The sequence below is a fragment of the Hypomesus nipponensis genome, chromosome 11 (genome assembly GCF_054491055.1).
Source record: "Hypomesus nipponensis isolate SF chromosome 11, ASM5449105v1, whole genome shotgun sequence".
In the NCBI taxonomy this organism is placed as follows: domain Eukaryota; kingdom Metazoa; phylum Chordata; class Actinopteri; order Osmeriformes; family Osmeridae; genus Hypomesus; species Hypomesus nipponensis.
The window spans coordinates 3,769,547-3,910,596 of NC_140371.1; the positions used below are offsets into that span (position 1 = coordinate 3,769,547).

General features: G+C 47.0%; 7 protein-coding genes, 1 long non-coding RNA gene and 3 pseudogenes across 11 annotated transcripts; 5 read left to right on the forward strand and 6 right to left on the reverse strand.

Moving 5' to 3' along the window:
- Positions 1–3,214: 3,214 nt before the first annotated feature.
- LOC146267731 (uncharacterized) lies at positions 3,215–12,272 on the reverse strand (annotated as a pseudogene).
- Positions 12,273–18,508: 6,236 nt separating this feature from the next.
- On the reverse strand, positions 18,509–22,332 carry tbxtb (T-box transcription factor Tb). The gene is made up of 8 exons (XM_084710005.1): positions 22,133–22,332; positions 21,587–21,851; positions 21,180–21,314; positions 20,980–21,041; positions 20,546–20,607; positions 19,990–20,166; positions 19,022–19,148; positions 18,509–18,764 (listed from the first exon to the last, which is right to left on the reverse strand). The coding sequence occupies exons 1-8, from the start codon at positions 22,330–22,332 to the stop codon at positions 18,509–18,511; spliced, it is 1,284 nt and encodes a 427-aa protein (XP_084566131.1).
- A 446-nt stretch (positions 22,333–22,778) lies between these two features.
- On the reverse strand, positions 22,779–25,025 carry LOC146267733 (uncharacterized). The gene is made up of 3 exons (XM_084710275.1): positions 24,315–25,025; positions 23,713–23,982; positions 22,779–23,366 (listed from the first exon to the last, which is right to left on the reverse strand). The coding sequence occupies exon 1, from the start codon at positions 25,022–25,024 to the stop codon at positions 24,683–24,685; it is 342 nt and encodes a 113-aa protein (XP_084566401.1). The 5' UTR covers position 25,025; the 3' UTR covers positions 22,779–23,366; positions 23,713–23,982; positions 24,315–24,682.
- An 11,908-nt stretch (positions 25,026–36,933) lies between these two features.
- prr18 (proline rich 18) lies at positions 36,934–38,442 on the reverse strand. The gene has a single exon (XM_084710178.1). The coding sequence runs from the start codon at positions 38,253–38,255 to the stop codon at positions 37,467–37,469; it is 789 nt and encodes a 262-aa protein (XP_084566304.1). The 5' UTR covers positions 38,256–38,442; the 3' UTR covers positions 36,934–37,466.
- A 2,581-nt stretch (positions 38,443–41,023) lies between these two features.
- Positions 41,024–58,296, reverse strand: sft2d1 (SFT2 domain containing 1). Of its 2 annotated transcripts, XM_084710145.1 has the most exons (8): positions 57,929–58,288; positions 57,001–57,087; positions 55,019–55,101; positions 52,566–52,647; positions 49,745–49,780; positions 49,293–49,351; positions 45,013–45,042; positions 41,024–41,599 (listed from the first exon to the last, which is right to left on the reverse strand). In XM_084710145.1, the coding sequence occupies exons 1-8, from the start codon at positions 57,992–57,994 to the stop codon at positions 41,560–41,562; spliced, it is 483 nt and encodes a 160-aa protein (XP_084566271.1). In that variant the 5' UTR covers positions 57,995–58,288; the 3' UTR covers positions 41,024–41,559. The 2 variants fall into 2 exon arrangements, with proteins under 2 accessions (XP_084566271.1, XP_084566270.1); XM_084710144.1 differs by lacking the exon at positions 49,293–49,351 and having other exon boundaries at positions 57,929–58,296.
- A 1,410-nt stretch (positions 58,297–59,706) lies between these two features.
- lhcgr (luteinizing hormone/choriogonadotropin receptor) lies at positions 59,707–69,483 on the forward strand. The gene is made up of 10 exons (XM_084667287.1): positions 59,707–60,459; positions 62,414–62,485; positions 62,814–62,888; positions 63,434–63,508; positions 63,870–63,944; positions 64,143–64,220; positions 64,445–64,513; positions 64,604–64,678; positions 65,815–66,000; positions 67,160–69,483. Exons 1-10 carry the CDS (start codon positions 60,296–60,298, stop codon positions 68,364–68,366), a joined length of 2,076 nt encoding a protein of 691 aa, XP_084523413.1. The 5' UTR covers positions 59,707–60,295; the 3' UTR covers positions 68,367–69,483.
- A 1,142-nt stretch (positions 69,484–70,625) lies between these two features.
- Positions 70,626–94,351, forward strand: mertka (c-mer proto-oncogene tyrosine kinase a). 2 transcript variants are annotated; one of them, XM_084667284.1, is made up of 19 exons: positions 70,626–70,950; positions 71,816–72,191; positions 72,329–72,429; positions 72,523–72,693; positions 82,575–82,661; positions 83,504–83,619; positions 84,997–85,186; positions 85,708–85,853; positions 88,717–88,852; positions 89,132–89,282; positions 89,742–89,830; positions 89,963–90,058; positions 90,423–90,503; positions 90,633–90,725; positions 90,912–91,030; positions 91,203–91,312; positions 92,134–92,293; positions 92,966–93,102; positions 93,312–94,351. In XM_084667284.1, exons 1-19 carry the CDS (start codon positions 70,872–70,874, stop codon positions 93,763–93,765), a joined length of 2,892 nt encoding a protein of 963 aa, XP_084523410.1. In that variant the 5' UTR covers positions 70,626–70,871; the 3' UTR covers positions 93,766–94,351. The 2 variants fall into 2 exon arrangements, with proteins under 2 accessions (XP_084523410.1, XP_084523411.1); XM_084667285.1 differs by having other exon boundaries at positions 71,834–72,191.
- Positions 94,352–96,218: 1,867 nt separating this feature from the next.
- On the forward strand, positions 96,219–106,819 carry tmem87b (transmembrane protein 87B). 2 transcript variants are annotated; one of them, XM_084710012.1, is made up of 19 exons: positions 96,219–96,643; positions 97,453–97,513; positions 97,617–97,708; positions 97,931–98,065; positions 98,860–98,913; positions 99,035–99,209; positions 99,897–99,958; positions 100,771–100,954; positions 101,226–101,325; positions 101,499–101,592; positions 102,515–102,585; positions 103,355–103,464; positions 104,040–104,098; positions 104,192–104,295; positions 104,498–104,571; positions 104,830–104,915; positions 105,333–105,385; positions 105,515–105,545; positions 105,685–106,819. In XM_084710012.1, the coding sequence occupies exons 1-19, from the start codon at positions 96,491–96,493 to the stop codon at positions 105,724–105,726; spliced, it is 1,740 nt and encodes a 579-aa protein (XP_084566138.1). In that variant the 5' UTR covers positions 96,219–96,490; the 3' UTR covers positions 105,727–106,819. The 2 variants fall into 2 exon arrangements, with proteins under 2 accessions (XP_084566138.1, XP_084566137.1); XM_084710011.1 differs by lacking the exon at positions 102,515–102,585 and adding an exon at positions 102,860–102,931 and having other exon boundaries at positions 96,230–96,643; positions 103,356–103,464.
- Positions 106,820–112,533: 5,714 nt separating this feature from the next.
- LOC146267739 (uncharacterized) lies at positions 112,534–114,548 on the forward strand. The gene is made up of 3 exons (XR_014768881.1): positions 112,534–113,760; positions 113,863–113,940; positions 114,412–114,548. It is a non-coding gene; the product is annotated as an uncharacterized LOC146267739 (long non-coding RNA).
- Positions 114,549–134,603: 20,055 nt separating this feature from the next.
- LOC146267740 (uncharacterized) lies at positions 134,604–135,718 on the reverse strand (annotated as a pseudogene).
- Positions 135,719–137,915: 2,197 nt separating this feature from the next.
- On the forward strand, positions 137,916–138,908 carry LOC146267741 (uncharacterized; annotated as a pseudogene).
- The last annotated feature ends 2,142 nt before the right edge of the window (positions 138,909–141,050 follow it).

Sequence of the window (141,050 nt, forward strand, 5' to 3'; positions counted from 1 at the left end):
GTAGCTAGACGTAGGTCCGCCTCTTCGGCGTGGCAGCTCTGTGAATGCAGAGGAGAGGAAGAGGAGGAGGAGGAGGGAGACAGCGCAAGGCGGTAGGAGGGCGGAGAAAGGGACGGTGAGAAGCAGGGCAATGAATGCGCACGGTTCTTGTGTGCGACGTACCCTAGTTCCCGGCCGCTGCTCCCGGGTGTTGCTAGTTCTAAGCCTCCCTAGACAACCGGCTGTGAACACAAACCGACTTTGGGTCTGCGGCTCTAGCTCGAACAGCTACGGTCGAGAGGGAACGGGGGCGGGGGGAGGTGGGGGGTCGGTTATGTTCCACAGAGGCGAGACGACTGGGGAGTTTCACGAGCATAAACAGAGGAATAGAAGGGGTTTGGAATGGGAGGCAAGGAGGAATGTGTGCTGATGCGAGTTTCATCATTAGATGTTCCTCTTAAAAATTGGAAGCATTTGTATGATTCTACGCTCGTCTTTGTTTTTTTCCCCCCATAAATGTGGTGCGACGTCAGCAGCCTCAGCCGCCGGACTATACACCCAGTCCTCTGTGTTTCAGCCGCGAAAATAAATGGTCTTGTTACAGATTACTATAATGGATCTGCCCAGCTCTGCTCAGCTCTCCCAAGAACAATGTATGTCGTGGTGTATACAAAAACAAAGGCTACACTTGATTTCGAGATTTTATGTCAAGACCCATGGTATATAGCCTAGTGTTAAAGCTTGACTAAATAAGAAAAAAACCTGCATCAATGTTGTACCAAAACCAGCAGGCATGGTGTGTGTGTGTGTGTGTGTGTGTGTGTGTGTGTGTGTGTGTTTACGGGGTAGGCTATCATTTTAACTGAAACCAGTAACGGTGTGCAACTGTCTTGCATAGATAGACTAAACGGACAGGTATGTAGCAGTCTAATGCTAATTCCTTTTAAACAAGTTCTTATTCGCCTGTAATTATTAGACTATAAAATCATACACATTTTCCAGACTGCAAATATAATAGAGCAGCATAATGTAATGTAATGACTGACCCACTGAAATTACTACAGTTTGACATTTATATTGTGCATTTTCGCAATTTACTAGCTACTAATAAGCCTATTTGAAAACAAACCAATCAAATACACCAATACAAATATGAACAAGCATATTTCCAAATATTTTGGGAGATAGGCCTAAATGTTTACCGGTTTTCATTGTGTAAGCGCAAAATGCAAGGCATTTTTCTTCCAACGGCTTAATTTTTTTAACGCTATATGTAGCCTAATTACGCTATGTAGCCTAATACAAACATAATACACTTATTTTTATAAAACAGTGACACTATAAACAGTGTGTAAACTAGAAACACATTAAGCCATTTCAAATGCAAATTTTCTGGTTTCTGTTCCTGCGCATTTTTTTTGCTTCGAGGTCTATTCAAAGGATTTCCTGAATCATTTTGACGTTTCATTGACGTCTTTAGGGCCCCACACAGTTTCCAAACCGTTGCAAATATGTCAGCCTTGATCTAGCAAAGTGCGCTCAGATAGCGAGCCTCAGAGCCAGCACTGCCCATGTTTTGGAGTTTAAACCAGGATGAACCGTATCCGATCTCTTTACCAAGCAATCTAAACATTGCCAAACAAAAAAAATATACACAGACCATTTTAGACAAACAATAGTCTATGCGAAAAAATTGCAAGTCTGCAATTGTGGTAGCCTACACAGACAGGATAACTACTGTCTACAGAGTGAAAGAAGAAGAAAACAAGAAAACAAGAAAATCGTCTTATATCAGTCCATCGTTCTATTGTCTGCACGATGCACATCAGAGTCATAATTAATTTAACATGTGAAACTGAATATATTCTAAATGTGTAAATCAATCTTGAAACAGACTCCTTGAATTGTTATTTTGTGTATATATGTGAATGTACTGTATATGTGTGTGTGTGTGATGTGTGTGAGTGCGTGTGCATGCTGAATGCATGTGTATGAGAATGCTGAATGTACGTGTATGTGTATGCTGAATGTGTGTGTATGTGCATGTGTGTTTGCTGTATATATTGCTGTGTGTGTGTATATAAAGTATGTGTAATGTATGTGTGAGTGAGTATACACACTATGTTATACTTATTTGTGTGAATGTGAGTACAGGCCATCCTATGTGTTTGTCAGTGTTTGGATATGGACTTGTCTGTATAAGAAGGTGTGTAAAATTCAGACATCAGCAGGTGAATAGAGTGCACACACAGTTTTCTCTTTCTGTTTACCCTACTGTAAACTGTTAACTCTACTGTAAACTGTTAACCCTACAGTAAACTGTTAACCCTACAGTAAACTGGCAACACATGTGTATATTGGTGTGTATGTACACACAAAAGCTAGGTGCAAATATGAAAAGTCACAAACGAAAAATGAATGTATTATAAAATTATGTAATAGCCCATACACTGTAAGTAAATGACAATGTAAACATTTGTAAACAATCCATAATTCAACGCATAATTCAAATGCAAACATTTGCGAGAGACAAATGGAGATGGAAACACTAAATGCACACTTCTCTACAGATCTGTATATTTCCAGTGCATACGGAAAGCATTCACAGCGCTTCACTTTTTCCACATTTTGTTATGTCACAGACTTATTCCAAAATGGACTGAAATTCATTTTTTCCTCAAAATTCTGAACACAATAACCCATAATGACAGTAATTTATTTGTATTTTTATAGATTTGCACAAAATAAGAACTAAAATATAACATCTACATAAGTATTCAGAGCCTTTCACTCAATACTTTGTTGAAGCACCTTTGGCAGCAATTACAGCCTCAAGTCTTTTTGAGTATGATGCTACAAGCTTGACACACCTATTTGTGTGCAGTTTCTCCCATTCTTCTTTGCAGGACCTCTCAAGCTCCGTCAGGTTGGATGAGGAGCGTCAGTGCTCAGCCATTTTCAGATCTCTCCAGAGATGTTCAATTGGGTTCAAGTCTGGCCTCTGGCTGGGCCACTCAAGGACATTCAGAGTTGTCCTGAAGCCACTCCTTTGACATCTTGGCTGTGTGCTTAGGGTTGTTGTCCTGTTGGAAGATAAATCTTTGCCCCAGTCTAAGGTCTAGAGTGCTCTGGAGCAGGTTTTCTTCAAGGACGAAACATTGTACATTGTGCACTGTCCATTGCAGCATGTACAGTGTACAATGTGTGCATCTTTCCCTCGACCCTGACTAGTCTCCTAGTTCCTCCTGCTGAAAATCATCCCCACAGCATGATGCTGCCACCACCATGCTTCACTGTAGGGATGGTGTTGGCCAGGTGATGAGCCGTGGTTTTCTCCAGACATGACGGTTGACATTCAGGCCAAAGAGTTCAATCTTTGTTTAATCAGACCAGAGAGACTGAGAGTCCTTCAGGTGCCTTTTGGTAAACTCCAGACGGGCTGTCATGTGCCTTCTACTGAGGAGTGGCTTCTGTCTGGCCACTCTACCACACAGGCCTGATTGGTGGAGTGCTGCAGAGATGGTTGTCCTTCTGGAAGGTTCTCCTCTCTTCACAGAGCATCGCTGGAGCTCTGTCAGAGTCACCATTGGGTTCTTGGTCACCTCCCTGAGTAAGGCCCTTCTCCCATGAAGGCTCAGTTTGGCTGGGCGGCCAACTCTAGGAAAGAGTCCTGGAAGTTCCAAACTTTTTTCATTTACAGAAGATGGAGGCCACTGTGCTCATTGGGACCTTCAATGCTGCAGACATATTTCTGTACCCTCCCCCCCGATCTGTGCCTCGATACAATCCTGTCTCATAGGTCTACAGACTTCATGGTTTGGTTTGTGCTCTGACATGCACTGTCAACTATGGGACCTTATATAGACTGGTGTGTGCCTTTCCAAATCATGTCCAATCAACTGAATTTACCACAGGTGGACTCCAATCAAGTTGTGTAAACAGAATGCACCTGAGCTCAATTTTGAGTGTCATGGCAAAGGCTGTGAATACTTATGTAAGTGTAATATATTTTTAAATAGATTTGCGAAGCTTTTATTTTTTAAATTAATGTTATATTTTGTGTAGAATTTCCTGAGTGTAGAATTTTGAAGACAAAAATGCAGTTAATACATTTTGAAATACGGCAGTAACATAACAACATGTAGAAAAAGTGAAGAAGATTACTTTCCGGATGCTCTGTATTTTATGATTTTGTCAAATGAGTTTTCTAGGTCACCATTCTACTTTTTTAAATTATGTGTCACATTTACATGCAGGCCATTTTAATAATATCAACCACAGTTCCAATGATATATTGTACATTTGAAGCCATTACATTTGAATTAATCATGTAAATGATATTATAAAACTAGACCCTTGAGATGAGTCTCATCTTCGAAACAATATCAGACGTGAAGCCTCAGACCTGACCTCTGACCTTGACCCCTAACCCCTAACAGACCTTTTCCACTGGGTCCCTGAGACAGTTGTACTTTTCACAAAAGGGTCGGTACAGGCCGTAGGATGGGGATGAAGGGGTTTTTCACAGTTCCTCTGACATCAAGCCCTGACCTTAAAACACCCTGCTGTCTGGACTGGATCTGCTCTTACCCGCAGGTTGGTAACGACCCTAGCTTGAGCCATACCAACATTAGCCACAAGCTAACATCTAGATTTACACACAGCACAGCTATATTAACTTAACCACAACATCTGATAAATGGTAGAAACATAAACAATAGAGAGGGAATGAAAGTCAAAGATAGAGAGAGTAAAAGGAGGGAGGGAGACAGAGGGAGTAGAGAGAGGGAGACAGATAGTATCAATAGAGAGAAAAAGAGGGAATGAGAACACCCTAGAATGGAGTGAGCCAGCATTCTAATAAAACCTCAAAATGGCCGCCAGCACGAGTGTGCAGCTCTGCTGTTTCCTGTTTGACCTGTATCAGCCAGGACCAACTATGAACGCACCATCTGTCAATACCCTCTTCTGCCTCAGCACAGCCCAGGTCCAAGCCCAGTCTAGCCCAACCCGGCCCAGCCCAGCCCAACCCGGCCCAGCCCAGCCCAGCCCAGCCCAACCCAGCCCAGCCCAGCCCAGCCCAGCCCAGCCCAACCCGGCCCAGCCCGGCCCAGCCCAGCCCAGCCCAGCCCAACCCAGCCCAGCCCAGCCCAGTCTTGCCCAGCCTAGACCAACCCAGCCCAGCTTAGTCCAGTCCAGCATAGCCTATCCTAGCCAGATAGGCCTCAAAAGTAATACATAAAAGAACTACCATTTGAGTGTTTCAAATGCTTTCTCACCCCTCCCCTCAGTATCTTGTTGTCCTATTCATCTCTATGGTTTGTCTTTATTGTCTGTTGCCAACTGCCTAGTTTGTCCTACTGTTGCACCTATGTTGCCTGCTTTGTTTTCTCACCGGCCTGTATCCTTCGTTCATACCTGCCAGTGTCAGTCTATGTCTTGATTGTGGTTGTTGTTTGGTGTAAATAATCTCTTGCTTTGTGCTTTTTGTTAACCTGCTTGTTTTTGGTTGTTTCTTTGTCTGTACGGCTGTGGTTGTGTGCCATTGTGCTTTTTAACCAGATTTTTCTTCCATAGCCCCCTTCCCCTCTCCCTCAAAAAGCTTTTACTTTTTGCCAGGCCATCACTGGAAATAATATTTAGTTTTTAGTGATTCTGCCTGGTTAAATAAAAGTTAAATAACATTTCACGTTACCAGATACAGGTCTCAGTGTCCCTTTTGTTTCCTTAATGAAGAAAGGTTACATATTTTGACAGCATAGTTGAGATATCATGTTTGAGATGTCATATAATTATTGCTGTTGTTAAAACGTTTGCTGTCATCTCTAATGTTGTTTGTTTGTCAGTTCAGATTAGAGTAACTAATGTTGCACCAGAAAATCACTCTCCTCTCTCCTGTTCTCCTCTCCTCTCTTCCTCAAGGAGTTATACTGTAGGTCACAGGACACATTTTCACTTAAGTTAAATAATTCAAAATATAACCATATGGGTTACAAATGTACAAAACACTATTGCAGCTAATTGGTTTAAGCTGGGGTTTATTTAAATCAGTTTGTTTCAATCAGTGAATCAGATTTTTGTTGCATTTGAGCATTTGTCTTAGCTAGACTTCGGCACCACCAGCAGACTGGGAGGAGGGGGAGCTGGTGGAGAAGAGTAGCCCAGATGAGCTGCTCTCTCCTGGGGACTGTTTTAGCTTTAATACACCCTTGCCCCCTTTTAGATCACCATGACTGGTGCCTCCAGAATCCAAAGCACGAGTCGCACTAACTTTCCATTACAGCCCCTTTCATCTTACGACACTAATGTTTTTTTTTCTGTACACATAACCTTCTGACTTCATACAACATTCTGACTACACACAACATTCGGACTGGCTGAAACAGCAGCATGATACAATACTAGCACACACAAGCAACCAGACACACAAGCAGACAGACACACAGACCACAAGAGCTCTCACACAGTGACACGGGCAACACACACACTCCAACACACACACACTCCAACACACACACACTCCAACACACACACACTCCAACACACAAATCACATGCAGCACACACCCCAGAGCCGTATGCCCCCGCCCCTCCCCCTCTGGTTGACGAGACCCAGCCCAGCCGGAGTGCTGACGTCAGACTCCGGCCCATGAAACCCCAGCCCTCTGAAACGGGGCTGCGTACATCTTCACAGCTCTGCTACTGGTCCCCCACCCTCCCTCCCCTGCTCTGTCACACGGGCAGGAACGCCAGCTATTCACACACACACGTGCGTGTGGGTCAAGTACATATTTGCATGCTGCAGCAATGTAGATCATCCGGGGTGTGACGTCAATGAAAGTGATCATCATCATGCTCTACTTTGTTAAATGTGTGTGAGCGAGTGTTTGATGTAGGAAGACCAGCTGTAAATATGGTTTTCATTTAAAAAAAAATTGTGTGCATTTTTTATTCACGTCACATATTAAACTGTATCAAAATACATTCATTCTGTGACAACTAGCTTGTCTAAAGTTAAAGAAAGAAGAAATAATTACAACCATATCGACATAAGAGAAAACAGAGAGAGTGAGGAGGAAAGAGACCAGATGAAAAGAGAGGAAGAAGGAGAGGAGAATAGAGACCCACAGAGAGGGCTAGGGAGAGGAGGAGGGAGTGGGAGGGGGGAGAGAGGGGGATAGAGTGGGAGGGGGGAGAGAGGGGGATAGAGTGTGAGGGGGGAGAGAGGGGGATAGAGTGGGAGGGGGGAGAGGGAGAGGGAGGGGAAGACTGAACATGGGCTGCAGGAGGACCATGAATCAAAACACACAAACGTTTAGAAACGTGTGAGGAGAAAGGAGGGGAGAGGAAAGGAGAGGAAGAGAGAGGAGGAGTGGAGGAAGAGAGGAGGAGCGGAGAGGAAGGGAGAGGAGAGGAAGAGAGAGGAGGAGTGGATGGGGGAGAGGAGGAGAGAGGAGCGGAGAGGAAGGGAGAGTAGAGGAGAGGAAGGGGAAGAGAGAGGAGGGGAGAGGAGAAGAGAGGAGAGGAAGAGAGAGGAGGAGGAGCTGGAGTGGGGGGAGAGAAGGGGAGAGGAGGAGAGAGGAAGGGGGAGAAGGGAAGAGGAGGGGAGGAAAGAAGAGAGGAGAGGAAGAGAGAGGAGGCGAGGAGGGAGGAGAGGAGGAGAGAGGGGGGGCGGAAGAGAGGAAAAGAGAGAAAGGGAGGAGGGGAGAGAAGGGGAGAGGAAGAGAGAGGAGGGGACAGGAGGGGAGAGAAGGGGAAAGAAGGGGAGAGAAGGGGAGAGGATGGGAGAGGATGGGAGAGGAAGGGAGAGGAAGAGAGAGGAGAAGAGAGGAGAGAAAGAGAGAGGAGAAGAGGGGGAGAGGAGGAGAGAGGAGGGGAGAGAAGAGAGGAGAGGAAGAGAGAGGAGGCAAGGAGGGAGGAGAGGAGGAGAGAGGGGGGGCGGAAGAGAAAAGAGAGAAAGGTAGGAGGGAGGACGAGGGGAGAGAAGGGGAGAGGAAGAGAGAGAGAAGTAGAGAGGAGGGGAGAGAAGGGGAGAGAAGGGTAGAGGAGATGAGAGGAGGGAGAGAAGGGGAGAGGATGGGAGAGGAAGGAAGAGGAAGGGAGAGGAAGAGAGAGGAGAAGAGAGGAGAGGAAGAGAGAGGAAGAGAAGAGGGGGAGAGGAGGAAAGAGGAGGGAAGAGAGGAGAGGAAGAGAGAGGAAGAGAGAAGGGGGGAGGAGGGGAGAGAAGGGGAGAGGAAGGGAGAGGAAGAGAGAGGAGGAGAGGCAGCTAAAGAAATTCAACCTGCCAAAGACAATGATGGTGCACTTCTACACAGCCATCATTGAGTCCATCCTCACTTCTTCTATCACCATCTGGTACGCTGCTGCCACTGCCAAGGACAAGAGCAGACTGCAGCGTATCATCCGCACTGCTGAGAAGGTGATCGGCTGCAATCTGCCTTCCCTCGAGGATCTGCACACCTCAAGGTCCCTGAGGCGAGCGAGGAAGATTGTGGCCGACCCCTCCCATCCTGGACACTCCCTGTTTCAGCTACTCCCCTCCGGCAGAAGGCTGCGGTCCATCAAGTCCAAAACCTCACGCCACAAGAAGAGTTTCTTCCCATCCGCTGTTGGCCACTTTAACAAGGCCAAGGACTCTCACTGACTTTAAACCACACGCTGCACAATGACACCCTGCACGTTGCAATTTGCACTATTGTATTGTTCTCTTGCACTATCTGTTTTTTTAGGTTAGTTTGTAAATTATGACTACTTATATTTTATATTTTATTTTATTCCCCTTAGTATTAGCTACACCCCCCTTAGTATTAGCTAGACTTTGCTCTTTTTGTATAGTTAGTCCACATATTTAAGTTTCAATATTCCTATATGTTTAATGTATGCAACTCCCTGCCAAAGTAAATTCCTTGTTTGTGCGAACATTCATGGCAAATAAAATCCCTTCTGATTCTGATTCTGAGAGGGGAGAGCAGAAGAGAGGAGAGGAAGGGGGAGAGGAGGAGAGAGGAGGGGAGAGGAGGGGAGAGAAAGGGAGAGGAAGAGAGAGGAGTGAGGAAGGGGGAGGAAGGGAAAGGAGAAAAGATTAGGGAAGAGGAGGGAGTCAACGGAGAAAACAAAGGGAAGAGGTCTGAATGTACAGCAGCCTGTGAGGGGAGGACTGGAGAGAGGCAGGGAGGAGAAAAAGAGAGTGCGGGGGGGGCAAGGAAAGAGACTGAACATGGAGGTCAGGTCAGAGGACCCGACTAGAGAGCTGGACTGTTTAGTCATCCACCTTAGCCCAACTCCAAAACACTCTAGAGAGAAGATAATCATTACAAAAGATAGAGAAACACTGTATCATGACACACATCTGCAGGGCCCTTCCGTGTAGTTTGGAACTGCACCACCAGGTGGGGCTGCTGTAAAGGACAAGTGTAATTATGTTGCCCACACATGACCAATGACAGGCCACGAGTATACTGTCAGGGAATGGGGGATGTCTCTGTGTCTCTAAGCCAACATAAGCACGTTCACTCTCCCTCATACTCTCTCTTTATCTCACTCTCTTTCTCTTTCTCACACATACACACACACACATTTTGCGCATGGAGCAGGTCAACTACAGCAGAAGACATACAGTACCAGCAGCTTGTAAACTAGGATATGAACCTGGAGCAGCTAGTAACCTAGGAGATGAACCAGAAGCATCTAGTAACCCAGGAGATGTGACAGGAGCAGCTTATCAGATAGGTTAAATGGTGCATTCAAACGTTCATCTCCCAAACATGGATAAACATCAACAGCAGTAAATGTAGAGGAGGAGGAGAGAAAACTTCTGCACTGACAGAGAGACAAACAGAGAGAGACTGGCAGGCTTGTAGACAGACAGACAAACAGACAGACAGACTTGCTAACAGACAGGAGCAGGGTGGGAGGGAAACCTGTCTCTACTACTGATTGCGTGGCATGGGGGGTGTGCAGGCGTCCGACCAAGACGTTATCTTCATATTAGTATGCATACTCGCATGCTACCACCTCCATATTACTAATCCAGATATGAGTGGAGCCAGTCAGTCAGTCAGTCTCAGTCAGTCAGTCAGTCAGTCAGTCAGTCTCAGTCAGTCAGTCAGTCAGTCTCAGTCAGTCAGTCAGTCAGTCAATCAGTCAGTCTCAGTTAGTCAGTCAGTCAGTCTCAGTCAGTCAGTGAGTCAGTCAGTCTCAGTCAGTCAGTCAGTCAGTCAGTCAGTCTCAGTCAGTCAGTCAGTCAGTCTAAGTCAGTCAGTCAGTCAGTCAGTCAGTCAATCAGTCAGTCTCAGTTAGTCAGTCAGTCAGTCTCAGTCAGTCAGTGAGTCAGTCAGTCTCAGTCAGTCAGTCAGTCTGAGTCAGTCAGTCAGTCAGTCAGTGAGTCAGTCAGTTTCAAGTTCAAGGAAGGAGCCAGATGGCTGAGCAGTTAGTGACTCGGGCTATTAATAAGAAGGTTGCCGGTTCGACTCCCGGCAGTTCCCCGCAATGACGCTGTGTCCTTGGGCAAGGCACTTCACCCTACTTGCCTCGGGGGAAATGTACTTACTGTAAGTCGCTCTGGATAGGAGCGTTTGCTAAATGTAACTTCTAGCTCAAGTTTTTTATTATCAGATGCACAGAACAACACAGGGTCAGATTAGGCACTGAAAGTCTTTGGACAAGACAACGCAAAGCAACCTGGCATAACATGACATATAAGTACTCAGACCATAGGTTACACCTATGACAAGCTTATATATAATATAATAAACCCCCTAAATACACAAAATAATAAACAATACAGTATACTAAACCTATAATACACATAATATCCAATACTGACCTTATAATTTATATTAACCAAGAAACAAGTAGGGTACAATTAGTGCAATATTGCTGAAAGTGCAACCAGTAGCTGAAGTGACAGTGTGTAAAGTGACTACTGTGAGTGTCGACAGTGTATCAATGTCCATATCAATGTTCATTCAGAAGCCTGATGGCCCTTCGAAAGAAACTGTAGTCCAGTCTGCGTGTGCAAGACAGAATGCTTTGGTATTGCCTGCCAGTAGGCAACGGGGTAAAAAGACTGAAGGATGGGTGGTAACAGTCTCTTAGAATCCGGCCAGATTTCCTGAGTTTGTCTGTCTTTCAGTCAGTTAGTATGCTAGTTGTGCCCTTCAATGGAAGCCAGAGAACTGTGTAATCCAGGGGCAGTCTGGATGATGTGACATGTCGGATTAGGAATGTGTGTTCATGACCACATGTGTGTTGGGAGCAGCTATGATTGGTGAATTTCTGTGGATTATTATAGGGCCTTGTGTTTGAGATGCAGGGATGGACTGTAGGGCTGGACAGTAGGGAAAAGAGGAGAGGTGGAGGAGAGGTGGAGGGGAGGGTAGGGGAGGAGAGGAGAGTGGAAAGGAGGGGAGGGGAGGGGAGGGGAGGAGAGGAGAGTGGAAAGGAGGGGAGGGGAGGAGGGGAGGAGGAGAGTAGAGTAGAGGAGGTGAGAGAGGAAAGGAAAGGAAAGGAAAGGAGGAGAGGAGAGGAAAGGAAAGGAAAAGATGAGAGTGGAGAGGAGAGAAGGGGAGAGAGGAGAGGAGGGCCCAGATGTCACGCTCAGCGAGGGAGTGGAGGATGTTCCTGTCTCTTCTTCCTGCTCGCCAAGGAAACCTCCGGTCTGGGCCCCGACCCAAGACACTGCAGCCTGTCTGGATCCTGGCCCAGCAGCCACGCCACCTCAGGCCCGGGGCCATGCTCTCTGTCCCAACACCAACACAGCTCCACAGAGTTCTCGATGCTACTTCATGAAGCATAGCGTTTTCAGATTACAACAAGTGAGATTAGGACGTTGCAGAGCAGGCTATGCTAAAACTGTATGCGGTAGGATTGACAGCGTTCATGCTGAGTGGATTAAACGAGCTGTCTAGAGAGCCTGGTCACTAAGCAGCTGCTCTCCTCTGAGCTACACTGTTTCAACCAATACAAAAACGACACTATCTTCTTCTATGGTAGGCCTACTGTTCGTAACACTTCCTCTAACAGACTGATTTAGCCAATTCTGGTGTAAATCACACTCCAGACATACACGACAGGAGTATTGTATCGTTGTCCAACCTAATGCATAGTATGTATTTATATAAACTGCATATTTTAAATAATTCAGACATAACTTTCATCACCATTGAACCAGAAGCTTCCACGTACAACACGCACCCTATAGACGTCGAATAACGTACCTGTGTCACTGCTTCCTGTATGCTGGAAGTCTTCAACACGTGCAAGGGCCCCAGGACTTTTCCGTTTCTTCGACATTTGGCGCTCTTTGTTTAGCAATGACGCCCGGGTCCTTCGGTCTAGCGCAAGCGAGAGGAGGTGTGTAACAAGATGCTAGCAGCAAATCACAGTTGGGTTCGTGTACCAGTCAGAGGTTGAAGAGAGCAGAGGTCCTGATAAATGTCAGTATTGTTCATCCATACCTCTTCTCTTCTTCTCTGTTCTCTCTTTTCTCCCACCTAGACCAGTGTGTTTCCGACCAGTTCAGACTGAGGAAGTTGGCAGGTGCGCAAATGCCCGGTCACCGCAGACGATACGGATTGAGGTACTGTCGGTGACAACAGCGGTAATATAAATGTGCGTCTTCGGGGAGGCGATAGGCTTATCTTTTTTCTCTGACAAACGAGAAATGTTGCCGCTGAGGTGATTTGTTGATCACGTGTGTCCCGGCGTATTCTGTCCCGTGCTGGGTGGGAAATTACGCACGAGAAGTAATTTGCGCCCTTTCATGACTCCGAGACAGACTAGCGGCTCAAAGACGCACTTTATTGTTAAAATGGTTTTCATTTCCTTAAAATCAGTCACCTGGATGTTTCTCGTTTCATGCGTGAATTTCTGGCGCGCTAAAATGACACGTGCAAAAGCCAGGGACCTGTGGAGAGCACAGGCCTGCAGGCTCACAGGTGTGATGTTAGTCTACATGACGTACTCTCCCCTTCCCGCTCTCATCTACTAACAACTGACTCTAGCGGAGGTAAGGCAGCAGTCCATCTAACTTGACTGACCGGAAACCCTATGGTGTCCATTTGGCACCCATGCGCATTATGGTTGTTGTGGCACGGCCAGGGAGCCATGGGTGACAGATGACAACAACATCTGGCGCACGCCTCTTCAGACTTCTTCCATCCGTGCCGGTCCGCCACACAGCACCGGGAACCCCGCTGGGAAAAGAGAAAACAGCTTTGCTCTTTTCCTCTTTTTGGTAAAACGCGCAGTCAGTCCGTAGACCTGTGTAGAACACTCCACTTGTCTTCTGAGCTCCTTTTGTAAAACTTCTTAATCCTGTTGCTAAGGAAACATAACTCGACCAAACGGGCATGGTTTAGCGCCTGTCTTTAGCGACCAGGTTTTAGGCAGCGACACAGTGTCTTTATCTTCTCCGCCTATGCAGGCAGATGTCCGTCGTACTAAAAGGTACTTAACACAGCAACTTGAGGTTTGAGACAGTAAGTAAGTGGTAGGCTTCGCGAGACGCTCCGGGGGTGGCTCCCTTGTTCGGGCAATGACGTCAGTGGCTTTTTATTTAACTGTTTTTTTCCTTGGTCTTTCTCTTCCCGTAAACTAACTGTGTCAAGGCGACATTTTTAGATGAACTCCATGCAATAACCACCAAACCCATCATGATACCTACGCTAAACACCAAGACCTTTACACACTGCTCACATAGTCCGGCTATGAATCGACCCTTTCAACCGACTGTTTAGGTACTTTACCGAAACATAAATATCTTCATATTTAAGCAAACAAAGAACCATGAACAAAAGATAATCATAACCTGCTTCATCGCACTCTTCTGCTTTTAATCCCGTTCATGTGTACGGCTACTGGTTTCTCTGGAGACATGCTCGAGTCTAGCCACCTGTTGAGCTTTTAGTCATCTAGACACACACACGCCTACACGCACACACTTTTCTTTTTCCCTCAGTCTCTCCCTTTTCTCTCTCTCTCTCTCTCTCTCTCTCTCTCTCTCTCTCCCTCTCCCTCTCCCTCTCCCGCTCTCTCTCTCTCTCTCTCTCTCTCTCTCTCTCTCTTTATCTCTCTATTTCTCTTACCAACAACCCATAATTGTTTCATGCCGCTAATTGATTATGTTTAGTTTAGTGTGCTGCTTGGATGGTTGTAATCTACTTTTAAATTGAGGGTGTAGATATAAATGCCATATTTCATTAGTCTGTCTTTTAGCACGGACAACTGAATGTGTATTTCCAAGCTTTCTCACGTCTTCAATCGATTTTATGTGGTTTCATGGGAGTCTCTTTTGAATTTTTCGAAGTGGCATACAGTTGCGTTTATGCCAGTGACGCTCGTCCGTCGTATTTCTGAGGGCAAACACGCTCGGTGCTCCGCGGCCCTCCCCCTTCTCCCTCTCCCCACTTCTCATTCACTGCAGTACTGACGTCAGAGCTGCTTGCGTCAATGCCGGGCTCTAACAGAGAGAACTGTTTTTCAATAGGATCCAAATGGGATTATTAGGCTTGGAGAGAGAGAAAACTGCATTCGGGGCTTTTTAGGTTTAAAATAAAAAAGGTCATATCATCGATGCTTGCTTTATGCTTTAGTTTTCAGATTTTAAAAAGGCTTGGGCCTCAATACACCTAGCCTAAGAGGCATTTTTGGGACCCTGACTAGTTTCTTTGTCTATGCTTGTCTGCCTGATATTAAAAAGCAGTTTAAATGCCATGCAGGGTTGCTTGAGTAGGAGTATGAATGGTCTCATGATCAGAAAGGACCAGATATGGTCTTCAACACCTTCCTGACGACTCTACCTGTAATCACAACCCACGTTCACCCCTTCTCCTTCTCATCACCCTATCTCCCCCCCCCCCTCTTGTGATGCGAGAGATGCAGCCCGTCATACAACCATGCATCAGCGTCATCACCAGCGTCATCACCAGCGTCATCACCCTCACCCTCAGCTGCGTGAAGAGCAGTCCTCGTCACTCCTTCCAGCATGTCAATAGAGATGTGGACTCACATGCGGTTGGCTGGCTGAGATAATGACTCGCCTGTGATTGGCTGGCTAGAAGAGCTGAAAGATGGCAAGCTCTATTTGAGGGGGTAGACAGACAGACAGACAGACAGACAGACTGGCAGGCAACCGGGCATGCGGGCAGGCAGGCAGGCAGGCAGGCACAGACGACAGACAGAGAGGCAGACAGGCACAGACAGGCAGACAGACAGACAGACAGACAGACAGACAGACAGACAGACAGACTGGCAGGCAGCCGGGCATGCGGTCAGGCAGGCAGGCAGGCACAGACGACAGACAGAGAGGCAGACAGGCACAGACAGGCAGACAGACAGACAGACAGACTGGCAGGCAGCCGGGCAGGCAAGCAGGCATGTCAGAATGACAGCCAGGTACACTAACAGAGACAGTGTGACATGAATGTCTGAATAACTGTGTTTGTGCATGGATGTAATACATAGTTTAGTGCTGCCCTCTGCAGGGGGTATGTTGTCACTACACGGTGCCAACATCTAAATGTAAAAAATATTTCGTTCAGGTATGATTTTTTTTTGGTGTATATGTCCAGTAAAAATACAAACTTTGAATTGGTTCACAGGTGTGTGTGTAGCATTGTGTGGTACAGTCTTAATCCACACATACTGTATATTGTAAATACACATACGTACTTGTGGTGCAGAGATTTTTTTATTTTTTTTTATCTAGATGAATCTCACTGTAATCTTTGCATTAATCTAGATTAATGTAGATTAAAATGGCTCATTTGAAGTCCGCCAAAGACATTCAGAATATGTGTGCCAACCAAATAATGACTAAAAGTAAGTCTTTGAGAACGGGTTTCTAAAGCCAGGTGGCGCATTAGACCAGGGGCTCATCTCCTGTTTCCAAAATGCATCACAAACTGCTTGAGAAAGCTGTTCTACTATGATACTTGGTGATTAATAAATTATGTTCAATAAGATGTAGCCTACTTGTGTTTATTAACTGTTTATTAGATTAGTTAGCTTGGCTGATAGAGCTGTGCTGACGGGCTTGCCTCGGTTGCACTCAAACATCGTACTTTGAGGCCGACTCTTCCCCTGCGCTACATCAGTGCTTGGCCCGGCATCTTCCGCATTAGCTAAGGGATGCTTTGTGTTTAGGTGGTATTTGAGACTGGAAAAACTCCTACAGTAAACTAATTCCGCATAGCACAAGGTGCAAACAACCTTAGTCTTGTCGAAGTTTCCATTGGGAAGCTTCTCAAAAATCAATTTTCCCTGAAGCAAACCGGGCGGCTTCCAGTGGCGGATCTAAGGGGTGGCAAGGGGTGGCACCTGCCACCCCAATAAAAAATAGTGCCGCCCCAATTTTTTTATATTGACCTTCCGAGCAGTGAACGTGACTACATCAAGTCTCTCCTGCAGCTTTACACCCTCACCCGCCACCTACGGTCTTCTTCAGACAACCGCCTGGTGGTCCCACCACTCAAGACAGCACGGTCCCAACACAAGCTCTTCTCCTGCCCGGCCCCCCAATGGTGGAACCAGCTCCCCACCACCATTAGGGACACTGACTGTCTCCCCACCTTCAAGAAAAGGCTCAAGACGCACTTGTTCCGGGAGTACAACAGCACTTAGGAATGCTTGGCTGGACCTGATGTTAGTTTCCTCCAGGATCACAATGACTCTTATTGAGAGACTGGTTGCTCTTGTAGGTTAGTTTTAACGAAATTAACTCTTGAACTCTTGTACTCGCTGTGAAATATTTTACTGTTGATTGTTCTTCTACAAGTACAGTCTTGCACTTTTTGGGGTTCATGTTGTTTTAAATTTGTAACTTTAGTTTTCACAATGTATGCTTCATGTTTTGGCTGCTTGCAATGTTTGGGACTACCTCGTTGTTATGATCAGTGACCTATGCTCTTTTGTAAAGCTCTCTCTTGGAAGTCACTAAATGCATAAATGTAAATGTAATGTAAATGTAGCAGACACTTTTATCCAAAGCGACTTCCAAAAGAGAGCTTTACAAAAGTGCTTAGGTCTCTGATCATAACAACGAGATAGCCCCAAACATTGCAGGTAGCCAAAACATGAAGCATACATTGTGAAAAAAACAGTCGCAAAAGGAAGAACCATAAGAGCATGTAGTGAAACAAGTTACAATTAAACAACATGAACCTCAATCTTCCCATGGAAAAATATTATTTGTACATTACAGAACATTTCAATAAATAATATTTATGTTTAATTTAAACTACAATGTTCTAGCCTAATCATTTACCATAGGGAGTACTGTACCCCCCTACTTTGGGTTGGATTCGCCTCCAGGAGGCCACCAAACAACTTCCTTCTGCCACCCCAATGCCACCCCGAATGAAAATCTCTAGATCCGCCCCTGGCGGCTTCATCCATGTTAGCACGTCACGTTTGATGTGCTAATCTCATACACAAGGCATACACACAGGTTTGAAGACTCGTTCTCGCCCCCTACAGTGCAATTCGGCAAGGTATACATCTGCGCTAAAATGTCAAGGTGAAAGTCTTCATAGCTGCGTAGTATAGACCCAGCTCCAACCCAACTTAGAATAGATTAACGGCGATATTTTTTTTTCGCGCGATAACAGTACCACGTTTACGCAGCACGTTAATGCAGATAACTGCCCGCCACTAATACATACACATACACAAACTGTGTGCGTGTTCTTCCAGATAGGTAATTCTCCAGACACAATTCTACTGTAATTTAATCATTTTTCATGCACAATTGTCATACAAAAACACAATATACCTTATGTACATGGAGAAGATTATTTATAATTATAATTAATATTTACACTATCGACAATACTTCTGAACATCAATCTTTACATTTAAAACAGAATTTAATTTATCAGCCAGTTGAATCCCTGCTTCCTTTTTCAAAACCAGCATGTCAGTGTTGACATCTCTTTCTCACGGAAACACAAGGTGTTCCACATGGTGTTCCACATCTGGTTTGAATAATTTAGATACTGTTGTACATTTTCTGCATTTTATATTTTCAACATGTTACATTTAAAACTCTTATATGTTTATCATATGCACCTGCCTGCGATAATAGAGTCCTTGTTTGTGCAAACTTACTTGGCAAATAAACCAGATTCTGATTTGGATGGAAGCTCTGACCGAGCAGCATTGTTGTTGCTGTATCGTTCTACAGGTCCAGGGAGGGGTCCAGAGAGAGGTACTAGTTCTACAGGTCCGGGGAGGGATCCAGAGAGAGGGACTAGGACCCCTCAACCCCCCTACAGGGCAGTACAGGAAACATCATCAAGACTACACCACTGCTGTAACAGCTGAGGAGAAGGTGGTGGTTGAGGTGGTGGTTGGGGAGGTGGTTGAGGTGGTGGTTGGGGAGGTGGTTGGGGAGGTAGTGGTTGAGGACTGAGGAGGAGATGGTAGAAGAGGTGGTGGGAGGGGGAGTAGTAAGTAGAAGGAAGTGTTTGTGGTGGGACCAGGACAAGCCTGTGGTGGTTGTGGTGTTTGGGAAGAGGAGTTTTACAGGGTCACAGAGAGGGAGGACTGACAGGAGTCCAGGCGGAGGTGTGGTGTGTGTGTGGAGAGCTGTCGTACTGGCCGCTGTCCTGCAGGTCCAGGCTGCTGTCATACAGTGGAGAGCCAGAGGGGGGCGCTGTGACCAGGCCGGGGTAGAAGGAGGGGCCACACAAGAACTGGGAACCCAGGCAGTTAGCCAAGCCCCCTCCTACCTGGGAGACTGGGGGGAGGGAAGGGCTGCTGACAGACCAGAGGCTGGTGTACTGACTGGGGGGGAGATGGAGGAGGAGTTATTTTCAATTCATTTCCATGTAATCTTCATATGACTGTCATGACATTGATCCAAGACACCAACATTGATCCCTTCAATGTTGGAGTGGAGGAGAAGAGAGAGAAGGGGAGGAGAGAGAGGAGGAAGAAGACATGTTGAAGAGAAGGAGAGGTGGAGGAGAGGGTGGAGGAGAGCGGCGGAGGAGAGCGGTGGAGAGAAGGAGACGAGGAGGAGGAGGGTGGCATCCACGGACCTGTTGTTCCCAGGAGGGGCGCTGTGTGCCGTGGGCAGCAGGGAGGGGTGGGAGTTCATCTGCAGGCCCCAGCTCTCACGACAGGGCAGCAGGGAGGGGTGGGAGGATGTGCTGTCACTGTAGCCAGCTGGACAACAGACACACAAACAGGCAGACAGACAGACACACAACCAGGCAGGAAGAAGGGTAGGCAGACATGGAATGAAATAGTCTCTCCTGGTTGTGCTGGTGTACATATCTAACACCCGTGTCTCCTGGTTGTGCTGGTGTACATATCTAACACCCGTGTCTCCTGGTTGGGCTGGTGTACATATCTAACACCCGTGTCTCCTGGTTGTGCTGGTGTACATATCTAACACCCGTGTCTCCTGGTTGGGCTGGTGTACATATCTAACACCCGTGTCTCCTGGTTGTGCTGGTGTACATATCTAACACCCGTGTCTCCTGGTTGGGCTGGTGTACATATCTAACACCCGTGTCTCCTGGTTGGGCTGGTGTACATATCTAACACCCGTGTCTCCTGGTTGGGCTGGTGTACATATCTAACACCCGTGTCTCCTGGTTGGGCTGTGTGAGCAGCCTCCTCCCTGGACAGAGTGTCTGCCAGCCAGCTGTTTACAGCTACGACCCTGCGCTCACACAAAGGCCAGAGGAATGCCAACCATCCTGGTCACACAGACATGTTTGACTTTCTGGTTAATGGCAGGGAAGACAAGGAGAAGCACCAACAGGAGGACACACACACACATCTGTGGGCCTCAGAAAGGTGAGAGAGGTGGTACTATGTGTGTGTGTGTGTGTGTGTATTTGTCAGGTGTGATTGTGTGTATGCCTGATTGCATGTTTGTGTATATACGTTTCTGTATATTTGTATGTATGTATGTGAGTGTGCATGTTTATGTGTGTGTACAGTGTGCTCACAAGCAGGCCTGGTTCTGGGTGTGTGTATGTGTGTGCAGGGTACTCACTCGGAGAGCTGGTTCTGGGTGTGTAAGGGTTGCAGTATGGGGCAGAGCGATGGTTTCGCAGGGGGGAGTATCTCTCACAGCTGTGGGGGGAGGACAGAGACAGGGGCCCCCCAACCTGACCCTGGGGGCTGGAGGAGGGGCACAGTGACCCAGTGCTGGGCAGAAACCAGCCACTCACTGGGGGAGACAGACAGTCACACTGGGAATTAGTACACACACACACCCATACACACTCTCACACTGGGAGTAACAACACTCACACTGGGAGTAACAACACACACTCACAGTGGAAGTAACTACACACACACACACACACACACACACACACACACACACACCCACACAGTGGAAGTAACTACACGCACACACAGGGAGTAACTACACCCACACTTACAGTGGGAGTAACTACACACACACTCACCGTGGGAGTACCTACACACACACTCACAGTGGGAGTACCTACACACACACTCACAGTGGGAGTACCTACACACACACTCACAGTGGGAGTACCTACACACACACTCACAGTGGGAGTACCTACACACACACTCACAGTGGGAGTAAGGAGGCTGGTGGCTCTCCCTGGGGTCCTCTAGGAGGTCCTTGTGGTCGGTCCTGAGGAGGAACACAGGACTCAGAGCAGCCAACATAATACAGTTTTACCTCAGTGTTATCTGATAACTGCATTATCATAGCTGACATTATCTGACTGTGGCACTCTGGTAAAAATACTGACCGTTCTTCAACTCCAACCACTGTTATACTGAACTGTGCACTTCTAATTCTGGATTATCTGCTGTTTTATATGGAGTATTTGTAATTGTTAGCATCTACTGAATGATGATGCAACAAGAATGACCAACATATATAATGTATAAATGTATCTATATTTCTGTTAAATCTCCAACAATGTATACCCTCTCATAATGTTTCCTAACCATAACCCAAACAGCAAATAACACTTTCCAATGCAGTCAACAGTCAGACCTCTCTTTCACATCCAGAAATGCCTTGGCAAATGGGTTGAACTTGATTTTCAGAGCAGTGATCTGAAAATACCAAAATCAATGTAATTATTAGACATAATTCATGAGAAACGAAAAGTTTTTGATCAAATGTATTGAGTTTCTCTTCATTAAGACAATATATGAAGAATATGAAAACAGAAACCATCGATGTCCAGATACCTCCTCGTTCTGATATGCCGTGACGGCGATAAACTGGGTCTCCGGGAACGAGTGGCTCGTGATCATCCTCTGCGGGCCTCCGACTCGCACGATATGAATACGTGGCTCATACTTGTGCAAAGAGTTTAACATGATCTAAACAAATATATATTTGTTTATTTTATATAGGCTACGTATATATTTATATAAATGTATCGGATGTAGAATCATACAAGTTTTGTAGCTATTTCCATTGAAAAATGTAGCCTATATGTTTTCAAATAATCCTCAAGGGTAAATAGACTTTGTTAGACTATAGGACCAATAGTCAATAAAAGTCAATTAGCCTAAGTAATACAAATATGCAATAGGCCTACAATATATATAGGCCTAGTTAATAATATGGAATACAGTTTCAGATTTCTTACCTGGCCTCCGCCGTTTAGTTTGTTGGTGAGTTTGACTTTACTGAAGGAGACCGGAGCTTTCATCCAGTGCGCTCCGAAGTTGGGCGAGTCGGGATGAATGTACACACAACTTGGAGTCTGGGGCTCGGGCTTGCCACCGGGGACCCACTCTCCGTTAACGTACTTCCACCGGTGGTTGTCAGCGGCCACGAAGTCCAACAGGATGGAGTACATGGCGTTGGGGTCGAGCCCGGAGACGTTAACTTTTAGCACGGGAAACATCCGCCTAGAAATCATGATAGTCGACTAAATTAAATATCAACACTATAACAGGTTATATATTGAGTAGGTTGTAGCCTATCTACTACATTTAATCATGTGTAATGAGGACTGTTTAAACTAGAGGACGTAGTAGGCTATTTTCTGGTCGTCCGTTAACTTATCCTAAACCACGTAAAAAAATGGATGCAACTTTTGCTACCTTAAAGCCTACTTTTGATTTAACAATAGTCTGTTCAGAAGGCTAAAAAACTGTTTCAATATTTGTCGTTGAAATCTAAGCCATACCTTCCGTTTTTGGTAACTATCATTTCATTAGTGAGATCCTTGAACTTCTGCCACAATTCGTTTTCGTCTAAGCAAACTTTCAGATTTTGCTCCGTGGGATCCCCCTTCTCGCTGCCCGACTGAGGCTCCACGGCGCTGAGAAGGTGGTCTACCCGGTACTGGGGGCTCTTCTCCGGGCAGTCACTGGCACCTGTGGCCATCCTGTTCAGCAGCTCCAGGGTGGAATGCTGAGGTGTGAGCATACCTTGTTTTTAAGTAAATTAAAGTTAATTTGTCTTCCTCGAAGTCTGAAAACACTAATATTTCCAGGTTAATTCCAGTTAGGATTTTGAAGAAAAGCAACCTATATACATCTGCCCTTATATACCCCGTAGTGCCAGGCCGTTACCGGATAGGCTCAAACCAGAGTACTGGTTGGCTGATCTTCGCTTTGATGTCTACGTCGTGGTATGGATTGGTCTCTGCCGCGCATATCAATGGGGAATACACATTGTGTGAAGGTAATTGCCGGACGAGAAATTCGAATGAAGCCCCTTGCTTTATTACTTCATTCTGTAAATATTGACACTCATATCAAAGTAACACACGCAGTTAGGAAGCATGCATTTAAATGTTTTTTTTAATTTTAATTTTTATAGACAACGGTTACAAACTTTGCTCTATTCTGAAAGGATGGACCCCCGCCTATCTCTAACTGAAGTCTGCTATCTGGTCTGTTTTTTCGTCAAACTACAACGCAAGTGGCAAGCACCTGCAATTTTTATGTATTATACATAACATATACACTAATTTGATGTGCAAAATAATAACCCAACATCTCCAACAGGAACAATCTGAAATATTTTTAAATCCGAGAGAGTTAAGTCAGATGTTTCTCTTTTCCAAATACTCTTATATTGACGGTAAACTGGTCAAATCCAAATTTACAGGTTCATTGGTAATTGATTATTTGCTTTAATATATGTTATTATACAGTCTTACAGTCTACAGTTAAAATATGTTTTCAGACCTCACTCCGAGTGATTGAAACGATTCAGACACCATAAACGGAACTCATGATCCTTGCCAAATTAAATATCTGGCATCAAAAACGTCCTTTTCAAATGGCCAATAAAGGACAGCGTTGTGCGTCATCTTCATTGGAGGTGTGTGTCCTGGCGACGTCATCTCGGAGCCCTCAGCTTTCCTCATCCCTGGCATAGTTCCACCACAGCTGACCCCCTGCAAGCACCACCTGCACATGGACACACCACACAGTCAGCATGGAGGACAGCCGCCACCACCACAAACACCTGACTCTCTCTGACAGCAGAGCCTTCCTGCCTGGCCTCTGTTGCTGAACACAAGCCTTCGTGGAATGAAGAGAAGAGGAAACAACCCTTCCGGAGGTGTCTGACTTGACCCGCGAGCTGTGGGCTGAGTGCTTCAGTCTACAGGAGCATCACAAGGTCTTCTCATAGAAGGGACCTTTAGATGACAACTTTACATCTACACATAGAGCCTGCTCATAGAGAGAGCCTTCTCTGGTCACAAACAATTCTGAGCCTGTGTTTGAGGAGTGTTTGTGAGAGATGGCTTACCCCAGAAGGATTCCTCTCGTACACGTCCTCCATGGATAGGGGGACTGGAGTGTGGCTCCCGCTTGCTGCCTCCCTAGCATCATCATTGCTGCAGGGCTGTGGTTGCTCCCCAGGACCCACAGGGGGGGCACCACGCCCCTCTGCCTGGGGAGGAATGGCACTGGTGCTCTGGCTGGGCTCTGATTGGTTCAGGCGAGGGAGAGGGTGAAGTCCTCCAGTGAAGCTCTTCTTCTCTGGTGTGGAGTAGATGTCTGGCAGGACACCCGGCTTCTGGTGAAGAAGAAGATGACATGACAGTCTTTTCCTCTAAAGACTGGTCAATGGGATCAATACAAACAATTTGGAAGAAAAAAAATACACACATATATATATATACATACATACAGTATATTCCAGTAAACAATAAGCTCCATTTCAGATTTATCAGGCCAAGTATTTGAGTTGGAGTATCACCTCTGGTTTCAGATATGAGGAAATATTTATTCTGTCTTTAACAAACACCAGTTGCCATGAAGACAGCTGTAAACAAACGGAGGGAGCAGTGCTAGGTGGGATGTCTGAAGTTGTGCTGCCTGCAGGTGAGCTTGTGTCCTGCTACTGACCCACTCCTGGTTGCTGGTCTGGGGCTCCCAGCTCAGACACGGCCTGTCTTTCTCCAGCAGGCTGCCCAGGAGAGTTCATACCACCCAGAGAAAAACAAACACCAGAGTTTACACACCAGCTGAAGGAAGACCTCATGATTCTCTCTCTCTCTCTCTCTCTCTCTCTCTCTCTCTCTCTCTCTCTCTCACACACATTCAGTATTATTTTTATTCAATAGTTGTTTTTTTAAATCATATTTTATATGATATTGTATAACTCTGCCAGTATTTTTTGTTTGTTTTGTTGTACATGTTCTACATTTATATTTAGTTTATTATGTTTACTGTATGCACCTGCCCACCAAAGTAAATTTCTTGTTTGTGACCACTTACTTGCTTACACTATTCTGTTTCTCTTGGGTTATGAAGGACATGGCCTGTGTCTGAGAGACGGCCATGTTGGTGAGGGACAGGGTGTACCTCTGAAGGATGGCCATGTTGGTGAGGGACAGGGTGTATCTCTGAGAGATGGCCATGTTGGTGAGGGACAGGGTGTATCTCTGAGAGATGGCCATGTTGGTGAGGGACAGGGTGTATCTCTGAGAGACGGCCATGTTGGTGAGGGACAGGGTGTATCTCTGAGAGACGGCCATGTTGGTGAGGGACAGGATGTATCTCTGAGAGACGGCCATGTTGGTGAGGGAGAGGGTGTATCTCTGAGAGACGGCCATGTTGGTGAGGGAGAGGGTGTATCTCTGAGAGATGGCCATGTTGGTGAGGGACAGGGTGTACCTCTTGAGAGATGGCCATGTTGGTGAGGGACAGGGTGTACCTCTGAGAGACGGCCATGTTGGTGAGGGACAGGGTGTGCATGCGGTGCAGCTTGATGTTGTAGAGCTGAGCTCTCATGCTCTGCTGTGGAGGCTGAAGTAGGGTCTGAACACAATACAACTTCCCTCACACAACCAGTCTTGATTTCCAGCAGTATGTGTGATCCATAATGTGATCAGGAGGACTAAGGATGAACCCACCTCAGGCATACTGCTTTGCAGGTTTTTCAGAAAACTGGGTTGGAGGCTGGAAAATGTTGGAATCTTCACCTGTGTAGACACCGGACATTAGTACATGAGCACCTGGATGAGAATCCGAAAAAACGACACACATCGATGTGAGAACATGTGACTCTTCAGTCTCGGATGCAGAGCAACCGGTGGAGGGGTAACCATAGTGATGGTTGATGGCAGATAATCGGACTTGTGGTGATTGCTGTTCACCACATTCCTGGGGTCCTGTTTGGAACCACCACCGCACACAGCTCAACCCCCTCCCCCCAGTCTTCAGTCACTTCCAGTAGCTTTCCTCCTCTCACCACCTTCCTCTCTCACACACAGACTTCAACACGCTGTCAGCACAGGTCTGGGTGAGTAATGCTGCTGGCCCATTATCCTCTGGCCCGCAGTAGACCCGTCTCCATGCTGTTTACCTACCCTTCTCCTGGCCCCCACACCCCCCACACCCCCCCTGCCCCTCCACACCCTCCTATCCCCTCTCCTGGCCACCACACCATCCTCCCCCCTCCCCAACACACATCCTACTCCTGCCCCCCCCCCCCCCACACACACACACACACTCCTCCTGCCCCCGCCACAGTCACACCCTCACTTCTCCACACACCCTCCTCTTCCCCTCCCCCATCCTGCCGTCCCCCAGTTGCCCCAGTCCTATTTGAGCAGCCTCATTCTCACACGGAGGAGATAAAATGAGTGTTGCCTGTCTGCCTGGTCATATATGTCCCTCTAACCCCTCAGAACCCCCTCTCCTATCCCCCGCCCCTCCCTTCTCCCCTCCCCTCCCTTCTTCTCCCCACCCCTCCCATCCATGATGATGTTTTACACCAGTGTTCCACATCTAACATGTTCACTAAAGTTGACTGGTTAATGTCTCTGTGTATGTCAGCTTGTGTGTGTGTGGTTGTGCTGTATGTGTGTATGTGTGTGTGCATTGATGCCCAAGCGCATGCTAGTGTGTAAGTGCGTGCGTGAATGTGTGTGTACTTGTGTATTTGTGTGTGGTTTGATACTTACCCTTCTAGCCATCTGCTCTGTGGGATCCTGCTACAAGGTGGCACAAAACATAAACAGTTAGAGACAGTTAGAATCCACAGCTTCTAGACAGACGAGCTCTCACACACACAGACAGGCCTAGCCCTCACACACAGGCAGACAGACAGGCCCAGCCCTCACACACAGGCAGACAGACAGGCCCAGCCCTCACACACAGGCAGACAGACAGGCCCAGCCCTCACACATAGGCAGGCCCAGCCCTCACACAGACAGGCAGACAGACAGGCCCAGCCCTCACACACAGGCAGGCCCAGCCCTCACACAGACAGGCAGACAGACAGGCCCAGCCCTCACACACAGGCAGGCCCAGCCCTCACACAGACAGGCAGACAGACAGGCCCAGCCCTCACACAGACAGACAGACAGACAGACAGACAGGCCCAGCACTCACACACACAGACAGACAGATGATGAAAAAACGGGACTTTGAAACACAGACAGGCCCACAACCGCGTATTATTATTATTATTATATATTTGATTGTTTTGCATTATGCTGCAGCCTTTTGACCGGCCGTTCGGGAAATCTCCCGACTGCCAATCCGACCCTGGGCCCAACTCTCACACACAAACACACACAGGCAAACACACACCCAGACAGGCCAGTGTCTCAAACCCACACTGTCCACAGACACCACTCTCTTACAAACGCACAGAAGCACACACACAAATGCACATACAGACAAGTTAACGGGATAGAAACCAGCAGAGCAGCTTGTTCTACAGCAGAGTATGAAGGAATGAGCAGAGATTCTCTCATCAGTCCCTGTAGTTCAGCACTCCTGCTGTTCTGTACTGGATTGGCAAGTGTGTGTGTGTGTGTGTGTGTGTGTGTGTGCAGGTTAACCATTACAGTGTCAGCTCCTTGCTGCAGTAAAGGTAGTGGACTGTACTTCTGCCTGTTCTCTTTCTACACATTGCTGTTACAAACGTGTGACATTTCTCACACTGGGGAGATCAAGACTGGGCCTGCTGTTACTGGTGAGGCCTTCCCCTTCTCCTCCTCACCTCCCTCTCTCCTCCTGTCTTCCTCTACTTCCTCTCTCCCCCTCTCCTCATCTAACCTCTCCTCCTCCCTCTCTTCTGTCTTCTCCTCTCCTCTTGTTCAGCTCTAATTGGTTTTATTTCAGGGGGAAGGGAGGGGTATTTCTCATAGGGGTGGGGAATGCTCCTTGTGGAAGAGCAGAGCTGGGGGGCAGATAGGGGAGGAGAGGAGGAGTGGATAAGAGGGCATGTAGGGGAAGAGGGGAGGTATGGAGGAGGGGGTGGTGGGGGTGGATGGGGAGGATTGGAGGTAGGAAGGAGGGGAGGGGTGATTATTCAGGGATCTTTCAGATGAGGAAGAAGCGTTTCATGGTTCCTAAACCACAAGGAGTCTCTGTAGAACCATACTTCAGGGGTTTCTTGTATTGTTCTATACAGCTGTCATTGAGAATGCATACTATTATTTCTGTACCATGTTGATAGGCGAGATGTGGTTACTTGTGGCTGCTCCTTGACTCTGACCACTAAAATACCGCAGAACTCTGCACTTGTGATCATTGGTGTTCTGCTTTACATGTTGTTGTTCATGTCTCAATGAAGGTTCTGAAGTTCTACAGTTTAACTCACCTGGGCCTTAGGTGTCTTCTGATCTCTGTGAGGAGGAGGAGGAGGAGCAGGAGGATGAGAGCTGCCCATCACTATCCATATCAACCAACACAAATCTGTTTAAGTACACCCCAAATAAACCTCTCCATTCTGCAAACTACCCCTGTGTACTAACCCTAGACCCAGATACACATAACCACAGAGTACACTGTCTACTTACAAAGCTTGTTAGCAATGCTGATACACACTATGTAGCTACACACATCCTCAAATAAACATGGTTTCTCTGTCTGGTGACGTCTGTCTGAGTGTGATGGCTGTTGCCCAAAGAGCAGCAGTCTGTGATCAGGACTTGGTTTACTTGTGGTGACAGAATAAACACTGAACTGTTGCAGTGTGTGTCCTGCTGGTTCCTCTGGGGCTGGGCTGGACCCTGCTGGAGGCTCTGCAGATCAGAAACAAGCGTGTGTTGGTCAGTGAGCACAGCCCATACGGCATCATACAGCTGTTCCCTAAGAAGACCTTTGAACATCACATATAGCACTCAATTTTGTTCACTTTAGAGATCTAGAACATAATAGATTTTTTTCCCAGGCAACACATACCTACAAGTATGTGTGTGTGTGTGTGTGTGTTATATATGTTGTGCATGGAGATGTCTACCAGGTAGTATCTGCTCTTGGGTAGAGACGTCAGGAAGGACTCATCGTGGCGGAGAGGGGAGAAGGGCAGTCTCTGTTTCTGGCAGACAGACAGAGGCAAACAAGCAGACAGGCAGAAAGACACAGGCAGACAAGCAGACAAGCAGACAGGCAGACAGGCAGGCAGACAGACAGACAGACAGACAGACAGACAGACAGGCAGGCAGGCAGGCAGGCAGGCAGGCAGGCAGGCAGGCAGGCAGGCAGGCAGCAGGCAGACAGACAGACAGACAGACAGACAGACAGACAGACAGACAGACAGACAGGCAGACAGGCAGACAGACAGACAGACAGACAGACAGACAGACAGACAGACAGGCAGGCAGGCAGGCAGGCAGGCAGGCAGGCAGGCAGGCAGGCAGGCAGGCAGACAGTAGGCAGGAAGACAGGTACAGAGAGATTAAATGAGTTAGAGAGGGTGAGAAGGGAAGGGGTTTATGAAGCAGATCTCAGGGGTTGGGAACCTGAGCACACACCACAAATCAAAAGTAAACATCCATCCACAGGAAGCCATTACCAGCAGTCAGGACCCATTAGAGCCCAGCGGGTGTCTGAAGATTTGCCTGCCCTGACCAGACCCGGCATCTTCCACTGAGGAAACAATCCACCAGTTTCATTTGCTCAGCAATTTCTACCACAACAGTCTTACTGGTCAGCCCATAAAAGGCTTTACAGCTCGGCCTTTGTCTCCCTGCGAGGTTATAAGAAGACCAGCCCACCGTGGAGTATACCGGAGCTTTTATTGAGGGGGGGGACCCCAACCACCAGGCCACACCACCACCCCCAGCCCCTCCCCCTTGCGATTCTTGTGGGGTCAACCTCAGACACCCCCATGTGGGTATGCAGCTCTGTCTCCTGTTCAACACTTCAAGAGTTTCAACAATGTATTATCTCTGTGTCACATGTTTTATAATGCTTGGAAAAAAATACAACTGTGTGTGTTTCTATGTGTGTGTGTGTGTGTGTTTCTGTGTGTGTGTGCACGTGCACATGTGTGTTTGTGTGTGCGTAAGAAAGATAAGAGGAGGACTGTGTGTGTGGGTGTGATAGAGAGAGAGAGAGAGAGAGAGAGAGAGAGAGAGGGAGCGGGGGGGAGAGAGAGAGACTGCTGTTTAAGAGAACTTGAGGTAATATTAAATGCTTTGTGAAAACACTCAAGCTTGAGGTTAAGAAAAGCCTTTAATGTGACATTATTTCCATGCATTATTACATTGGCTAATTGTTATGGTGTACTTTTCCAAGACAGAAGTTTTCAACTTAAACTTCCCCATATAGTTTTTTTTTTAAGCATTTACTCACAATATCTGATGTTCAATTTACAACCCCTTGGTAGCTCTACTTTTCCAAACTGCCCACCTCAGACACAGGTCTCGCACACAGGTACACATAACGGAACATATTTCAAAAGCATTTAAGAGTATTACTGCAGTTCAAAGAACACCTATTATGTTCTTATATATAAAAACAATACAAAACTGTAAGGAAAACCTATTCTACATCTATCATATAAATACTCAGCAATTACATTTAAGTTCTATTTACCAGGTGGCACAGGCTGGAGAAGTGAGCCCTGTGTTATTGGCTGGTTGAAAGAGAAGGCCTAGTGTTATTGGCTGGTTGGAAGAGAAGGCCTCGTGTAATTGGCTGGTTGGAGGAGAAGGATGAGTGTTATTGGTGGGTCCTGAGTAAACTGTGGATCCTGAGGTTAGACCAGTTGAGAACCACTGCTGTAGGCCAGATTTCACACAGATTTTCACTTAAACGTGAACTTAAACTTAAACAAACAAGGCGACACAGCGAATGTGGCAGCTATTTTTCTTGCAATACCGCCCTAAGTTGTGATTTTCGTCAGCTGTAGTTGGCTATGCAGGTAGCAAAATGACTTAAACCAGAGAATGTCTAATATAGGGAGAACTCACTCTCGGGAAACTTCCAGGTTCTGAACTGGTTGCAGTTCCACTTGGGTCCATATGAGGGCAATAACGAGAGAGTGCATAATGAGTGGAGGTCTATGGAGCCATAAAAATCCACTTTTCTCAGGATATAATTTTTTGTCTAGTAATTTGAATTCTGATTTGAAAGCTGAGGCCAAAAAAATACACACTGCTTGGTGTTGCTTTTCTGTTCTAAAAAGCCTTTTTAAATGTAAATGACGTCATACACATCGACCAGAGATACTAGGTATGTTCAACTTCATGCAGCACCAGCTGCCTTGAAGCTGAGAATGCCATTGGCTGCTTCCAGTCAGCCGGGCTGCAGGCGACGCCAGTGCTGCATGAAGTCGAATGTACCTTTTGAGTGCACCTGTTGCTTTACGGCAAGCTCTGGTCACTTCCTTTTTTCTCTCGAGGCATCGACAACACAGTTGACACGTTAGGCTCTCCCTGTCAATACCATAGACTTGTATATTAGGTCAATACACACGCTAGAAAGAGTTTTGGCTTGCTAATGTTGTTGCTAGCTTCGGATGCCATCATGCGGGATCTCTGGTCTAGTCAGTCCTTCACTAACCAATCAGCATTCATTAGCAGAATTTTAGCTATGGGCAACAGACACACCCTGTAAACAAAAGAACATAGCCTAAGTACTCGGTCATTCAACTTTTGACCTATAAGCCATGTTGAACATGCATAACTGTCAAATCTAAAATTTCTCAATGACAATCAGGCGAAAGAGACAAATTTAGCCGTTTAGCTCCAAAGACTACCATTCAGCATGCACTTGCAATCACCAATTCGGTACAATGGGGCTTAACAGGCGGAGAATTTTCACCACAAAATAGAGGTGTGCTTTCACAGGTGATTTTTGTACATACCGCGGAATACATAATTAGGCGCACTTTACGCATTCCCTCCCATCTCTTTATGGGAAACACCCACTTTCCCCTTCACCCTCCCGTGCATGCATATGCATGACACGGAAAAGCGCAATTTGCCATTTTCAATTTCCGCGACAGGCAGTCTGCGCTTTTACCTTTGTGCGACATGTTTGTACATACCTTGCCATGCTTTTACGCGCAAGTTGCGAAACAAATACACCTGAAGTGGGCGCAAAAGCGTTAGTACACGAGGCCCTCTGTGTTTACCTGCTGAGGTGTGTCCTTAGTGTGCAGGCAGGCTGCCAGGCTGTGCTGTCTGAGCTCTCGTCTCTGGGAGGCAATCTTCTCCCGCAGCAGGTCTGCATAGCGAAGGTACAGGGCCTCTGAGACGGAGGCGGCGCAGGCTCCTGTATGCCTGTAGATGGCGCTGGAGGACAAGAGACAAACCACGGTGGACTGGCAGCTTTTCAGAGATGGAGTCTGTCATGAGTGATGTCTTATTTTATCTGTATGCATTTACAAAGTTTTTCTTTAACTATTTACTGATATTTATTTACTACTTTATTGTTTTCTTTTTATTAGTTTACAAACCTGTAGTGCATTGTGGTCGTCTCAACAAAAAGTGTGAAATGCATTTTTACATTATTATTATTTTTTTGAAAAACAGAGACACATACAGTACAGAGCTACATAGAAAAAACATACCCATAGCTAAACCATCACCACTGTTAACACAGTTGTGGTTCTGTGGTCGGTTGTGGTTCTGTAGTTGTGGCTCTGTAGTTCTGTAGTTGTGGTTCTGGAGTTGTGTGGTTGTGCCTCAGTGGTTGAGGTTGTGAGTTTCTGTAGTTGTGTGGTTGTTTTTTGTAGTTGTGGTTCTGTAGTTGTGGTTGTGGTTCTATTGCTCTGTAGTTGTGTGGTTGTAGTTAAAGGATTGTGGTTGTATGAATTGGTGGTTTTGGTTGTCGTTGTGTGGTTGAGTGGTTGTGGTTGAGGGGTTGTGGTTTGTGTTGTGGTTCTATTGCTCTGTTGTTGTGTGATTGTGGTTGTTGTTCTGTGGTTTGTGTTGTGGTTCTATTGCTCTGTCATTGTGTGGTTATGGTTGAGTGGTTGTGATTGTCCTGGTACCTGGTCCGTCAGAGCCTGTCTCCTGGCTAGGGCTTCGGGGTCGAGGTCAAGGTCAGACTTCAGAGGTTCCTCTATGTTCTGGTCCCTCCCCTTCCTGCCATCTGCTGTGTTCTGGCCCTGCCCCTTCCTGCTGTCCACTGTCACCTGGCGTCGCTCCTTCCTGCTTTGCAGCTTCCTCTCCTTTGCCTGTTACATGCAGTAACCATGGTTCCATCACTTGTGAATTACCTTTCTCACACGAATACACAGTGATGTACATACGCACACACGCATGACACACCAACAGACGACAAACATAAACGCACACACACACACACATCTGTAATCACTATGTACCCCCGGTTTACAGATAAAACAGCCTGAAATTACATTCTTGTCATTCGACTGTCACACAACTCTTCTCCAGGAGGGCTGAGCCCACCTCCAGAGCTCTGCACCCCAGTCTCCCCTGCCAGCCCACCTCCAGAGCTCTGCACCCCAGTCTCCCCTGCCAGCCCACCTCCAGAGCTCTGCACCCCAGTCTCCCCTGCCAGCCCACCTCCAGAGCTCTGCACCCCAGTCTCCCCTGCCAGCCCACCTCCAGAGCTCTGCACCCCAGTCTCCCCTGCCAGCCCACCTCCAGAGCTCTGCACCCCAGTCTCCCCTGCCAGCCCACTTCCAGATCTCTGCACCCCAGTCTCCCCTGCCAGCCCACCTCCAGAGCTCTGCACCCCAGTCTCCCCTGCCAGCCCACCTCCAGAGCTCTGCACCCCAGTCTCCCCTGCCAGCCCACCTCCAGAGCGCTGCACCCCAGTCTCCCCTGCCAGCCCACCTCCAGAGCGCTGCAACCCAGTTTCCCCTGCCAGCCCACCTCCAGAGCGCTGCACCCCAGTCTCCCCTGCCAGCCCACCTCCAGATCTCTGCACCCCAGTCTCCCCTGCCAGCCCACCTCCAGAGCTCTGCACCCCAGTCTCCCCTGCCAGCCCACCTCCAGAGCGCTGCACCCCAGTCTCCCCTGCCAGCCCACCTCCAGATCTCTGCACCCCAGTCTCCCCTGCCAGCCCACCTCCAGAGCTCTGCACCCCAGTCTCCCCTGCCAGCCCACCTCCAGATCTCTGCACCCCAGTCTCCCCTGCCAGCCCACCTCCAGAGCGTTGCACCCCAGTCTCCCCTGCCAGCCCACTTCCAGATCTCTGCACCCCAGTCTCCCCTGCCAGCCTGTGCTCCTGGAAAACCCTCTGATGCATGTGTTCTGTGGAGGCTGTCAGAGGGAGACTGTGTCATCCTTATGTAACCTTGCTTCCTTCTTAAGATGAGGGACAATCTGGGTGTTACACAACACCTGCTGCTGTGCTCAGAGGAGAGAGGCTGACAGGGTTGTGGAGTGTGGACGAGGTTGACAGAGACAGAGAGACATACAGAGACCAGCCTGCCAAGGAGAGACAGAAACTGAGGTTCATAGGCTGATGCAGCAACGGAAGTGGCCTCTTTGTCTCCCCTCAAAAAGAACATTAGAAAGAGACAGGATTTATCAGCCTGGTTGCCACAGTAATAGCAAGACAGGATGTTGAGGGGGCCCTGGAAGTGTGTGTGCGTGAGAGAGAGAGAGAGAGAGAGAGAGAGAGAGAGAGAGAGAGAGAGGTGACAGGGCAAAGGCAGCATAAGTCTATCTACACTGTCACAATGAATCAGACCAAGACAATATAACCACGTAACTCAGAATACCATAGCCAATGTGTGTATGCATGTGTGCGTTTGTGTGTGTGAATGGGGTTGCAGATTATTTTGAATGCTCCCCCTATTTCTAGATCATTTCCTGCTGTTCACATTGATGGATAGAAAGATCTAGAATAACATAAGCAGAGAGACAGAGTGACAGTGAGAGGGAGAGAGAGAAAGAGACAGAAGGAGACATTAAAAGATAAATAGAAAAAGCAGAGGGATAAAGGGTAAAAGAGGGTAAAGAAAATGAGAGGTTGTGATGGAAAGGGAACACAACACCACAGAATGAAAAAAAGCAAAAACAGAGAGTGTTTCTAGTTGTTACCACGACAACGGTCTCTCTCTGCCCTGCTAGGGTTTGTTCTGTTCTGGTAATGAACCGGTAATGAACCGGTCTGGTTCTGGATCTGTGGAAACACCTGGCTGGGTGTGGCCAGCCCAGGCAGGGAGCTGGGACCCTGCTTCAGCCCCAGACACAGCTTCTCTACAGACACACTGCTGCTTTATTGAATAAGACATTAAAACATAAAGCTGGATCAATATGAAGGGTGAGACACATCCGCTGATTACCCATAAGCGCTGATTACCCATAATGCGAAAGTGAACTACTCATGGACACCAATATGGGTCCAGTACGGTAAGATTAGCAAAATGATGCCTTTAACTGTATTTATGTCACATTAGTTTATTGTCACTATGTGAAATTCCACTAGATTACATACATTTTTACAATGAATTGTTTGATAACCCTGTTCTCATATTTTGCAGGAATTCCACAAATTGCGCAAATGAAAGAACTGCCTCACTCTCTCAAGAACAGAGCCGATGAGAGAATTGGGGGGGGGGGGGGGGGGGCAGGGACAAGGGCTTGATTGTGATGTCTTTGAGTTACATAACACGGTTGTTCTGTTGTGACAGTCACCAGGGAGAGAGGGTGGAGAGGGTTCTGGTAAACACACACACAGGCACACAAGCACATGTGTTGATGCGCACACACACAACCACACTCATGCATGAACAGCTGTGTGAACCCTGAGCTCATCATGATGGATGTCCCACCAGACTCCCTCTCTCAGTGGAACCACCCAGAGCCTGGCATCAGACACGCTCAGCCCACCACCCTCACCCTGTCATGAGGTCAATCTGTAGGGTCACTCACCACAGCTGGAGTTAAAACTTCATGTTTTCCTTCCCAACAAATAGCTCATTTAAATGAGCTAAATAAATAAAAAATCTGCTGAACCATTTGTAAAGGTAGCTGAGCTCAAAATAGAACGAGCTCATATCATAGAATCCTATGATGTGACCAGGAGCTAGAACCAATAAAGGTTCCAAACAATACCCCGGGGTTCTGAAAGGAAACCCTCAGAGGTAGAATAGGTGTGGGGCACCCTGGGTGCTCACAGTGTAATTGCGTGCACCATGTAGGCACCATGTTGCCGCAGCGGCCTGGGTTCAAATCCATCCCAGGCCCTTTATCAGGTTATCCCCTCTCCCCTACCCTTCCTGCCCCTACACACTCAATGACGAAGGCAGAAATGCTCCAAAAATGTATCTTGTACATACATGTGTTATACGTGCTTTGAACCCTTTGCTTTTGTGCTTTACAACCTTGAACATCAGAGAGGCAGAGTTTCTGGAGAGCAGTTACCTGTCCGGCATCAACGTGTGAGCTATAGGACTTCAAGATGGAGGGCAGACTGCTGTCTTGGTGGACGTCTCTCATCCTGCAGGCCATAGCAACCTCACTGGGAACCGTAGCAGCCTTAACAAATCCCTCACTGGGGCATCAGGCCGTCAGGGAACAAACAGCTGCCAAACAACCGGCAAACTCAAACTTAAATCACTGGGCATAAAGAAAGTTGAAACCTCAACATTGATAATGATTCAATTTAAATGGCTTACCATTTACTGAGATCTTTGGACTTAAAATGTAATTCCTTCTTTCAGAACACTGTCTCTCCCTCTAACACTCTCTAACATCTAAACCCCATGAGAGTGCAATCACCTCCCACAAAACTTTGGTAACTAAGTTACTGGTAACAATGCCATAAAGTTAGATAACAATTCATACACACACACTAATTTTGCTGCTTTGACTAAAGTAAAGGGGCTAAAACTTCTTTCAGTTAGGGCTGAGTTCTCCTCAGTTAATAAAGATTCCTTGGCATAGTTCAAATCGTTTGGAATTAATTCAACCTCATTCACGGTACACAGAAGTAAAGCTATAAAGACTGGCATCAGACTGGGGTGGCTGTGTGTTGTTGGGTTGTTGCTAAGATACACGCGCCACATTGAGCTGTATCCTTTTTTGTCGGTAGGGGGTCGCACGCTCCTTCTCCTGGTTCAGAATAATCCGGTGCGATGATTGCCCTGCACTTCAATTAGAATGTGAAGAATCGTTTCAGAACGATTGTTTGTTAGTTTAAAACTTATATAATAGGTCAAATTATTATTCCTAGAATGCATGCATATAGCAACGAGGCCTACACTTTAAAGCCTCAATAACATAGTACATTATTATTGAAGACATCATTTGAAATACTGCAAACGCAAAAGCAAGTTGATTTAAATCATTTTACTTCATACAAATAGCATAAAAATGTCAAGAAAGAGAAAACAAACATTTGCAAAAAGGCCTTGTTCGATTCATAAATACTGTACATAACAAGAATCTTCACATAAGATTAAAACAACAGTATCTCATGGGAGAAAAGGTGAAATGGACAGCTTGTTCCCGGCAGAAGGCGCGCGCAGAGCCTGTTGCCGTTGACAGCTATTGTTCCCTGCAGGACACAAAGGAGCCTAGTTCGTGGCTCGAGGGATGCCACTGGTGCGCGCACCAACATTCCGTCAGTCAGACACAAACCTCTGCCAACTACATGTGCCCAACTGAAAACAAAATCCACGTGCAAAGAACATAACAGTCTGTCACTATCAATTTAAGGTACTTAATTCAGCAGGCCTACACGTCTCCCTACAAAGTAAAGTCCCCGCAGTGCAAAGAAAGGCTTTCGCCGTGCGTACTGGTTTGCAACCCTCATCGTCCCAGGAATGTCGTCCACTCCGTTTAGTGAGGTCTCCTATACAATACTGGTCAGTAATGACGGACGTCAACAGCCTTTAAGGTGCGGGAGACAGGCAAGTTTGTCAACTTTCCCGAAAGCGGCAGCACTCTCCACTCCTTTCAGCCACTCTCTGCATTTCCTCAGGACCGTCTCGTCCACGTCACCGTCTTCCTCCTCATACTCCACGTCGTCGTACTTGTACTGATCGTTCAGCAGAGAGATTTTGACGATGGTGGTGATATCCTCCGAGCCCTCCAGTTTGACGACAGGCGCGCTGCTCTTGGAGCCCCCCTGCGCCCTTTTAGATGGGAACACTCTCCTGTGCCGGAAGTCCGCCGACGCACAGCACTTCTGCTGTTTGGCCATCATTTGCTTTTCTAAATTACGCTTCTGAATAACAAGAATGGCTTCGGGTGTGAGACTTAGAGAAAACTGAATCTCCCCTTCTCCTTCATCTTTCCCCAGGGAGCTCCGCGAGGACTGCTTGCTTCCACGGTGTGTGGTGGACTCCATGGAGCTCGAACGCGTCACACTGTTGCAGGAGTCCCGGGGTTTGGGTAAACTCAGCCACGAGCTTTTGACCTCGGTGTGTGGTCCGGTGGCCGGCTTCTGCGCGGGGAGTTTGGTTTTCGGTTGTTGAGGTTTTCTCCCCAAGTTCCTCAAGTTGGCGGATGACCAAGACATAGACATCTTTTCTTTATCCGATTCAATCTCTTCTCCCGATTTGTTGGAAAAGATAGAGTGGGAAGGCACTACATTTTCTTTCTTCCTCCGGAACAGGTCCCTTCCAGGAGAGGAGATCCTGGTATGGAGGTTTATAGGAGGGAAAGGCATCCTAAAGACGATTCTGGTTTCCGTTTATGGCGAACGTCAAAGTCCTCGTTGTCGGGATGAATATTGTATACGAATGCAAGTGACGGCAGAGCGTTGTAATCTCATCATCCGCTAAAGCTGCGAGTCTGAAGCCTGTGGATTTACCTGCGTTCCGATCTGGTGTTCAACTGGTGAGGGGGGTTGGACGTTGGACGGTTTTGTACTCCGCCTGCAAAGAGGCGTGGCCTGGAAGAAGGGAGGCGGGCAGGGAGGGGGTGGGGGCACCAGGTTAAACAAAGCCTCGCAAAATAAAGTGTGGTGCTTGTGGTGATGTCATACAATAATTTCCAGGAATACTTCAAAAATGTTCTTAGTGTGGAAAAACAATTGCGAGAAAGAAAGAAAAACACACCACAGGATAGAAACTTAGTAGGTGCCAATTTTTGTGTTCATCCAAATGGTGCTCCTTACTGAAAATTATATTAATGCCCAAAAGCCCTTCTTCTGTGGCTGTGTTGACATCAGCCATCAATGAAGTGAAACACAGACTGTTTAGGATTAACGGTCAATCAGGTAAATCTGAGGTAAATTGAAACAATATTGAATAGAAAGCTACCATGAGATGCTGGTTTTCTGAAGAGGACATTCTGTAGTTCAGAAGCCTTAATTGTTAATTTTGAATTGATTTATTTAGGTAATTTTTTACCTTTCTTCATTTATCAATAGGCATGCAATCTTATGAATCCCTCGCAATACAGACCAAATCACACAGAGTACAGTGCAGCCAAATTGACAAAACACCAACATAAAACTATAATTGAAAATCAAGCAATCCACCAAAGGAAAGGGAGTAGAGAATAAGTCATGTGTCATAACTAGGAAAGCTCCACTGCTCTGATGAAGGGCATGGTTTGGGGTAGGGGGATGCAGTGTTGTGTATGGTGTGTTGACCAGCTTGGGAGAGTTAAAATAAACTGGCTTCAGCTTAGTATTCTCTGAGGGGACCAATGACATACCAGAAATCATTAAAGCTGATAGGGTTATGGATTTACTGGTCAAAACACAGTGTTATGGTGATGTTTGAGTTAATACCACTGGGTTTACCCAGTGAGTTAATACCACTGGGCTTACCCAATGAGAAAAGGGGAAAGAGAAAGAGGGAAGACAAGAAAGGGTTGAGGGGTGGCTTCAGACCATCCTGGACCTCACAGGAGACTGGGGTCAGAGACCAGTTACCTTCATCCCCACACAACATCACCCAAACACTCATCCAAAACACTCACAAACACAAACATGCCATAGATGGGGGAGTGGGGGGGGGGGAGAGAGAGAGAGAAATAGGGAGAATGAGAAAGAGATATGAAGTAGATAAAGGGAAGGAGGAGACAGATGTTTCCTTCCTCAGAATCACGACCAGGGTGCCGGATGAGCCCCAGTTCACAAAAGCAAAAACCACAGACATCCTGTCTCCTTAATTAGTAGGGGGGAGGGGATTAAATAAAAATCAAATCAATGTGCAAATAAACAGACACATCCAGTGGCAGACTAACTGCTTTGGGAAGTCTATATCCAGCTGTCTCTTTCAACAGACAAGACATAAGAGGAGTTTTCTGCCTGGCAGTCTAATTCCTCTTCCTATAGAAAGACAACCATAAACACAAGACAACCATAAACACAAGACAACCATAACAAACGAGCCACACAGGAGGCCAGAGCCAGCCTCCATATACAACTGACACCCAGGTAACTGATCTTACCCACACAGCCAGGAGCAGAGGATTTCCTTTGTTGGCTGAGCCGGGAGAAGAACCCCCTCCCCTCCTCCATACCTCCAGTACCATTGCTGCTCCCTCTCCTACCCCTCACACACACGCCTCATTAGCATCATCATCATGTGACCAGGGCTTGCGCTACAGCTGGGATGAGCTTCGGCATTGCTCCTGAGGGGTTGTCATGGTAACCGCATCCCTTGGTGATGATAGGAGGCGAGCTGCTGGAGAACCAGTGGGTTATTAGGTCATGTCATGATTGGAAGCAAAAATGGATTGGGTGGAAGAGGGGGTTTGAGAAAGGGAGAGAAGAGGGGAGAGGAGTGGGAGAGGAGTGGGAGAGGAGTGGGAGAGGAGTGGGAATCATTAGAACATCTGGCAGAGTGTTCTGGAATAAAAAGACAGCTAATTCATAGTCAATTAGTTCAAGCGGTGAAACTGAGGGAGAGATCTCAATGTCCCAGGACAAGTGTGGAGCAGAGTAGGACCAGACAGGAAGCCAGAGTCTTGGTGTTCAGGGGTGTGACAGGGCTGAGGTTAGAGGAGGCAGGGCAGGGGAGAGAAGAGGCAGGTCTGGGGAGAGAAGAGGCAGGTCTGGGGAGAAAAGAGGCAGGGCAGGAGAGAGGAGGCAGGGCAGGAGAGAAAAAAGGCAGGTCTGGGGAGAGAGGAGGCAGGACACAGACAGACTACGCCCTGGGTTTCCCCTGTCACCCTGGAGATCCATTAGGCTGAAGCTCTACATCTGAGGACACAGCAGACTAATTCTTTATGCATCACTGCCTTCAACATACACACACACACATGGCAGACACATGCGCACATAGTAGACACATAGTAGACACATGGCAGACACATGCGCATATAGTAGACACATGGCAGACACATGCGCACACACAAACACACGGGCAGACACACGGCCGACGCAAACACACACACGCACACACACACAGGCATGATTGCACAGACACACACACAGACATTGTGAATCAGTCTGGTGTTCAGAACACATGAGTCAAAAGCTTTGGGTGAATTAAATGTTTACTGCATCAGTACAGTTTTCCATGGAGATCCTTCTGATTTCACACTCAATGCAACTCATAATTCTAACACTTCTTAAAGTGGAAACTAAAGTTAAAATACCACTTTGTCTTAACAAAAGGAGTAGAAAATTAAAAAAAACAAAACAATAAAGCACTTGGTGTACAAACATTGTATTAAAAGTTCAAATACGTACTTTCCCTGCACTTTACAAATCAGATATAACAGTGAAAGACATTACATATATTAGGAACATTCTTAAATATTTTAATTTCAAGCAGTCACCACACTCTCACACCCAAAAGCAAACACTCCTAAAATATTTCTGATGTTAAGTATTCTGTTATACAGACAGAATAGTATCTGGCGTGTATGCTTCACAGTATAAAGTAGGAAAACACAGATTCAGAGGAGAGGAGGAAAGACTATTATAAAATTGAAAATAAACATTTTACAGATAATCTGTTGTTGTAGTTTGCATGTTGGGACCAGGCTTGTGGCTAATGGATCCTGCAGTACTAACTCAAACAGGTGGTGAAGCACTTCATCACTGCATCTCTGTGGAGAGAAACAGAGAAACATCAGTTCAGGTCCAGTAAGAAGCCAAACTCAGGGACATTTATAGTTCCTAAGATGTGGACAAGAAATTGTTCCAGGAACTAGAACAAAATAAGTATAATTTTGTATATTTAGGGTTTAGGTTTATTTTAAATATTGTGGTGCACACTGCCCTAACATATGTAAAATAAAACATTTATTCTTTATTTAGGCATGTTGTTCATATTCACCCTGACTTTAGTAAGTAATAATCCAGGAAGCGTGCGCACGCACGCACGCACGCGCACGCACACACACACACACACACACACACACACACACACACACACACACACAGGGCGGTAGCTAGGTGGGGCTCATCAATAGATGAAGGGTGTTTTGTTGAGGTAGCTGGGTGGGGCTCATCAATAGATGAAGGGTGTTTTGTTGAGGTAGCTGGGTGGGGCTCATCAATAGATGAAGGGTGTTTTGTTGAGGTAGCTGGGTGGGGCTCATCAATAGATGAAGGGTGTTTTGTTGAGGTAGCTGGGTGGGGCTCATCAATAGATGAAGGGTGTTTTGACGGGGAAGGAGCACATGCTCAGAGTGATGTTACCATCTCTAACTGTCCCGTCCCACCCCTCCCTCCCTCTCCCGCCTTTCTTCCCCATCTCCTTTCCTCCCCCTCGCCCTCCTTCCCCTTCTCTCATTCCACCACTTCAGGTATGGTATACTGTGCTGTGGGATGATGCAATGCAGGCAGTAACCAAGGCAACAGCAGAACAAGGTCACATTCTACTTCCTGCCTCCCCCTCTCTCCACACAGTCTCTCTCTCCTCCTGATCCCATCCTCTTCCTCTTTCACCCTGTGTTGCTATGCAGACTCCGTCAGCCTGAGAAGGTATGAATGCAGCCAAGGCTACAGCGGAGGAAAGACCATAACAGAGCAGGCAGGGGGTTGGTGGAGAGACTGGTGACCACATCTCGATTCGCAGTTTATCCCCATTCACACACACAAACCAAACCCACTCACCCCCTTCGGACAAAAAAACAACATTTAGCATCAGCATCCCCCCCTCTTCAACCCCTTCTCCTCCGCCCTCTTCCCCTTTCCTTTTTTTAGTCCCCACAGCAGGCTGACTGCTATTTTAGCTTCAAAAACACTTCATGAATAGATAATCAATCACTAAGTGGTCCCCTTTTCAAGCACCGAGCAATGGCTAACCTGGTAGCTAGCTCTGCCACAGAGCTAACACTAAGCCTGTCTAGCCCTGACACAGCTTGCTAGCACTGTATTTCGCAAGCCCTAGCAAGCTACTTAGCTAGCATTGAAACAGATTTGCCCTGGCTAGCTAACCAGCATTTTAACTGGTAAGCGCAGACATAGCTTTCTTGCATAGAGTTGGGCACCAGCTAACCAGCTGAGAGAATCAGCCTAGACAAGTAGCTGGACCACATGCACAGGCGCTGCCCTGTGAAGCCTGGGGCAGCCTTTCTACAGCTACCAGAGTAAACCGTATTACAGCATCAGAGCTCTGCAGGTAGGAGGAGGGTGAAGTGGAGGGTGAGGTAGAGGGTGAGTCTGAGGCTGAGGTAGAGGGTAAGGTAGAGGGTGAGTCAGAAGGTGACGAGGAGGGATGATAATGAGTTGACTCAGAGGGTTGAGGATGATGAGTTGAGGCCAGCAGAGCAGAAGGGTGATACATGCATTATGGTATTTATTGAGGGATGTGGCTCAATGATCACAATACTGTACATGTCAGCTCTGCAATAACAACCACCGCTGGGCTATAATCCAATCTGCCAAATGAAAATGGATTTAAGCAAGAGGCTTACTGGATAAAGGGGAAAAACCATTTATTGCCCACACGAAAAGCCCTAATGCTCTGGGAACAACAAGGGAGGGAGTTTGAGTAAACATACCACTGGGCATGTGTAGCTGTAAATCAGGAAAAACAGTATTGATGATCTGTTCTACTCTAGCTCCTCAGAACAGATGATCTGTTCTACTCTAGCTCCTCAGGACAGCCATTGAGGAGGCTCACACGCGCTCTTTGTCTCCTCTCCATTCTCGTCTCTCTGCTCTTAAGGGGGGAGGAGGTGAGCAGGGGGGCGCGAGTGCGTGTGTGCGGGGGGGGGGGGGTGTTGGTCCTCAGCTGTCAGAAGGGATTAGGGTTTCTCCAACTTGGAGGGAGAGAGGGAGGGCGGTAAGACCTCTCACCACATAAGACATTTCCTCATTCACAGCTGGCCAGGGTCAACGCTGCGGCTCTGGTCATGGAGAGCAGAGAGGACACCAGGACCACGTGGCTAGGCTACCTTCAGCTCCCCAGTCCAACATCCTCAAGCACCACTTAACACATCAGACAGCAAAGCTGAGGCGTCCAGCTCATCACTCATTATCATCCGGCAAAAAGCACATGATTACCACACTGTGGATCTTAAAGAGCCTTATGGGCAAAAAAGCCTCCATACTGTGAGCTGAACCTGATGGTGGGGAATAACAAGCAGCCATTTGCGTGTCCCTCGACTGAAGGGGGGTGGGGGGTGCCATATGGTGAAGCCAAACAGTAGGGTGTTTAGGGGTAAATAACAACATGTTTTCATTCTGGGATCATCTGGCTCTCTGTGGTGTTTTTGTGTGACTGAAACAGAAACATCCCAGCGGTGGCTGTCTGTGTGTGTGTGCGTGTGTGTGTGTGTCTGTGTGAGTGCGTCTGTGTGTGTGTGCGTCTGTGTGTGTCTGTGTGCGTCTGTGTGCGTGTGTGTGCGTCTGTGTGTGACTGTGTGTGTCTGTGTGAGTGCGTCTGTGTGTGTGTGCGCGTGTGCGTCTGTCTGTGTGCGTGTGTGTGCGTCTGTGTGCGTGTGTGTGCGTCTGTGCGTGTGTTGATGTGTGTCTGTGTGCGTGTGTGTGCATCTGTGTGCGTGTGTGTGCGTCTGTGTGTGTGTTGATGTGTGTCTGTGTGCGTGCGTCTGTGTGTGTGTTGATGTGTGTCTGGGCACAGTGCCATTTGTGGATGAACAGTTTTAGAGATAGTGTTGGTGTGTCTGGGTTTCCCGTAATCCCGTAACTAAGACACATAGCAACTGGCCTGCTAGCTCACACCAAAAGGTGAACCGTAAGCACTCAGACAGATCATAATAGGAGACAGAAAAATACAATTTAAATACAATTTAAAAATCAGATTTGTGCCACAGGACTTGGGTCAATTATACATGTTTCAGTTAGACTTCAGCTCTGAAAGATCCTAGTTGGAAAAGGGTCAGAGACACTGAGACCAGCAGCCCAACTTCCCCAGAGACAGAGGAGCTGCTTCAGATGAGTGACACAGACGGGAAGTGACACAGAGAGGAAGTGACACAGAGAGGAAGTGACACAGAGAGGAAGTGACACAGAGAGGAAGTGACACAGAGAGGAAGTCTCTGGATCTTACCTGGCAAACGGAATGTATGAGATGCTGTACCTGGAAGAGACAAGAGAGAAAGGAACAAAGAAACAAGGAGAGAAAGAAATGGAGAGAGAATGAGAAAGAGGGAGAAGGAGAGAGAACGAGGGAGAGAGAGGGGGAGAGAGAGAAAGAGATAGAGAGAAAGAGGGAGGGAGAAAAATAGGTTAGTGGAGTGTTACTTCAGTAGTCAGTGACATCAACCAACGTCAGCTGTCAGGATTTAAACAACCCTATATTACTCAACAATCAAATTAAATTGAAGATTATATGAACTGCTGCGTTAAAGTGCAACTGTGAGACACAGATAAACCTACAGTTGCCTTGATACAGATGAGATTAGATTAAAAGAGACAAGAGAATTTGAAAATGTATTTTACATAACACAAACCTGGTCATTATATAAACCAAGAGGGTTAAGGTTTGCGAGTTTGTGGTTAGTTAGACATACATGAGAGTTGGGTAACACTCCTTTATCTAACATACTCTTTCTGTTTCAGTTTAGTTAAAATTTGAAACAAAACATTCATAATAGTGTACAGGTAATCTGGTCCCCAATTCTAACCACCCCAGTTTAGAACACCCCAGTTCTAGGACACCCCAGTTCTACACAACCCCAGTTCTATAACATCCCAGATGTAGAACACGCCAGTTGTACACAACCCCAGTTCTAGAACACGCCAGTTGTACACAACCCCAGTTCTAGAACAACCCAGTTCTAGAGAGCAGGATGTGAGGTAGCCTATCCTGCGATCATTCACCACAATGATTAGTGTGCGTACAGTAATCATTAACCAGCACGTCTGTTTTGGTATGAGTGGTATTTGATCTGCCTCGCTGAGCAGTCTGCAGGAATGTGTTCTATCACCTCCTGTCAAGGAGAACAGCACGCCTGGGTCTGGCCTAGCCTGGATCTGGGTCTGGCCTAGCCTGGATCTGGCCTATCCTGGGTCTGGGTCTGGTCTAGCCTGGGTCTGGTCTAGCCTGGGTCTGGGTCTGGCCTAGCCTGGGTCTGGGTCTGGCCTAGCCTGGATCTGGCCTATCCTGGGTCTGGGTCTGGTCTAGCCTGGGTCTGGTCTAGCCTGGGTCTGGCCTAGCCTGGGTCTGGCCTCTACCGCAGACACACAGCCCCCACACAGACACACAGCCCCCACACAGACACACAGCCCCCACACAGACACACAGCCCCCACACAGACATGCTGTATGTGTCAGCTCCACATACACACACGTGCGTACGTGTGAGTTGATCGTGTCCTCGTTACCCCATTACTTGGCTTGGGACACCCAGCTGCCGGTTGCCGGGGCAACGGCTGGCTCTCAGGAGCAGTGAAGGCGGAAGTGAAGGGAGGGATGACAGACAAGGTTGATCTAGACAGGGCTACTCCAAAGGGAGGTGGTGTGTCTCTAGGCTCTGCTCCTCCTTGGTGAGGTGAGGTGGTGTGTCTCTAGGCTCTGCTCCTCCTTGGTGAGGTGAGGTGGTGTGTCTAGGCTCTGCTCCTCCTTGGTGAGGTGAGGTGGTGTGTCTCTAGGCTCTGCTCCTCCTTGGTGAGGTGAGGTGGTGTGTCTAGGCTCTGCTCCTCCTTGGTGAGGTGAGGTGGTGTGTCTCTAAGCTCTGCTCCTCCTTGGTGAGGTGAGGTGGTGTGTCTCTAAGCTCTGCTCCTCCTTGGTGAGGTGAGGTGGTGTGTCTCTAGGCTCTGCTCCTCCTTGGTGAGGTGAGGTGGTGTGTCTCTAGGCTCTGCTCCTCCTTGGTGAGGTGAGGTGGTGTGTCTGGGCTCTGCTCCTCCTTGGTGAGGTGGTGTGTCTCTAGGCTCTGCTCCTCCTTGGTGAGGTGGTGTGTCTCTAGGCTCTGCTCCTCCTTGGTGAGGTATGGTGGTGTGTCTAGGCTCTGCTCCTCCTTGGTGAGGTGAGGTGGTGTGTCTCTAGGCTCTGCTCCTCCTTGGTGAGGTGAGGTGGTGTGTCTCTAGGCTCTGCTCCTCCTTGGTGAGGTGAGGTGGTGTGTCTGGGCTCTGCTCCTCCTTGGTGAGGTGAGGTGGTGTGTCTCTAGGCTCTGCTCCTCCTTGGTGAGGTGAGGTGGTGTGTCTAGGCTCTGCTCCTCCTTGGTGAGGTGGTGTGTCTCTAGGCTCTGCTCCTCCTTGGTGAGGTGAGGTGGTGTGTCTAGGCCCTGCCCCTCCTTGGTGAGGTGGTGTGTCTCTAGGCTCTGCTCCTCCTTGGTGAGGTGAGGTGGTGTCTCTAGGCTCTGCTCCTCCTTGGTGAGGTGAGGTGGTGTGTCTAGGCTCTGCTCCTCCTTGGTGAGGTGAGGTGGTGTGTCTAGGCTCTGCTCCTCCTTGGTGAGGTGAGGTGGTGTCTCTAGGCTCTGCTCCTCCTTGGTGAGGTGAGGTGGTGTCTCTAGGCTCTGCTCCTCCTTGGTGAGGTGAGGTGGTGTGTCTAGGCTCTGCTCCTCCTTGGTGAGGTGGTGTGTCTCTAGGCTCTGCTCCTCCTTGGTGAGGTGAGGTGGTGTCTCTAGGCTCTGCTCCTCCTTGGTGAGGTGAGGTGGTGTGTCTAGGCTCTGCTCCTCCTTGGTGAGGTGAGGTGGTGTGTCTAGGCTCTGCTCCTCCTTGGTGAGGTGAGGTGGTGTCTCTAGGCTCTGCTCCTCCTTGGTGAGGTGAGGTGGTGTCTCTAGGCTCTGCTCCTCCTTGGTGAGGTGAGGTGGTGTGTCTCTAGGCTCTGCTCCTCCTTGGTGAGGTGAGGTGGTGTCTCTAAGCTCTGCTCCTCCTTGGTGAGGTGAGGTGGTGTGTCTCTAGGCTCTGCTCCTCCTTGGTGAGGTGAGGTGGTGTGTCTCTAGGCTCTGCTCCTCCTTGGTGAGGTGAGGTGGTGTCTCTAGGCTCTGCTCCTCCTTGGTGAGGTGAGGTGGTGTGTCTCTAGGCTCTGCTCCTCCTTGGTGAGGTGAGGTGGTGTGTCTAGGCTCTGCTCCTCCTTGGTGAGGTGAGGTGGTGTGTCTAGGCTCTGCTCCTCCTTGGTGAGGTGAGGTGGTGTGTCTAGGCTCTGCTCCTCCTTGGTGAGGTGAGGTGGTGTGTCTAGGCTCTGCTCCTCCTTGGTGAGGTGAGGTGGTGTGTCTCTAAGCATCTAGACACCGCTGATCTCCCACCTGTGATCTCCAGGGCCATGGCAGCTCTGGGTCAGCAAGCGCTTAGAGAGGCGCTGTTAAGTCCATCCTCAACATGTGCGGAGGTCAGGGTTAGCTCTACACAGAGGGGGTGCTGCCCATCTGTCCCTTTGGAGGCAGGAAGGATAGAGGCAGGGACAGGGAGGGAGGCATGGGCAGGACAGGGACAGAGGCTGGGACAGTAGGACAGGGACAGAGGCGGGACATGGGCAGACGGAGGGACAGGGAGAGAGACAGGGAGAGACAGACACAGGCAGGAAACAAGGACACCAAGAGAGAGAGAGAGAGGGACTGAGGCAGGTAAGGGGATATGGAGAGAGAGAAAGGCAGGGACAAGGAGAAGGGTAGAGGCTGAGGTCACAGGGCCCAAACAACCCAGCCCACACACCTGCACAGACCACAGCCTTGTTATCAACTGACCTGCCTGATGGACTGACGGTGAGCAGGGAAACTAGGGTAAGGCAGGGAGGTGGTGGAGGTGCTAGCCTCACAGTGCTTATCTTTCTGTTTACTCACTAACAGGATTTAGCACCTGCCAAGTAAGGCAGCTCAGCTGTCTGTCAGCCAAGCCAGACATCTTATTAACACAAAGTGTTAGCAAGTGACTTGTACTGTTAGCAAAATGTCCTGCTTGTAACACCCACTACTAGGATGACCCACTGTTAGCATCACCCACTGTTAGCAATACCCACTGTTAGCATCGCCCACTGTTAGCAATACCCACTATTAGCATCACCGACTGTTAGCATCACCCACTGTTAGCATCACAGACTGGTACCATCAAACACTTTTAGAATGTTAGTTGTTAACGCCCACTGCTAGCAACCCCCACTGTTAGCATTGCCCACTGTTAGCAATACCCACTGTTAACATCACCGACTGTTAGCATCACCCACTGTTAGCATCACCCCAGGTTTGTTGTTAACGGCCACTGCTAGCAACACCCAACAATATAAACACACACTGTTGGCAAAACACACAAATACACCCACAAAGACACATCAACACTGGATCAAAGACTACACCCGACAGAAAGTTAGCTAGCACAACATAACCTCCCGGTCTCCCAGCCCTGTGTGTCTCACGCCAGTGAGGAGGACGCCAGCATTACTATGACGGCTTACCATGTCATAGCCAGGAACTGCAGGATACAGAAGATAATGGCCAGACCTTTTTTCCCCCACTGGAGGGATGAGCAAAGAGAGAGAGACAGCAAGAGGGAGAGATGGAAGGAAAGAGGGGGAGAGAGAGAGAGAGGGAGAAAGAGAGATGGAGAGAAAGGAAGATGGAGATATATCAGATCTTGTTTTAGTCATTAACAAAGAGCAGTTGTAGAGGTCACAGAAGGCAACAGCTCTCCACAGAGCCAGGGTGGTCCTGTCAGGTGCTCCTGGAGAACCCGCTACATCAGAGCTGAGAGTCCCCGAATCACAGACAGGGGACAATATCCCACAATACTTCCATAGGTGGGACACTGACCCACCACAGGTGGCCTACATTAGGGTTGGGAGTGGTAGGTCACAGGTGAGCAGCTCTCCAGGAGGTCAGACACCTTCTGAAGAGGGAAGAAACTTACCCAGAAGACAGCACAGAGGGTCAGGATCAGGCACAGCTGTGGGGAGAAAGGCAGAGGTCAGCTTCTCGCACAATGACAACTACTACCATGGAGGGACAACACTACCACCATGGAGGGACAACACTACCACCATGGAGGGACAACACTACCACCATGGAGGGACAACATTACCACCATGGAGGGATAACACTACTATCATGGAGGGACAACACTACCACGATGGAGGGATAACACTACTACCATGGAGGGATAACATGGGGTCAGGTGGCTGAGCGGTTAGGGAGTTGGGCTATTAATCAGAAGGTTCGATTCCCTGCCGTGCAAAATGACGTTGTGTCCTTGGGCAAGGCACATCACCCTACTTGCCCCGGGGAGAATGACCCTGTACTTACTGCAAGTCGCTCTGGAGCGTCTGTTAATTGACTAAATGTCAATAACACTACCACCATGGAGGGATAACACTACCACCATGGAGGGATAACATTACTACCATGGAGGGATAACATTACTACCATGGAGGGATAACATTACTACCATGGAGGGATAACACTACTACGGTGACCGGAGAGGGAGTCGCTAATTTAAGGGATCTCTCCTTCAGACAGCAAATGTCCATGTGCCAGGGGCCCTGGGGATGTGTGGCACCTCGTCTGGGCATCACCAGAACAGAAACACTTTTAGGAGTGTTAGAAACACTCATATATACGTCAGGACTTACAGGAAGGGCCCAGTCCACACACAGCTTAGTAGCCTAAATACATTTTTATTTGTTTTATTTTTTATTTTATTTTACAAGCAGGAGGACTATACTGATGCCCACAGATCAGCACCTATAACTAACTTACACTCTCATAGAAGACATTGAAAACCTTTAAAGAAAATCTGTTAGATACCTTTTCACAAACTCAAATCTGGTCACCCTTTATTTGTTAATAAGACAACTTTTTCAATATTGTATTCCTCCAACATATATAGGTTTTCATCAGGTTAAAATGTATCAATCTTTCACTGTTAAGTGTCACTGTTTGGTCCGCCATCTTTTCTTTTTTCGCTAAGTGTCTAATTTTACCCATAATGCAAAGCGCAACAGGCTAGCTAAGTCAGTCTTACATTAGTCACTGATTGTTAAGCTTTATGCAACAGGTAAATTGAAGTGTCTATAGCAAGTCGGACTTAAAGTTGCATGCAAGTCTAAGGCCGAATCCAAATACTCTCCCTTACCCCTTCCTCTTCCCCCTAGCCATTAGTTTACCCCTAGCCCTTGGCCCTCAAAACTGAGGGGTAAGGGCTACATATCCCTAAGAAATAGGACGCCACTTGGTTACAGGTACGTCATCTAGCACGTATCGATATCTCCAAAGCAAGTAGTGTTATGCACTGATATTAAACGAAATTCGCTGCTAATGGAGTTTACTTTAAACTGTAGACATGCTAGTCAGAGAGAAGCGGGACTGTTGTGCAATTCAGCACGGTAACATAAGCGTACCAAAGTAGCGATTTTTAGAAACGTTTCAATTAGGAAAATGGTTGCAAATATATAAGTTCAGGACTGTGTATAACACAAAACAAGACTTAATTTTTTAATAAATTAATTAAGCTGAAAATATTACTGGCCGCCATTGTTGCCGGTCGCGCAGTATTCACGTAGCCCTAGGTTTCAAGTAAGCTCCCAATCTTACTTGTTTTTAAGGGGTGTATACCCCTTAGTCTTAGCCCTACCCCTAGCTCAAAAAAGAGTATTGGGACACCACTAGCTCTCACGGGAACAAGCAAAACTAAGGGGAAGGGGTAAGGGGAAGGGGTAAGGGGGAGTATTGGGATTCGGCCTCAGACTATTCAGACAGGTCTATTATGATGCAACTGGCCCAAGGAAGCAGCACGGGAGAGAAGCAAGATGAGGAGGAAGAGGGATAGGATTAGGTGATGGAGGAGAGGAACGAGGAGAATGAAAGGTGGAGAAAAGGAGGGAAGCATATGTTGTCCACCCCTCAGGAGGGACTTACAGGAGGCTACAGGCACGCTAGGCTTGGCACACACCTGCCTGCTGAGGACACAAGCCTACTGCTATAATCCACTTATTAATGTCCACTCACAGTGGCATCACTCACAGTGAGACTGATGCATCACATATCAAGATCACAGGTGTTTACCTGAAACACAATTCTGTAAGCACTGTTGCATTAGTAGGTACTGTACAGAATATAGTACATATCACATCCATTCTCAATGTAAGCATGGTTAGGTTACATCAGCCATCTAGCAGCTTAGCAGTACCACCTGAAGACAGACAGACCTGGGGCTATAAGCAAACAGCAACTGTGATGAACAGCAACTGTGATGCAAACCCAATGCAACTCTAATTAAGTGACTAATCTCACAAGAGTGTCCCAGGTATGCTCTAGCAGCATGATGGGGCGAGGTGGGGTGACGTGGTGGGGGGGGGGGAAGGGGGGAGGTGTGGGGGAGAAAGGGGTGAAGTGACAGAGAAGGGGTGAGGTGGGAGGAGAAAGGGTGAGGTGGGAGAAGGGGTGACGTGTGGGGGACAAGGGGGGAGGTGGGAGGAGAAGGGGTGAAGTGACAGAGAAGGGGTGAGGTGGGGGGGAGAAGGGGTGAAGTGGGGGAGAAAGGGTGAGGTGGGAGATAGGTGAAGTGAGATGAGAGAGAGAGGTGAGAGGGGTGAGGTGGGGGGAGAGAGAGAAGGGGGGAGGTGGGGGAGGTGGGAGGAGCAGGGGTTAATTGAGAGAGAAGGGATAAGGTGGGGGGACAAGAATTGAGCTGGGAGAGAGAAGGGGTGAGGTGGGGGGAGAAGAGGTGAGGTTACCAGCATGACACAGGTTGCTATCAGTCTGGTGGGCTCGAACATGCGCTTCAGTTGTTTCAGAGGCCCCATCAGGAAGCAGGTGCTGCAGGAGACACACAGAACAGTAAAGTCAACATTTGCCATCCCACATCTCACTGTGTGTGTGCTTGTGAGCTGTGTTTGAGTGTATGCGTGAAGTGTGTGTGTGTGTGTGTGTGTGTATGTTTGTTTGTCCTTGTGAGAGTGTGTTTGTGTGTGTGGGCAAGACAATGGCTCCCCCTCTCCCCGTCTCTCTGACAGGTAGAGAGGCTGGAGGAGTCTGTATGAAGTGGCCGTGGGCAGAAGACAGAGCTGCCAGTCAAAACAGACAGCAGGCAGCCCTGTGGATGCAGGATGTCTTGTTGCATTGTTAGATCAGCTAGCAACACCGCAGGCTTCAATCAGCCCCTTGCACCCAGGAATTATCACCCATTCTTACAGAGAGATGATCAGTTTTCACCAAACACAAACACGAAGCACAGTAAGGCCATGACCGACATTTTAGACCATTTGTACATACTAGTCTAATTTGTCATGTTTGGAGCTCAAACTGGTCACATTCTCCCTGAAGCGCAGCAGATACCAGCGCAGGATCACCCAGAGGGTTACGGTAAGGCTGGCTGTGATACAGCAGATTGTTGCAGAGGTGTTTGTGGTCAGAGAGAGAGAGACAGAGAGGTGTTTGTGTCTGCTCTGGTAACCTAGGCTACCTGGCACAGTCTGACAGACAGGTAGACAGACAGACAGGCAGATTAGATTACTTTATTTGTCATTGTGCAGTAAAACCATACAACGAAATGTACTTGTGCAGCCTCTAAAACAATACTCACTTTCATATACACACTCCCAAAATAAATAAAATAAGAAAAATATGAAATCAAAAGGTAGGAAGGCAGACAGACAGACGGACAGGATGACAGGCAGACAGACCCTGAGTGAAGGACACCAGTTCTGTTGGGCTTGTTTTCTCGTTTCAAGTTAATATTTGTCACACCAATTCACGATATCAGCAGATAAAGATAATGTCCCTGCTTCCTGCAAAACACAGGTCAGATGACCAGGGGACAGAGCCCTCGTGGCTCCCAGGCAGCCCCTCTCCAGAGGTCTCCAACACACAGGCTGGGACGGGACCCCTACAGGACAGCTGACGACACGTCCTGACTCACACCCAACTGCTGCTTTAGCCGTCAACGTTACCGTGGCCACCAACCTGCTCCAAACACCAGCCTGGAGACGGAAGGGCTCCGAACACAATGCAAACGCTGACCCAGTTTCTGAGTGTAAACACTCGAGACTAAAGATACCTGTGAAGCAGACGAGCCAGCGTGTGACACAGCTGACAGGACACTCAGAGGTGACTGGTGTCCCTGGCTCAGAGCCCTCATCTTACCGAGACAAAGACATCTGAACTCTACACCGTTTCTTTCGCCCAATATGAGGCCACTGTCTCACACATCCTGTAAACAAACACAGCAGCTGTCAACAAGAACAACAGACAAACAGGTCCCAAAGCATGAATGTGTTCTTGTGACGTGATGTTCAGCTCCAGGACAGGAGGAGGAGCTGACTACGACATGAGGAGGAGCTGACCAGGACATGAGGAGGAGCTGACAACGACATGAGGAGGAGCTGACCAGGACAGGAGGAGGAGCTGACCAGGACAGGAGGAGGAGCTGACCAGGACAGGAGGAGGAGCTGACCAGGACAGGAGGAGGAGCTGACCAGGACATGAGGAGGAGCTGACAACGACAGGAGGAGGAGCTGACCAGGACATGAGGAGGAGCTGACAACGACAGGAGGAGGAGCTGACCAGGACAGGAGGAGGAGCTGACCAGGACAGGAGGAGGAGCTGACTAGGACAGGAAGAGGAGCTGACTAGGACAGGAAAAGGGGCTGACCAGGACAGGAGGAGGAGCTGACTACGACAGGAGGAGGAGCTGACCAGGACAGTAGGCCTGAACAAGGACGAGTCTGTGTCTGTCTCCATCAGTATATCAGTAGACCAAACTGCCACTGACTAATACCTGTTTGTATTTCCTGGTTGAATTCACTGGACAGGCTCCTGGTAGCGGGTCACCAGCCTAATTATTGATGGGTCATTTTTCAAGCGTGGACAAAAGGCCTAGCCCCTCGTCCATCATGTCAAGTGCAGCATCAGGGATCCGAGCGGCTCAGACAGGGCGGGGTGTCCCAGCCTGGCGGGTCACACAGCCAGCCTCAGGGGAGTCAACTCCTTCCTGACTCTCCCACAAGATCTGAATGTCCAGACCTCAACCACTAGAATCAGTTCCATTTGATTGTATTAGGGCCTTTCTTACACTGACGACACCATCCACCTTAATCCTGACATGACTGAAACACAAAACAGCGCCAGCTGTACTGCATCACTACCGTCAGAGTGAGGTCCCCCTGCCGCGGACCCACAGAAGTCTTACCTGGAGATTGCTGACAGGTTTCCTAGCGTGTAGAACACAGCAAACAGCTTGGAACCATTGGGTAGGAATAACAACGCTGTGCCCTGGGGAATAACAGGGTAATTAGATCACAGTCATGCTCTATCATTCAACACGATCAGAACCACATTATCATAATCAGGCTTTATTACAATCACAATCTTGCTATCACATATCGCAATCATTCTCACCACAATCATATCCATGCTTTTATCACTTTCCACAACCACATTTTATCATTCATAACAACCATGTATTATTCGAACATTTTATTAACCATGTTTTATTGATACATCATGAATAATATAAATCGAGGCAGGTCTGACCGATTATAATTAACAAGAGTAGTTGGATTAGTTAATGTCTAATATCACTTCTTTTGGAAAGCATACTTTAGGTTTTGCACAAAAAATGTATCTATATACACTATTTGTACATTGCTTTGTATAAAAGTATCTACTAAATGAATGTCAAATGTAATCAGTACTACATAAAGATCCAAGTTTACTCTGAAACCTTTTTGGTGTGCGCTCCATCTAGTGGACAGGGTCAGTACTACAGAGAATTTCAGCTCAGACCTAGCAAAGCTTTCAGGGGACACAGTGCGGTCTAATCCACACACAAATCAGTCTTAACGTGATCATGAGTCAGAAGAAACACTGCCCTGAGGATCATACAGACAGTGAGGCTTCAGGCACTAGCCTTGCTTCACAGGCTCATGTCCTGGTTGACGACACTAGCCTAGCGACATGGCACCAGGAAACAGTGGTGTGGCGGTTTGACGAGGCGTGCGCAGCAGAGAGATGTTGCCTGCTCTGTGCTGATGGTGTGGGACCAGTTTCCATGTGGCAAACAGCCAGCTGATGCAGAATCACCAGGCATGAGGAAACACACGGCAAAACATGTTGCCAAGAAACACTAAATTCAGCTTAGTCAGAGGAAACTAATAAACTGTTTGGTGACAGGAAGTATTTCAGTTATGCTGAGAGTACAAATATGAAATACACAAACAGTATTTTCCAGCATTGAGTAGGCTGCTTGAATGTAATTTGTTTGTATAAAAGCTCAGCGGCTAAGCGGGGTCAGATGGCTGAGCAGTTAGGGAATCTGGCTATTAATCAGGTTGCCGGTTTGATTCCAGGCTGTGCAAAATGACGTTGTGTCCTTGGGCAAGCCACTTCACCCTACTTGCCTTTCTGTACTTACTGTAAGTCGCTCTGGATAAGAACGTCTATGCTAAATGACTAAATGTAAAGCTGTAACTATTTGTCTGTAACTTTGTATAAAGCTCAATTAAATAAATAGTGATTGTGGATATATAAGGGTGGTCCTGACAGTGGGATTCAGCATTCACAGTGGGGGCCCTCAGTCCTATACACTGTACTGGCCCAGCTGCAGCCTCGGGGACAGGCCTCTGCCTACTGTGTTCTTCCCCTGCTACGTAACATTACTGACTACACAATGTGTACTACTGTGTTGGACTAGCCCCCTGAACCAAAGCACAGCACAGCTGTAGGCTCTGCTGCACCAACGCCTGTCAGACACAGCTGTAGGCTCTGCTGCACCAACGCCTGTCAGACACAGCTGTAGGCTCTGCTGCACCAACGCCTGTCAGACACAGCTGTAGGCTCTGCTGCACCAACGCCTGTCAGACACAGCTGTAGGCTCTGCTGCACCAACGCCTGTCAGACACAGCTGTAGGCTCTGCTGCACCAACGCCTGTCAGACACAGCTGTAGGCTCTGCTGCACCAACGCCTGTCAGACACAGCTGTAGGCTCTGCTGCACCAACGCCTGTCAGACACAGCTGTAGGCTCTGTTGCACCAACCTCTGTCAGAATACTATGAGCCTGTTCCTGTATTTAGACGGAGACTCACGTTGAGACAAGTAGGTGGCTGAATCTTAAATGTAGTCAGTCAGTATGTGTGTCTGTCTGTGTGTTTGTGTGTTCTATCCCCACTGACTAGTATGGAGCAGAGGACGCCTCCTGCGAAGCAGATGATGAACCACTTGACCCTGGTGCTGTAGCTGAGCGTGGAGGCATCCAGGACCTGCAGGAAAACAATAGCAGGAAGTCACAAGATGGGCAGCGGCCCACACACACGCACGCACGCACAAACGCACGCACAAACACACACACACACACACACAGGGGGGGGGCTTGGCCTGGCCTAGACCACCACGAGCACGATAACATCCCAACATCCACATCACATGACTCACTGATGATATGGCACGATCTGATTAGAGATACACAGGCCTAACCGCTGGTACTACCGTGTATTTAGCAACGGCATTACTAAGTTATGCCATACGATCAAGTGTTTTCAGGAGACATTCGTTCATAGGCTAGTCTTTAAACCTTCAACTTACCTTCTATGGCCTTCAGTATCCTTACGAAAGCATGAAAAGAGTGGCAATACATTCAATTATACTTCACATTTTATAAAATTAGTGGGAAAAGGAAGTGTCTCAAAAGTGTATTTCCTAAGGAAGGTCAACAGCTGTACTACTAACCAGATCGGCGAGCTAGCAAACAAACTAACTACAGGTGGCAATGTCATCTGAATTTGACAGCTTGCCGACTTGCCTTGGGGAGCTTAGCTACGGTAGCTAGCCTAGTATTGACCAGCTGTCAACTGGGTTTTACTGTGGCAAGAATAGTTGAATAAGTCAAATAATACAAAACTAGTATTTTGAGGCAACTCAAGAATTAAAGCAAATAGCTATCAAACTATTTTTATTTAAACAACAATATCCGTTTTTCAGTAAACTAGACATAATATCGTGTCACGTAAAAGTCACCAGAGTAGTCGGGGTGCTAGAACAAGATCAGTTAAAATATTCCCAGTTAAACTGGTTTGCCAACGAGCTGTAGTTACTGTACTTTACCTGTGCTGTAAGCCCTAACTCCTCATTTTCTTCTTGACCACTTAGTACACGACGTAGCTTGTCCATTGCAATATCTGTGCGTATTCCTAAATTAGTTGTGCAGCTAACGCTACTAGCTAGTAAGGACAGTTCGCTTGTTCGATCTATTTCCTTTTCCTCGGACCTCTATGGGCGTGCTACTGTGAAATAGTATCACCTCGTTTTGGACGCTTGGTTCTTCCGACGCACGATCTGCACACTACTCGTGTAAACCTACAGTGAACTTTACCAGCGAATTACTACAAATGCCCAAGCGATGGCATTACGTCGCTTAGATGTTTACTATGAGACGCGGCGGTCACGTCTGTCAGCCGTAGCTTCCCCGTGTTGCTGTTTTTGTTCTGCACCCACACCTGTCTCTAATTGCAGGTTTTAGCTTGGCGACATAATGCCGTTTTTTTCTTGGGGGGAGAAAAGAAAATATAGGTAACCTTTACATAGCCTACATTATTTAGAATCTGGCAGTTTAGCTTTCTTTCTCTCTCTCTCTCTCTCTCTCTCTCTCTCTCTCTCTCTCTCTCTCTCTCTCTCTCTCTCTCTCTCTCTCTCTCTCTCTCAGTTCAGTTCAGAATGCTTTATTGGCATGACAGTTCGGGTTGAGCAGTATTGCCAAAGCAGTCCATATTGAAAGGACATTTTACAGTAATATATGTATCATAGCATTTACATTATAACAATAATAATATGGTAGTATACTATAACAGTAGCATAGTAAGAGTAACAGTAACACATAAATGCTTGTTAATATACAGACAGGTTTTAACAGTTGTACAGGGTTGGTTCACTGTCCCTCAGGTTGTGACATTGAGAGACATATCTAGCGGCAAGGCTTGCAGTCGGCCCTCTACCTCTCTCTCTCTCTCTCTCTCTCTCTCGCTCTCTCATCAAAGAGCAACATGTGCCTTTATGAAAAGCGTTCACAGAAAATTAATTGTCTTGGCTATGACTGAATTATACTAAATGAAACACAAGGGGGAGGTATAAAACCAGTGGTCCACGTCTGGGTGTATTGGGTGCTTCAGCACTGATGAAGAATTCTGTGATGCTTTGTTTTCGGGGATTTAGCCATACACTTTCTGAAGTTAGGCTACATCGTTGTTGGGTAGCCTATGATTCAATTTGTTTATATATATATATATTCTTCCGTATGGCCCAGCAATTTGCCTTGGACTACTGTCCGAGTAGGCTCAGTTTGACAGTCTGTTCTTGGAGCAAAACGGTGTTCTTTTCAATAGGAACGTTTTATTACACCATTTATGAGACGACTTTATAGAGCACAGAGAAGCTGCTTTCTCCCCATTCATGTGTAACCTCCGTGAATATGGAAAATATTGTAGTTGCATTCCAGGGGCGTAGCTGCAGCCTGCATTTGATACCAAGTCCAGGCAACCTTGCCCTGTCTTTATCAGCAGCAACTCGGCGCCAGAAGAGATACAGTCATGGGAGGCTCGTAGATGCGGGTCACAATGTCCTCCTTAAGGACGTTGCTCGTGAACTGTGATTTTACATACACGCCTCATGTCATGTGCTTACCAGTAGGCTACAGTCTAATGCATCAGTTATAACATGAAAGGTATAGGCTTACTATAACTACCATATCATAGGCCTATAGGAAGTATCTATCACAATCGCGTGGAAGGACAGATGCCGTGGCGGGTGCCAAATTAACACAAATACTTTTCAGCTTTCCCAAGCTCCTTTGCCAAGGTCATTCTGTTCTGATACCGAAATGCTGATTAGTTAATGACGTTGAATTTTGAAGATGTCTGCTATTTATTGGATACATATGAATCAAATGTTATGTAGCCTACAGCATATTAAAGTTATTTGTGTGCATTTTTACAACATGCATAATCGTTTAATTGGCAGACATTATAGCCAATGTCTAATTGTATGATTATCTTGGAGCTATATATGGACTTACTAGTATGATTTCAAACAGGTGTCGTACTAGAATCCGTCAATGCATCACTCTGCTCATGCTATAGTCTGTTAGGGTTAGGGTTACATTAAAGACCTTGGAAGCTTTTTTGGACAGTTGTCCACAGCTTGATTGGCACGGTTGGCACCGCAGTGAGCGCACATGGAACATTTGCGCAACTGAACAGCGCACTTTCAGGATTTCTAGGGTTGGAATCAGAATCAACGAGAACTACGTGATCAAAGACACAAGCCTGATCGGCGGTAAACTGATCTGAAGGATAACACTTTGGTTTAATCCACCGTTTCTGATAGACGTAGAATATACACACAGTACACTGCTATGAGTCATTTGGATATTCTCAGAAAGACGGAGGGGACTACTTCGGTTTGAACACAAGTAAAATAATGAGGACATCGCGTGCTTTTGTTTTCTTTACGTTCTTGCTGCTACCCTTTGCCTCTCTGGATGCCTGGATGTTCGAGTGTCCCAGGATCTGCCGGTGCTTCCCCGGTACCATCAGATGCAACAACCTAACGGAGCGGTCCGTGAACGTACCCCAGAGACAGCTGTAAGTTATGCATGTTGAGACAGCTTTGCAGTGGTGATGATTGTGTTTTTTATAAGACGATTGAAATAATCAAACCGGATGTATAACCAGTTAATAGCAATACAACTTCAAAAGAAAATTAACTAATTATAATGACAAATGACTAGCGTGGTTTCGGTTACTCCTTTGTTCCTGCGCTTTTACGCGCAGACGCATTAAAGAAGGCACTAAAGTAGGCTTATGATGACAATGGGACTTTGAGAAAGCCATCTTTAAAATAAGGGGTGAGCATGTTAAAACTAGTTACAGTGAGGGGTTGTTACCAAATGTGTCGGTCTTGGTTAGGGTTAGCTAAGCTTTGCAGCAGGGGCAGTTCTACACGGGGGCCTACAGGGGCAAGTGCCCCTGTAAAAATGTCCCTGGCCCCCCCTGTGGCCCCCCTGAGCTGACTGTTTTATTTCTATTCAGAACAACACGTCTCCTGTAAGAATATCTCCCAGGAGTCCAGACTCAATTTAGTTAATTTCAAGCATTTTGGTACCAAAAATGGCCCCAAAAATTGACAAATGATCTGATCAATAAATTGTATAATTACAGGGCATCTGTCTTTTTTGTTCATATGAAATGTGGCATACTATTGTTGGGACATTGTTATTTACAAATGCAACTCATACAATATTATATAGGTAATACTGAATGTGCCCCATTTTTTCACCCCCAAAAAAAGCATTCATTTTCTAATCACGTCAAGTCTAGTTTTGTAGGGGAAGTCTTTGTGCTCTGCAGTGCTCTCCTCTCCTCATTCTCACAGATCCAAAACGCTGGCGCCACTTGAGATTTTCCCATTACTTTACCTTCACAGCTGATCAGATAGGCTAGCAGGGTCCCTGAGATGGAGGGCAGTCACCCACTTAGGCAGAGCCATGTGGACGGATGTGTGTAGAAATACTTTTTCAAAGAGAGAGAAAGAGCAACAGAGAGAGAGGGGGGGAGAGAGACAGAGAAAGGGAGAGAGAGAGAGATAGAGAAGGAGAGAGAGAGAGAGAGAGAGAGAGAGAGAGAGAGAGAGAAGGGGAGAGCGAGAACGGGAGAGAAAGAGAGAGAGAGAAAGAAAGAGAGAGACAGAGAGAGAAAGGGGGCGAAAGAAAGAGAGCGATGGGGAGAGAGGGAGAGAGATGGAGGGAGGGGGTGGGAGAGATAACCAGTCCCTCATTGTTATTGTTTAAGGTTTTGCACCCACAAATGTTGAGGTGAGGCTGCACTCCTTCCTAGTCACACAAAATCACCATTGTGTGTTCTCACTCTGCAGGTGAGATGGTAGTTTAGGGACGCTGTTTAAACCACATCCACTAATCACCAAGCTGGTGCAGAATCTCCCCATCACCCCTATGTCCTCGCTCGGCCCAGCTTAAACTGTCAGCGTCTCCAGTCTGACACCTCCCTCTATGTCTCATTACACTCAGAAAGTCTCACATCACAAGTTTCTTTATTGTGAAGAAGCTAGTGCACTTTCTGTTAAAAGAAAAACCCTGCTGAAGGTCATGGGTTCTTCCCCTCCTGATCAAGTGGTCCTGATTGGTCCTTCCTCCAGGACAAGCAAGTACAGAGGAGCTGAATTTAAGGTTGACGGATGGTTGAAATGCTTGAACGCTGAGAATCTTGACCTTTCTGTCAGAGAGCCACAGAGCCTTGAGCATTGACCGATAAGCATCCATGTGCCCCAAGGCTGACAGACATAACAAACTGGAATCAAACAAATTGTATGTGAGGCACTTCCAGCGCTGCTCCTTCCCACTCTTGACACAAATATAACTCCATATCTGGAGATCTTGAAGCCCAAGTGAGTAGAGGGGTTAGCAGCTTGTGAGGCTAAATTAAAGTAGCTAAAGTCTGAAATGAGGGGGATGCTTCGATTGACCGCGTTATGGTATTGGCTATCCATGGATCCGCCCCCTTGAATGTGCTGTTTCTACAGGGTGCTGAAACATCTGAATCAAAAGACAATCTCCAGCCTCTCGTTTGACAGCCTGGGCAAGGTCGAGGACATGTGAGTGCTGCAACATTCTTTTTAAACTTCTGCTTAGTAAGGAACCCCCCCTCAAGGCATGCTCTGTAGAACATCACCACAAACAGAACTCTAAGGTCTAGAACAGGATACAACCTTTTCGTATCCTTATCTTCTGAGGTCCTTACTGTCTGGTTTGTGAAAAACTTCAAATGGAAGAAAATTCGAATGACCACCAGAACCTTAACTTTAACCGATGATCCCATATTCAACAGTTTTTTAGTTTTTAATAGTTGGTATCATATGCTGTGTGTTTTGTATTCAGATGTTTTGACTGAAAATGTTGTTTTATTTCTTTTTGTGGTTTAAGAGAAATTTCTCAGAGTATTATCCTGGAAACCATGGAGACCCTGGCGTTTAATAACCTTCCGAGCGTGTCTTATATGTGAGTGTCAGTCGAGCCCCTCTCTCGTCTCTCCTCTCTCCTCTCTCCTCTCCCCCGTCTCCCTCCTCTCCTCTCTCCCTCCTCTGCTCTCTCCCCTCTCCCCTCTCCCTGCTCACCCCACTCAGATGGTTTTGCTCTACCATCTGGCACAGCACAGACTCATGTGTTGAATCCAAAACCTGGCGTTTAATAACCTTCTGAGCCTGTCTGATATAGTGTTAGTCAAGCCCCTCTCACTTCTCCTCTCCCATCTCCTCTTCCACTCCCCACTACCCTCTTCCTTCTCCCCTGTCCCCTGTCCCCTGTCCCCGGTCCCCTGTCCCTTCCACCTTCTCTTCTCCTCCTCTCACCTGTCCCCGGTCCCTTCTACCCTCTCTCCCCCTCCTCTCCCCTGTCTCCTGTCCCTGGTTCCCTGTCGCCTTTCCCCTCTCCTTTCTCTCCCCCTCCTCTACCTCTACCCTCTTCCTTCTCCCATCCAAAACCCTCTCTTGCAAACCAATCTTTTACCTGGGTAATTTAGACAATTTATTGTTGATGTTTTTCAGCTCCATCCAGAACATTAGAAGTCTTGTGCGCATAAAAAAAAAGGCGTTCAACAACCTACCAAAACTACGACATCTGTGAGTGAGAAACCTGTCAATCTTTAGGCTTTAGCTGTGACTTGCTCTCTATGGAGTTCTCCAGACTGTATGAATGTCTTCCATTGGAATACTAAACAGTCTTAATACTGCATCTCATTCTGATTAAGATACTTTATAAAGATTTGTGGGGCAACAGCGTTCTGTTGTGATTCCCTCTCCAACTGGATATTAATATTAATAACATTTCAGTGTGTCACAATTTTTATTGTTCTCAGACAAAACCCTCCAGCTGTGAATGTTATTGGTGTTTTGTGGAGTTAGTGTAATGCTGCTTGTCTGTGGAAAGTAACAGCTGTTTGTTTCCTGGAAGAGTAACAGGCTTTGTTGTCACCATTTACAGGGGTATCTTCAACACGGGGATAGATGTATTTCCAGACCTGACCTCGGTTTGCTCTTTAGAACAAGACTTCATCCTGTGAGTCTGTAAACTGACCGGAGATCATTATTATCTTCATCATCAAAGTCATGATTGTTATCCTTACCCACACCATCATGTCTTGGTACAATAGGTGAATCCTGCCACCCACAGTTTGTCTGGTCTGTGACCAGGGTTGAACATGACTGACATAGGATGTGTTGTGACTTCCTGTGACAGAATACATTGCCGTTGCAGGTACATATGTGACAATCTCAATCTCCTGTCGATTCCACCCAACCACTTTGCTGGAATGACGAGGGGATACGTTATCATGTGCGTGAGTAGTACACAGGTAGTAGTGAATTATGAGTAGGAATTGATGCAAGTGATTATTAAACTGTGAAACGTGATGATTTGTTTAAAACTGTATATATGTTAAATTCTTACCATACTCCAGTAATTTATTTAGGTTAGATCAACTGAAACCTGATTGTGTAAAAAGTTCTGATCTATGAGAAACTCCTGTCATGTTCTGTATCTTTCCGCGTCCTGTGTAGGAAGCTGTTCAACAACGGCATCAGAGAGATCCATGATTACGCCTTCAATGGAACCAAGATACACGAACTGTACTTTTCAAAGATTTAACCCCTTTTACTTGAAAAAGATACCCTCTCAGCAGTAATACAAATCTGTCCTGACGTTCTCTGTGTCTGCAGGGTCCTGAATAACAACAGGAACCTGCAGAGGATCCACGTCCAAGCGTTCCAGGGCGCAGAGGGCCCGGAACACCTGTAGGTGACACGGTTCTCCTCCTTACCCCACTGCACTCTCACACCTCAGTACAAGGCCTTGAAAACTTCTGTGCTTGAGATACAGTGGAGTTTGGTGGCTGAGCGGTCAGGGAATCGGGCTAGTAATCAGAAGGTTGCCAGATCGATTCCCCACCGTGCCGCTCTGGATAAGAGCGTCTGCTAAATGACGAAATGCAAATACAGAATACTTGAAAAATCCTCTAAACCGGTCCACATGCACACACGCATTTAGACCATATAGTAAAAAAAAAAAAAAACATAAAAAATAAGCTCCTGTCCAAGGTTGTGTAGGGGGTTAAATATTGTCCAAACAACCGAAACACATTTCCCTATGGTTTAAAGGAAGATGGGAAACTGAGCAGTGTATTAGCATGAACCAAATAAAGCCAATACAAATAGAATTACAGTTATTTGACTCTATGGGTTAAATAAGAGCACGAATGGTCAAAGTAAGGTTAAAATGAAATACGCATTTAAAACATTGCAAATGAATGAAATCAATTACAAGGCAAACATTTTACAAAATGAAAGCTTTACATCTTACCTTCTCTACCATGATCATTGTAAATCAGAGAGAAAGCAAGAGGTGAGCAAGGAGTAGGACAGTAGGACAAGGGAGAACTGAGGACAAGGTCTCAGGAGATGAAGAATCCAAAAAGCAATGCATTACAATCCCCTTTATACACAAGAACAACCAATCAGACCACATCTTGACTGGGGGGTGTGAGAGCCTTCAAGTTGAGACCATCCAGAATCTTCATACTTTAGCATATGAGAGGTGGGGGCAGGTTTGACACCCATCCTTACAGTTGTCCAAGTTTGAGTAGTTACTTCAGAGACAGGCTGTCAGGCAAGACTCCAGACTAACCTTTCAAGATCTTGTCTCGCTGATATTTTTGGGAAAATGTTGTTAATCTAGTTGTTTTTGTCTTGATTTACAGTATCCAGGTTTGTAAACGTACACCCTCTTGTCCTCTGTAGTGCTCTAAATACATCATCTATGAGATTCCTCACTGTCAGTATTTTCCATTTCTTTGTATTCTTTACCATAGTGAACAACATTGCAGTGTTTGCGAGTCTCCCGATAGAATGTGAATGAGAGTGGTGTTTTCCAGAGACGTGTCGTCGACGGCGATCGAGACCCTCCCGCTGCAGGGTCTGGAGCAGGTCCACACCCTGGTGGCCCAGGGGGCCTTCAGACTCAAGAGGCTGCCCTCCTTCACAGCCCTGCCTGCTCTGACCAATGCCCAGCTCACCTACAATAGCCACTGCTGCGCCCTGCACACCTGGAACACACACAGGTACAGTAGACTGACCTGGAACACACACAGGCACAGTAGACTGATCTGGAACACACACAGGTACAGTAGACTGACCTGGAACACACACAGGCACAGTAGACTGATCTGGAACACACACAGGCACAGTAGACTGACCTGGAACACACACAGGCACAGTAGACTGACCTGGAACACACACAGGCACAGTAGACTGATCTGGAACACTCACAGGCACAGTAGACTGATCTGGAACACTCACAGGTACAGTAGACTGATCTGGAACACACACAGGCACAGTAGACTGATCTGGAACACTCACAGGCACAGTAGACTGACCTGGAACACACACAGGCACAGTAGACTGATCTGGAACACACACAGGCACAGTAGACTGACCTGGAACACACACAGGCACAGTAGACTGATCTGGAACACTCACAGGCACAGTAGACTGATCTGGAACACTCACAGGTACAGTAGACTGATCTGGAACACACACAGGCACAGTAGACTAATCTGGAAAACTCACAGGCACAGTAGACTGACCTGGAACACACACAGGCACAGTAGACACACACAGGTAGGACTACAGGGACACAGGTAGGACTTCAGTAACACATATATGTACACCGTCTTTTGATTTCTTCATTTTTGCATTGTGTACAAATCCTCCGGCCCCCTGGCCCCCTCCCTCCCCCTCCCTGCCCCGCTGACCCCTTTTCTCCCCATGGCCCCCTCCCTCCCCCATGTTCCCCCTTCACCTCCTCAAGGGATGATCTAGTGAACGCTGAGAGTTCTAATGACTCTACACACCGCAATGACAACAATTTGTCATTCAGGTAACACAATCATCTATTTCAGAAGAGCATTTTGACGTCTCCTTATTCTTTTCATTTGGTCACGTTGAATGCTCTTTTTAGAATTTCGGCATTGGTTTCCTTACCGCAGTCTGTCTTGTTTATAGTCTCTTGTATATATTCACATCATGATGCCCCCCCCCCCCCAATATATATTATGATTACGGCCCTGCTGTGTACCGATTGGCACACACCAAGTATGTGACTCATTGCGTAATTCTTGTCTTTTCCAGACCTTAGGATTCTGGATAAAGGGATGTGACTTTCTTCTGTCTCTATATTGTTTTTCTAACCACCTCTTTGCCCTCTTGCTCCCCCTACAGGGTCCTGGGTGTCGGCGCAGCCTTACTACCCCATCTGACTGTTGGCTCAAATTCGTCTGACCTACTGAAGGAAGCAGCAAATGTCAATGAGGACTTTCAGTACTCACTGCTGACCTCTGCTCCACCCGGCCCTGTGTTCCAGTGCAGCCCCGAGGCCGACGCCTTCAACCCCTGTGAGGATCTGGTCAATTTCCCCTTCCTCCGAGTAGCTATCTGGTTCATCAGCCTGCTGGCCATCGTGGGCAACCTCACCGTCCTCCTGGTCCTCTTCACCAGCCGCGACAAGCTCAGCGTCCCTCGCTTCCTCATGTGCCACCTGGCGTTCGCCGACTTCTGCATTGCCATCTACCTGCTGATGATTGCATCGGTGGACCTGCGCACGAGCGGACACTACAGCACTCACGCCATCTTGTGGCAGACCGGCCCCGGCTGCAGCGTGGCCGGCTTCCTGTCCGTGTTTGGCGGGGAGCTGTCCGTGTATACACTGGCCACTATCACCCTGGAGCGCTGGCACACCATCACCCATGCCCTGCAGCTGGAGCGCAGGCTGGCGCTGGGGCAGGCGGCCGGGGTGATGGCCGGAGGCTGGCTGCTCTGCCTGGGCTTGGCGCTGCTTCCCCTGGTGGGTGTGAGCAGCTACAGCAAGGTGAGCATGTGTCTTCCCATGGACGTCCTCACTTGGCCGGCGCAGGCCTTCATCCTGCTCCTCCTGCTCTTCAACGTGGGAGCCTTCCTGGTCGTCTGTGTCTGCTACGTCCTCATCTATCTGGCGGTGAGGAACCCAGAGTTTCCGGGGCGCAGCGCGGACACCAAGATCGCCAAGCGAATGGCGATCCTCATCTTCACAGACCTGCTCTGCATGGCACCCATCTCCTTCTTCGCCATCTCGGCAGCCTTCAAGGCTCCCCTCATCACCGTCACCAACTCCAAGATCCTATTGGTGCTCTTTTTCCCCATCAACTCCTGCGCCAACCCCTTCCTGTACGGCATCTTCACACGGGCGTTCCGCAGGGATGCCTACCTGGCCCTGAGTAGCCTGGGCTGCTGTGAGAGCAAGGCCAGCACGTACCGCATGAAGGCCTACAGCTCCGAGAATGTGATGAAGAGCAACTCTGGGTCCAGCATCAGGGGTCCTCACGCCGCCCTCAGGATGGTCGAGATCCAGCAGCAGACCTGCATCCTCAACCAGGAGGAGGAGACATCTTAAACACTTCAGCACCGGTCTCGAGCCCTGCTTCCGCAGAGCTGCCTCCTGCTTGGTTTTCACTCCCACACTAATCTAGCACACCTGGTTCTAATAGTTACCTGGTTGATGTGTTGAATCACATAAGGTACAACTGGGGTTGGATCAAAAACATACTGGCAGGTAGCTCTTGAGAAGGCTTGGAGAGCTCTGGACTAGAACTAAGGCTGCAGTGTTATCTGTGATTCATGTCTGGAATGCACATGAAATGGTTTATTTGAACAAGGCAAAAAAAATAATATCTGTCAGTTTGTATGGTAAATATTGTGTCTTTATTGTCGTGACATGCATCTTGAGCTTTCTTAAAAACGACCAGAACTCTCAAATCTCATGCATTTGCCTTTCAACCATTTCTCACGCTCTTACGCAATCCCTTGTAGTTCTCACGCTGAGAAGTAAGGGATAACTAGTCCAGCTATACAATTAATGGACGAGGCGCAGGCAAGAGTTGAGAGCAAGGCCACATTATTACTCCAAAGGGGGCACTGGAGCTCATGTCCCCTCAATCTCCCGTCTTCAGGTGGTGCAGAATGCTGCTGCCAAAATGTCATTGTCCACTAGAACGTTCGACCACATTATCCCAGTCTTGGCCAGTTTGCACTGGCTTCCTGTCCAGTTTAGAATACGTTTTAAAACGTTATTGTTTGTTTTTAAAGCTCTTAATGGATAGGCCCCTTCATATATCTCGGACCTCGTAAAATGGCACGCACCTATTAGGTCACTGAGGTCTGCAGACAAGCCACTTTTATACACTCCCCGATCATGCTGTGTACGCACAGGTGATAGGGCCTATGCAGTTGCTGGTCCTGAGCTGTGGAATCAGCTTCCCCTATCTATTAGGCAGGCTCCATCTTTGTCTATTTTTAAATCTAGGCTTAGGACCCACCTTTTTGTTCTGGCGTTTCCCACCTCTTGCGTTGTGCTGTTGCTTGTTTTGTTGTTGTTGACTGTTTTGTATTTTGTTTTTACTGTGTTTTTTATAGTGTTTTTTTAATGTGTATTGGGATTACTGTTTTTGTGCTTTTGTTCAGCACTTAGGTCAGCATTGCTGTGTTGTGAGTGTGCTTTATAAATAAAATGTACTGACTTACTTACTTACTTACTCATGTGCCCCCCCCCCCCCACGTCATACTTCATTTTTTGTAAACAACTTTTATTTGATTCTGATTGGATGATTCTCAAGATCGATGGCCAAGCATGTCTTGTGTAGACTGTTTTCATGTAGCCCCCCCCTCAAAAAAATATTGATTCCCCTCTCTGCCCAAGGGCCCCTGGTAGATGGTAGATCCCGGCCTCGGTTGGAAGCTGTCGAGAGTTGTACAGAGTTAAATGCCACCAACCAGATTTGAAAGCTCTAACCCTGCGTGTCCACTACTATATACAATACAGCGGAGCGGGCGGCGCGTCGGCGTCGGCTTCCAATTCATTTTCAATGAAACCGGGCGTTGACGCTCGCGTAGGGCGTTGTGGGAGCGTCAATGCCTGATTGCATTGATAATGAATCCAGAAGCCGACGCCGTCATGCCGCCCGCTCCGCTGTAGTGGACACAGGGTAACCATTCAAGACGATATATTACCATAGGCGGACATCCCGGGGGGACACAACCCCCCAACCTGGGAAAAATAGGATTTGTCCCCCCCAATAAATCACTGTAAACATAAGGACATTTAAATCATATTAATAATATACATTTAACTTATTACAATGTAGGTGTAATGTGTAACAGCAGAGGGGTGTCCCCCCCCCCAGGCATTGCTCTTGAGAAAATGTCATGTCATTGTCCCCCCCAAAATTGATTGATTTTCGCCACTGGATACAGCCTTTATTTCTTTCATTCTGTGGTGGCGGCAGGCCAGAGGAATGTCAAAGGGCAGAAACCTGCCGTGTTGGCACAAGGGCGCCACGTTGTGGGAAAATTGCGCTTTTGAAAAAATTGAAATAGACTAAAACAATGTGTGGTTACATTTACAATGCGTGTCGAATGGAAGATGAAGTAATCTTGCTGTGGTTAACCTCGTTAAATAATGATAAAACTGCTAATCTGCGTGGAACCAGTTAGTGCGGCGTGTGACAATGATTCTGGCATTTTAGCAAAAATTGTCTATTCTAATAGGCCTAATAGTGGTAGTCAGATAACGTTGTGTTGTAACGGTCTTTATTTATCAATCCTGAAGTCCCGCCCTAAATGGGATCCCTCTCGTGACGTCAGTGGAGTACAAAAGTTTACCTTTTGCTCTACAAAAACGTGATACATTCGCTTGAAGTCTCCTAACTGAAATTTGGCTGAGTTTTGAAAGTTTTGCTGTGTAAAGTATTGTTGTGTTTAACAACAATGTTCGTTATTATTTGCCGCGTCGTGTCAGATTGCTCAGAATTTGTCAAGTAAACGTAGTAGCCGAATTACTTTTAGTAGCCTAGAGTAGGTCTTGGGTGTTAAAACACCACACTTTTGTCCGAAGGATTTACCAATGGCGAGGTTAAACTTAATGACAGTTTTCTTCTCAACAACAAACATTATTTCTGTGATTTTTGGAAATCTGGAGACTGGTAAGTAAATGTTTCTTGGATTTAGATCGTTCTTTACGCACTTCAACAGAGCTCGGGAGAACACTTAGCCTACTTTGATACACTTCTTGTGTGTTTCTTACATTTCTTCCTGCGCTCGCATGTAGAGCTACGTGTTAAATATGTTATCCCCCTCTCTTTGATGAGAAACCCCAGATGGGATCCATTACGCTGCCTGGTATTTGCAGGCTACATTAGGGGGCGGGTTGGATGTGTTGCAATTCGGAGTTTAAAGGTCTGTTTTACTATAAGCTAATACAAACCTTAACTGAATAATCCTGATAATATAAACATCAATAACCACATGGTGATAGTCTTTTTAGGACAAACGCAGGGAATGCTGGTGGAACAGCTCGGAGGAGCAGAATGAGTATAGGAAGGGGTTAGAGTGGGAGGATGCAGGGGTCGACAGGGGAGGTGAGGAGAGGGAAGGTAGAGGAAAGTATAAAAGTAATGTCTACTGACACCGTACATACAGGCTATTTCAAACACAAGGCTAAGAAGAATTTTCTCATCACACGCTTCCCTGATGTAGTGAAGGTTTTCCCAGTCTGTCAGCTTTGCTTCCTTGGGTTACAACTGAAAAAAAGCACTTATTTGCGTTCCAGATTTCTTCATAGATTCCCCCCCCCCCCCCCCCCTCCTCTCCAATGATCTGGTGTTCTATCGATTTGTCCCACATTGTCAGATTTACCTACTATAGTGCAACACTATCAGGCATAACCCTTACTTTGATCTGCGCAAGTGCAGTACGCTCTGGTAGGTGGATTGGACAAGTAGGATCAAATGTGAGGACTCCCCCTGTAACAAAATGAGTATTTCTCATAGTGGTATTGTGTGATGGCAGCCTCCATGTTGACTGCAGAGAATCATGCACATGGTCCGCATCCTGAGGGCCTGTTCCAGCCAAGGGGGAGCCAGGGCCATCCTCCCCAGCCCACGGGCCTCCCAGAGGGGCAGATCATCCCGGCTAGTGCCCCCCGTGTGCAACTCAGCCCGGAGGACCTGCACAGGCTGCACTTCAAGCCCACGGTGGGCAGCCTGCATATGTCCGAGGGCCACGAGGCCAAGTTCAACTGCTCCATTGACATCCCCGACTCCAAGCTGGACCTGGCGGTGATATGGCTGAAGAACGGCCAAGAGCTGTCGGAGAACCTGCAGGTGGTCATCAACGAGCTTCAGACGGTCACTGGCGGGGTCATGACCCTGCTTTCCACAGTCAGGTGCGTCTGCAGCTGGGCCACACACGCATCTGCTTTGGTCCTGTTTCCTAAAGGCCCTTCTCAGTTTTAAAAGTATGTGTGTGTGTGTGTGTGTGTCTGCGTGTGTGTCTGTGTGTGTTTGTGTATGTGTGTTCCAGAATCACCAAAGTGCAGAGGGCTGATTCTGGAGAGTACCGTTGCATGCTCGGCGTCAGTGATGCAATCATAAAGTCTCAGCCAATCAGCATCAAGGTTGAAGGTAAGCTCACACATCACACACATCAACACTATTGGATGGTCGTAGATCTGTCATAGGGCGCGGAGATTGAGCGGTGTGTGTGTGTGTGTGTAGGTCTCCCGACGTTCGTCAGGCACCCCGAAGACGTGAACGTGAGCAGGAACGTGGCCTTCAGGCTGTGGTGTGAGGCGGTGGGTCCTCCAGAGCCTGTGGAGATCCGCTGGCTACGCAATGGAGTTCATGACGGAGCCCTTCACTCCTCCCCCAGCCAGCTCAACGTGACAGGTACACACACACACACACACACACACGTAGGTACACACTACGCACACACACCACACACACGCACAGTATGCATTAACCTTCGACACACACACACACACACCAACAGAATTGCACTGTAACTTGAACGTGAACTCTCAGTAGCATTGATGTCAGGGTTTTACATGGTGTCTTGTTGTCCTCTCTCACGCGCTGTTTCTTGGTGTACATCCCCCTGTCTTCAGGTCTCCTGTATATGTTCTCCTTTCTGAGTGACCCTGTCTGAGTTGTCCATATTGCTCAAGGCTGAGTTCCCTATGCTGATACACTGTGTTTCTGCTGATACAGAATGTCTGGGTGTGCAAGGCTGAGGAGCAAGATGTGGGAGTTCATGTGCTGTGACTCCCATGTGCTCGATGTGTCTGTCATCTCTAGAGGTGCCTATCCATCTCTCTCGTTCTCCTCTGCTCTGTCTTCTGATCCGTCATTATTGGTCTCTTTAGCTATCTTTATGATCTTATTTAACCTCCCTCTCTTTTTCTCTTTGTCAGACCTGTCAGTTCAGTCTGACCTCGGTTTGGAATTTAAGAAAACTGGATTGTTGAGTCAGGTGTCTAGATATAGATGCAGTGATCTGAAGTGTGATCCTGCATTTAATTCCCTCTCTGGGAATTCCCTAATGCATCTTTCTTTCTGTTTTCCTTTCTCAGTTTCCAGCATTGCTAATTATTATCTCTAAGTTAGCTGCATGTGTAATAAAATCATGTTTGTGTTAGGAAGACAGCTGTTTGTGTAGCCCTGTGCTTGAAAGGAAGACTGTTCTTGTGTGGGGTCATGTGTTCATCTAGCAGTGCCTTGACACAGGACATTCCTGTCTCAGTTGTTACAGGGAACACAACTACAACAGGAGACTGGTGGGGTGGCTCAGAGGGGGGGGGTTAAAGGCACAGCAGGAGAGGTGCTTCTGGTGGGGCGGCTGGGAGGGGAGGGGTTAAATTAGAGAGAGCCGAGCTTGGGCCAAGCGTGTGCTGGGCCGGGGCAGGGAGCAGGGCTGTGCTGGGGCACACAAAGGCAGTTCAGGCTCCTAGCACAAAGGCTTCATTGACAGGCCAGCCCACCGCTCTGGGGTGGGAGGGGCCTGGCAGGCTGGCAGAGCCCCCTCTCTCCCGGACCCTGCGAGGCTGGAGCTGAGCAGCTCGACCCGGCCGTCTGCACACACACAGCTCACTCAGCCTGTGCTGCCCCACATGGCACCAAGGCACACCTGGAGATTACAGGCCGGCAGTGATGGGATTAGGAAAAGATCTGCATGCCTTGTGTCTTAATCCTGCTGCTGCAAGGTGGTCGTTGGGAGAGCCAGTTCTGCCCATGTTGTGGATGAGAATGGCAGCCCACTCTGACCTCACGGTCCAGCCCGGCCCCAACAGCTGTCTCCATGCTTGGGCCCAGCAGCAACAGGGATGAATTCACCATGAAAACACTCTGGGCCTCATGTAATAACGCTTTTGCGCCCACTTCTGGCGTATTTGTTTCGCAATTTGCGCGTAAAAGCATGGCGAGGTATGTACTAACATGCCGCACTGAGGTAAAAGCGCAGACTGCCTGTTGCGGGAACTGAAAATGGCAAATTCTGCTTTTTTTCATAGGCATTGACGGGAGAGTGGGAGTTTCCCATAAATAAATGGGAAGGGATTGGTGAAGTGAGCCTGATTATGTATTCCGCGGTATGTACAATAAAAACGGCTGTGAAACGCACCTCTATTTTGCGGTGAAAATGATCCACCTGTTAAAAGCAGGCGTAAACCAGGATGCACGTACATAGGGCCCTCTGTGTTCCGGCCCTGAAGGCTGAAGCGGAGAACAGGTGATGAAAATTAAAACATGCTGCAGTGATATGGAAAGGCAGGCTGGCCGCTGAAGAGGACAGAGGTTTGCCAAGCCAGGCCTGATAATTACACTGTACAAATCACAAGACCAGACTGCCAAGGCTGGAGACTGGTCACACAACTGGAGTTACTGGAAATATACGGACATTCTCAGTTCCCAACAGCTCAAATATTTTGTTTTGTTTTATAGAACTCACCACAGCTGAAGTGAACCGTGGTTCAACGGCTGTGTGCTTCTGACCCCTAGATCGCTGTTTTTATCTGCCCACTAATGAGTGAAAGGAGTTGTGACAGAAGTCTGTAAAACATGCTCTCTGTTACCCCCCTCCCTCAGAGAGAAGGGAACATTTTGTTGGTATACTTCAAGCCATGCGGTGGCAAACTAAAATAGAGTTTAGGTTAGGTTGAGCCATATTTGGCTGATTGCGGTATTGAGCAACATTCTGTGTGACCGTAATCCAGCCTTCCGCCAATCTCCAAGCAAACTAGTCCTCCTTTCCTCTCCTCCTGTCCTCCTCTGTTGAACCCCCTCTCCTGTGTTGTGGGGCTAGGTTGACTCCTCTCCCACTCTCCTGTGTTGTGGGGGTAGGGTGTTTTGGTGTTAATAGCTGTATAGGGGCTGGCGGTATTTACAATCTGCTGCGAAAGCTGAGCAAGATAGTAGGGGGTCTTTTAAAAAAGAAAGTTGTGCTTTTTTCCCAAACAAGAACATACAGCAGTTTGGTTTCTCAAGTTTCTTGCTAATATAACTGCTTATATCAAGCGCCTTTCACCGTCCAATCATATTCAAGTGAACATCCAGAGCTGCTCCTCTGGCCTCAGCTCACAGCTGCCGCTCACCATGACCACCAGAGCTCACCCTTCCCTACCACTATTCTGCTGACTGTATCTGGAAGGTTCCTAGCTAGCTAGTATGCATGGTGCATCTGGAAGGTTCCTAGCTAGCTAGTCTGCATGGTTCATCTGGAAGGGTCCTAGCTAGCTACTCTGCATCTGGAAGGGTTCGAGCCAGCTAGTCTGCATGGTTCATCTGGAAGGGTCCTAGCTAGCTAGTCTGCATGGTGCATCTGGAAGGGTCCTAGCTAGCTAGTCTGCATGGTGCATCTGGAAGGGTCCTAGCTAGCTACTCTGCATCTGGAAGGGTTCGAGCTAGCTAGTCTGCATGGTGCATCTGGAAGGGTCCTCGCTAGCTAGTCTACATGTTGTGGAGGGTTTATGAATAGCCAGCAGGGACGCCATGGAAACAAAGGGACATTATGGAGCTGTCATTGCAGTCCCCCCCCTTCCTCTTCCTCCCTGTGCCAGCATGATACTGGCATTGCGTAGGAGTATCCTGACTGCTGCTACTGGTATGGCAGAACAGTGTAGGGCAGGAGTGTCAAACTCCGGACAGTGGCCCTTGAGGACTGGAGTTTGACACCCCTGGTGTAGGGGGTTAAATATTGGCCAAACAACCAAAACAAATTCCCCTATGGTTAAAAGGAAGGTGGGAAACTGAAGTGTATTAGCATGGACCAAATAATGCCAATACCAATAGAATTACAGTTATTTGACTCTATGGGTTAAATCAGAGCAAGAATGGTCAAAGTAAGGTGAAATGAAATATGTATTTAATAACATTGCAAATGAATTAAATCAATTACAAGTCAAACATGTCACAAACTGAAGCCTAACTCTTACCTACGCTACCATGATTATTGTAAACCAGAGAGAGACAACAAGAGGTGAGCAAAGAGAATGAGTACAAGGACAAGCCAGAGCTGAGGAGAAGGTCTCAGGAGATCAAGAATCCACAGAACAATGCTTCACATTTACTTTTATACACAAGAACAACCAATCAGACCAGTTCTTGACCCTTATCAAACTATGACTAGCAATGCTGCAGTAAGTTACACAATGGGGTGTGAGAGCTATCAAGTTGAGACCCTGTCAAGCAACTCCAGATTTTAGCATATGAGAGGCGGGGGCAGGTTGACACCCAACCTTACAACAGACATACACTGGCAGGATGGGAACATCAAAATGTTGAATTGAACTGGCATTGAAAGAGCCCTTTTACCCACTAATGATGAGTCATCTCCTGTGGTAAGTTTTGTCATCGTGTTACCTTGTCTGACTACAGTGTCCCCCCTCCCTCCCTCCTCCACCTCCTCCTCTGTAGCTGACAGACAGCATTCTTCACATCTTAGCAGGACTGAACATTTTGACTTCATACCTAGATGGTGTCAGAGTGTGATAATGGGACTCTTAACCGTGAAGCTAGCTTTCACTCCCAGGGTTTTGAGGAAGTTGAAAGAGAACATTCACTCTTGCGATATTGATCTTGATTCTCGAGTCAGTACTGCCGACAGCTGACGTGGTGGGACTAGAGAGGCCGTCTTGGTCACACGTCGGAGGTGTGGAGATGGTGACTCCTGTGATAGGACTGCGTGAGGCAGCAGTCAGGCTTCACTGAGGCTTCTTCACCTTTGGGTCACACCGCTGTTCAGGACTACAGGCCTCGGTTTACCGTCATGCATCCTTTTTGCTCCTCCTGCATGTCTCCTACTCCCCCAGTGTCTCCTACTCCCTCAGTGTCTCCTACTCCCTCAATGTCTCCTACTCCCTCAGTGTCTCCTACTCCCTCAGTGTGTCTCCTACTCCCTCTGTGTCTCCTACTCCCTCAGTGTGCCTCCTACTCCCTCAGTGTGTCTCCTTCTCCCTCAGTGTCTCCTACTCCCTCAGTGTCTCCTACTCCCTCAGTGTGTCTCCTACTCCCTCAGTGTGTCTCCTTCTCCCTCAGTGTCTCCTACTCCCTCAGTGTCTCCTACTCCCTCAGTGTGTCTCCTACTCCCTCTGTGTCTCCTACTCCCTCAGTGTGCCTCCTACTCCCTCAGTGTGTCTCCTTCTCCCTCAGTGTCTCCTACTCCCTCAGTGCCTCCTACTCCCTCAGTGTCTCCTACTCCCTCAGTGTGTCTCCTACTCCCTCAGTGTGCCTCCTACTCCCTTAGTGTGTCTCCTACTCCCTCAGTGTGTCTCCTACTCCCTCAGTGTCTCCTACTCCCTCATTGTCTCCTACTCCCTCAGTGTGTCTCCTACTCCCCCAGTGTGTCTCCTACTCCCTCAGTGTGCCTCCTACTCCGTCAGTGTGCCTCCTACTCCCTCAGTGTCTCCTACTCCCTCAGTGTCTCCTACTCCCTCAGTGTGCCTCCTACTCCCTCAGTGTGCCTCCTACTCCCCCAGTGTGTCTCCTACTCCCTCAGTGTGCCTCCTACTCCCTCAGTGTGCCTCCTACTCCCTCAGTGTGCCTCCTACTCCCCCAGTGTGTCTCCTACTCCCTCAGTGTGCCTCCTACTCCCTCAGTGTGCCTCCTACTCCCTCAGTGTGCCTCCTACTCCCTCAGTGTGTCTCCTACTCCCTCAGTGTGCCTCCTACTCCCTCAGTGTGTCTCCTACTCCCTCAGTGTGCCTCCTACTCCCTCAGTGTGCCTCCTACTCCCTCAGTGTGCCTCCTACTCCCCCAGTGTGTCTCCTACTCCCTCAGTGTGCCTCCTACTCCCTCAGTGTGCCTCCTACTCCCTCAGTGTGCCTCCTACTCCCTCAGTGTGCCTCCTACTCCCTCAGTGTGCCTCCTACTCCCTCAGTGTGTCTCCTACTCCCTCAGTGTGCCTCCTACTCCCTCAGTGTGCCTCCTACTCCCTCAGTGTGCCTCCTACTCCCTCAGTGTGCCTCCTACTCCCTCAGTGTGTCCTACTCCCTCAGTGTGCCTCCTACTCCCTCAGTGTGTCCTACTCCCTCAGTGTGCCTCCTACTCCCTCAGTGTGCCTCCTACTCCCTCAGTGTGTCCTACTCCCTCAGTGTGCCTCCTACTCCCTCAGTGTGCCTCCTACTCCCTCAGTGTGTCTCCTACTCCCTCAGTGTGCCTCCTACTCCCTCAGTGTGTCTCCTACTCCCTCAGTGTGCCTCCTACTCCCTCAGTGTGTCTCCTACTCCCTCAGTGTGTCTCCTACTCCCTCAGTGTGCCTCCTACTCCCTCAGTGTGCCTCCTACTCCCTCAGTGTGTCTCCTACTCCCCCAGTGTGTCTCCTACTCCCTCAGTGTGTCTCCTACTCCCTCAGTGTGTCTCCTACTCCCTCAGTGTGCCTCCTACTCCCTCAGTGTGCCTCCTACTCCCTCAGTGTGTCCTACTCCCTCAGTGTGCCTCCTACTCCCTCAGTGTGCCTCCTACTCCCTCAGTGTGCCTCCTACTCCCTCAGTGTCTCCTACTCCCTCAGTGTGTCTCCTACTCCCTCAGTGTCTCCTACTCCCTCAGTGTGTCCTACTCCCTCAGTGTGCCTCCTACTCCCTCAGTGTGCCTCCTACTCCCTCAGTGTGCCTCCTACTCCCTCAGTGTGCCTCCTACTCCCTCAGTGTGCCTCCTACTCCCCCAGTGTGCCTCCTACTCCCTCAGTGTGCCTCCTACTCCCTCAGTGTGTCTCCTACTCCCTCAGTGTGCCTCCTACTCCCTCAGTGTGCCTCCTACTCCCTCAGTGTGCCTCCTACTCCCTCAGTGTCTCCTACTCCCTCAGTGTGCCTCCTACTCCCTCAGTGTCTCCTACTCCCTCAGTGTGCCTCCTACTCCCTCAGTGTGCCTCCTACTCCCTCAGTGTCTCCTACTCCCTCAGTGTGCCTCCTACTCCCTCAGTGTGCCTCCTACTCCCTCAGTGTGCCTCCTACTCCCTCAGTGTGTCTCCTACTCCCTCAGTGTGCCTCCTACTCCCTCAGTGTGCCTCCTACTCCCTCAGTGTCTCCTACTCCCTCAGTGTGCCTCCTACTCCCTCAGTGTCTCCTACTCCCTCAGTGTGCCTCCTACTCCCTCAGTGTGCCTCCTACTCCCTCAGTGTGCCTCCTACTCCCTCAGTGTCTCCTACTCCCTCAGTGTGCCTCCTACTCCCTCAGTGTCTCCTACTCCCTCAGTGTGCCTCCTACTCCCTCAGTGTGCCTCCTACTCCCTCAGTGTGCCTCCTACTCCCTCAGTGTGTCTCCTACTCCCTCAGTGTGCCTCCTACTCCCTCAGTGTGCTTCCTACTCCCTCAGTGTGTCTCCTACTCCCTCAGTGTGCCTCCTACTCCCTCAGTGTGCCTCCTACTCCCTCAGTGTGCCTCCTACTCCCTCAGTGTGCCTCCTACTCCCTCAGTGTGCCTCCTACTCCCTCAGTGTGCCTCCTACTCCCTCAGTGTGTCCTACTCCCTCAGTGTGCCTCCTACTCCCTCAGTGTGCCTCCTACTCCCTCAGTGTGCCTCCTACTCCCTCAGTGTGCCTCCTACTCCCTCAGTGTGCCTCCTACTCCCTCAGTGTGTCTCCTACTCCCTCAGTGTGCCTCCTACTCCCTCAGTGTGCCTCCTACTCCCTCAGTGTGTCTCCTACTCCCTCAGTGTCTCCTACTCCCTCAGTGTGCCTCCTACTCCCTCAGTGTGCCTCCTACTCCCTCAGTGTGCGTCCTACTCCCTCAGTGTGTCTCCTACTCCCTCAGTGTGCCTCCTACTCCCTCAGTGTGTCTCCTACTCCCTCAGTGTGCCTCCTACTCCCTCAGTGTGTCTCCTACTCCCTCAGTGTGCCTCCTACTCCCTCAGTGTGTCTCCTACTCCCTCAGTGTGTCTCCTACTCCCTCAGTGTGCCTCCTACTCCCTCAGTGTCTCCTACTCCCTCAGTGTGCCTCCTACTCCCTCAGTGTCTCCTACTCCCTCAGTGTCTCCTACTCCCTCAGTGTCTCCTACTCCCTCAGTGTGCCTCCTACTCCCTCAGTGTGCCTCCTACTCCCTCAGTGTCTCCTACTCCCTCAGTGTGCCTCCTACTTCCTCAGTGTGCCTCCTACTCCCTCAGTGTGCCTCCTACTCCCTCAGTGTGCCTCCTACTCCCTCAGTGTGCCTCCTACTCCCTCAGTGTGTCTCCTACTCCCTCAGTGTGTCTCCTACTCCCTCAGTGTGTCTCCTACTCCCTCAGTGTGTCTCCTACTCCCTCAGTGTGTCTCCTACTCCCTCAGTGTGCCTCCTACTCCCTCAGTGTGCCTCCTACTCCCTCAGTGTGCCTCCTACTCCCTCAGTGTGTCTCCTACTCCCTCAGTGTGTCTCCTACTCCCTCAGTGTGCCTCCTACTCCCTCAGTGTGCCTCCTACTCCCTCAGTGTGCCTCCTACTCCCTCAGTGTGTCTCCTACTCCCTCAGTGTGCCTCCTACTCCCTCAGTGTGCCTCCTACTCCCTCAGTGTGTCTCCTCTCCCTCAGTGTGCCTCCTACTCCCTCAGTGTGCCTCCTACTCCCTCAGTGTGCCTCCTACTCCCTCAGTGTGCCTCCTACTCCCTCAGTGTGTCTCCTACTCCCTCAGTGTGCCTCCTACTCCCTCAGTGTGCCTCCTACTCCCTCAGTGTGCCTCCTACTCCCTCAGTGTGTCTCCTACTCCCTCAGTGTCTCCTACTCCCTCAGTGTGCCTCCTACTCCCTCAGTGTGCCTCCTACTCCCTCAGTGTGCCTCCTACTCCCTCAGTGTCTCCTACTCCCTCAGTGTCTCCTACTCCCTCAGTGTGCCTCCTACTCCCTCAGTGTGCCTCCTACTCCCTCAGTGTGCCTCCTACTCCCTCAGTGTCTCCTACTCCCTCAGTGTGCCTCCTACTCCCTCAGTGTGCCTCCTACTCCTTCAGTGTGCCTCCTACTCCCTCAGTGTGCCTCCTACTCCCTCAGTGTGCCACCTACTCCCTCAGTGTGTTTCCTACTCCCTCAGTGTGCCTCCTACTCCCTCAGTGTCTCCTACTCCCTCAGTGTGCCTCCTACTCCCTCAGTGTGCCTCCTACTCCCTCAGTGTGCCTCCTACTCCCTCAGTGTGCCTCCTTCTCCCTCAGTGTGCCTCCTACTCCCTCAGTGTGTCTCCTACTCCCTCAGTGTGTCTCCTACTCCCTCAGTGTGCCTCCTACTCCCTCAGTGTGCCTCCTACTCCCTCAGTGTGCCTCCTACTCCCTCAGTGTGTCTCCTACTCCCTCAGTGTGCCTCCTACTCCCTCAGTGTGTCTCCTACTCCCTCAGTGTGCCTCCTACTCCCTCAGTGTGCCTCCTACTCCCTCAGTGTGTCTCCTACTCCCTCAGTGTGCCTCCTACTCCCTCAGTGTGCCTCCTACTCCCTCAGTGTGTCCTACTCCCTCAGTGTGCCTCCTACTCCCTCAGTGTGCCTCCTACTCCCTCAGTGTGTCTCCTACTCCCTCAGTGTGCCTCCTACTCCCTCAGTGTGCCTCCTACTCCCTCAGTGTGCCTCCTACTCCCTCAGTGTGTCTCCTACTCCCTCAGTGTGTCTCCTACTCCCCCAGTGTGCCTCCTACTCCCTCAGTGTGTCTCCTACTCCCTCAGTGTGTCTCCTACTCCCTCAGTGTGCCTCCTACTCCCTCAGTGTGCCTCCTACTCCCTCAGTGTGCCTCCTACTCCCTTAGTGTGCCTCCTACTCCCTCAGTGTGCCTCCTACTCCCTTAGTGTGTCTCCTACTCCCTCAGTGTGTCTCCTACTCCCTCAGTGTCTCCTACTCCCTCAGTGTGTCTCCTACTCCCTCAGTGTGCCTCCTACTCCCTCAGTGTGCCTCCTACTCCCTCAGTGTGCCTCCTACTCCCTTAGTGTGCCTCCTACTCCCTCAGTGTGCCTCCTACTCCCTCAGTGTGCCTCCTACTCCCTCAGTGTGCCTCCTACTCCCTCAGTGTGCCTCCTACTCCCTTAGTGTGCCTCCTACTCCCTCAGTGTGCCTCCTACTCCCTTAGTGTGTCTCCTACTCCCTCAGTGTGCCTCCTACTCCCTCAGTGTGTCTCCTACTCCCTCAGTGTGCCTCCTACTCCCTCAGTGTGCCTCCTACTCCCTCAGTGTGTCTCCTACTCCCTCAGTGTGTCTCCTACTCCCTCAGTGTGCCTCCTACTCCCTCAGTGTCTCCTACTCCCTCAGTTTGTCTTGGTTTGTGTCCTCTCCTGTTCGGTGTCTCACCCTCAGTAGGCCAGGCTTGCTGTCCTGTGTTTAACCTTCCCTTGTATGTCTCTGCAGGAGTGGACCAGTTCACCCAGTTCAGCTGTGAGGCTCACAACCAGAAGGGCGTCAGTACTTCCAAAGAAGCAACCGTCAACATAAAAGGTAATGCTGTTTTTATATATTAATGTTGCAACATAGTTCTGTGTTGCTTGTAATATACACATACATACATTTGCACACACATAAACACACACACACACGCACAGGTACATAAATGAGAATTGACTGTGAAGCATCTGTGCAGGTCTAAGCAGAGACAAGAAGCTGGCCACTTCCTCTGAATGTATGCCCATGTTTTGACTGACTGTGTGTGGTGTCTGATGGTGTGTGTGGTGTCTGATGGTGTGTGTGGTGTCTGATGGTGTGTGTGGTGTCTGATGGTGTGTGTGGTGTCTGATGGTGTGTGTGGTGTCTGATGGTGTGTGTGGTGTCTGATGGTGTGTGTGGTGTCTGATGGTGTGTGTGGTGTGTGTGGTGTCTGATGGTGTGTGTGATGTTTGATGGTGTGTGTGGATTCTGATGGTGTGTGTGGTGTCTGATGGTGTGTGTGGTGTCTGATGGTGTGTGTGGTGTCTGATGGTGTGTGTGGTGTCTGATGGTGTGTGTGGTGTCTGATGGTGTGTGTGGTGTCTGATGGTGTGTGTGGTGTCTGATGGTGTGTGTGGTGTCTGATGGTGTGTGTGGTGTCTGATGGTGTGTGTGGTGTCTGATGGTGTGTGTGGTGTCTGATGGTGTGTGTGGTGTCTGATGGTGTGTGTGGTGTCTGATGGTGTGTGTGGTGTCTGATGGTGTGTGTGTGGTGTCTGATGGTGTGTGTGGTGTCTGATGGTGTGTGTGGTGTCTGATGGTGTGTGTGGTGTCTGATGGTGTGTGTGGTGTCTGATGGTGTGTGTGGTGTCTGATGGTGTGTGTGGTGTCTGATGGTGTGTGTGTGTGTTTACTAGTTCTCCCAGCTCCTGTCTCCGAGGTGACAGTGATAGAGAGGCAGTCTAACAAGCTGATCCTGAGCTGGACCCCTGGCCATGATGGCTTCTCCCCCCTCACCTCCTGCCACATCAAGGTAGGACCAGCCTACGGGCCAGGCCAGCTCACAGTCCAGGGCTTGAAATTAACTTTTTTACTTGGTGGCACTGGTGCTCCCAACTTTGCATTAGGAGCACCAGCAGAAAGTTAGGAGCACCACAACTACCATGTTTATGTTATCGATTTACAGGCTTCAGGGGGGGGGTTGTTGTTTCTGACTGGTTGTAGAACTCGAGACAGCTCTCAGCTCGGCAGATACATTTCCTCTGTATGCCTGCGCCTCGTCCATTAACTGTATACAGCGGGACAAGTTATCCCTTACTTCTCAGCGTGAGAAATACAAGGTGTCGCGTGAGATATGGCTGAAATGCGCAAGTCTCGTGGCTGATGCGTGAGAGCCCTGGATTTATTTTGAGTGCTGGTTAGCTCTTTATCACGTGACAACCCAGCGCAGTGACTAGGAGTGACTGACGGCTAATATTAACGAATCAAAAATCTGCATTCAAGTTTAGAACATAAAGATGAAGTTTAATTGGTCATGTAACGTTGGCTAGAGCGGTGGACCGGTCACTGTATCTGCTCACAGCAGGCACACACTGTGCAGTAGGCTAATTAGCAAGCTCTTTGTAAAGAATTGAAAACAGTTTGCACCATGACGATTATTTGCATTCACACAAATGCTCTCAAATATATTTGAGGTCACACAGACAAAATTGTCTGTGATGCAGTTTCTTTTTTACATATGTCCTATTTCATGCCGTACACCATACATGCTGCATGTCTTCCGCACCAGCATCAGCACCGGTTTTAGGTTCATCAATGTATAAACCTGCTTCGTGTGTCTGGTAACACACCCTCTACCTCCCAGTGTGATTAGCAGAGCTGTGTGGAGTGTTTGTAGAGCGAGGGAGGAGTGTGTGCGTGAGGGGAGGAGACTGACAGGTGTGTCTTGCTCCAGGTGAGGGAGGTGAGCAGCAGGAGAGGGGAGGTGACTGACAGGTGTGTCTTGCTCCAGGTGAGGGAGGTGAGCAGCAGGAGAGGGGAGGTGACTGACAGGTGTGTCTTGCTCCAGGTGAGGGAGGTGAGCAGCAGGAGAGGGGAGGTGACTGACAGGTGTGTCTTGCTCCAGGTGAGGGAGGTGAGCAGCAGGAGAGGGGAGGTGACTGACAGGTGTGTCTTGCTCCAGGTGAGGGAGGTGAGCAGCAGGAGAGGGGAGGTGACTGACAGGTGTGTCTTGCTCCAGGTGAGGGAGGTGAGCAGCAGGAGAGGGGAGGTGACTGACAGGTGTGTCTTGCTCCAGGTGAGGGAGGTGAGCAGCAGGAGAGGGGAGGTGACTGACAGGTGTGTCTTGCTCCAGGTGAGGGAGGTGAGCAGCAGGAGAGGGGAGGTGACTGACAGGTGTGTCTTGCTCCAGGTGAGGGAGGTGAGCAGCAGGAGAGGGGAGGTAACCGCCACCAGAGTGGTCAACGCCAGCGTCCCTCCCTTCCTGTGGACTGTCTCCGGCCTGGCGGCCATGACACGCTACAACATGAGCGTCTCCTGTAGCAACCAGGTGGGGGTGTCGACCCCTAGCCCCTGGATCCAGAGCAACACCACCGAAGGAGGTGAGTAGCAGGATGTGGGGATGGAGGTTGGGAGGGATGGAAGTTTGGAGGGAGGGATGAAAAGATAGAGGGATGTGGGGCCTGAGAGATGGAGCCCTGTGTGTCTGACCAGTGTGAAACCCCTTTTCTCGAGCTGTTTCCCAAATGGGTTGTTGTTGACGGCGTCCTGGCCCCTCCCCCCTCTCCAGTCTTCCTGTGTGGCCTCTGAGGAAGCTGGGAGCTCCAGGAACAGGGTGGGGCTTCCTTCCTGGGGAGCTACCACAGAGAGATGGGGTGGGGGGGGTTATTTCTGTCTTCGGAATTTGACATTGACTCTTGCCAGAAACTCTCCAGTGTGCGGAGAAATTAGCCTAGTTGACCATAGTGTGACATCTGTTGCTTCTTCCCTGATAAAGACTGTTTCTGACACGATTAGTTACTATCAGACATTTACATTGTGCTTCTGTACTACTGTGTTGTTGTAAGTTAATCACGGCTGAGTGTGACCTTTGCCCCCGCCTCCCTGTCCTGTGATGTCACAGTGCCGTCGGTGTTCCCTGGGAATGTGTCGCTGCAGCTGAATGAGTCAGTCCTCGTGGTGCGCTGGCGGCCGCCTCCCGCAGACAAGATCAACGGCATCCTGACAGGATATGATGTCATCGTCAGCCGCGGTCTGGTGGTCGACAAGGTGAGCTGACAAGACTCTCCCTTAAACCACACAGGGTCAGTTAGGACCAGACAGGGTCAGTTAGAACCACACAGGGTCAGTTAGGACCAGACAGGATCAGTTAGAACCACACAGGGTCAGTTAGGACCAGACAGGATCAGTTAGAACCACACAGGGTCAGTTAGGACCAGACAGGGTCAGTTAGGACCAGACAGGGTCAGTTAGAAACACACAGGGTCAGTTAGAACTGCAGACTAAAGTTCCTCTTTCAGTGACACCTCCAGCCTCATCTTCTAAGCATACTCTTGCATACTGTACAGACAGTATGAAACTATGGCCCTTCCTTGTACGGAATAGAGAAAATAACGAGCTTGCAACACACAGCACTTTCATACTGTCAACACTTGAGGCCCAATTAAGGCTGAACTCATGATGACTGGGCTGGTGCTTGTGCAGAAGTCAACTTCCTCTTCTCGTGTTTTCTTCTCAGACACACTTCCCCTCGTACTTCTATCCAGATGACTGGAGCTCTGCCTGGGTATTTTTGGTAGCAGATACTTAAACCACAGACGCTTTTATCCAAAGTCAAATCGAACAGATCATTATGTTTTTATGAGGGCTGTCAGCTGGTTCCGCAGCTGAGCATAGTTTATTTTCTCACGGCTGAACTGCCTGGCGGATCTTGTAAATATCTTCTTGATCTGACCTTTGGTCTTTTAAGACTATCTCCTGGCAGTTGATGACATTAACCAGGTCATGTCTTGCAGGTGTGTTAGTATAGACAGGAGACTGCAGATCTGCGTGGTGAATATCAGGGATGCACTGAAGTTATCGGCGTTTTGGCCGAAAGAGAGGTCAAAAATAAGAGCCACGCATAACTGCCCAGATTTCACTGTCATTCGATCTAGCCATTATCACTGAAGTCAAGTCAGTTTCAGGAAGGATATTGACAGATATTCCTTATTAGTTTCCTTACGTCCGCTAACACCTGTTAACAGCAGGGGCCGTCAACAAAGTCATAAGTTGTTTCATTAAAATGTCACAAATTTGTATGTAAATAGTTTACATTAAAATTTCAATAGCTTTTGGTCATTTGACCTACTAACCTCAAGACTATTTCCCAATTTTCATGTCAGTGGTGTGGAAATACTTCTGATAAGGACATCAAGTTTGCAATCAGCGCCGTTGGTTCAGGATAAATCTTTTTTTTTTTTTGGGGGGGGGGGGGGGGTATGGTTAGGGGGTATGGTGGTGATTAATACGTCTTATACATAATAATGCAATAATACTTTTAAAATATGTCTGTTAGGTTTTTGGCTAAGTGTATCCTGAACTTTCGTTTTCAACCCAAAATGTTAATTTTGGTGCATCCCTAGTGAACATCTGTGTTGTGGTATAGCAATGCTACTGAACAGAACACTTATTAGGCTGATCCGGTGGAATAAGGTACTTGGGTTTCTAGACTTGGTGCTGTGTCTGCACTGGTGCTGTGTGTGTACTGGTGCTGTGTCTGTACTGGTGCTGTGTCTGTACTGGTGCTGTGTCTGTACTGGTACTGTATCTGTACTGGTGGTGCAGACCAGTTCTATTGGATGGAAAGATGACTCATGTTGTGTGTGTGACTGACGGGTCATGTCTTTCCTAGTGAACCCAGGATAGCTGGCCCAGATCTACACTGCTCTCTGGCACAATGGTTCTTCCTCCACTTCCTGTCTGTGTGACGGTAACAGGAAGCTGACGCTGTGAAACATGGATGTGTGTTTTGTCTGTTTTGACCAGCGTGCAGCTCTGAGTCATGGATGACTGAATGGAATGACTACACAATAGAACACATAACTGTGTCAGCTGCGTCATTGCACACACACAAAGGCTTACAAGAACAACTGCAGCAGGTAGTGAAGGTCATATGTGTCTGGCCTGGTTCTGGTATGCGCAGGGTCAGCTATGGTAGCTTCCCTGCAAGCTGATGAAGCCAGCAGCTGGACTGTAGTGACACCTCAACATGATGACTCCCAGGCAGAGCGGACCTCACAGCAGGCCTCATCACCCTGTGTTCCTCAAAAGCGCCCGCATGCACAAAATACCCAAACCACACAAACATCCCATAACTCTGCTTATTCAGATATGATTGAATGTTCAAATGTTTTCGAGAAGCTAAATATTTCTTGTTGACTTTAGGATGCACATTTAACGAATGACATCAGCAGTTACTGGTGTGGATGTGTCATAGTATTCCATTCTTCATATTCCGTTCCTCCGTACATGTGGGAGGAGGAGGGGAGAGAGAGGGGAGGAGGAGGTGAGAGGGGGTTGGGGGAGAGAAGAGGAATAAAGAGGGGATAATTGCTGCTTTCGGAGGGAGAGGGGCTATAACACATCCTGTTTGTTTATCACTCTAACTGTTGACTCTAACCACTCATTATTTGAAGTAGTGAAGCCGCCTAGAAATTGTTGCTGCCTGGTAATAAATCCCGGAGCACCCTTGAGAAAGAGACACACACACACACACACACACACACACCTAGAACAGCCTGTCCCCAGTGCTGCGTCAGCTCAAGACCATTCAGAGAGGAACTCATCAAGCTGCCATGCATGGTTGAGCAACGCTGGGTTTCTCCTGTCATATGACTTTCACACACACACACACACACACACACACACACACGTATACATACACACACAGACACCGCTGCCAGGCAGGAGAAACCACATTCTTCCCTTCTCATCAACTATTTCCGCTGCGTTCTGGAACTGTGGACAGGTGTGGGTGTCTCAGAGCTGGGGGACATATCAAAAGGACCTTGATTACTTTAGGATATTTTTCAAAGATATTACAAGTCTGATGTGGTGTGTGAGTACATGAATGCCCCTGTGTGTGCTCCAGATCCACAGCTACAGCACGTCTGCCTCCCTGGTCCTCCAGGTGTTTAACAGCAGCTACAGCGTCCAGGTGGCCGCCTGCACACAGGCTGGCCAGGGCATGCTCAGCCCCCCCACCTCCATCTATGTCCCGGAGAGCCGTGAGTACAGCACACGCACACTCACGCCCACACACGCACACAGAAAGACAACCGGCAGACAGTGAGTGGATGTGTCCTGTGTTTGTATGTGATAGTGTGTAAGTATGATACGCTGCGTTTTGAGCAGAACCGGCTGATAACACTGACCACAGCTAACCTCCTGTCTACACACAACACATGATCATGATTAGCCTGTCAACCAGCTGTGCCCTTGATTACATCAGACGTGCGTGTGTGTGTGTGTGTGTGTGTGTGTGCGTGTGTTGTCCTCCTCTGCAGGATGGGTCCCTCCCCCCTCAGCCAGGCCGGACCCCCAGGCCTCTGGCTGGTTCTCTGTCCTGCTGGGGTTGGGGACGAGTGTGTGCCTGCTCCTGCTGCTGCTCTGGGCCTTCATCTGCCTGCGCCGCCATCTCCAGGACACACGCTTCGGGTAGGACGGACACACTTCCGGTTTGGGGGGTGGGGGGGGTCTGTTTTCCTCACCGGAGGCCCATCTGGCTGCTGGTGCAGCTGTAAGTGACTGTGTGTGTCCGGATGCTCAGTTCATTAAGCAGAGGAGCTGCTGTCTGAGCTGCAGCCACAGCACACACAGCTGAGACAGCAGTCCGCTCCTCCCCCTCCCCCTCTCTCCTTGTCGTTTCCTCTCCTGCCCTCGTCTTGTCTCCTCTCCCTCCTTTCCAGAGTCCATTAACAAGCCTCTGACTCAGTTCGTCCTCTCCTGAGACAGATAATTGTGTCATGGACATGATGGACTGCTATTTAACCCTGCGAGCTGCCCTGCTGCCTGTGAGAAACGGCTCAGCTGAACAGTTGTAAACATGAGAAGGACTTCCTCTGGAGTGAGCCTGTAACGCTCTGTAACGCTGCCCCTCTCTGGCGCCCCCTGCAGGCAGCTGTTCGGCAGTGCAGAGAAGCTGCAGCCCGTGGTCCAGTACAGGCCCCAGAGATCCTACAACCGCTCAGACATCGAGATCACACGTATGAGCCCTCCTCAACCCCGCTGGACACACAGCCGAGAGTCTGGATCACTTCACCCGGGTGCTCCAGGCATATGTTAACGTGTAACTGTTTGTGTGTGTGTGTGTGCGCACGCGTGTGTCCGCACTCCAGTTGCCAATCTGGGGGTGAGTGGTGAGCTGCAGGCTAAGCTTCAGGATGTGATGGTCCTGAGGACTCTGCTGACCATAGGGAAGGTCCTGGGAGAAGGTACGTTCTTCCACTAGTCTGTCTCCCTACCTGAACATAGCGGCTTGACCCACCTGCTACATCTGAAAATCTCTTGTCTTGTTGAAAAAGCTCTTTTCACCCTTGTTAAAAATGTGTTTGTTGTCGTCTATGTTCTTTTTTATGTTCTTTTCTTCTGGTGCATTGTTCTTTTTCATTTAACTTTAACTGTGTCACAGGACTCTTAAACAGACCTTAGTCTCAGAAGCTCAACAGTTACAACAAAGGTTGAAAAGTTCACTATATAGGTCCAAGGCTATATATAAGTGAATCTATAATTGGTCCAACGTTATATACAACTGTTATGTGATAAAATATGTGACATGAAGTTGCTGTTGTTGACCAGGTGAATTTGGTTCGGTGGTGGAGGGGCGACTGAAACAAGAGGACGGATCCTCTGAGAAAGTGGCTGTGAAGACCATGAAATGTGAGGCTCCTCTGCTTCCAGCCCTCCCTCACATGGTGCACACCCGTGATTCAAATCAAATATACCTCAGCTACTTTCAAATGTGTTTGATCAGTGTAGTTGACGCAGGCGTGGTGTGTGTCTCTCTAGTGGACAGCTTCTCTCAGAGGGAGATAGAAGAGTTTCTGAACGAGGCAGCCTGCATGAAGGACTTCCACCATCCCAACGTCATCAGGCTGCTGGGTGTGTATGACTGAGATCAGAACTGCATGTGAAAGGACCAACGTGTGTGTGTGTGTGTGTTCCTGATTATATCTGCTGAGGTGGGTTAGCACAGCGGATGTGTGTGGAGGGGGGCTGACTGCTGTGTTCCAGGTGTGTGTGTGTGTGTGTGTGTGCGTGGAGGGGACTGACTGTGCTGTGTTCCAGGTGTGTGTCTGGAGACAGGGCCAGCCCACGCCCCCAGGCCCATGGTCATCCTGCCCTATATGACCCACGGTGACCTGCACAGCTTCCTGCTCCGCTCACGCCTCAGGGACAGCCCACTGGTGAAACTGAAGACTCTCTCTATCTCCCTCTACCTCTCTCTCTACCTGTCTCTCTCCCTCTCTCTCCCCCTCTCTCTTTCTCCCTCCCTCTCATTCTTCTTCTCTCTCTCTCTGAGATTCTGATGATGATTCTGATGAATGATGATGATGATGACTCTGTGTCCATCCTCAGTACCTACCCACCCAGACGTTGCTCAAGTTCATGATTGACATTGCCATGGGGATGGAGTACCTCAGTGGGCGGAACTTCCTGCATCGTGACCTGGCTGCTCGCAACTGCATGTAGGCAGCAGAAACTAAACTGCATTCTTCTGTAAAGGCTTTTTACAAGCAGTGTCACATACTGTAACAGAAAGCAACGACAAGGGGGGTTTTAACTGACTTATTGATCTGCAGCTATACCCATCACCAGTGAGCTATACCCATCACCAGTGAGCTATACCTGTCACCAGTGAGCTATACCTGTCACCAGTGAGCTATACCCGTCACCAGTGAGCTATACCCATCACCAGTGAGCTATACCCGTCACCAGTGAGCTATACCTGTCACCAGTGAGCTATACCTGTCACCAGTGAGCTATACCTGTCACCAGTGAGCTATACCCCTCACCAGTGAGCTATACCTCTCACCAGTGAGCTATACCCCACACCAGTGGGCTATACCCTTCACCAGTGAGCTATACCCGTCACCAGTGAGCTATACCCGTCACCAGTGAGCTATACCCCTCACCAGTGAGCTATACCTCTCACCAGTGAGCTATACCCCTCACCAGTGAGCTATACCCCTCACCAGTGAGCTATACCCCTCACCAGTGAGCTATACCCCTCACCAGTGAGCTATACCCCTCACCAGTGAGCTATACCCCTCACCAGTGAGCTATACCCCTCACCAGTGGGCTATACCCCACTGGTATAGCTCACTGGCCCGTCACCAGTGAGCTATACCCATCACCAGTGAGCTATACCCATCACCAGTGAGCTATACCCATCACCAGTGAGCTATACCCCTCACCAGTGAGCCATACCCATCACCAGTGAGCTATACCTGTCACCAGTGAGCAATGCCTTGTTTTGACTGCCCCCTCCTCCTTGCGGTGTGTTCAGGCTGCGTGACGACATGACGGTGTGCGTGGCGGACTTTGGCCTGTCCAAGAAGATCTACAGCGGGGACTACTACCGCCAGGGCCGTGTGGCCAAGATGCCCGTCAAGTGGATCGCTGTGGAGAGCCTTGCTGACAGAGTGTTCACGGTCAAGAGCGACGTGGTAATGATCCTCTCGGTTTGTTTTGGGTCACCTGGTCTACCTGGATCAGTGTGTGTTCACCTGCATGAGAGCGTTTACCTGGATGAGAGCTTTTACCTGGATGAGAGCGTTTACCTGGATGAGAGCGTTTACATGGATGAGTGCGTGTCTGGTGTTTACCTGGATGTGAGAGTGTCTACCTTGTGCATCCACAGACTGTAGTGTTGGGTTTACTAAACTACCAGATCCTCTTGAACATGCTTCTCACCTCAGTAAATCTGTCATCCAGTAAAAACCCCACATCTACGCAGGGCAGAAGTTTGAGAGGAGGGGAAGCTGTACCATAGAGGAACAACAATGTGTTCTGTTAGCACATGCTATTTTTTAAATGACATACAGGGGGATTTGAACCTTCAATCTCTTGATCTGCAGGTACATGCTCTATCACTGAGCTCTCTAAGAGGAGGTGAAGTTTTAATGTAGCTAGGAGATGTCTGAGCTGATAGCTGAGACCTGCTTACCTTACACCGTGTCTGGAATGCTCCTTGACTCTGACCCCCGAAATACTGTAGAACGATGCACTTATGATCTTTGATTTTCTGCTTTTTCCTATTTGCTCTATTTTAATGTTGCTTTGTAGAAAGAATGAAATGATGACTAAAGGAAGTGTGACTGTGTCCCTGTGTGTGTCAGTGGGCATTTGGCGTGACCATGTGGGAGATTGCTACGCGGGGCATGACCCCATACCCGGGGGTTCAGAACCACGAGATCTACGACTACCTGCTGGAAGGCCAGAGACTCAAGCAGCCCGCAGACTGCCTGGACGAGCTGTGAGTCCTGCTGGGTGGGGCTGTCATGTCTGTCAGTGTGTGTGTGTGTGTGTGTGTGTGTGTGTGTGTGTGTGTGTGTGTGACGGGGATCGGAGGCTATGGGTGTGCACAAGTGCGTGTGTGTGTGAGGGGAATGTTGGGACGATGTTTCAGTTCCATCAGTACAGACCAACCAGGACCCTTGTGTGTGTGTGTGTGTGTCCCTGCAGGTATGAGATCATGTACAGCTGTTGGAGGTCCGACCCTCTGGACCGGCCCCCCTTCACCCAGGTCCGGGAGAGGCTGGAGAAGCTGACCGAGAGGCTCCCGGAAGCTTCCAGCAAGGAGGACATCATCTACATCAACACCTCCTTCCCTGAGGAGGAGCCCCAGGCTGCAGAGGAGACACGTCTAGACACACCCCTCTTTAGCTCCTCCCCCTCCTGCAGCCACCAGGCCCCAGACTGCTCACTGGTCCGGGTGGACATCCATGAGAGCCAGGAGGATGAGGAGGACGACCGCTATGTTGTGGTCATGTCCTCCACAGACCCCACCAGGAGAACAGCCACCCTTGTGGACACGCCCCTACTGTCGAGTGACGTCTCGGGTCTGGCCAATGGGGAAGCAGCTGGGGAGTGCTGTGGGGCGGATCAGAACTCGGGCGAGACAACACTGCTGCTCTGACTGCCAGACTGACGTCACCTTGATGACCGACTGATGATACTTTGACGACTGAAGGATATTGACAGAATTGTATTCAACCTCAAGCTAGGAGTTGAAGTTTAATTCCCAATGGTCTGCAGTACTTGCCTGTTTGCTATTGCCTACATACACCTATCATGGTAACCCCTCATGCAAAACATTTTTTTTGTCTCTTATTGGTCCAATGAATAATTTTTTCTGAAGAAGGAAGTTGGTCTCCAGCAAACAATGCTAAAAAACTGTGAAACTACAGTCAGTGTAAATGTTTCCAGAAAATACTTGACACTCTCATCAGAGTGTGGTTAAATATGTTCATGGAACTATGCACATTTTTGACATTTGAAATAGAACTGTACATATAAAGTGTGTATAATGTATAGTAAGAATTTGTATATATGTAAGTATTAGTGTATGCTGGTGATTCTGCTGTGCTAAACTGTGTTAGTTTACTTGTCAATAAGTTAAACATTGACCAACGAGTTTAATAATTGAGAAATTTGCATGATTTTTTTCATGATGGAATAAACCTTTGGATGTATTAAAAGGTGCATTCTTTTGACTATTCTAATACCTTCTCTGCCAGTAGAGTCTGTGTGTAGCCAGGTTCGCGGTTTCCCCGCACAATTGAGCTATTTGGAAAATGTAGATGTGGAAAATGCAGTAGCAGGAAATGTATGTGACTCTACGTCTACGGATGCTAAACTATTTCTGCTCCTGCTAATCGTTTTCTGCGACTGCGAATTAGCATTGACCCTAATTTGACTCCATATGATATGCTTGTAACATCAGAAGATTGAATTTGGCACACGCTCGATTACATGCACAGGGACAGGGCACATCGCAGCGCATCTCATTGGTTATCACATAACTGAGAACACATTAAGTTCTCAACGTTTTTTTAGGGGGGCTATTTTCATAAAGAGCCGCAACTGCAACAATATTACTGTAAGGTATTTTCTTGTGGGCTTTTATTGTGACAGGGGGGGTTGTGGTTTCTGACGGTTGGAAGAGTGAGAGAAAAATAAAGGAAGACGTGCCGTGCCGTCTTGGTCGAGGCATTGATGGGCTTGTGTCCTTGTTTATTGTCCACACGACCCCATCTCAAATGAACCCAAACAGTCGGCTACATTGGTGACAGCGGTGGGATGAATTTAATCAAAAAAAAAATTCTGGTTGGGGCCTGGCATGGCTCTGCTAGCTACGTCGATGGGCTTGTCGGGTGCAGTCGGTTGGCGTTAGCTGTTGCTAACTCCGCTCTGGTTTAGTTTTTTTCCACAGTTATGGTAGAGTGTTGATTCCGCACGTTGTGCCTATGGAGTAGTCTCGTTTTAGTTCAAGTTATGGGGGAAATAAGGAGAAACGACACGGTGTGCAAATGGAGGAGAGCCAGAAGCACGTGGAGGAGGGCCAGATGGGCGGCCCCACGCGGAGGGCATCGGCGAGCGCTGCTCCATCATCTCCTTCGCCACGCGGGCTAAACTCCAACACTTCCGCCGGGCCAAGATGCTGCGCCACCGCCAGCTGCAGTACAGGTTCTTCCCGGAGATCGATGAGAGGCTGGAGGAGGCCCTGCGGTGGTGCGACGACGCATGGGAACGCCTCGATCCTCCACGCGTCGGCCCTGGGTCTGGTGTACCTGCCCCTGTCGGTGACCGAGCGCCTCTCATGTTCCTGCCTCTTCAGCTGAGGCATCTGCTTCGCCTACAAGACGTCTGCCTCACCTGCGTTCACCAGACTTTGTGTTTACTGTGTCCATTTCATTTTTTTCTCATGTGCTCTCTGATACATGTGTCAGTCATATCTGGTATATTTGGGGGAGTATGTGTGTTTTCTGTTTGTGGGTCACTTGCTCTCTGATACATGTATTAGTCTATCTAGTATATTTGGGGGAGTATGTGTGTTTTCTGTTTGTGGGCCACTTGCTCTCTGATACATGTGTCAGTCAATCTGATATATTTGGGGGAGTTTGTGTGTTTTCTGTCTGTGGGCTTCCTGCCCTTTGTTTGTTGTGTCGGTGATCTCTGGTGTATTTGGGGGAGCATGGGTTGTCCTTTGTGTGCATTGGGGTGGCCTTGGTCTGGTTCGGTTAAAGTCGAAGGTTCTCAGCATGGTGTTGCCTATGTTCCTGGGTTTTGTGCCGTGTCTGTCTGTCTGTCCTTTTGAAACGGGGACGTTTCTTTTCGGAGGAGGGGAGGTATGTAAGGTATTTTCTTGTGGGCTTTTATTGTGACAGGGGGGGTTGTGGTTTCTGACGGTTGGAAGAGTGAGAGAAAAATAAAGGAAGACGTGCCGTGCCGTCTTGGTCGAGGCATTGATGGGCTTGTGTCCTTGTTTATTGTCCACACGACCCCATCTCAAATGAACCCAAACAGTCGGCTACATTACGTATATTTTTAGATTGTGAACAAATAAAAAAAACAAAAATGGGATCGTTTCTTTATGGGTATAGTGTAGAATATAAATGCAACGCAATGGTCAAGATGTATTTGAAGGCTTTTTTGTTGGAATGCAGTTGTCTCTGATTGGAGGGGGAAAAACGGACTTATTTTAATTCCTTTTGGGCGGGTTTTGGGTTGTCATTGGGCTGGAGATGTTCTTGGACTTGCAAACCCTGCGCAGGTATGTGACGTCGCTTGGGCTCAGGTGAGCTTGTTCATGGCAGGCTATCAGAGGCAGGAAGCCACACATCTGCACAGCACGTAAGAACATGGCTGTCCGTGACAAGATGCAGACGTGGTGCTGCAGTGTTGGCACCCTGAGACCGTGGCTCATGCTTGTCTCTGGGATTTTACTCAGCGTTGAGAACCGGGGTGTCATGGCAGCCCCCGAGACCGGACAATGGAGTGTGACTATTGTCAATGTGAGTAACGTTTGTTCAGCTCCGGTCCAATGCAAGATCCAAAGCAATCTTCTATCCTCGCTAGTGCTAACTAACTGGCTAACAGTTAGCTATCTAGCTAGCATCTTCTGGAATAAAGCTAACACCCTGACAATGTTTTTAGTTAGCTAGCAGGCTGACGTTTTTGTTGTCAATCAGAACGTAACGTCAGATTTATATTCGAGTATAGCTTGTCTACTCGACTAGCTGTGCCAGTGACATGCTGACAATACAAATAAAATGCAAGCAAGCAATCTTTGCTCCCTTGTTAGCAACTGGGTTGCAAACAGATTGTAGTTCCCTTGCTCAAAGCAAGTCGCTGTACAGCTAGTCTAGTTAGTTAGCTAGTTAAGACGTCGTGGATAACATGACCAAACCGCACTTCCTCAGTCACTGTCTGTACTAGTATTGCTCCATCCTTACATACGATGTGATACCGAGATGCGAGGAAAATTCATGGTGTTTATTAACTTGTCAGCTGGACTAGGTGTTAGGTTGAATAGGTGTTTCAGATTAGCATGGCAATGTTGTTGCAAACGACCAGGCACGAGGCAACTAAGAAGAGTCGTATTAAATATTAATTCAACTAGCTGAAGTGCCCATTTTCCACAGAGGTAACTGCCATTGCCCTGTTCCATATCCTGTTGCTAAGTAAGGTGAGACAGGCAGACAGCAAGTTCTCAAAGAGACGCCTGTGTAGTTTGTACCGGTGAGAGATTGGACTACTAGACAGCCAGGCTTGTCTTGCCCTCTCAGCAGTGCCAATGTAAACACTCAGCTTCTCTCCACAGACCACAAAACCACTGCTGCTGAGAAAGTCCATGTACAAAGACACAGATGTCCAGTTGAAAGGTACTGCCATGCTGTAGACTTGAGGAGAAACACACTACTTGCTCACACGTCATGTCTCAGGAATCTTGCTTGTGCGTGCTAATTTTTAATATTCTATTTCCAGTTGTGTCATTCAGCTGTCCAGAGAAAGTGACGTTTACCATTAAGTGGTATCTGAAGTTTTATCCTTGTCACAACGAGTTCAACAACATAGAGGTTAGTAGAACACATCTGATGTCACCTTTGGTTACCTCAAGGGTGTGTAATGATTGTGGTGGTGGTAGCCTTTGTTTCCAGATCCCTTTGTCACAAACGTTATGCTTTGCCCTGAGGGAGGGGATGTTGCCGTACATAGCAGCCATAATTGCCCTTCTATACAGCCCACCTTTCCCTTAAGAAATCTGGTTTTGCTGAAGCCGTCGTCATGTTGTGTTGCAGGAGATGTATGAGAGGACGCCCCTGAGCCGAGGTGAGGGGCTGGACCCCAACCCCCTGGGGCAGGGAGAGGGCATCCTGCACATGCACCAGCCCCTCACCTGCAACAGCAGCCTGCGCTTCTTCCCCATGCTCAACGTAAGCAACACAACACAAACCTGTCTGTCTGCCTGTGATAAACTAACATAATCTGTCTGTCAGCATCACCTGTCTGTCTGCCTTTGATAACCCAGCATCACCCGTCTGTCAGACTGAGCTAGCTATCTGTCTTGTCAGCCCTCTGCTAGCTATCTGTCTGGTCCAGCCCTGTACTGGCTATCTGTCTTGTCATCCCTCTGCTAGCTATCTGTCTGGTCCAGCCCTGTGCTAGCTATCTCTGTCTTGTTAGCCCTGTGCTAGATATCTGTCTGGTCCAGCCCTGTGCTAGCTATCTGTGTCTTGTTAGCCCTGTGCTAGATATCTGTCTGGTCCAGCCATGTACTAGCTATCTGTCTTGTCATCCCTGTGCTAGTTATCTGTGTCTTGTCAGTCCTGTGCTAGCTATCTGTCTTGTCAGCCCTCTGCTAGCTATCTGTCTGGTCTAGCCCTGTGCTAGCTATCTGTGTATTGTCAGCCCTGTGCTAGCAATCTCTGTATTGTCAGCCCTGTGCTGGCTATCTGTCTTGTCATCCCTGTGCTAGATATCGGTCTGGGCCAGCCATGTGCTAGCTATCTGTCTTGTCATCCCTGTGCTAGTTATCGGTGTCTTGTCAGTCCTGTGCTAGCTATGTGTCTTGTCAGCCCTCTGCAAGCTATCTGTCTGGTCCAACCCTGTGCTAGCTATCTGTGTCTTGTCAGCCCTGTGCTAGCTATCTGTCTTGTCAACCCTCTGCTAGCTATCTGTCTTGTCAGCCCTCTGCTAGCTTACTGTGTGTTGTGTGTTTTTGTTCCAGAAAGCCAAGGCTGAACCTCGTCCCTTAGTGCTACATGCGGAGGGGGTGGAACCGGTAGGAAACTGGGGTGGGGGGTGTAGCCTGCTGTGTCATATCAGATACTTCTCTGTAACGTGCAAGTGTGTTTGTGCTGTTGTGTGTTTGTGTTGTGTATTATTCATGCTGTCTGTTCCAGGACCAGAACTACACCAGGTGGACAATGGAGGAGTACCAGCGTGGCTCTGCACCTCTAAGGAACACCAGCCTGGCCGCCAAGAGTGACGTCATAGCAACCACCTGGAGGGACGGGCCCTACCTGCTGGTGGTCAAGATCTCCTCCGATCGGCCCGCCGCAAGCTGGAACCTGACCGGTAGCAGCCCCACACAGCCTGCCTGGTTATCAAGGCTATCCAGGGTTTCCCACAGAAAATGCGTTAGTCAAGGTGGTAGGGTGAGATTTACTGATGGAGGAGGGGGGAGGGGGGGGGGGGGGGGGGGGTTGGTGGTTCTCCTCCAAAAACAAAGTTCTCTCGAGAAGGGAAACTGCCGTTGGAATGAAAGGGAGAAAACACGGCGAATATCAGTAATAAGAAAATAAAATAGCTTAGTTATTTATTACATTTTTTACAACGTTGTCAAGGCAGCAGGTGTGAGTTGTTAAGGCGGCTGCCTTAACTGCAAAGTGCTGCGGGAAACCCTGCTATCCACTGATTATCCTTAGGGACCTCAGGGAGAATTGAATAGAATTTAAGGCTGATTATCAGTTTTTATCTAGGTTTATTTATGAATTTGCGTCCGAACCAATACAGTGAATTGAATTATATATTAATTATGTTATACGTATGTATTGATGCTGTGTGAGCTAGATCCAAACGCGGGTTGAAATGTAGCATCACATTCATATACTGTACGTACATACCAAGATGAAAGGGGGCTTTGATGTTCAACGTTATCTTCTGCTGTTTTATTTAGACGACAATTAAGACACTGTCTGGTACTGTTTGCGGTTCACTGTCTAATGATATATCCTTCTGTCTGTCTCCTCTCTGGTGTCCCAGTGAGTGTGGTGATGAAGGGGTCACACGGCTTCATCTCTGTCACTGAGTGGCCTCTCATGATTGTGAGTAAACCCCATCTCCCTGTATAACAAACCAAACACACCTCTGCCATATGGAGAGGCCAGATCAGGAGTCTCTCAACCAAGACGCTAAGTTGGTCCTTAACATAACAACACAACATGGACTGGGACCTCACTGGTTGGACTGGGACCTCACCGGTCGGACTGGGGCCTCACCGGTCGGACTGGGGCCTCACCGGTCGGACTGGGACCTCACCGGTCGGACTGGGACCTCACCGGTCGGACTGGGGCCTCACCGGTCGGACTGGGGCCTCACCGGTCGGACTGGGGCCTCACCGGTCGGACTGGGGCCTCACCGGTCGGACTGGGGCCTCACCGGTCGGACTGGGGCCTCACCGGTCTAACCAGGATCTAGCGTGTCTAACAGGGAGCCCATTAGGACATTGTGGGAAACCACAGCCCTGATGCCAAATATTTAGACAAGAGACGTGTCACATACCTGAGTCTGTGCCTTTCAGAGGTGTTTGCTGTGGCTGACATTTACCCACATACACACGCACAACACACACACGTCCATACACATGCACACACTCACTACTGCCAGGACCGTTCTATGGAACAACAACCTGGTATGAAAACTATAGACGCCACCTATAGACACTTCCTCCTCAGTTCTACATGGTGCTGTGTGTTCACAGTTCTACATGGTGCTGTGTGTTCACAGTTCTACATGGTGCTGTGTGTTCTCAGTTCTACATGGTGCTGTGTGTTCTCAGTTCTACATGGTGCTGTGTGTTCACAGTTCTACATGGTGCTGTGTGTTCACAGTTCTACATGGTGCTGTGTGTTCTCAGTTCTACATGGTGATGTGTGTGGTGTACATCCTGCTGGGCCTGCTGTGGCTGCTGTGGTCGGCCTGCTACTGGAAGGACCTGCTGAGGATCCAGTTCTGGATCGCGGGGGTTATCTTCCTGGGCATGGTGGAGAAGGCTGTGTTCTGCGCCGAGTACGAGAACACCAACTCCATGGGGGCTGCTTGTGAGTCTCCTAACCTTGCAGTGTGTGTTTGAGCTTGTTTGTTTTGGCTTGTGTGTCTGTTTCTGGTGTGTGTGTGTGAAAAAGGAAGGGGGGGGTTGTTTTGTTGTTGTCCTCACTGTTTTAGGATTATCTGTGTAAAGAGATATGTCAGGGAAACCCAGTTTGTCTCTAAAAACTCAACCACCAGACAACACACACACCAGCTCAGACACAAACACTGACTTGCTGATCTTTGCTGAGCTAGTGTGTGTGTGTGTGTGTGTGGTCTCAGCCCCAGGCCTGCTGATCTTTGCTGAGCTGGTGTCTGCTCTGAAGAGGACCCTGGCCAGACTGCTGGTCATCATCGTCAGTTTGGGCTATGGCATCGTCAAGTAGGTCCTACACCACCTCTTCATATCTTTTAGTTATTATTGTTGTTATAACTGTTGTTCTCACAAATACGCTAGAATATTGTTTTATATTTTTATTTATAAAAAATGTTAACAGTGTAGAATAATTAGGTTTATAGCTGTTTTTTCCCTTGTGTGTTTGTTTCGTGAACCAGGCCACGCCTAGGCACAGTTATGCACAGAGTGGTGGGGCTAGGAGTCCTGTACTTTGCCTTCGCCAGCATTGAAGGGGTCCTGAGGATCACTGGGGTGAGGAGAGCCACCTCACTGAGCCTGTCATGTCAGTTGAGACAGAAGGGCTGTCCCCGACTAAGATTTTTTTTGGTCGACCATGACTCGACTAAATCGTCTGAAAATTGACTAATCGAACTTTGAAACGCTTTAAAAAACAAACAAACGTACAAACATTTTTGCGATCTGACTCAATGGCTGCTGTACATTGCAGATTCAGCCGCTAATAGCCACTAATATTAAGACTCGTATCACCAGTCCTGTTGTAATCAAATACCAATGGTATTTAGTATCTCTTACAATGTACTACAAATAAAAAATATTGTTTGTTTAACATGCAAATCATCAGAGCGCGCTTATCACTGCCTGAACTTGCAGCCCGCGAAGTTACGTAGAAGCTGAGTGGGGGACGGTGCAACAGAGAAAGTTTTTGTTGTCTTGGCCGGAGAAGATAATGTCATTCGATTTGGATGTGATTCTTATAATAGGCATATTCATTTTTCAACCCAGCGCGTGTTAGCATGTGTGAAGTAGGGCTAGACCAACTTACGTTTTTCAGGTGGTAGGCTACATCATATTCGACGTCAAACTTTGAAAAATAAACCGTTTTTGGCAGAGTTTGCATTCAACGTTTTTAGAGTCACCCGCTACTTAGTAAATGTAAATGTACTTTAATGAAATGCTGCAATACCACTGATTTCTTTGCCATTTTGACTAATAACACCGACAAAGTAGGCTATGGCAGAGTTTGTAGTTCTGCAGCCAATTGTGCTCATGTCGTGTGCAAAATACCAACCCAAAAGAAAGCGCAGATTAAACGAAAGGGAAAACAGTTACACCTTTTCTTTTAAATTATATATTTTTAGAATAGGTTTATTTGTCTCTACAGTTCCAATTTAATATTTCATGGGTTGTGTGTGTGTGTGTGTGTTGGCTGAAGGGTCGGGATAATGGACCAGCCCTCATCACAGCCATAGTTTTAGCTGTGTTTGACTCCTGCTGCGTGTGGTTCATATCCTTCCAACGGACATGTCTCTCTCACACACACACGCACACTAACATGCACTGAATGCTACGCCAGTCCAGCCTGAACCTCCACATTCTCTCATTGCTTTGGGGAAGAAAGTTGACTAATTACTGTGGGGAATGGGTGTGTTGTCTCTGTCCTCACCCTTCTCTTCCCCCTTTTACTCCTCCCTCTCCCTCCTCCTCTCCCCCCTCCATCTCCCTCCCTCGTCCTCTCCCTTTTCCCTCTTCCTCCTCCTCTCCCCCTTTCGTCTCTCAGGCTAAAGACTCTGACCTGGCCTTGTTGGCCAGCATCCCCCTGGCTCTACTTGACTCCTCTCTCTGCTGGTGGATATCCTTTGGTTCTCCTGTTCCTGTACTCCTGCCTCCAGCCTCCACCCTGCTTCTATATTGGGTCTGCCTCCAGCCTCTACCCTTTTTATTTAGGGCCTACCTCCTGCCTCTACTCCGCCACTATTTGGGTCTGCTTCTAGCCTCCACTCTTTCTATCTTGGGTCTGCCTCCAGCATCTAGTCTGCCTCTATCAGCTCCAACCCCCAACCTACAGGTGCTGCTGAGGGACAAAAGTAGAGGCACATCTTCTAACCTGGCATGACATTCATCGTTGTTGTTTAACCCTAACCCTCTGGTTTCATCTGCATGGTGTCATGAGGTCTGACACCTGGTGTAGTGTTTGGTCTGGGGCCAGACAGTGTTTGGTCTGGGGCCAGACAGTATTTGGTCTGGGGTCAGTTGTTTCCTTGACTACCTGACACATCTTCGTGAGTCTGGCGCAGACCATCAAGACCCTGAAGCTGCGGAGGAACCCGGTCAAGCTGTCGCTCTACCGGCACTTCACCAACACGCTCATCTTCGCAGTGTTAGGTGGGTAATGTGCTCCGCTCCTAATCCTAACCATGGTCTTTACCAGACAAGGGGCGATGCTGTCGAATCATTGGGTGAAGTTGATTAGTGACTCCCACTGTAATGTAACAAATGGAGCAGTCCTATAAGTGCTGATTGTGAGGCAAATCCAAAACACATCAAGCACTTTTTTCCAAGCTGTATAATGACATGGTCTAATTATGACGTGTGATAATAACAACTTGTCAACTTGTCTGTCGGCCTACCTCCCGGTAGTCATTAGGCAGCGTGTTCATGTATTTTGTGGGAGTGGCTTTTAAGGGTGGGGGTGGAATGTTTTGGTTTAAATCCTTTCAAACTCAAGCTCAATTTGCCAGGCTCGCAAAATGTGTCTATCCTGACTTTAAAAGCACAAAAAAGGAGGACGTCAAATATTCAACTTTTCACTGAAATTGTTAAGCCGATGGTATATTTTTTTTAAATGAATGAATATAATTACATTCAAAACAGATGAGAGGTGTCTGACTGGTGACAGCTGACCTAGTGGTGTGATGATGACGCAGCACTGATATAAAGTTGTTGTTTGTCCTGCTCAGCTTCCATCATCTTCATGGTGTGGACCACTAAGAAGTTCAGGCTAGCAGACTGCCAGTCTGTGAGTATGGCAGACCAAGCTGGAGGTTGATGATGAAGATGATTACTGCAGGATTTTCATAGGAGGGTGAATGTGGTATGTTTCTGTTGACAGGACTGGATGGAGCTGTGGGTGGATGATGCCTTCTGGAGGTTCCTCTTCTCCATCATCCTTCTCGTCATCATGTTCCTATGGCGACCGTCCGCCAACAACCAAAGGTGAGATGCTGGAACATAATCGGACAGTACTGAGATGCCCTCTGCGAACTTGCTTGTAAAAAGGGCTATACATAAAGTAAAGAAAACAAACCCCCCCCCCCCCAAAACTGTATTTTTTAATTTGCGAGTCTCTAGTCAAACAGCCCGAACTGCAGTGTCTCCCTGGTACAGTTTGACTCTTGACCCCCCTGATCCCACCCAGGTACGCTTTCACTCCGCTGATGGACGACTCGGACGATGAGGAGATAGAGGAGTTCTTGGTGTCAGCTAACATAGGTAACCTTGACCCCACATGGGTAACCCTGACCCCACATGGGTAACCCTGACCCCACATGGGTAACCCTGACGCCACCCCAACATAGTGTCCTCTGACCTGACCCCACCCCTAATCTGATCCTGTTATTCACCCCATGTGTGCTTATACATGCACGCTGACACACACACATGATCATGACCAGATCCAGACCTCTTCAGCTGGCTTGGCACTCCTGCTACCTGTGCTCTAGGGTTATTATGGTCTGTTTGGCTCCTCAGCTGATGGGATCAAGCTGCGGGCCACCAATAAGAATGAGTCCAACGGGTCAGCCAAGCCCCCCCCTGCGGCCCCAGGAGCTGGCCCTGTGAGTACAGCTGCAGCTCACTGACCTCCACCTGACTGTTGACACACTGTCTGTCCCTCTAGCTCTCTCTCTCGCTGGCTGTCTGTCTCTCTACCTCTTTTTTTCTTGTGCTGTCTTTCTCTCTTTTTCTTGCGCTCTCTCTCTTTTTGTCACAGTCTATCACTCTTCCTCTCTATCTTTCTGTCACACTGTGTCTCTCTACATCTCTCTCTCGCTGTCTGTCTCTCTCTTGCTTTGATTAGTTGTATCCATTCAAAGGCATTTTGGTCTGTGCCCGTTGATGACGTCCCTTTGATATCAGAAATTAACTGAGAGGTTCCAGATCGAGTCATATTTGAAGATGTGTCTGTTGTTGTCTGGAGCAGCAGCTCTGTGACTGACACCTATCAGCTCCTGTCTCTGTGTCTCCTTCTCCAGGATGAAGACTTGAAGTGGGTGGAAGACAACATTCCTACCTCTCTGACAGACGTGTAAGCAGCAGCACATGAACTGTCATATTGTTTGATGGGAATCAGCTCATCACCAGATTTTACTAGATACTTACTCTCTCCCCTCGTGTGTGTGTGTGTGTGTGTGTGTGTGTGTGTGTGTATGTGTAGAGCTCTGCCAGTCCTGCTGGACTCTGATGAGGTAAGTGACTAGTCCTATTGGATTAACATAAACATGAGTTTATTTCATATCACCCATAGACACATGAATGAAGAGCCCAACAGTGTTTATAGAACCGGAGCAAACCCTTTACATGTTTTATATTGTGTTTCCTATCCAGGAAATCATGACCACCAAGTATGAGATGTCCAAGATGGAGTAGATGGGAGGACCCCCCCCCTCCTCTCGTAGAGAACCCCTCTCCTGGACAACGCTCTCCTCCCTGGAGAAGCCTCTCATCCCTGGAGAACCTGTCCTCTCCTGGACAACCCTCTCCTGTAGAACCCCTTTCCTAAACAACCTTCCCCTGGAGAACCCTCTCCTGGAGAACCCTCTCCTCTCCTGGAGAACCCTCTCCTCTCCTGGAAAACCCTCTCCTCTGTAGAACCCTCCTCTGTAGAACCCCTTTCCTAAAGAACCTTCCCCTGGAGAACCCTCTCCTGGAGAACCCTCTCCTCTCCTGGAGAACCCTCTCCTCTCCTGGAGAACCCTCTCCTCCAGAGTGTGTGTGTGTGTGTGAGGGGGGGGTCTGGGCTGGAGGCTCCACCTCTGCCTGCCTTCCTCTCAGACTCTCCTAGACACCACCGTGATGATAACAACAGAAAGAGGCAACAATGATTACAAAAACCATCTGACTGACCACCGACCACACGTGCACTTTTCTCCATGCAAAGCTCCTAGTTGGAAAGAGCCTTCTGTTCCAAAGGCAATAGTTCACATTATATTACAGGATGTATTTATTTTTGTTTTAGTGACTGAGTGGAGGTATTTTGGAGATCCAGACTGGTTATCTACAAGCTAGACTGGAGGTGTTCTAGTTCTGCTTCTCACTAAGGGATGCTGCATCCCTTTTATGTAAAGATATAATGTGACTGGTTGTGTTTACGTGTGTGACTGTTCATGAATGTGAAAGAATGTGTATTTGTGTGTATTTACACACACATTGTATATAGTGTGTGTGTGTGTGTTTTGTTTGTCAAGGCTGGGACACGATTCATACAATGTGTGTGAATAAAGCAGTACTAAGAGAAGTGTTCATGTTCGACTCGGGAAGCACAGGGTGTGTGAGAGTGTTACGTTGAACTAAAGTGGTGTGTATCAATGAAAGCAGATGTAAGTTTGGAAGTGTGTGTGACGGTGAGAGGTGTTTGTGTTTTAATGAGGTGTGTGTTGAGGCTAACGCAGGGAGTTGTGTGTGTTATGCGTTAGATCTTCTGTCCTGTGTGAAATAAAGAGCAATACTGGTCCTATTTGAATGGTTTGTGCTGCTATGAGACTCATTCTAACATGACATCCCTACTCACATGTTCATGAAGCCTGGTGCTCATCTTTGTTTTTCTCCATTTGTATTTATTTTTATATTCCAGTGAGAAAAACTGAAAAATAGTTTTACAAAATTATCTGACTGGTTGGTTATCTGGCTGGTTTCACAGAGTCCAGAAGGAGACCTGGGTGGTGACATCTGCAGGACCCACACCTGATGGTAGTTCTCAGTCTTGACTCACCTAGTGGGGTGTGGTGCTGTAGTCCTGACTCACCTGGTGGTGCTGCCTGGAATGGTCCTCACCTGTGTAGAACACCTGGCTTGGAGACCTCCGACCTCCAGGCTGTCTCCTTATCATCTTGTGTTTAGTTGATAGGTGGGCGGCGTATGGACAGGTTTCTCCATAGGACTACCTGCTGGTTCTGGGGTGTGAGGACATACTTATTGACTAATGTCCTAACGCCTACTACCATATTAACCTACCTGGGGGGTATTCCAGGTAGAGGGTTCAACAAACTGTGATCCTAACCCTCAGGGGTGGTCTTTCCTACAGGCGGTATAGGCAGTCGCCAAGGGCGCCACTCAGAGGGGGGCGCAAAAAAAATGCGTCGTTTTTTGGCGCCCCCTTCTATATCTCCATCCAATATTTTGACATAAAAAAAATGAATCTAACATTAGAGTAAATGAGCCAAAAATCGAAAACAGAAGGGGTACGTAACTTCTTGGTGTTATCACATCAGACATGCTAGCACAGTGAGGCGTTTGGGTAGACTGGGTTTGTGTTGAAGAACGAAATAATGAAGAGGCAAAAGCCATCCGGGGCGGAATTTAAGAAGAAAAGAAAGGAAGAAAAGAAACGTGCAAAGGTAAAAGGTAGCCTAAATTTAGGCTAGGATTAATCCTTGTTCTTAGCCTAGAATGAATTCCTGATAAGAAAACGTTCATGAATACGTGAATAGGTGGGCACTTTAGTGGAGTTAAGAAAATATGCACCATATCATTGAACGTTTTCCTCCTCCCTGTCACACAGTTCTTAAAGGATTTTACACAGGTGGGTATAACAAAAACGATATGTCCATTTATTCTACATTATACAAAAAAGCTAGTTTATTTACAAAACAAAGTGAATTAACACACCCCCAAAAAAACACTGCAATTGGACTTGACAGGTAGCAGAAATCAAGCAGAAATGGACTTGAAAAATATAAATAACTTGGTGCCCAACCGAGCCAATAAAGCCAAGTCACTCATTTAGTGGTAGAATCCATTGTTGTCTACAAAATTATTTTAGATATACTATAGGTTTAGTTAACTTGCAAATCCTGAGGATAGCCTACTGTAGCAGACCTTTCTATGTGACAACGGACAAGGGTGTTTTGTCCCTCGGGAATTGCCGTAGGCTTGATGGTGAACGCATTAGTGAAATCAGTGAGGCCTGTTCAAATAGCGATGTCAAGAAGAGCAGTGGTAAAATACAAGTTATGAAAAGAGACCGCGTCCGTATCTTTTTGTCCAGAGGATCATATACAATTCGATCTAAAACAAACTTACAAAGAGCTGGGTTACACTACCAAAGTTGAATAGACCAATTATTTGTAAAAATTCGGGATGCGCGCACAATGTGGCTGCTGAAAACCGGGAAAGGATAGCATTTTAAATGGCAAAAGGACCACACGGATGATACAAATAGTTAGATTTAAAAAGACCAAAAGGTTCGAAGACAACAGCCTTTAGAGAGAAAGCGATTACCCATTGATCTGTCAAATCAGAACTTTGATTCGGGTCACGAAAGTCTTGAAATTTGAGTGAGAATGTCGCCCGGTACAGACCGCATTGTCGAGCGGCAACCATGTATTCACGTCATGTCACAAAGTTAATAATTTTACAGTTTTACAGTCAATTGTACATCTAAAATGTCGAACAGGGCAGCTTTCAAGAGATATGGGAATTCTGCTTTTAGCCACCTGGTCTGATTATTTCTGATTTGTTTAAACTGGCAATCTGAGTGAGACTGCTTCCCCGTTACACTGTTTTTGACGTTACCCTCAGTCAGGCTGGCTCACTGGCAGTGTGCACAATGTTGTATTTCACCCCATACTACACCAGAAACATCAGGGAGGACTGCCTACTGTAGATACAAGCCTGATGAAGATAGCAAGCCACCTGTTTCATTCTAGCCTGACGTTGTCATACTCATAATTCTAGTCAGAATATGAGTCTGATAACTCTCCGTCTATGGGGCGTGTTTCAACTGAACTTGTAAAACTAATGCCTCTTCGCTCAATTGGATAACCTACAACCAATCATAGCAACGTAATATGTTTTTTATTGAAAACAAATTCAACACAAGCGCTCTTTCGTGACGTTGTTGATTACATTACTGTTGATCATCTGGCCATCATCGTATAAAGCCCGCCTTGGCAATTTCATTGGTCCGCCCAGCTCCTGGTTTTATATACTTTGTCCCCAATACAGCCCCTCCAGACCCAACTTCCCGACAATTTTTTTTTTGTGGGCGGGGCAAAGTTGGGCTGGCAGCCAGGCAAACAAAGTGGTAGAATAAGCAGTACTTTTACTGTTCATTCATTGTGGACGACAACGAAAAACTCATGTTGCGCATGAGCACTTCGATCCTGTATTCTTTAACATGTACGTCAAAAAGCACAACTCTGCTGTGCCTTTGCACGTAAAAATGTTATGCCAGTAATCATCTATGTTACGTATCAAACATGGACCAATTAAAATCGAGATATTACTGGACATTTGCGCAGCTGACATCATTACACCAGCTAAGCGTAATCCCCGCGAAATTCAAAGTAAAAATGACGGCAGCAGTATCTCCCCATATCGTAGAACTAAGACATTTTTCAAAGCAGGGCTCCAGACTAACTTTTTTTACTAGGAGCACAGTAGCCCCTGACTGAACATTTTAGGAGCGCAAGCAGAAAATTAAGGGGCACACCTCATATTGACCTGCAATGCATTTATTAATGTAACTGGAGAGGGTACAATTCAGTGGCAATTTTAGATCCTTTTTAGGAGTGCTCAAGCACTCCTAATACTTTTAAATATTTTCTTAAATATATTGTTTTATCATTTGATGCTGGTAGTTCATGAAGAAAGGGACATCCTTAGTTTTTTAATTCAATATTTTGCATGATAATACATAAATATATTAATTGCTATCCAGTGAAATTAGGGATTTATATTAGCAAGGGGGTTTACGTTTAGCACTTTTGCAAGGCACTGTATTCATGTCACATTCTCATTGGGGGCTGAGCACCCCTAAAGGTCTGATCCTAGAATCGCTCCTGCAACGCACCATATAAGCTTGAGTTTAAATACATTATTTAATGTGACATTACGTACTGTACATGGAAGTCTTAGCTAAATTACTTAAATGTATGATGCACTTTTCGATCAGTCCTCCGACACCGCAACACGATACTTGCTGCGTATAACAGCGCAACAGCTCAAACACAGGCATGGATACAGTAGCAACGCTAGTGCTAAATAAGTATTTAGCTGCTAGGCTCCATGACGCCGGGTAAGAAGGTTTCGTGAAACTGCTCACCAGAAGAACGAAGGGGCACCCACTTGTCTGGCAGATTAAGACATGTTTGTAGGAACCTAGCGAAAAATAGCCTAAACTTTCCTAGACTTTAAAGTCCATATGGCAGGTTAACCACCACTGTTGATTAATGGGTACATAAAGCACTCAAGATATGTATATTATTCAAGAAATCTAAAAATGGTGTCTCAATGACTGAGTGATGGGTGACTCACCCCCATCACCCTGTGTGACTCCCCAGTCAACACTGTGGAGTCCTTCCGCTTCCTGGGCACTATCCTCTCCCAGGACCTCAAGTGGGAACTGAACATTAGCTCCCTCACCAAGAAAGCACATCAGAGGGTGTACTTCCTGCGGCAGCTGAAGAAATTCAACCTGCCAAAGACAATGATGGTGCAATTCTACACAGCCATCATTGAGTCCATCCTCACCTCCTCCATCACCACCTGGTATGCTGCTGCCACTGCCAAGGACAAGAGCAGGCTGCAGCGTATCATCCGCACTGCAGAGAAAGTGATTGGCTGCAATCTGCCTTCCCTCGAGGACCTGCACACCTCAAGGACCGTGAGACGGGCGAAGAAGATTGTGGCTGACTCCTCCCACCCTGGACATTCCCTGTTTCAGTCCCTCCCCTCTGGCAGAAGGTTGCGGTCCATCAGGACCAAAACCTCACGCCATACAAACAGTTACTTCCCTTCCGCTGTTGGCCTCCTCAACAAGGCCAAAGCTCACACTGACTGAATGTCCTTATAAACGTTTTACTTTTTGCACTACACTCAACTCCTGTAATATTTGTATTTTATATTGTAAATTGGCAACTTATATTGTACTTTATTGTATATTTTATTTTAATTGTGTTCCACTCAGTATTGCTAGTTTATGTATCCATAGTATAGTTAGACCACATATTTAAATTTAAGATTCCTATATGTTTACTGTATGCACCTTCCTGCCAAAGCAAATTCCTTGTCTGTGCAAACTTTCATGGCGAATAAATCCCATTCTGATTCCGATTCTGATCAGGCACACAATGAAATCAGTGTTGGTGCAGATGTTTGTCTTCTAGACTAAGTGAATGAATTCCTAGGTATTACACAATCAATTGAATGGGGGGGGGGGGGGGGGGGGGGGCTGCTGTGTTACCCCAAACAGTGTTTAGATTTTGTGATATCAGCAAGTGTTAAATTGATGACTCTGCTTTTTATAAAATGTGTAATTTGAATAGTGTTCTATAAGAAGACCTTTTGTGTCTTTTTTTTTTTTTTACAAATCTTTTTTATTAGAATAACTTAAAATAACTTATCAGGATATTTTCAATTTAGTTTTGTTGATTTACTGATCAAATAGTCTCAACTCACATATTCCCAATTCCATTTTACTGTTTTAGATGAACGACACAAATTCTGCTGAACTCTCTTCTTCAGCATACAGTACCGATGAGTACATTCCAGAAAGCTCCTATGACAGTGAAGAATTCGACTGTAGCTTGAAAAGAACTAAAACACCACACAACCGTGATGACACACTGGGTGTCTCTGGCGTAATGGGATTGAATGACCCTCTCTGTGACTCTACAACATCAGACAACACTCTTGACAGGCCCAGCCTTACATCTGGAGCACAAGAGGAAACCTGTTTGAGTCCGAACATCAATGAGAATATAGTTGTCAATGCATGCCCCCAAAAAGTTTCAAGCAGGGTGTACGACAAAATACATTATCACTTGCATTGCTCTAAGCCTTATGCCAAGATGGCAAGGCATCTAGAAAGCGCACACAAAAATATAATGGATGTGGCTAAAGACTTAAGCCTTCCAAAGGGTTGCGAAGAAAGAAAGAAACTGTTAGATTATATACGCAACAAGGGAAACTATGCTCACAATGCTGGTGTTATGGAGTCAGGAAAGGGGGAGCTAGTTCCATTTAAACGACCAAGTAAAGAAACAAACGGGAAGGACTTCATGCACTGTGCTTACTGCCAAGGACTTTTTACAAGAAAGGCCCTGTGGCGGCACTTACGTCATTGTACACTTAAACCTGTATCAGACAAACCCAAACCAGGAAAGAACCGTGTTCAGTCCATGTGTGCATACACAGGGCCAGTGCCTTCACACATAAGTAAACAACTGTGTTGAGTTATCAGTGCCATGACTACAAACACAGTCACGGATATAATAAAAAATGACCCAGTCATTATTGAAGTTGGGCAGCACTTGTTAAACAAAGGTGGGACGTCAGCCAGGAATCAACAGATTGTACGTGAGAAGATGCGAGAAATGGGAAGGCTGCTTCAGAAGGCCAGGAAGGTCACCACCATGAAAACAATGAAAGACCTCATAAATCCAAAGAAATACATGAAGACAGTCAAAGCTGTCCAGGTTACATGTGGGTATGACAGTGAAACAGATACGTTCATTAATCCATCACTAGTGAAATAAAGTTGGGCATTCTCTGGTTAAAGTAAGCAAACTTTTAAAAGCTCAGGGTTTAATCTCAAATGACAAAGATCTTGTTAGGGATGCCAGTGAGTTTCAAGACGTCCATAAGGAAAAGTGGAATGAGATTATTTCAGCTACGGCGTTGAGGAACATCAGGGAAGCAAAGTGGAACAAACCCTCTCTCATGCCCTTTACTGAAGACGTCCAAAAAATGCATGCGCATCTCAATCAAGTGCAAGAGGAGAGCTTCAATTCACTAACCAAAAGTCCATCTACAAACGACTGGATGCAGTTGGCAAAGGTGTGTCTGACCCAGATCATTCTCTTTAACCGGCGCAGGGAAGGAGAGGTGTCATGCATGCCTCTATCGGCATTATCATCAAGAGACGCCTCTGATACACATGAGGATTTGGACTGGGCATTCTCTGAAGTGGGAAAAAAAAATCTGCCGACACTTCGCAAGGATCATCGTCAGGGGAAAACGTGGTCGGCCAGTACCAATGCTCCTTACTCCAAAAATGCCAAGTGCTTTAGAACTGCTTGTCAAGCAAAGAGAAGCTTGTGGGGTTCTAAAAGACAATAGTTACATGTTTGCAAGACCAGCAGCTATGACACATTTCCGAGGTTCAGACTGCATCCGTAGCTATGCAAGTGAGTGTGGTGCAAAGTCTCCCAAGTCATTGACATCTACCAGACTGAGAAAGTATGCTGCAACCCTTTCAACAGTGCTGAATGACAGACACAGAGCAGGACCAGCTGGACAACTTTCTTGGCCATGACATATGAATCCATCGCGAGTTCTATCGACTACCTGAGAAGACCCTGCAACTCGCCAAGATCAGCAAACTTCTCATGGCTCTAGAGCAAGGAAGATTAGCTGAGTTTCATGGCAAAAACTTGGATGAAATTGTCATAGATCCAGACGGTGGGTTATTGTTAGGGTTTTTTGATAGATTTTTTGGTGTTTACTGTGTGTTACCTTTTGTTTTATCACATCGATAAACTGTATTATGTATGACTTCAACAGAAAAAGTTCATGACAGTGAAGAGGAGGATAATCACTCAGACAGCGTACAGCAGGGAATCTGTTCATCTGCAGTTGATGGTATGTATTGTCAGTAAGTTACTGTCAAAGAAAGTAAAATACTATTATTTTTGATAGTTTTCAAAAAGTTTTGACATCCAGTGTCTTGTAAGGGACAGTGCATGTTGTCATTACAGTGTGTTTTCATAGTGCATATCATTGTGGACACATGGTCTTAATAATTGGGAATGGAAAATCTACTGTGATGTAAACAATCTAACAGTCAGATATACTTATATAAAAATTTAAACCATGACAGTCTTACTTTCAAAATGGGTCTAATTGTTAGATTAAACAATGAGTCTGTTGGTTCTTTGTGATGGCAGTCTGTTGAACATATATTACTAATCGTCATTATAAACTTGCTTAGAAATTAGTGCATTAACTATTTAAGTTTATAATGGTGAATAATAATATATGTTCAACAGATTGCCATCACAAAGAACCAACCGACTCAGTGTTTAACAGTTCTTTTTGGATAATTTTTGATAGAACTATCAGCAAAGGAGGACGCTTCCTACAACTGAGAGGGATGAAAGGCCCCCACCTCCCAAGAAACTCAAACCACAATTAGATGATCTGATACCATCAGAAGTCAGTGCTGTGAGGTCATCCCCCAAAGGTGAACGTTGTGACCCTCTTTTTTGTATGTCGGTAATGATTGTCTATTCATTTTTGAAGAAGAACTGTAGTTAACAGTGTATGAATTAAACTAATGGTCAAACTGATTGCCAATGTTGTAATAGCAGCCACATAGGAAATATGAAGAAGAACACCTTTTGAATCAGAATCAGAATGGGATTTTATTCGCCATGAAAGTTTGCACAGACAAGGAATTTGCTTTGGCAGGAAGGTGCATACAGTAAACATATAGGAATCTTAAATTTAAATATGTGGTCTAACTATACTAAGGATACATAAACTAGCAGTACTAAGTGGAATACAATTAAAATAAAATAGAATATAGGCTACAATAAAGTAGAATATAAGTTGCCAATTTACAATTTATATTCTACTTTATTGTATATTTCATTTTAATTGTATTCCACTTAGTACTGCTATTCATTTTTGAAGATGAACTGTAGTTAACAGTGTATGAATTAAACTAATGGTCAAACTAATTGCCAAATGTTGTAATAGCAGCCACATAGGAAATATAAAGAAGAACACCTTTTGAATCATTGACCACGTTACTTCCATTTGTGATTTTGTCACAAATTCCATCATTTACCGTCCTCTGACAAGCCACAATTTGCTGCTGGCAGAGTGATTGATTAATTGAATATACGACCATGGCTGGAATTTGTTTTCTGTACAGTACGTTATACTCTGCAGTACAAATACATAAGTAGACCACACCAGACAATCCACAAATCATGACAGACAATACAGGGATACAGTCAACATGTCATTTGCATGACCCCCGCATTACAGCCTACAAAAGAAAATGGCAACGTAAATAGCGTAGTGGTATGGCAGCAAATGTATTGCATGTATGTATAACCTTTTACCAAATCAGTTGAAATGTTATATGTTCTGAAGTTACTTTGTTTGACTAGTGTTTAAACCAGTGTTTCTCAATCCTGGTCCTCGGGGCACCCTGGCCTGCATGTTTTAGTCATTTCCCTGTTCCAACACACCTGGTTCAAACAATTGGGAGGCATCATTTGAATCACGTGTGTTGGAACAGGGAATTAAGTAAATTAAGTTAACCATTTAGCATCAAGTATTAAAAAAAACTCCTCACCTGTGTTCTCCATGGCCATTCTGCATTACCATAACAATAAGTCAACTCTTTACCCGCTACAACATCTCGAATTGAGAAGAGGCACAGGTGTGGTAAACCATTCACTTGCAGTCTTCACTTTAAGATTGGGTGTTTTATGGTCATCATTTATGAGTCTCCCAAATGAGCCATCCTCTTCTGAAGCATCAATGCTGAAATGAATTATTATATTTTATAAATATAAAGTATATATAAATATGTATTGTGGGTTGTACACAAAAGGTTGTATAAAAATGTGGAGGTATGACTGCTGGAGGTCTACAGAACAGTTTAACCTACAGAATTGAGCCAGGTAAGTATCAAATTAAATCTAACTGCATACAGTTGTATTCAAACTTTGCATATAAGTCTAGAATAATATAATACTACTAATATCTATAACTTGATTTATATCTATAACTAGATATAAATCAAGTGTACTTACCACCAAAATCGTTCCATTCCATTTGAAATCAAACACAAACACCTTTTCAGAGTCTTTGTATTGTTTAGTAAATATATCTGCTTCTTGCTGAGTCCTCAATTTGCCTCTGTATTCAACCACAAAATCTCCGTTGTGGATGAATTATTTAACAAAAACTCCTCTGCCTTGGTAGAAACTTAATGTTTTACATTTTTATTTATTTTGTGGAGGAATAGTCATCAAAGCGTAATGTGTCTACTACAGTTTTCAACTAATGAAAGCAGCTGGTGACTGAACAGTTTGTCATCTTGTTGTAGCTACTGAATGTTCATCTATGATAATAAATGACACCATGCTTTTCTGTTCTGATATTTAATGTGAAAACTATCTGTACTAGCTGCAAGCGAGCAAGAAGTTTAGGCCTATACGATGTACTGTGTACAAAAATGTTTGGTCAGAAAGTTTGTAATCCTGCTTACCTTTAACAATGTTAACAACTTGCATCTCAAGATACGACTTATCTGTTTTTAGTGACACGTGATATGCTGCATCCCTCGACGGATTGATCTTTCGTTAAGCTCTTGAGGCCTTCATTGTTGAGACGTCCTTGGACCCTATATTACGAATGTAAAACTAGTACTCAACGACCAGGTTTAAGGTGTCATTGGCTTTTGAACAATTATATATTTACAACTACCAACAAATGATTAGCTTGATTCCCTAACCAGATAACGTCGTTGGTCGCTTCTACTGACGAGAGCCAACTAACGCTAATTGACTAGCAAGCTCTCGCTAGCTGGCTAACGCTGTTAGCCTCTTCGCTGACGAGTGAGTAAAAATGTTAGATGGATAGTTCACGAATACTAAATCTGAATGAATAAATTGGAGATATTTGAGTCATTGTAGTTCTACGTTTTTAAAAGCTTACTGCTGGAAGTTGTTGTCGAAGTTGACTAACATTAAAATCCGAAGCATGTCGATTGAAACTTGTCTGCTTGCTGTTCGGACGCTACTGCAAGCACTGGCCCTGCGGCAGGTGGAGCACATGGCACATACAGGAAACTAGAGAAAGTACAATTTCTGGGGAAATTGTAGGGTGTGCTTGCTTGTTGGTTGCAGGGGTCCGTATTTAAAGTCCATATGGCAGGTTAACCACCACTGTTGATTAATGGGTACATAAAGCACTTAAGATATGTATATTATTCAAGAAATCTCAAAATGGTGTCTCAAAATGGTGTTTAAGGCCAAGACGTTTTTTGTGTTAGCATTAGCATATTAGCGCAATTCGGTGATGACGTCACGTTGGGAGTCGTGGAGGAGAGTAGCCTCAGTCTAGTACTAGAACTATGGCGATCTACTGGGATAAAGAAGAGGTGGCAAGAACGACTAATGTATATGATGGCCCGCAGCCGTATAATTTGAACCAATTCGACCTTATGGCCATCAAAGCCAATTAAATGGATTGTTCATTGTACCGAGGAGAATGAGTGGAGAGTTGATAAAGTGTCCTGGTGAGTTGCTATCATTTTGCAACGCAGCAACGACACCTGGAGCTCGTCTATGAACAGCAGTGCACATATACTATTTATTTTGATTGTCAATGAATAGCACCGAGTGGAAGTCAACGTTTTCTTTATATCTAGTGATCATTCAGGGCCTGACATTAACTTTTTGAGGCTCTACACTAAGTAGCCTTCATAAGTTCCACTTTCATGTACAGGTCACATCCGGGTAAAGATTGTGCCTTTGACCAACGAAGATGAGCTGTAATAATATACAAATGATAACAATTGAGGTGTTATAAAAATCGTATTTGTGACATTAAACATTTACACAATTTCTGCAGAATAAAACACTTTCTGTTACATACTGTATTGCATCTTCGTCCCAATATGTCTAGCTACAGACCGCGCAGCTAAGTTGATGCTCAACACTTGAACGGGGGCTTATTACTTGAAAGAGGAATTATTTACTGTGTCTTCTCAGTTACATTATATGGGCTTTGAAATACTGTGACTTGCTAAAGTAGGCAAATGGCTAGAACATAACATTTTATAATAATTTCAGTCAATCAAACAGCTGCAAGACCCAGTGAAATGTTAGCATCAATGTTTTTAGCATCTAAAGAGGAGAGAGGGTATAATTTCTGGGAAAATTGTAGTGAGTGCTTGCTTGCGTCGGTTGCAGATGGGTCCGTTTACTATGAAACAAGCCGAACCCCCTTTGATATAAGTTATTCTAACAACGTTGTCAACGGCAGTATTTTTCAGATGGAGCCGCGATTCAAACAGTGTACCAACTACTAACTGAAAATATGCCCCCAAACACGTAAATAAGCTGGACATTTATTTAAGGGGAAATGGCAAATTTAAAAAAAGTTAGCTGGAAGCGATCATTATCAGTAAAAAAAACAAAAGCGACCATTTCTGTCGGTCTCAGTCGATCAAGCTAGCCTAGCTGCTGTTGCTAGCCAAACTTCACTGAATGTGCTGGAAATGAAAAACGTTTCTTTTGACAGAAAAGCCTGTGGCATTGAAGACAGTGACACACCACACTAGCTTGAGTTTAAATACATTATTTAATGTGACATTACTTACTGTACATGCAAGTCTTGAATTTTTTAAATGCATGATGCTGCCACTACATGGCAAGATACGATATTACCATTGTAGAACTACTTACTGTGTAACAGTCTATCCAGCCAAGCACATCTAAGCAAGTCTATCTACTCAGTTACACTATCAGGGCTTGTAAACACTGCGACTTGCTAGACAAACAGCTGCAAGAACCAGTGAAATGTTATATACTGCCACTGCTAGCAAACTAACGTTAGCTAGCATCGCTAATGACGTTGGCTAACTCAACTTCGGGAGGCTATCCTCAGTATTTGCAAGTTGGCCAGTGCAAGTAACATGGCTTTTATTTTTTTTGAGTTTTAACTTGTCCAGTGGGGCAAGTACATGTCTCTTCCACTTGCCCTACAAAAAATCCACAGATTTAGTTACCTCTAGTACAGTAGAAGACATCATGCTAGCTATGGGCTAGCTATGGCTACCTTGCCAGTCCCACCTGTAAAATCCCCCCAAGATCATCGCTAATTAAATATTTTCCCCGACGTTGTAAACACATTTCCGAGATGTCCCACGTTTTGATGGTACTAGCAGACCCCTTATTAGACATTATCTGGTACTAGCCTAGTTTATTTTGTTTATTTCCAATCGATTTCAACGGTATCAAAGCAGACTTTTGTCTGTTGTCTCCTCAACGTGACGTCATGCAGTGCATTGTGGGGGAAAGAAGAATCATTGCAAAAAGTTACTACTTTTTTGTATTATATTACGTTTTATGACACCCAACAACATGAAATACAATGGATAACAGTTTAAATGTTTATTACCAACAACCAAATAGCGCAAATTCGTTGGAAAAATCAACCTGCCATAGGGCCTTTAAGCTCCGGTACTAATGCAGAAGGAAAGCTGATATCGCCGTCTTACTAGAACGTTGTATCTATGCGTTGTTGCTAACGTGTGCTGACATTGATTGTGCACACCCAATGAATTCAACATTTGTAGGTCGCACATGCGCGAGTGCTTGTAAAAAATGCTCGCACTGTCTCAAAAACTGGTCGCAAAATGCGACCATTTGGTCGCAGTCTGGAGCCCTGCAAAGCTTGATTTTAATGGCAAAAATGAGTTGCTATCAAAAGGGAGGCCTATGCCAACCTTGCCTGAACTACACCAGCAAAGGGACCAAAAATTGTCCACTCGTTTCAAAGGGACTGGTATGACAAAATAGATTGGCTATGTGGCTGTGCTAGAAGTCAGCGGCTGTACGATTGGCGAGTCAAACTATTTTGGGTTTAATTTTGAATTGGTTGAATTAATGCCGACTGCAAGCCATTTGCCTTCATATTCAATTGAGCAGTGTGTGTTTTCATTGTTGCTGACTGACAAACATAATTGGCCGCTGTGCAATAATTAAGGATAAAGATGGTTGCATTCTGATGCTGGACATTGGTGTGTGTGCGTGCGTGTGCGAGAGAGAGACTACAATATGTCATGTCATGAGAGTAAGATATGTCATCCTGATTGGACATTTCTTGATATCAACCGTGCATGTGTGCCGCTTGTGCGTACTGTTTTGACGTAGCCTATTAGCCTAAACAATAAATTAGGTAATCTGGCTTTCATAACTCAGTGTCTACCCTCTTACTGACATCACCGCACGTCACTGCCAGCCCATAACATTTCACTGGGTCTTGCAGCTGTTCGATTAACTGAAAATATTATGAAATGTTATGTTCTACTAGCCATTTGCCTACTTTAGCAAGTCACTATATTTCCAAGCCCTGATAGTGTAACTGAGACAACACAGTAGCCTTAATAATTCCTCTTTCAAGTAATATGCCCCCTGTTCAAGTGTTAAGCATTAAATTAGCTGCACGGTCTGATCTTGAGACAAATACACTTTTTTGTTCTAAAACCGTATAATAAACTGCTTCGAAATTTAAGCCGCACAAGAAAACTATAAAAGAGTACAATTACTGACTGTCTCAGTTTGTCTGTTATTGGAGTCGAAGTTCTAACATTAACATACATAGCTACTGTAGGCTAATCAACATAGCTTACGTAAAAAATGTTTAGGAAACCTAAACCCAATGCAAACCTTAAAACTTACTTCAAATATTATGCCTTTTCAATCGCGAAGAGAGCTTGTGGAGCTGTGGAAATATTCTCTATTCTGCTGGCTGTTCTTATTCTTCTGTATCTCGCAACAAACGCGTCTCTTCGATTTGAATAATGCACCGCAACGCAGCAAAATAAATGCTTCTTTCAACAAGAGGTCAAATGAGATGTCAATCAACATCAAATTTCCAGCATCAAATTACATTTTGGGGTGACACCCGGGGTGGCCAATTAGATGTCAGGGGTGTCCAGTGCCACCCCGGACACCCCTCTGGCTCCGCTACTGCCCAGGGGCGACTTAATACCACTTGAGGCCCCTGGGCTATGGACCTTTTTTCTCAATTTTTTGAGGCCCCCCTCCCGCTAATCGCAAATGTCAAAAGTTTCGTCTGGGTAGCAATTGAGTTGCTTGTATTTTTATTTACATTCCGTTGCACAGTTTAGGCTGAAATTCAGTTTCTGTGGCAAAAAGTGCCTTGTGTCAACAAAGGGAACTTTGTGTGCTAGCCTACATCACAACGTCAGCACACGTTAGCAAAGACACATGGATACAACGTGCATTGCTGCGCAGCAAGTATTGTATCGTGCCATGGTGTACTAACATCATTTTACATTTAAGCAATTAAAACCTTGTATGTACAGTAAGTAATGTCACATTAAATAATGTATTTTAACTCAAGCTTGTGTGGTGCGTCGCTGTCTTCAATGCCACAGCCTAAAATGTATGTCGAAAGAAGCATTTTTAATTTCCGGCGCATTCAAACAATCCCCTCAGTGTAATTTGGCTAGCAACAGCTGCTAGGCTAGCTTGCGCGTAGCAAAATTGACCATTCCCCAAAGTCCTCCCAAGAACGCTCTCGTCCAATCATACCTTAGCAACCACTACTAAGAGAATAAGGTCCGTCAAGCTTTGACATATTAGCAACATGGTTAAACGGTGTGCCTATGGGAAGTGTCGATCTGACACCAGCTATCTTGAAAGATTAGCGGGAGGTACAGTGTTTTTTCCATTTCCAAAGTCAAAGACAAAAGAGGAAAGGTGTAGGCAGTGGATCAACAGTGTGGGAGACCCCACTCCCAACTTAATTAAGCAAAAATCAACAAAAACAAATATGTCTGCTCCAAGGTAAGTTAAGCTGCTAGCTACTATAGTAGCGAGTTGAGAGAACATCCCCAAACAGTTAGCTCTATGGTTCATGTCAACTAGTATTATTACCACTACTAGTGCATAACTAGTCACTCCAACAAAGCTACTCAAATTATTAGAGCACCAACACCCTGAAGTCTTTAGTTGTGTGTGACCCCCGTGGCGCAGTGATTTTCTCGTCATCTCTTTTCACTGGCTCCATGTCTGACAAAGAGATTGTCAAACAATGTGGCATCCTCCCACTGCTTCAGAACCTTATTAAGGTGGATTATTTAAAAAAAGGGGATGGCATAATGGCAGATAAGGTTTTTTTAATCGAGGAGGACATCAAGGCAATTGGACTGGAGTTGAACCTTCCACCTTTAGCATGATCCAAGAGGCAAATGCCAGCTGGCCATGTGCTTGCGACAAAGCGCATTGCGAAGCACAGGGTGCACGTGGAGAGGGCCATCGCTAAAATAAAGAAATTTAAAATTGTGTTGCAAAGAATCCCCAACTCAAGGTTGGGGGATATCAATTACATTTGGTATGTGGTGAGTGTTCTATCAAACTTTCAGCCTCACATTCTCCAGAAATAAGTAATAAATGAATAATAAAATACGTGTTTTACCTACGAGCCATGTTCAGAATCTGTATATACTTTGCAAGAATGTATTGGAAAGTGTTGTGACACTAAAGCCATTTAAAAAAAACTATTTGAGGAAATGTTGTGTTCTGTTATCTACCTCACCTGCTGGCTCAGACCACACCCCACTGCATACTTCTTGCCTTCAACTTCAGGTGTGTTTTTATCTCCAATGTAGCTTATGGGTGCATCTGACATCTCCCTCAGTAGACCAAATATGCCTGTCCTTAGCCCTTTCCTAGAACCAAAATATATTCTGAAGAACATGGCTGATGGTGGATATTTTCTATGCTACCACACAGTACACATTCAAAACTACTTCATTCAGAATAGTGTGATAAAATAGATACATACTTGCTGTGGGTATAACTGGACATGATGGGTCTTCGCTTGCGGGTGCATTTGGCCTTGGTTACCACCAGATTGAACACGGGTTCACCAGTTATTTTTTTAACTTTTGCTTTGTGCCATTGTTGAGGTTGGCTTGTGGAGGAGACATCTTGCACTCTCAAGGTCCAAGGTAAGCATAAGGCCCACAACATGAGAGCAATAACCTGGGAATCTGATACAAACCCATAGCATAACATCAGGATAATAAAACAGCTGTCACAAAATCCCACGGCAACACCTGGACTTGCCTCATCATTGCACACCTGGACTCTAGTATCACCATCCTAGCTAGATAGCTATGCTCAGAATAAATAATCTTTGTAGGATATTAGAAGACAGTTTGAAATATTGTATACAGAATTTACCCAGCGGTGCAAGAACAAGACTGGTCCAAAGATTGTGTTGGTTGTATTGAATGAAGAGGTCGTGGGGTTCTATTTCGTGGAGCTCCGCCCCATAGGGGAGCTCTGCTCCTATTGGTTTACCCGCTGCCTAGTGCAGCTAATGACTGAAGATTAAAATGTATACACACCTGTCTCTCCCACAGGTGCCCTATATAAAGGGGTGACAGCCATCACTCATCCTCCCAAAAAATTCAGCACGGGTTGCTCGAATTTAGTGGCTGAAGAATTACGAATTATCCTAAGATGAGCTTTTCCATTCCGCCGCTCCCGCGCAAGGCTCTTTTAAGAGCCCAATGCCGGTGCCGTTTCTTGGAGGCCGATGGAGACCACCACAAATTTTGTTTCGTGTGTTTGGGACCTCGGCATGCCAGGGACGGTTTGGTGGACTCTCCTGTCTGCTTGTCGTGCGCTGGTCTCTCTGTTTCGGAGAGGCGGCTGCGTCACGACTTCTTTCAGGTGGAGGAGCCCCTCGAGGATGTGGTCTCTGCTCTCCGAGGAGGAGAGTTCGGAATTTGAGGACCACCTCGAGGCGGCTATTGAGGTGCACGCATCTGGGCGGGAACCTCCTGTGGAGGCTTTCTTCCCAGGCGTGTTGCGGTCAACCCCCCCTCACTTCTCTGAGGTAAAAGGGCGCGGGTTATCCTCAGCCTCAGAGGATGATGAGGAGCCGGCTCCCGCCCCTCCCGTCTCCTCAGTGCTGTCTCGCAGGGCAGACTTCCCGTCTGTCATCGCGAAGGCAGCAGAAATAATGGGCGTTCCCCTGCCGGCCTCTCCTCCTGTGGAGGAAGATGACCCGTGGGATGTCGGCCCTCATGCTAAGCGCATGAAAGCCTCAAAGCCCTTGTGCCCCACTATGCCGAAACTGGCAGTTTATGTGCAGGGCTCATGGGAAGCGCCATTAGTGGCTAACGCCCCAGTCAAGGCGCTCCTCCCGTTCACGAGGGTGAGCGGGCTGGGTGAGGCAGCCAAGTCCGGTCCCCCACCCTTGGAGCCGTCCCTCGTAGCTTACCTGGTACCAGGGGCAAGCACCTGGATGACGGCAAGGAAGGCGACCCTGCCATCAGCCCGGGACAAGCTTACTGCCTCTCTGGCAGACAAGGCGTATGTCTGGGGTGCGCAGGCAGCGGCTGCCTCTGGGAACGCCGCCCTTCTGACGGCGGCAGTCTCCAAGCTCTCTACGGAGAGACCTGAGGGACTGTCGGCCGAGGAGACGTCGTGGGTTGCCAGGATGGCATCTGCCGCACTCCACCTGAATCAGGGGGCAGCGATTTGCGCTGGCAGAGCGATGGGCAACAGCGTTGTACTTCATCGCCAAAGTCCGCCCTGCTCAACGCTCCAGTGGCTAGCGAGGGTTTGTTTGGACCGGCTGTGGCGTCAGCCTCCGAATGCTTCTCGCGCCTGGAGGAGGAGAGGAAGCACCTGCTAGGGCATATGCCCCTGCAGAAGAAGGGTAACACTGCTCCCTTCTCTGTTTCCACCATTCGGCCATCTGGTCAATGCGGCGAGCAATGGTTGTGTCCGACAGTGGAATAGTTTTCAGTTTATTAATGTCAATATCATTCCCATACATTGTTTTACACGTCAGTTGCTGAAGGCAATATTAAATCCTCTCCAATAGTATATGGCTGTTTGTTCTGGGCAATCCGAAGAGCAACATCATAAGAACATTTCAGAGCTAGCTCACCAACTTTGGCTGATTTCCTCATCAATGTTTGCTGACCTTGGAGGGATTTGATAGGCTTGTCTTTTAAATGGCTGATGATTGATCATCAAATGTCATCAATGTCTTTTGATGGCTTCATCGATTCATTTGACAATATGGTAGAACCAATGACACACATGGGTAATTCAATACCATCTGTCTCCTTACATGTAAATCCAAACTTCAGATATTGATCTGTATACTTTCTTGTCTTCTGTCGTTTGCGCTTATTAGTTTCTATATCAGCAGCAGGTGCCCCCCCCCCACACACACACACACACACTTGCATTTTCACCTGTGGTTTCTGAAGATTTTTTGGGTCGAGTGACAAAATGATACATTTTCTATATTAACAATTTCCATACACTTGGTATTTGTTTATTTTTGAGCTTTGCGCTTTTAGACGTGTGCACAAACGCAATCTAATTGGCTAGCAATGCATAAACATTTTTGCTCACCAGCCACTGTGGCTAGTGGTTTTCCAAAGTTACTGAGCAATTTCATTAGCTTTTGTTAGGAAATTAAGTTTGATTTGATAAAGATGACTAGGGTTTGCTACAATTGACTTGAAGAACTAGTTTTACACTCCTTTCAAATGTAAATGACCATTGTAAACACCTAAATCAAGACTACATAAAATGTAGGCTATAGCTAGCTATGTAGGCTACAGTCACCAAATCTTCAGCTTTTAATTCTATTCCACTTAGTATTGCTAGTTTATGTACCCTTAGTATAGTTGGACCACATATAAATGTAAGATTCCTATATGTTTATTGTATGCACCTTCCTGCCAAAGCAAATTCCTTGTCTGTGCAAACTTATATGGCGAATACATATCTTTCTGATTCTTTCTGAGCTCTTATAAGTGACAAAGACGTAAAGAGTAGCTCATTGCATATAACTGTAGCGAACCAGCCGTCTTCGTCCGTTTCTTTGCAATGCTTTTGACATGGCCAACGCTGTGTGCCGCCACATCCCTGCCTTGCACTGAGCAGGGTCCTCAGGTTTTAAAGCGTGTTCGCGCGTCTGTTGCTTAGTAATGAACCTACGGAGGCCGAGACTGTTTTAACACAGGTGGAAACTATACGTGTTGGTTGAAATGCGTGTCTTTCTCACGGTCAATGCATGAGGCTTGAGAACCCTGTTCAATGAGTTTATTATTTTAGATGTGTTTTGAGAAGACTAAAATAAAAAATACAAATAAAACAATTTTAAAAAAGAAATATAAAAATTGTCTCATCAACCAAACATTTCGCGACGCCCCCCCTGCAGTACCTCTGCGCGGACCCCCTCCCCTGTTGAAAACCTCTGGTTTACAACATGTTGTTTGAATTTCATTAAATAGGCAGCGTTCACACTTCACTTCTTTTGTTAGAAAAATGCGCTGCCTTCAGTGCCTTTTGAGCACCTTTCTGACGAGAATTTTGTAACCTGAACTGGAATCATATAGTCTAGCGATACATTACTATCAGGTAATTTCAGTTGGTTACTTATCGACAGCTATCTACTATGGCCAATAAAATGCAATTACTTGCATTAGCTTTGGCCTTTGAGGAGCCATAGCCTATGGGGACAGAGGATAGTATTGCAAAATAAACCGTGTTTTCACGTGAGAGTCTTCAAAACACCAGCAAGTCTCAAAGAACACCGGAAAAAGTCACTAGATTTTGTCGGTAGTCACTTTCGACAATAAAAGTTGTCAGGTGGGTTAGAAAGTCGCCAGGTGGGTGAGAAAGTCGCCAGGGTCTTGTGGTGATTCAACAGCTCCAGATTGGCAGGGGAACCACACTTAGCCCCTGTGACAAGACAACAGTTTAGATAGGTGAATTTGAAGTTAGGCTTTGTCAAACTAGTACAAAACTAGTCAAATCTACAGGATCACTGAGTGATTCTTTAAGGATGACAAGCAGTGGAGGTTGCTCACGTGTGACGCGAGAGCTGGTTAGAAGCTCCTCCTGGGCTGAGGACTTCTTGGACTCCGTCTTTCTCTTCAGAAACTGCAGGAAACACAGAACATGCTGGAATCTATGGAAACTATGTGACAACACCTCTCAGTCCACCAAAGCATCAGTATTAGAACAACAACAGCCACTCAGTCCCAACAGTGCCTCTTCATTCTATACTTGCTCCATTACATGAATAACCAACCCATGGTCATTCATTCTGTACTCATACGATATACTATAATCTCTGCTCTATCTATAACATAAATAAGCCGTCACCGCCGGTGCTGCATGAAGTCGAACACAACAAGTGTAATGGGGTCATTTATTTATGAATTGTTTTACATTTGTGCATCGCATTTATGAATCATTCAAACAAATGAACCTCGCGCCTGAAAGGAAAAGGAAGTCGATCGTGTTATTCGTAGTTGTTGAAAATATTTTGATTGGTTTGCATGGCTTTATCCTTCACATTACACTGCTGCCTACAGGTTTGGCCTAGTTGTGATGGCGCTCGGGGGCTTTTATGCGGGTTCATCTAAACGGAAACATTTTTGAAAACGAACTTGTGTGTACAACATTATTTTTGAAAACGGAGGGGCAGAAATAATCGTTTCTGTAAATACCCGGCTATGTGTAAATGTGGCCTTAGGCTTTGTCGTGTCTCCTGCAGAGGTTGACGCTGTCCCAGCATCGATGATGACCGCTGCAAGGCTGAGCTCACACGCTGTCCCAGCATCAATGATGACCGCTGCAAGTCTGAGCTCACCGACATCTTCCCCAGGACACAGAGCTGCAGCAGCACACTGGCACAAAATGTCCATCACTCTCTCCGTCAGTATCCTGACCGTGAAGTCCGGGGTCTCCTGGCAGGCCAGGCTGGATTTTGGGGGAAGGTTCAGTTCCAGGCTCTTCTGCAAGCTGACTCTTAACTGAGCTCTCAGCAAAGCTGTGGATGAGCTCCCTTCTGGAGGGCATTGGGGGGCTTTCTGGCAGCATCAGCTCTGACGTGCATCTGGTGGAGTTCACCAGGCTCTGAAGATGCAGGCCGGTGGTGGCTGTCTGCCGGCAAAGCTGACGGACGTTGGTGAGCAGACTCCTTGAGGCTGTCTTGATTTGGAGGCCGTCCTCACTCCTCTTCAGTTCAAAAGTGGAACACTCTGAAGCTGCCACTTCTGCTCTCATGGCACTGAGAATCACCCCAAGGGTCCTCTTGGTCCAAGTGACAGGGATGATCTCAAATGCACGATCTTCAAGAGCCGACAGCTTGTCTGCAGCTTTCTGCAGGGTCCTCAGTGTGCTGTCATAAAGCTGCTGGCTGGAGGGGTGGACGTAAAAAAATCAAGGTCTCCAGGACTTCTCTGTCCTCTCCCTGGCAGGAGGGAGTCAACAAACAAGTTGCAGTAGATGTGGGAAAACGACATCTCTGTACGCCTTAGGATCAGCAAATCATCCAGGATGGCTGAGATGCCTTCGATGAGCTCATCAATCTCCACGTCTTCTGTGCCCTTGTTTAGACAGGCCAACATCTGTTCGTTGGACAGCTCCTGGAGTTTGGTCAAGCCTTCATCCTTCAAGCGCTCCCAAAGCAGAACTCACTACTTATGGCTCTGCAGGCTGCTGTCACCGTGTCGACAGACCGGATCAACAGAAGCCTGATGAGAGACGGGGGCAAACTTTCCAGAGACGTCTCGTTCTTGCAAGAGATGCTCTCATCCGCCGTCAAATCTCCCATCCTGGAAGAGCTCACCAGGGACGTCAGTTAGGCCCCTGCCTTGTAGACCATCTTCTTGGCTACAGAGGAAACATCCAATGCGTCCCATCCTATGAGGGAGGAGCTGTTTTCGGCTCTGGATGATGAAGACGGGCTGTCCAGCAACTCAACAGCACTTTTCACCGATCCAATGATCTCCTCGACCAAGTCGCTGGCCAGGGAATATCCAGAACGTCGACCGCTCCCCAGATAAGGGATCATGACCAAATCCTTAGTTAGTCCTTGGCTGGATGGCGATGTGGACGAGCCCTCCTTTCTACACGGCCCAAACTGCTCCTCCAGCTTCAGTTCCACAGACTGGACAACATTGGTCCTCAACATGGTGGTCAGGAGATCTCCGAGGGACCTTCCATAAGACCGAGTGCTGCTCCCTGACCTCCTCAGCAGAGACAGACAGCAGAGAGGAAGTAGCTCACAGAGGAACAGGTAACAGGCCCTTGAGCTTCTTCTTGGACTGCGGCCCTGGCTTCTAGGACGTTGCTGACGACTGCCGCGATCACCTCAGCTGCCACAGAGCCCAGATTGGCCTTGGCCTCCAGATCCGGAGAGGGGGTTCCACTGGGTCTGCTTAGCGCCACCTGGCTTCCTGTGCCAGCCTGCGGCATGGCGGAGACTTTGGTCAGCATCTCCTGGGCTAGCAGCCCGGCAGCTGATGTGCTGCAGGTCTGGGCGCCCGGAACATCTCGGCTGGCGTCCAAGTCAAGCAGCAGGTCTTGCAGCCTGTCGTCGTTGATCAGCTACGACACCGCTCTGATCACAGAGATGGGCAGCTTGGTGCGGCTCGGCAGGGAGCAGGCTGTCGCCATCGCCCTCTGGTTGGTAGACATGGAGCTGCTGCTGGCTGTGCTGGGGGGCATTCTCTCCACTCCACTGACGCCCTGGGCAGTGGACGCAACCTCCAGGGCTTCCAGCTGGTCTTTTGACCCAGTGACGGGTACCGAAGGAGGGGGCAGATCCGAGGGCTCAACCAGGTCCATGTCCTCCAAACTTAGAGGCCTCACGGTCAACACCCTGATGAAGGTCCACTTGTCTCCAGACAGGCTCCCCTCTCTTCCCCCGTTCACCTCGGGCTGAGATTAGTCTGTTTTATCTTTCTCCATATCTTTCTCAGAGACTGCCTTAGGTCGCACTTGCTGTTGCAGTCTGGTTTGAGAGAGAGGCTTTCACACCTGACCCCGGAAAAAACAGACTTTTCCAAAGAACAAAGAGAATATAATTACGTTTTCAGAATAATCTAATATCTACCTACATATATACATGAGAACATTGTCTTGGAAATTTAAACCTTACAACTTAAGGTGCAAAACAGTGGGGACCATATTTACATTATATTATTACACGGCTGTTCTTAATGCTGTAGAATGCCCCATTCACTTGAATGGGTCTCCCCAACGTTCTGCGGTCAATTATTTTTCGATAACAGACTGTTGCTATGTATAACTGACCACTGTCAAGGGAAGTGGCCTTTTTGCTTCGGATTCATGTCTTTCGTAGCACTCCCCAAGTAGTCCGGTAACTTTTCAACCCCAGCGTACTTTGTTGCTAGCGACGTCAGCTGATTTGAAGCCTAGAGAATGTTCAACGTCTATGAAGTTCAGCGTCTTTGACAAACTATTTCTCTGCTAATCAACACTACGAATGGTAACAAATAAATTGTAAAAAGACACACTGTTTTAAGTTATTTTTTTGGCAAGTAGCCGTGTAATAAGCGGAATAATGTATAGAACGCCGGTCATTATTGGGAAAATAAGCCCCGATGGGGTGAACAGCACCGGCTTATTTTCCCAATAATGACCAGCGTTCTATACATTATCCCTTACATATTTCTTTGTTCTAATACGAATTTGTCGAGGTGAAAGCGCTACAGAAATCAAAATCCTTGTCCAATCAAATGTTTAGTAAAACTGAGCACATTGATCAGAACCATAGATTTATATATATCTATGATCAGAACAGCCTTTTACAGTATATTTGATGAATTACATCATAATACAGCACACGTCATCAAACAGCAGACGTCGAAATTTGAAGATAGCTATTTACTTTTCCAAAGAACACAGAATAAGGCTACAATAACTTTTTCAGATCAATGCATCATCTACCTTCATATCTATACCCGAGAACCATCCATCCATCCGTCATCTGCCGCTTGTCCGGGGATCGGGTCGCGGGGGCAGCGACCTAAGCAGGGAGGCCCAGACTTCCCTCTCCCCGGCCACTTCCACCAGCTCTTCCTGGGGGACCCCGAGGCGTTCCCAGGCCAGCCGAGAGACATAGTCCCTCCAGCGTGTCCTGGGTCTTCCCCGGGCCTCTTCCCAGTGGGACGTGCCCGGAACACCTCACCAGGGAGGCATCCTAATCAGATGCACGAGCCACTTCAGCTGGCTCCTCTCGACGCTGAGGAGCAGCGGCTCTACTCCGAGCCCCTCCCGGATGACCGAGCTCTAAAGGCCGATTTATACTTCTGCGTTTTTACGCACACGCACACGGGGAACGCCCTCTCCTTCAAGAAACGCCCTCTGCGTGTCTTCGCAGAGCCCTCGCAGAGCTCTGCGTGCGCCTCCTGACTTTCCTGACTATCCGTCTGTCCGTTCGTCTTTTTACGGATACCCCTTGGCTATGATTGGTCCGTATTGCGTCAGGGGTGGGGGGCGGGGTTGCCGTGACCAACAAGAGAACAGAATCCTTTGACCGTCATTGTTGTACGTTTGTGCAACTCTTATTTCAGCTAAACAGTTCATGTAAATCAGCATCTGAATTAAAATGTGACGATAAATGGACAGTGTAGTTGCTGAAAATGTGCTCATTTTATTGATGAAACGGTTCATTTGTAAATTTGCTCCGACTTTTCGATAACCTAGCTAGCATCGCAGTGCAGCGTCATCTACTGTTCTGGCTGTGAATTTCTTTCAGCACGCAGAGCCGTCGGAGTAGTATCAATTCAACCAGTCCGTCCGACTCTGTGCGTGCGTCTGTCCGTTAACGGAGACGCAGAAGTATAAATCGGCCTTAAGGGAGAGCCCGGACACCCTGCGGAGAAAGCTCATTTCGGCCGCTTGTATTCGCGATCTCGTTCTTTCGGTCACTACCCATAGTTCGTGACCATAGGTGAGGGTAGGAACGTAGATCAACTGGTAAATAGAGAGCTTCGCCTTTCGACTCAGCTCCTTCTTCACTACGACGGACCGATGCAGAGCCCGCATCACTGCGGACGCCGCACCGATCTGCCTGTCGACCTCATGCTCCATTCTTCCCTCACTCGTGAACAAGACCCCGAGATACCCGAGAACATCTTCTTGAAAATTTAAACCTTGCAAAGTCTCAGTATCTTCCTTAACTTTAAGAAGTTGTAAGGTGCAAAACAATTTGAACATTTACAAGACGCCCTTATCCAGAGCGACTTACAGTAAGTACAGGGACACTCCCTCCAAGGCAAGTAAGGTGAAGTATCTTGCCCAAGGACACAACGCCATTTGGCACGGCATCGATCCGGCAAACTTCTGATTACGAGCCCGACTCCCTCACCGCTCAGCCATCTGACATTTACTTGCATTAAAATATTGCTGTGTTCCAATACGAATTCAGCAAGGTGAAAGCGTCGTAGAGATCCAAATCCTTGTCCGAGAAAATGTTAAATAAGAAATTAGAGCAATGATCAGAACGGCCTTATATAGTTTATTTGATGAATTACGTCATAATACAGCAAACGTCATCAAACAGCAGATGGCGCTCTTTCCACCCGGACTGTGGTCCAGGCCATGGTCTGTTGTCAGTGTTAAACAGGGTAGTACATTTAATTGTACATGAACTGTTTTAATCACGTTTTGAAAAGTGAACATGTGTACTCCCCACCACACATTTTGTATCAAGAAAAATATATTTAACAGCGGTATCCACTGTTATATAGAATTTTTAAAGCTGTCCCACCCACATTGGAAAATAAACCGACGACGTTGATGTTCCATAATTCCTTATTTAATTATGATTTACCCATTTAGAGAAATCAGGTTTATTTTGACTGGATATCATCCTTGTGCACAGACGCTTCACCTTGACACATTGGAGGCTATACTAGTTATCTTGAACGCTGCTTGTCTTGCATCATGGGTCTACACAGGACCATCGACCCAAACATGAAGCTACAACTTTTCCATTGGTGTGATTATGATATTCATACAAACATAAATGCCACTGGATTGTAACGCTTGTTGATAACATTGTTTATTATCAGCAGAAACGACACCGAACGCCTCCAGGGGTGTGGTCACCTTGGCAGGGGCGCCACCAGGAATTTTGGGCCCAATGACAAAAAAATCCAATTGGACCCCTCTGGGACCTAACTGTCCCATCAAAAGCTTTACATAAATCAAATTAAAGGCTTCCAACTGTCTTGGTCCTTGTAGTTCAATACGAGTACTAGCACAATATTTACTGCTGGTGATTTGTACATGCAAGTCTGCATGTGTACATCATCATGATCATCTCTGCTGGCCAGTGCCCTCACAGAAGCCTCCCTGTCAGTCAAATCTGCTGGCCACAAACCTGGGTCAACATCCACCGTGCATCTCTCATCCTCATCATCACTGTAGCTTTCTTTCCCTTCTTCCTGCATGCTTCCACACTTCTTCCTTATATTAGCAGTACCTGAGAGGGCCCTGGCTCTGTAGGATGTACACAATGCATGTGAAATGTACATATATACTGTGATATATACAGTATATATAAAAATATGCCAAATACCAACAAATGACACACTACAGAACATTGACCCAAATTAACGACAGTTCTGTATCACCACCACTTGATTACATACATTAGATCCAATAGATGTTTTGCTGTGTTTGTGTGTGTGCAAGCTTCTCAAATAAATTGCCCTTCTTGATGGGAGTAATTAAGTCTGTATCTATAGATGTAATTTAACAGCCATAATTCAATCTCAATTAACGTATAAAACTGGATTATTTTAATAGTCTGTAAATTACATGCAGGCTGAGGTAAACTACTCACTATTTCCACCTGTCCAGCATCCAGTACAGTTAGTAGTTTATTTTTTTATTATTTCATAATGAATATTATGTAAGAAAATAATTAGTTTAAATTTCTGTCATTACAGTTTTCATCGATTGCTAACAAAAATTTTTTGAAAGCCTACCCCGATTTCTCAAAACTCTAAGCACAAACCCCAAAACCACTCACACAAAATTCAAAACACTTAATAATTCCTGCAAAATGCTACTTTGGTTTCAAAACAATGTTATGTCACCTCAAAATGGTATTTTGATTTCATACAACAAACACAGACTATTATTTGAGTAGACTTTTCAAGCATCGATTGAACACTGATGTACTCAAGTGAAAACACTACGATGAATGGGAAAACACCATGTATGAAGGCCTTATCAGGAGCATTTTGCCTTTTCATGTTCAATGATACCATAGGCTTACTTAGGCTTAGTACATATTGTTATACTGTAAAATTTAACTGTAAAATGTTTTTACTCCAATATGAAACAACACACAAATATACAGTAACAAAAATATTTATTTGTTTCAAAAGTGAAATAAAGAATAGGCCAGTACAGTCAACAACAAAGAAGAAAAGTAAAATTAAAATATATATACTGTAAAACACTGTTAAAAAGGAGGACAAAATAATTAGGCTGCATTCTGTCTTCGGATCCTGTCTGGCCAGAGGACCTCATCAACATCACAGGCTATGTTCTCTCTGGCCAGACAGCGGGGAAAGTAACGCCTGGTGTGGCGAATCCAGCCCTGAAAGGCCTCAGGGGCTATATAGCCACATGCCTCCTCCATGGCCTGTATCAGGGGCATCTGTGCCTGCGGATTGCGTTCATATACCTTCCATCTCCAGGCAGAAAAAAACTCCTCTATTGCGTTTAGAAATGGAGAGTATGGTGGGAGGGGAAGCACCAAAAACCGTGGGTGGTTGGTGAACCAATTGTGGATCAGAGCAGCCCGGTGGAAACTTACATTGTCCCAGATAACAACGTACCTGGGCTGCTCTGCATGGACTATTTGGTCGGGTGGAATAAGTGTGTTGTGGAGTGTGTCCAGGAATATGAGGAGACGGGCAGTGTTGTAGGTGCCAATGATTGAGTGGTGATGGAGGATGCCGTTGTGGTTTATGGCAGCACACAGAGTGATATTCCCTCCCCGCTGGCCAGGGACATTGATAATGGCGCGTTGTCCAATGATGTTTCTGCCCCTGCGCCTTCTTTTGGAGAGGTTGAAACCAGCCTCATCAATATAAATAAATGTATTTGACTCCTCAGCTGCCTCTAGCTCAAGAACTCTCTGAAACAAAGATGACAATATTACAGTAGTTATCAGAAATAGGCCTACACATTGTTGTAAAACACTTGAAAATACTGTAACATTGAATTGGATTACAATATAGTCCATTAATGTGTCAGTGCTACAGTAATAGGACGCAATCAGCTGTAAGAATATATAGAGTAAGACTTACTTGCACATAGTCATGGCACAAATCTTAGACTCTGTCAGAGTTTCTGTTGAACGGCACTCTGTATATCTGCTTCATTCTTAGTGCGTTCTGCCTCAGAACACGGTCCACTGTAGCCTGGCCAACTGTGAGAATGTTGGGGAATGTGACTTGGTCATTGATTATTGTATTCCTTATTTGTCTTATGGTTAATGCGTTATTTGCCACAACCATGTTGACTATTGCTGTTTCCTGTGCATCTGAGAAGGTACGCTCCCTCCCACCACGCCAGGGTAATCTTTCAGTTCTGCAAAATGTACAAATACAGAACAATGGAAAATACTCTAAATACAAAAATACAACCGTTTTTCTGTCATAGTAGGCCTAGTATTTCTTACCTATTTTCTCTCCTGAACGTCCGTATGATGGATGCAACGGAGTAGCGGCTAATATTTGGTTGCACCCTCTGGCCTGCCTCCTGCATGGTCAAACCATGGTTCACGACATGGTCGACCACTGTGGCCCGAATTTCATCAGTGATTACTGCTCTCCTTCCATCTCTTCCTCCCCCTCGTCCGCCTCCTCGTCCTCCTCTAACCCTTACTCCTCTGCCTCTCTGAAATGCTTGTGCTTCCATGTCGTTCATTGCTCTCCAAACCAGGAGCTCACCTATGTCCCTTATATTGCTAAAACCTTGATTATAAATTGCACAACAGCCTTGGAAATTGAAGTTTTATTAATTGAATAACAATGTGTTCTGTCTGAAAACAAGGAGCTTTTGGCATGGATGAAGTGTTAAAAATAAAGAGGATTGTGTGTAGTGTTTTGGAGACTGTGTGGTTTACCAATTGAAATCTGTGTTTAAAGCAGATAATTGTGTTTTGTGTTTTGAGGAAAGTGTGGATCGCAATTGAAATTTGCAGCAAAAGTCTAAAGTCTAAAGCAGCAACATTTGTTTATAGTTCAGCAGAATTGGTTAAAAGAGTTGGCACATGAGTTACAAGTTGTGGTGATTGTGTCATATGTTCCTATATTTGTGTGTTAGCAATCAATAAAAACTGTAATAAATATTTCTTTTTTGTTATGGTAAAAAGAGCAAGAGACAGAGAAATCCCCACAGACTCCCTGGAATGATGCTAACTGGCATGTCGATAAAACAATGTTGCTTACCTTCTTCACTGGGCAGGGAGAGGTACAGTTATGGGGAGACTGTGGTGCTGCTGACTCATCTGTTGTTAAGTCTGTTAAGGGGCAGGAAGTCAGAACAGTGATTTAATATAAATATATCACTAAACATTTTCCTGTACTGATTAGATGTTGATTAAATGTAGGCTAACACTAGTCTGTATCTCGCTAGTTTATTTTACTATGGACATTAAGCCAACAGGTTACTGTAATACCAAAGGCTACTGGCTACCCACCTTTCTTGGTGAAAAACTGGGTTACAGATTGAAAACCTCTCACTTGTCTTTCCTCTCTCTTTTTTCTTGACCTATGTCGTAAATCAAAAACCTGATTTATGTTTACTAGGCGACATTGTGATTACTATTTCAGGCGACTAGTGCATCAACTGACTGCAAACAAACACCGTCAGTGATAAGTGCCCTAAGGCAGGAACAGACCATTTCATGGCGATACAGGTGGGTGGTCAGTCAATATGGATGTTTACTTTTTGGTCAATGTGGATATTTACAGTTTTTTTCAATCGCTATGACAGTTTTTTTAATACCTTTAACAAGTTTTCTAAACTCTTGACACAGTTAGCAGAACATCCGCCTGTGTTGGCTATACAATTAACACATTTCTTGTTGCTATGACACAAAATCCATAGAGTAAACACAAATTTTAAATGCTTGAACTTCTTTTACACACAAGCTCCACCAAGACCAAAACAGTCGATTTTTACGGACCAATTTACCAATGCTTTAACACTGTATGTCAGAACAGATAACACAATGTTCAAAACCTAATTTATTGGCTAAAGTCAAAGTGAACAACTGTTCATATTGTGAATTGAAACACAAATATATCCTCCATAATATGTATATTCAATTGCTACTGAGAAATAGCTGATTGAAGCAAATAATCACAGCTGATTTCCATCTAGGAAACACACTCAGGTGTTGAGGTTCTTTCAATTGCACCATATGGTAAATAAAGAGGACCTCTTTGGGCTGATCTTGTGTGGGAAAATACATTTATAGAGAAAAGAAGAAGAAAGCAAGAAAAATGCCTCCACGAAGGAGAGGAAGACAAGGACCAAGACAAGTACCAGGACATGGGAGAGGAGTAGGACGAGGGAGAGGAGTAGGACGAGGGAGAGGAGTAGGACGAGGGAGAGGAGTGAGACAAGGGCAAGGAAGAGGGAGAGGAGTCAGAATGCGTGGTGGAGCTCAAAGAAGGGCCAGAGCTAGGGTAACGGACGAAATAAGAGCTAGAATCATAGACCATGTCATAAATCACGGGCTATCATACAGAGAAGCTGGTGAAAGAGTACAGCCAAATCTCAGCCGGGACACAGTGTCATCCATTGTCCAGATTTTTCGAGAAACCAACAGGTAGGATATTGTATACGGGCTTCTCCTACTGCAAAGTGTAAATACTGTAAGTTTACCATGTATTACAGTGACTGTATGCCTCTGGTCACTACCTTTGTAATATGTAACTGTATTTTGTCTCTCTAAGGAGTCAACGTCTACCTCCCTCAGGGGGCAGAGGAAAGCTCCTAAATGAAGAACAGGAACTTACTATTGTCAACATGGTAGTTGCTGACAATGAAATAAAACTGAAAGACATTCAGTCCAGAGTTCAAGAGGACAATCTTGTCTTTGGGAACATTGCAGCAATCAGTGTAACAACCATTTCTCGGACTCTGGATAAACACAGAGTCCGAATGAAACAACTGTATAAAGTTCCTTTTGAAAGGAACAGTGTGCGCATCAAAGAACTCCGTCGCCAATACGTCCAGGTTAGGTTATGCAATAGTCATTTCAGTACTATACCTAGTGTCTTTTGCCGTAAAGTACTCTATAAACCTGGAATACAGTAAGACTTATAGTATGTATAGAGCAGAGCATCTACACACACTGTCTGATTACTTTCAGAGAGTCATGGAGTTGGAAGCCAATGAGGTCCCACATGTCATGATCTACGTTGACGAGGCTGGTTTCAACTTGGCAAAAAGGCGTCGGCGCGGAAGAAATGTAATTGGCAAAAGGGCAAACAGTTACCGTGCCAGGCCAAAGAGGAGCCAACATTACTATGTGCACCGCCATCTCCAACAACGGTGCACTCCTGAATAAATCTGAGATTGGCCCCTACAACACAGACCGCCTTCTGCTGTTTTTAGAAGACCTGCACCAAAGACTGGTGCCAGAGGTAGAGAGGGGACATGTGGGAGACCCCTTGCCAACATATGTGATCACATGGGACAATGTGGCATTCCACCATTCCCGGGCAGTTACAGCCTGGTTTGACGCCCATCCGAGGATGATGTCCCTTTTCCTTGCCCCTCACTCCCCTTTCCTCAACCCCATTGAGGAGTTTTTCTCAGCCTGGAGATGGAAGGTTTTTGACCATCGTCCACATGACCAAATGTCCCTCCTGGATGCAATGGATGCTGCATGCCAAGACATCACAGCTGAACACTGCCAGGGGTGGATAAGGCATGCCAAAATATTTTTCCCAAGATGCCTAGCCAGAGAAGATATAAGGTGTGATGTGGATGAGAACATGTGGCCAAATGCAGAAGACCGGGCAGATTAGATTGCGTAGTATCTTTTTTGGGGGGGGGGGACTTTTTCTGTTTGTATATTTACGTAGTATTTTCACATACAGTAATGTAAATGGAAGCTATATTACATATCTTGCAATACACATAATGTCCTATTGCAAATACATAAAGCCTTAACTGCAGCAATTATGTTTCTGTCGTCTTTTTTTCAATACAGTAACCGTACATTCTATAAAGCTATTCTGAGATCAGTCATTCATTTTTTGTTCAGAATTTCTGCAGCAAAAGAAACAAAATGCATGCATTTACTAAACCCCCCCCAAAAAATGTAGAGGCTTCAAAAGAAACTGCATTGCAAACACAATCGATAATCTATATACTGTGAGACCTGACACATATCAAATAATGCAGTTTCTGTAATTCCATCTGATGTTAGTGTTTTTTATGACATTGTGCTATGATTGACTAAATGTTACTGTGAAAAGAGAACACGTGTTAGTGTTTGGTAGACATGGTGTCATTTTTAGTATATTTTTGTGTTATGACAATTAGTGTTTGAGTTTAGTTTACAATGTGTGATTTTGAGCATGAAATTAACAGTTTTGCCAAGTGTGTGTGGTAGGTGTGTCCTCCTCTTGCTACCCTTCCAACTCTGCCTCCTCCTCTGGCTCTCCCTCCACCTCCCCTTACTCTGTCTGCATTGTTTGCTTCCAATTGTTCAAGACCTTTACTTGACCTTTAGCCTAACAAGGAGTGTTGTGAGGAGCACATGTGAGGAGGTAGTGTGAGGCACTGATGAATTAGTGTGGCATTTTGATTGGTTGTGTTTGAAAAAGGAAATCAAGGTACTTTCTGTTAGATTTGTGTGTTACATAGAGAATTGTGTGTTGTGTTTTGCAAAAAGTGTTTTATGTAACTGAAAGTGAGTTAAAGGCCGAGAATCAGCACATGGTTTCTTAGATTTGCTGTGTGGTTCTGGTGTTTGACTGTCAGGTTTCAGAAATTGTGTGACAAGTAAGGAATTTGTGTGTAAGCAGTTGAAAAAAACTGTAATGCGGTGAAGTAATTTGCCCATGCTATGACTGGCCTATTCTTGATGAAAGAAAGGATCAACCCCAGCAGGGACATGTACGCTAGAATGCGTATTCTCCTCCACCGTAATGACTCTAGAGCTGCTTCCACGCATTTGGAGAAAGTTTGAGGGGCCAGCGCGTATCCAAACGGCAGGCGTACTCGTACTTCTTCCCTTCGAAGGCAAAACGCAGAAATCTCCTGTGCTTCAGTTTGATAGGCACATGGAAATACGCGTCCTTCAGATCTATGCTGATCCCAAAGTCGTTCCGCTTTACACAAGTCAGCAAACGCTTTATCGTCAGCATGCGAAAGGGCTGTCTGGCCACACTCTCGTTGAGCACCCTCAGGTCTAGAATCGGTCTCATCCCGCCTTTTTTCTTGGGAAGCAGAAAATAAGGGGAGTAGAGACCCGAGTTCTCCTGATCTCTGGGGACCGGGATCACCGTCCCTTTGGACAGCAAGCTCGCTATCTCTTTCCGGAGCGTGAGTGCCTTCAGCGGGCAGGACAAGCGTGTCTCCCTCACTCCTCTGAAGGGAGGGGGAGTCCGCATGAACTGGATGGCATAACCCTCTCTCAGTATCCTGTCTAGCCAGCTTGGCAGTGAGAATGACTCTCGCCACTCTGCATAACGCAGAGAGAGCGGGCGTGCGTTCAGCTGCGGAACCACAGACAGGAAACGGCCGTACTCTCGTCTGACCCCAGCCGCCGCTGTGCACCGAACCGGCGGCACAGCCCAAGGTGGGGTCGACTCGAAAGGGCTGGAGCAGCGTCTCAAGGCCAGAAGAGGTCTGAGTGCTGTCCTCATTATGGGCCTTGAGAGGACTCACAGCGCGACCAGAGGTCTGTGCGCACTGTTACAGGGGTGGCTCATGTAACGTGATAACAGAGTCACACGCTGTGTTATGGTGCATGGGGGCAGCTAGCGGTCTGGCCACACGCTTGCTAGCTGGGCCAGACTCCGCTATGTACGTGCTCGATGGTTCGGCATCGCTAGTTGT

Bases quoted from the DNA above. Each gene is read 5' to 3' on its own strand.
- tbxtb (XM_084710005.1), bottom strand. From the start codon at position 22,332: ATGGCCACAGGTGCCAGTGACTGCCCGGAGAAGAGCCCCCAGTACCGG. The intron at 20,608-20,979 runs GTCTGACTGTTG...GTTCCTCCTCAG, and splicing joins TTTCTGGATGTGAAAGAGAG to GACCGACCACAAGGACCTCC. The intron at 19,149-19,989 runs GTGAGTACCCTG...TCTGTTGTCCAG, and splicing joins ACCCAGAACCAGCTCTCCGA to CTGGCTACAGTGACAGCACA.
- LOC146267733 (XM_084710275.1), bottom strand. From the start codon at position 25,024: ATGGCCGTCTCTCAGAGATACACCCTCTCCCTCACCAACATGGCCGTC.
- prr18 (XM_084710178.1), bottom strand. From the start codon at position 38,255: ATGCCTTTCCCTCCTATAAACCTCCATACCAGGATCTCCTCTCCTGGA.
- sft2d1 (XM_084710144.1), bottom strand. From the start codon at position 57,994: ATGGACAAGCTACGTCGTGTACTAAGTGGTCAAGAAGAAAATGAGGAG. The intron at 49,781-52,565 runs GTAACCTCACCT...TTCTCCCCACAG, and splicing joins TAGCAACCTGTGTCATGCTG to CTGTGCCTGATCCTGACCCT. The intron at 45,043-49,744 runs GTAAGTTTCTTC...TGTCTCTTCCAG, and splicing joins CCCTCTGTGCTGTCTTCTGG to GTACAGCATCTCATACATTC.
- lhcgr (XM_084667287.1), top strand. From the start codon at position 60,296: ATGAGGACATCGCGTGCTTTTGTTTTCTTTACGTTCTTGCTGCTACCC. The intron at 60,460-62,413 runs GTAAGTTATGCA...CTGTTTCTACAG, and splicing joins AACGTACCCCAGAGACAGCT to GGTGCTGAAACATCTGAATC. The intron at 64,679-65,814 runs GTAGGTGACACG...GGTGTTTTCCAG, and splicing joins GCAGAGGGCCCGGAACACCT to AGACGTGTCGTCGACGGCGA.
- mertka (XM_084667284.1), top strand. From the start codon at position 70,872: ATGGCGAGGTTAAACTTAATGACAGTTTTCTTCTCAACAACAAACATT. The intron at 72,694-82,574 runs GTACACACACAC...ATGTCTCTGCAG, and splicing joins CAGCCAGCTCAACGTGACAG to GAGTGGACCAGTTCACCCAG. The intron at 85,187-85,707 runs GTGAGTAGCAGG...GTGATGTCACAG, and splicing joins GAGCAACACCACCGAAGGAG to TGCCGTCGGTGTTCCCTGGG.
- tmem87b (XM_084710012.1), top strand. From the start codon at position 96,491: ATGGCTGTCCGTGACAAGATGCAGACGTGGTGCTGCAGTGTTGGCACC. The intron at 98,066-98,859 runs GTAAGCAACACA...TTTTTGTTCCAG, and splicing joins GCTTCTTCCCCATGCTCAAC to AAAGCCAAGGCTGAACCTCG. The intron at 105,546-105,684 runs GTAAGTGACTAG...TTTCCTATCCAG, and splicing joins TCCTGCTGGACTCTGATGAG to GAAATCATGACCACCAAGTA.